This window comes from Amblyomma mixtum, chromosome 5 (assembly GCF_055824585.1).
Source record: "Amblyomma mixtum isolate Tamu chromosome 5, ASM5582458v1, whole genome shotgun sequence".
NCBI classification, from domain to species: Eukaryota; Metazoa; Arthropoda; class Arachnida; order Ixodida; family Ixodidae; genus Amblyomma; species Amblyomma mixtum.
Genome location: NC_143016.1, coordinates 190,201,874 through 190,340,921, shown reverse-complemented (window position 1 = coordinate 190,340,921; position 139,048 = coordinate 190,201,874). Strand labels below are relative to the sequence as shown.

Sequence of the window (139,048 nt, the reverse complement as noted above, 5' to 3'; positions counted from 1 at the left end):
CAAGCTTCACATTTTGAGATCAGAGATAACCTGCTTTATCGCCGTAATTATCAATGTGATGGACACAAACGGCTCCTCATCATACCTCGCCACCTCCGGTCCTATATCTGTTCATGTTTTCTCGCGGTAACGCGGGTCTTTTCAAGACTTACACGCGCCTCCGCCTCCGCTACTACTGGCGTGGCATGTACAATTTCGTTTTCAAATACGTACGCTCCTGCCTCGACTGCCAACGCCGCAGGAAACCCACCAACCGTATTGCTGGCGAGTTGCAGCCGCTGTCTTGTCCGCCTTGCCCTTTCGACCGCGTTGGCATTGATTTATATGGGCCCCTCCCGTATACTGCTTCTGGCAAGCGATGGGTCATTGTTGCCGTCGATCACCTCACGAAGTATGCTGAAACCGCCGCGCTCTCTGCTGCCACGGCACAGGATTTGGCATCCTTTCTTCTGCGTCGATTCATCCTTCGACACGGTGCCCCTCGTGAACTGCTCAGCGACAGAGGCCGCGTCTTCCTAACTGACGTCGTCAAAGCTCTTCTCCGTGAGTGCAACGTCATCCTTCAGACTTGCACCGCTTACTACCCTCAGACAAACGACCTTACTGAACGCTTTAACCGAACTTTGGGGGACATGCTGGCTATGTACGGTGGTTCGAACCACACGAACTGGGACCTCATTCTCTTCTATATTACGTTCGCGTACAATACTGCTACGCAGTCTACAGCCGGAGTTTCTCCTTTCTTTCCCCTTTACGGCCCAGATCCCTGTGTTCCCATTGATACTGTTATCCCCTGCCACCCTGACGCATCTGAGTGCACCACTGTTTCCAAAGCCGCCAAGCCCGCCGAAGATCGCCCGGTCGCTCACGACAGCCACCCACACCCTTCAGAAAACCCGACACGATGAAGATCAACCTCCCCAGCATTTCTCGCCCGGCTCTCTTGTCTGGTTGTGGATACCTCCCTGTACTCCGGGCCTCTCCAGGAAAGTGCTCGCTGGGTATCACGGGCCCTACCGCATCTTGCAGCAAGCATCTCCAGTCAACATCTCCAGTCCAGGGTGGGCTCGGTGGCTGTGCAAGCGTGCACACCACTAATCCGTTTGTGTACATCATGCAGGTGTTCGCCTTCGTCGCTAATGCCCTGCTTCCGGCATTGTTGGCCCTTCCCCCAGCAACCACGTCATCCACTGCAGTTTACTGCAGTGACGATCGCATCTTCACATGGCCCAAACTCGACGTCATCACTTCATCATGCCCGGCAGCGCCTCCCCCTGGATACTATTTCCCCGGCCCATCCTGGAAAGCCTCATCACCAGCAACATCAGCCACAGGAAATATAAGAGACCATCGACCGCCTTCACCGCTCTGTGGGCTCGGTGGCTGTGCAAGCGTGCACACCACTAATCCGTTTGTGTACATCATGCAGGTTAGTTATCCGCATTCCTTGTATGCTAAAAAAAGTTGCAATTATTTCTTAGTGCAGCTGCCGAGCCGGCAATGCTGCATTGTTCGCGTGTTTGAATATGCTCATGTTGTTCGCTGCTTGCTGATCTTGCCAGGCGATATTGAAACTAACCCAGGACTTAACAATTTCGAGGCTGTTTTCGCAGAACTAAAAAACTTATCCACCGGTCAAACTCAACTAATCTCCGAAGTGCAAGGTCTTAAAAACCATCTTATATCGACTGACGGTGCTATAGCTAGTTTAAGTAAGCGCATGACCGATCTTGAGACGCATTTGGAAGCCATCACAGCCATAAAATCCGAGTTAGAAATTATAAAATCTGAAAATATTAGGCTAGCTCGTCAGATTGAAACCCTCGAGGCCCGCATTGACGACAGTGAAAATAGATCCCGCCGTAACAACCTCATATTTTATGGAATTCCCGATTCTAACCCCTCCGAAACGTTTGCGGACTCTGAGGGAGAGGTCATTCGTCACTCCGCTCAACACCTGAGCTTAACCATTCATCCTGAGGAAGTAGAACCTGCCCATCGACACGGCCGCCATGAACCCAACCGCTCTCGACCAATAATAGTCGAATTTATTTCATACAAAATCAAAGACACAATACTCTCTTACGGCCGCAAATTTAAAGGGACGAATTTCAGCGTCGGCGAAGACTTCTCCCACAGAGTTCGTAGCGTCCGCAAGCAGCTAGTCACCTTTGCTCAAGCTAATTCCGACAAATTTGCCCTACGCTACAAAACCTTGCATATCGGTCCCAGGCGCTACGTTTTTGATGAGACCTCGCAAACTGTGAAAGAAATAACAATCGCTACACCACCATCAGATTAGCAATCATCCGTCGCAAACAACTAAAAACCCGCCCCAAAGGCCGCCGCGGTGGCTCAGTGGTTATGGTGCTCGGCTGCTGACCCAAAAGACGCGGGTTCAATGTCAGTGCACGTTAAAGAACCCCAGGTGGTCGAAATTTCCGGAGCCCTTCACTGCGGCGTCTCTCATAGCCTCAGTCGCTTTGGGACGTCAAACCCCATAAAACAAACCAAACCAAACCCGCCCCAAAATGCTCCCCTGTCCGCTGTGTTCTCCAACATACGTAGTTTCCTTTCCAAACGCGAAGTTATTTTCAATATTGTCTTGTCATCTAGCAGCAATCTACTGATACTAACCGAAACTTGGTTGAACGGTGCCGTCACAGATAGCGAAGTACTAACTGACTTGCCAGACTTCCAAGTCTTTCGGAAAGACCGCAAGGACTCACGAGGAGGGGGAGTACTGATAGCGGTGAGCCAGCAGTTATCATTGTCGATAATTGACGACTCGTCCGATCTGGAAATTTTATGGCTCCACTACCACGCTGTACCACACACGATTTTACTCGGTGTCTGTTATAGGGCTCCACATGACTGTCGTGATTTTTCCTGTCAGCTTAATAATTCCGTAAGTAAACTTATCACGAAGCACCCTAACGCACACATCTTCCTCTTTGGCGACTTTAATTTTCCTAATATTGATTGGCAGCACCAGCCCGCACCGACAACTAATAATGGCGAAGCAAGGGAATTTCTAGATTTCTGCTACAATTTTAACCTTACTCAAGTAATATCGAAACCTACGCGCGTAGCACAAAACTGTGCGAACATTTTAGACCTATTACTGACTAATTACCCAGATAGCGTTCAGCCCATTACGTACCTCCCTGATATTAGTGATCACAAAACTATGCATGTCAACATCGATCTTAAAGCAATTAGGTGCCCATAATACAATAAAACCATCCGCCTTTGCAACAAAGGTAATTATGGTATAATGAATGCCGAACTGACAGCGTTTTTCGGAAGTTTTTCCTCAAATTTTCATTCACGAAGTATTCATGAGAACTGGCTAGCATTTAAGAATAAACTTGATACCTTAGTCAATGCATTCATTACTCAAATAACTTTCCACGCTAATCCGCACAAACCATGGTTTACTAAAACTCTTAAAAGGTTAGAAAATAAAAAGAAGCGCCTGTTCCGCTCAGCAAGAGCCCATGGAACGCAAAGCGCATGGGCGAAGTACCGCGCTGCAGAAAAAGCATATCAAACTGCTATCCATGACGCCAAGCACAACGTTTTTCACCAAGACCTTCCTAATATGCTCAGCGATAACCCCAGGAAGTTTTGGCAAGCCGTTAACCCTCATCATGAACACGCGATTACCCTCAAAGATGAATCAGGCGCGGCTATGACCGACTCTGAGTGCGCTACTTTGTTCAACGCAGCGTTCTCATCCGTCTTTACTAATGAAACCGAAACACAAATTCATACATCTAATTTACTCTTTGAGCATGCTATGCCGGTAGTCGCATTTTACTCACTGGGTATTGCGTCCTTAATTAAAAACATGAAAATTTCATCTTCATCTGGTGTAGACAATATTAACTCGAAACTTCTGAAGAACACTAGTGATATTTGTGCCGAGTTCTTATGCTTACTTTTTACCCAGTCACTGTCAACAGGACAACTACCGGACGATTGGAAAACTGGAAAGGTCGTTCCAGTCTACAAATCAGGTAACAAAGATTCGCCGTTAAATTACCGACCCATTTCCCTTACTAGCGTACCCTGCAAACTAATGGAACACGTCATCTATACACATATCATAAACTTCCTCGACTCGAACAATTTTTTCCATTCGTCTCAACACGGTTTTCGGAAAGGTCTTTCCTGTGAAACGCAGCTAGCCCTATTCATTCATGATCTACATGCTAATCTCGATTCTAACCTACAGACCGACGCCATTTTTCTGGATTTTGCAAAAGCATTTGACAAGGTACCTCATAAACGCTTAATCCTAAAACTTTCCCGTTTGAACTTGCCCCCGACATAGTAAAATGGATAGCAGAATTTGACTAATCGCTCACAGTTTGTTATTGTTAACAATCAAAATTCGAATCCGCTACCAGTGACATCAGGAGTCCCTCAAGGTTCTGTACTAGGCCCCCTTCTATTCCTAATTTATATTAATGATTTACCGACCAATGTGTGCTCTAATATTCGCATGTTTGCTGACGACTGCGTTGTTTTTCGCACAGTTACTAACGCCTCCGACCCAACATACCTTCAAGATGACCTAAACCACATACAATAATGGTGCGACCGTTGGCTAATGGAACTGAACCGTCATAAATGTAAACGTTTGTCCTTCCACCGCCGCCGTAACCCGCTTGATTCCCATATGTAGTCGCTAACGTTGACCTGCAGTCCGTTTTATCATACAAATACTTAGGCGTCACGCTGTTAAACAACTTATCATGGACTACACACGTTACTAACATCATTTCCTCGGCTAATAAAACTCTCGGATTCTTACGACGTCATCTTCGCCACGCCCCACAACAGGTAAAATTACTAGCATATAAATCTCTAGTCAGGTCAAAGTTAGATTATGCATCGCCAGTTTGGAACCCTCATCAAGTTTACCTTATCAATGCGCTCGAGTTACTTCAAAACAGAGCAGCCAGATTCATTCATTCCTCCTATTCGTACGACATCAGTGTGATATCTTTAAAAGCGGAATCCAGTTTAGCGCCCCTGTCACTTCGTCGTCGTATTTCTAGCCTCTGCCTATACCATAAATTTTTCCATAGTTCGCTGCGCTGCGCTCCCTACATTGCCCCGCCAGCCGGCATATCCCACCACATTCGTCATCCTTTCCAAGTGTTTCGCCCAGGTGCCCGTACTGTTACCTGTGCCGCTTCTTTTTTCACCGTGTTTCTGTAGACTGGAACGACCTCTCCAATGACATCGCTACCATCTCATGCCCAGCCACATTCGCCGAAGCTGTTACCCACCATTATTCTTGTTCTATAGACTGTTTGTAGCCACCCCTTATGTAATACCCCCAGTGGGTCTTTAAGGTATTAAAATGAAATGAAATGAAATGAAAATATATAGTTGAGCCCCTCACGTCGTCACCCGATCTCACACGCCGCGGCCGTGAGACCGTTCGTATCAACCGCCTCAACACATACCACGACCCCGCTGTCTTGTGATGGTAAGGGCAGAAGACACAGCTACCGGGGAAGCACCAACAAAACGAGCGCTTGGTTTAGAAAAAGCTCGTCCCAAAAGAAATCACATTAACGAAATAAAATGAGGAGGGGTGCTAACAACTGACATCGATCACATCAAAAAAGCCTTTTTTCAGCATTATCAGGCGCTCTTCGCATCGCACCCGATAGATGCTATAACATAAGGAGGTGTTTCTAGCCGAAATAGCGCGTCTAGATGACGAAACAAAAGACAGATTAGAGCAAGACATAGATAGCTCAAGGGGAAGTGGAGCAAGCATTAGAGAGTTTAAACCCCGGTAAGTCGCCTGGACCGGATGGATTCAGAGCGGTTTTATATAAGGAATTCAAACATGTAATTTCCCCAATCTTGAATGTAATGTTTAATGAAGCCTTTAAAGTAAAAGCACGTCCTTCGTTCTATAGGTCGTCCTATACTGTGCTGGTTTCCAAAACGTACGACGTAGATATATGAAGACTGGTAACAGCATACCGACCAGTAGCACTCACTACCATCGGGTAAAAAATTTTCATGAAGGTTTTGGCGCGAAGGTTGCAGAGCGTCATTAATTACTTAGTTGATCGCCATCAGACCGGCGGGATTAAAGGCCGGTGTATTTTTTCCAATATTCACGTAGCGCGCAGTGTCTCAGAATGCTGTGATGACACTAATGGTCAGGTGGCTATTCTCCACATCGATTTAGAAAAGGCATTCAACTGCGCCGCCCATGAACTTTCGTTTGCAGTATAAGGCCACGTGAATGTAGGTTCTGTTATCAGCGAGGATGGGGCCCTGGCATACCGGAACTGCACGACGACATTGATGGTTAACAAGAGTTTGGGGGCCCCCATTAGCGTGGAGCTTTCGGTACGCCAGGGCTGCCCACTCAGCCCCCTTTTATTTTGTATTTACGTCGAGACGTTGAGAAAATACTGAAAAACAGGAGTCTTAATGGATTCAGTTTACAAGCAGCCGAAGTGAAGCTCTTAGCTTACGCAGATGACATTGCTGTGTGTGCGGTTGAAGAGGGAGGCATACGCGAGGCTGTTTAGTGCGTACGCGAATTCAGCCAAGTTACAGGCAGCGGGGTTAATTGGTCCAAGTGCCTTGGGCTTTGGCACGGAAGGTGGCCATCTGCGCCTGAACGGTCCGCCAGTGTCCCTTGGACGACGATACCAGATAAGTACTTGGGCGTTCCGCTCGATGCTTACCGAGACAGTGAACAGTATTGGAAAGGACAAGTCAAAGAGGTGCGGGATAGAGCGGATAAGTGGAAAAGAACAACTTTGCCGATTTTCGCGAGCCACTGTTTGCAACTTGTTCTTTATCAGCAGGCTCTGGTACGTAATGCAGGTGTTGCACTGTTCACGGTTAAGTATTCAAAAGATACACCGAATTTTCGCCGTCTTCATCTGGTCGTCTGAATGGGAGCGCTGCAACCGGACCAACCTGTTCCGGCGGGTAAAAGACGGCGGGCTGGGACTGGGCCATTTGTTTTTGAGACAGCTGGTCAATCGTTTTTTGTTTCTTCGGGACACAAGAGACCCGTTTTTGCGTACCGTATGCCAAGTTAGGCTGCGGCGTCTGGTGCCGGAGTACGTAGTCGGAACTGCACAGGCATACGGTAGGATCAGTGGTCTTTACCACGATATCGTAGCGAGTGTAATGTTCCTTTCCGCGCAGTTTCCAAGAGAATTTGTGACGACTGTGAAACGGAAGAAACTGTACCGGGATTTGTGCGATATAGTTTCCCAGTGCCCTTGTATAGGGCCTTGTACCGTGGAGGCCCAGGCAGAGATGCTCTAAAGAGAGTTAAAAAAATGCAGGTGCCGCCAGGAACAGAAAACTTACTTTTTAAGCTGCACACCCAAAACCTTACCGGTAAAAAAAAAATTTTAGAGGGAAAGTGATTGTTTTTACCCTGGGGATATCACTGTTGTGATTTGCAGAAAACCGGAAACAACAGAACACGTTTTTTTACACTGTTTGGAAGGGGTTAATCTTTGGGATGTATTGCAGCGAACCCTAAAGAAAGAATTTCTACTAGACTCGTATGGCATCCTGTACTTATGGGTTGAAAATGAGGATTGGGTGCCTTTTGACTTATTAATGCTGACAGGCCTCCAATGTACATGGCGCTCCAGAATGGTAGGCTGTCATTGTGACAGAGACGCAGGACCTGCCAGAATTTACTTTCGAGAAAGTATGGAGCGGTTTCTGGCCATTCAGATAGCCGCTGCGGAGCCTCCGGTGTGGCTCTCAAGACGAGAGCCGCTCTGTATTTTGCGTGAATTTTAATTTGACGAAGCAAGGTTCATGCTGACTGACCACGAGTCGTATGTACATAGCGTTTATCGTGTTTTTTTTATTGTTTATTTTGTTGAAGTTTCTGTGTCAAAGCTAGGCAATAAAGAAAAAGAAAGCAGTCATGGCCGAGTGGTTAAGGCGATGGACTTGAAATCCATTGGGGTCTCCCTGCACAGGTTCGAATGCTGTAGCTGCGTGTCCTGGCTGATGGGCTCACATCTTTTATATACATACAGGTCATATCTGCAAAAAGAGATTACAAATGCACTGTTCAGTTGAATTCAATTTATTTCGAATTTCTTTTAGAGAAAATACAAAACACTTTTTGGGTCCATAGCCAACGGCTAGTTCGGGTTCAAGAACACAAAATATGTAAAAACAATTTCAAAAACTGCGGACTTATACAGAATAGCGTAAGCGTAATGCAAGATTAAAAGCAAAGCAGTCTAAATAACAGTCGTAGATAACATTCGGCGAGACAAAAAAGAAAGAAAATAGCTTTGAAAACATGACATGCAAAGAGAACTCTCAGATATCGAGTTTCAGTACAAACTAACGTGTTACACACAAAGTACATAATAACAGAAAACTATGACGAAAAAAGAATTTCAAGGTAAATCAATTATTTCAGTGAAGTATTTTTTAAACATACAGCAAGATTGTGTGAGTTTTTCAGAGAAATGGGTATCGCGTTCCAGATTTTTACCCCGGCAGACTGCACTAAACGCTCACCATATAAGTTGCGGATGGGAGGGAGGTTGAAATTGCCGAAGGAGAGGTTTCTAATGGACCGAAGCGGGGGATGAAGTATTGATGCATGAAAAGGGCGGTTGTGTCTTACTATGTTGTGAACACATACAGAAATTTTTAATCGGTACAATAAATCAAATGGAAGAATCACTGACTTGCAGAATAATGGATTGCTGTGCTCAAAATGATTAGACTTGTTTATTATTCTTAATGCACGTTTTTGAGGGCGGATAATAGGGTCTAAATACATATGGTAAGTTCCTCCCCATGGTTAGACACAGTATGATAGATGGCCTTCAATGAAGGCAAAATAAAGCATACGTAATATAGACATGTCAAATAATTCTTTAAACTGATCAAGCGCATGACATCCGGACGCCAACCTCCTGCAGACTGCCTCAATTTGGTCTGCCAGTGTAAGTGGCTGTCAAATGTGACACCTAGATATTTAAATGAAAACGTGTGTTCTATTGGTGCATTATTTAGTAAGATTCTGACATCAGTTGGGTCAATTACTTTCCTTCTTGAATGAATTATCAGGTATTTAGTTTTTTTCGTATTTATTGTCAGCTAATGAGCTGAGAACCATTGTGCTATGTTATAGACTTCTTGATTCCCTTTTTCATCTAGCTCTTTCATTGTATCTGCCGTTATTATTAAACATATATCATCGCCGTACATCAGCAGTTTTGAACAGACGATAAATGACGGTAAGTCATTAACTTGAGACAGAAATGGTAGTATCGCTGCGACAAGACGTACACAAGAAAGACACAGGACATGCGCTATCCTGTGTCTTTAGCGCATGCCCTGTGTCTTTCTTGTGTACGTCTTGTTGCAGCGCTATTACCATTTCTGCCTCAAATAATGCACCATCTATCCCAAATTGACGTTCTTCTAAGTCATTAACGTATAAGGAAAACAACGGACCAAGTACGGATCCCTGCGGAACTCCAGTCTAAAGCATGTGCAGTGAGGATGTAGGAATTCATCACCACAACTTGTTGACGGTCATGGATATAACTAGTGAGTAGTTCGGAAATATTATGGCGAAATACATAGTGTTTTAGTTTTATCAGTATAGAATGATCAACTGTGTCGAATGCTTTTTTTAAATCCAAAAATATTACTCGAACTAGCATGCCATTGGGCAAAGCCGTGTTGATTTTCTGGGTAAGTGAAAGAACTGCTGTGGAAGTTGAATAGTGTGGCCTGAAAGCTTGTTGTGGTCTGAGGATACCGTATTTATCTAAAAATTTCTTGAATATGTTTTAAAGAATTTTTTCAAAAATGTTAATTGTGCTAAGAAGCGATATTGGCCTGTAGCAATTTGCGTCGTTCCGGTCACCGTCCTTATATAGTGGTACTACCTTCGCTGTTTTCAGTACAGACGGATACTTGGAAGCATTAATAGAATGGTTAGAAAGCGAGCACAAGACGCGACCAAGGATGTCAAAATTTTCTATCACAGCCCTGTTGGTTATGCCGTCCAAACCTGTCGCTTTATTCGTCGGCATTGTTGAAACAACAGTCTGTATTTCTTCTAGTTCAATTGGAAACATAACAAAACTATTAGGGATCATAGACTCAAGATCCATTTTTTCATTTCAGTCCTATAGGTTCTGCGCTAGGAGTGGGTCCATAGAGGCGAAAGTTGAGTTGAAGGTTTCCACTGTACCCATATCTACTGTTTCAGGGAGTATATGCGATGCCTGCTTGCTACCCACAATGTCTTTGAAAGTGTCCCAGAGTATTTTTGAGGTTCCATTTGCCCTCTCAACGCGGTCCCTATAAAATTACCTTTTACGAGCCCTCATCATCGTTACGGACTTGTTAATCATCGCCTTAAATTGACGCAAGTAAAAATCGTTCTCTTTCTTATGCTTCCATTTATTATACCAGTAGTACTTTCTTTTTAAGCCTTCAAGAATGGGCTTATTCATCCAGGGGCAAATTGGTATGCTGCGAGAGCGAACTTTGATCGTTTCAGTACTGTTTGATATCACACCTGCAAGAAAATTGATAGTTTAAAAATTCGATGTGAAAATTCTCGTGATAAATCTCCTAAAAATTAACCGATAAAAGATTGTCACGCAATAGTTGGTAGTTTATATTACGTAGGGTAGTGAGAAAAATAGTTTTCTGCTTTTGACAAATTATCTATGTTCACAAATATCGGAAGGCGGTCAGACAAGGGGTCGTCGAAAACATCAGCAATAATACCTACGGTGAAATTAACGAGATTATAATCAATTAATGTTGCTAATATGCTCGTAACACGAGTAGGCGTGTTGATAATGTTTGGAAAGGAAAAACACTTGAGCAAATACGCGTATTCGCTGTGTGTTACATTGTTCATATCAATGTTCATATCTGCCACAATAAGAATTCGTTGTTTTGGTTTGCGTGTCAAAAAGGATAAAATTCCTTCAAATTTATCAAGAAAAAAAGCTTGGCAAGAATTGGCAGGCCGTTAAACGACACCAACTATGAGAAGGGGTTCTAAATGAATAAAGAAGGCTTCAATAAAAGAAGTGCTACATGTGACATCATGCAAGCGAAGATGTCCGCAGTCGTGGCCGAGTGGTTAAGGCGATGGACTTGAAATCCATTGGGGTCTCCCTGCACAGGTTCGAATCCTGTCGGCTGCGTGTCCTGGTTGATGGGCTCACATTTTTTATTCAGTGCTCATGATCAACGCTCTGCAGAATATCTAAAATTTCGTACCCCTGAAACTGCGTTTCTGTCCCCAACAGATAAGCATGAGATTCAAAGTCACTTCGCAACCCTTCGTAATAGCAGGTCTCGTGATATAGATGGCTTCCAGGTGCAACCCTTTAAATATGTCATTGATATTATCAGCCAAGTATTAGAGTACATATTCAATATCTGCCTAGAAAAAGGAGTATTTCCAAAGCGGATGCAAATGGCTAGGGTTTCTGTTATCTTTAAAAGCGGTGACAGAAACGACCTCTCTAACTATCGTCCAATATCGATACTTCCCGTCTTCTCAAGATGTCTAGAAAAGGTGATGTTTAAACGTATTGCTAGCTTTAGTAAAAAACACAACCTAATAACTACATGTCAGCATGGTTTCAGAGAAGGCAGGTCGACAGAGAGCGCCCTTCCTGTGCAGAAAGAATTAATACTGGAATCATTTGAAAAGAGGGAGCTTGTCCTGGGCATTTTCGTTGATTTTTCAAAAGCGTTCGACCGGATCAACTATGAGACTTTAATAGCCAAGCTAGACATATACGGTTTTCGGGGCGTCTTTCTTCAGTTAATCCGATCTTACTTAACCTTCCGTTGTTAGCAGGTCAAGATTGACAATCAGCTTTCCGATATACAGCCTCTACGAGCTGGTGTTCCTCAAGGCAGCATATTGGGTCCACTGCTATTTAATCTTTACATAAATGATATTACTAGTCTAGATAACCAATGCACATTTATAATGTATGCTGATGACACCAGCCTATTTTTTAAATCAACTAATGTATATGATCTCTTTGGGCAGGCGAATCAGTGTTTGCTTTCCCTCCATGAATGGACAGCCATTAACTCCTTGGAAATGAATACCAAAAAAACAAAAGCAATGCTTTTCCGTCCCAGAAATAGGATCATTGATTTCCTGGGATATTCGCTGTGGCTAGGTTCGGTAAAAATTGAGCTTCTCTCGGAATTTAAAAGTCTTAGAAATGCACTGTTGCGAAGACGTCAGCAGCCGTGGCCGAGGATTCTGCTTCCGGCCACGCCAGTTTACGGACGCAGGATGCAGGGCTCCGTTGGAGCGGCTTTCAGCGCCCGTGTCTGGCCGCGGTAACAGTTATGCTGAACAAGAAAGTATGTATCAGGTTGTTTTACCAGGGCTGCCTACAGGGCGTTACGTTTTGAATACAGTTTTTTTGCACGCGGATATCTCGGCCCGCCCGTATCGGGTGGAAGATTTCCGGGACGCGTTGGCTCAGCATTCTTTGCTCCCGGACGTTATCGCCCTGCGGGCGTATCGCATATGAACAATGTCTGGGCCGTCACATTTAAAGAAGCCGAAACAGTAAAGAAGATTGCCAGCATCGGTGAACTTCGTGTGAAAGAACGGCGCTGCCTGGTGATTGACACTGCGAACCAGGACGTGCGTTTGAAGCTGCACTGGCTGCTCTACAACGTGCCTAACGAGGACGTGCGTGTCGCCTTCGCGCCGTACGGAAAAGTCTCTGAAGTGGCCCGAGAGCGCTGGCGAGTACAAGGCGTGTCGGAAAAGGGCTCAACCACCAGACTCATCACACTGAAGTTAAAAGTTGGCGTGAAGCTTGACGACTTGCCGCATCAGCTCAACGTCGGCGGGGAGCTAGCGCTGGTTGTCGTCCCGGGCAGGCCTCCGTTGTGCCTCCGCTGTCGAGGTACAGGCCATATCCGCAAAGCGTGTCGGGTCCCTCGGTGCGGTGCCTGCCGACGGTTCGGGCACGAAGACGGCCAGTGTGCTCGCAGTTACGCGAGCATTGCCGGTCCCTTGAACAGTGAAAACTCATCTGATTTGCTGATGGACGAGGCGGATGCAGAGGAGGCAGCCAGGGCAACTGGCCAAGTTTTAGCTCAAAAGGCACCTTCGCTGACGCCTCTATCGAAAGAGAGTTCGACGGCGAGCAGTGCTGTAAAGCCTAGTGAAGATGTGGGCCTTGAACCGAAGCAAGGAAGTGTTGAAAAGGCGGAAGACGTGACAAAAGCCGCGGCCGAATCTCCGGGGAATGTGGAGGCTATCAGCACCGATGCCGTGGACTTCAGCCAGTAAGCTGCCGGTCTTCCAGCCGGGAAACGCTCCCATGATGAGAGCGTCGGCGAGAAGCCGCAGCCTTGTGTGGGTGGTGATGAGCCGCCGCCTAAAACATCGGGGATTCGACGCTCCACGTTGAAGCCCCGGCCGAACATCTCGGCCAAACGCCGGCAGGCGTCCGTAGCTGCTCAATGAGGTTTCGTGTTTTGTTTTTGGTTTTTCCTTTGTTGTGGTGGGAAGTACCCAGCAGACAGTGTGTCTTGGTCCGGATAAGCTAGCGAGGGACATTCGTGTTTTTTCCCGACGTCAGCACTCGGATTCCTGGATCAACGACCATGTACACTGCACGCTGTGAGTTAGGAAATGTTGCACAATTTTGTAGAGTGGGCGCTGTGCACGAGTGCACGCAACACACATGGCCACCGAATTAGCAGGCATACGAGAAGCCATCCATTATATTGGTCAGCAGACAGCAAACCACTGGACCATATTCTGCAACTCAAAAGTCACATTGCAGATCATAAAAACTTACATGAACCCCGCACGTGCGAGTAGCTAACCGGCAAATTGTACTTTTGCTAGCTGAGGCGCTCCAGTGCTGCCACACCATCAGGCTTCAGTGGATACCACCCAGCCACTGCAGTACAGTCGCGAGCAAAAAATATTAGCACAGATCACTGGCGATTAGAATTCGTATATCTCACCACGCGGCGCTGCGGTACGCACACCTGCCTAACGGGCCGCTTCCATGTTTGCAGCCTAGGGGGGGACGGCAGGAAGTAAGCTTTATCAAGCGTGCACCGCCCGAGCGCCGAAGTTCCGACCCTACGTGACTGCGCATGCGGCATTTATATTGGCTCGGTTATCATGAGCAATGATGACTTTTTATTACTGTTTTTTTATGTCTGCGATGGTTTGTCAAAAGAAACTCGCGGTAACAAAACAATGGATTATAGCGCTGCTTTTAGCAAGTAATTTCGCTGGTCCGTGACAGTCCGCTGAACCCCCCTAATACTGCAGAATGGAAACGGCCCGACACTCTCGTTACCAGCCTCTTCGCCACCCGCAGCGCCACGCGTTGCCATTCCGGCGCTCCGGTGTTCCGTCACGTGTGCTAAGCTTTTTTACTCGCGACTGTACAAAGCAGCCGTCATTCGCTCTAGGTCTGGGAAATTGTGGACTGGTGAAAAGCCGACTAAACGGGCTTTGTCCGACGAAAAGCGTTACATTCGCCAGAAAGAAATCACGCAGATAAGACACGGGGCTGAAGTTTCTAGCGACACGAAAGTTATCCAGACGGTTATAATGGACCACTTTAACGGCCTTCTCGGAAATAAGAGGGAGATGGATGAAGCATTTCTGGTTCATTTTTTGCCCCTATTGCCAAGGCTTGAGGATGAAGTGAAGGTGCGCCTTGAGATGCCAATTAGCGTCGGAGAAATTGAATCCACGATAGATGAACTGCAAAACGGAAAAGCACCTGTCCCAGATGGACTAAGCCCCAATTTCTACAAAGAATTCAAGTGCATGATAACTCCGTTTCTGCTCAATGTGCTCTCTGAGGCGTACGAGCGCAAAAAAGTTCCACTATCTTTTACTACATCACACATTGTCCTCATTCCCAAAACTTATGACCCTTAGAAGCGCTTCTTGGTGGGCTCTTATCGGCCAATAAGCCTCACCAACGTAGATTACAAGATATATATGAAAGTTCTAGCAAAGAGATTACAGGGCGTAATCAAAACATTGGTTGGACCACACCAACTTGTGGCATCAAAGAACGGAGCATCGCGACAAACATACACGCTGCACGTACCATACTGGAATGCAGTGACGCCCTTGAGGTGCGCATTGCAATGATTGAGTTGGATCTTGCGAAGGCCTTTGATCGGGTTTCACATGACGTTCTTTTTTGCATTCTTGACCATTTGAACGTAGGGCGCGTTGTAGCGGAAGGCGTGAGAATGGCTTATGCGAACTGCAGCACGCGAGTAATCGTAAATAGGGAGTTGACAGACCGAATAGAAGTTAATTCTTCAGTGAGGCAGGGATGCCCTCTTTCGCCCCTACTGTTCGCGACTTACATAGAGCCACTCTGCTTGGCCATAATTAACAGTAACCGTATTTTCGGCTTTCAACTGCAGTCATCCCATATGAAAGTCCTCGCCTATGCAGATGATATTGCCATTTTTTGCTCAAACAAGGACAGTGTTACTGAAGTTACCAGCCTAGTCGAAAAGTACTGTCAACAAACTGGCTGCCTGATAAACTGGGACAAGAGCTGTGGGTTTTGGCACGGTAATTGGGATGATGCACCGGGACACTTCTGTCGGTTGCAGTGGTCAAAACTGCCAACGCGGTATCTTGGCGTGCCTCTCGAATGTTATCGGGATCCCAGTGACTGCTGGAACGATGAAGCGTCAAGGGCGAAGAAGAAGGCCGACTCGTGGCAAGGGAGGCAGCTATCGATGTTTTCGCGCGCCTCTGTCTGTAACATTTTCCTTGTGTCAAAGATATGGTACCTAATGAATGTATTGAGTGCATCCCGAGCCAATATTCAAAGAATTCGCCGTGTCTTTGCTGTTTTTGTCTGGACGTCGACATGGGAGCGAACCAGTCGCACCAATTTGTTTATTCCTGTCAAAGGTGGTGGCCTTGGTCTTGTTCAGTTGTTTTTACGCCAGGTTGTATCGCGATTTATGTTCCTCCGTCACCAGTCGCACAGTTTTTTTGCGGACTGTTATTCAGCTGCGACTGCAGAGGCTGCTTCCTGAAATTGTGGTGTCTTCGAGTGAGAATATGCGGTTCTGTCGTGGGGTACATGAGAGGGGTTGTACTCTCGATCAAGCTTCTCCAAGTGCGGTTTTCTCTTGACTATTTGAGTAAAGTTTCAAAGAAAAAGCTGTATAAGGAATTATTGGATGTAATGATGCCAATTCCTCTTTATCGAAGCCTGCACCGCGGGAGTCCACGGCAGGATGTTTTAAAAAGAGTTAAAAGCATGCCAGTTAACCCACCTATGAAAACGTTTTTCTACCAGTTACATTCAAATACGCTCCCTGTTAAAACATGGCTGAACGAAAAGGGGATTTTCGTCCCCTGGACAACTAACTGTACCTTATGCATGAAGTCCGAGACAATAGGACACGTATTCCTGGAGTGTTGGGACCCCATTTTTCACTGGGACGTCCTGCAAAGAACTATTGTGAGACGGGAGACAGAGCGCAGGATGGAGCGACCTTTAATGGCACCCGCAAGTATGGCGACCAACCCTTCGAAGAAGAAGATGAGCGATGATGATGGATATGTACAGATGAAGACGAAGGTCGCATGTAGTGCTTACACTTTCTCCCCTCGCGTACGAAAGTGACCGGCCCGGGCGCAGGTTATAGCACAGTAGAGCGACGGGTGAAGGGTTTTAGGCGGGAAACATGAACAATCTTGGCACCTCGGCAACGAAGATCATTAACAGGATGAACAGGCGCAACGCGATAGTTCACTGGGGACGTTTGTTCGAGTACAGTATACGGACCAATATAACGGCTCAAGAATTTTTCACACAATCCCGGGGTACGGACTGGAGTCCACAGCAGTACCTCATCACCAGGGTGAAAAAATATGGCACGGTGGGAGAAATCATAGGTGCTTTTCCGGGAGGCTTTGGAGGCGTCGGTATTCAGGCGGGCAATGGTACGGCAGTAGGTAAGGCGAGAAGTAAACTGTTCGTGAGAGAGTCTGGAAGAGGTTGAGGGGGCGGAGAAGAAAGACGCTTCGAGGGTGAAGGTAGGTTGACGTCCATACACAAGGAAGAATGGGGAGAAGTTGGTGGTTTTTTGCACGGCAGTATTGTATGCAAAGGTAACGAAGGGAAGCATGGTGTCCCAGTTGGTGTGGTCGGGCTGGATTTACGTGACTAGCATATCGGACAGCGTGCGATGAAAGCGCTCTGTGAGCCCATTGGTCTGAGGGTGGTAAGCTGAAGAGGTTTTGTGGACGGTTCTGGAGGCGTGAAGAACTTCGGCAAGGATGCTGGAGAGGAAGGACTTGCCGCGGTCACTAATAAGGACACGAGGAGCTCCATGGCGCAGAAGGATGGCGTTCAGGAAGAAGTGGGCGATCTCTGAAGCAGAGCCGGAAGGAACAGGGGCCGTTTCTGCGTATCTAGTTAAGTGGTCGATGGCAGTGACGATCCAACGGTTGCCCGTTGGTGTTAATGGTAAGGGACCGTAGAGGTCAATCCCGACGACTTCAAAAGGGCAGAAAAGACAGGGGAGAGGCTGTAGCAGGCCCGCAGGGGCAGACGTGCTCCGTTTGCGACGTTGGAAAGAGATGCAAGACGCAATATATTTTCCAACAGCGGTGGAGAGGCCAGGCCAAACGAAACGGCGCTTGATGCGGTCATAAGTTTTTTGAAAGCCTAAGTGGCCAGCCGTGGGGTCATCGTGAAAGGCCTGCAAAACTTCTCGGCGAAGAGAACGGGGTACGACAAGCACCGATGAGTCACCGAAGGGGCTGTAATTGTGCCAAAGAAGGATGTTGTCGACTAGCTTGAAAGAGTTAAGTTGGCGACGTAGGCGAGCATTCGGTGGTCGCGTAGCACCGCTCAGACGGTCGATAAGAGTCCGGCAGTAAGGGTCGGCTCGCTGCGCTGAGCCGAGATCGCCAAGACTGGGAGCTGGCATTATGTCAATGGGTGCGGCGGTCAAGGTTGAGATAGCCGTCGAAGGGGTAGTTTGGCAGTTTGAGGAGGCGGAGGACACGCGCGGAGGTTGGGTTTGGGCGAGGGGACAACGAGATAGCGCATCGGCATCCTGGTGTTTCTTGCCCGATTTATAGGTGACGGTAAAGTCATATTCCTGGAGACGGAGAATCCAGCGGCCGAGGCGCCCGGACAAGTTTTTCTGCGAGGACAACCAGCACAGGGCATGATGGTCAGTGACAACTGTGAACTGGCGGCCGTACAAATAAGGGCGAAATTTCTGAATGGCCCAGACAACAGCGAGGCACTCTTGCTCAGTTATCGTGTAGTTCTGCTCCGCTGCAGTCAGTGTACGACTGGCGTAGGCGATGACTTGCTCGCACGAAGAGTGCTGCCGCTGCAGAAGAACTGCACCAATGCCGTGTCCACTGGCGTCCGTGCGTAAAATCGTTGGAGCATTGTCGTCGAAATGTGCCAGTATCGGATCAGATGTGAGAGCCTCCTTTAAGGTAGTAAAAGCGACCTCACAGGTCTCAGACCAAACAAACGGCTGGTCAGCGCAGAGGAGCTTATGCAAAGGGGCCGCAATAGAGGCAAAGTTGCGTATGAAGCGCCGGAAGTAGGACGCTAGCCCCAGAAAACTGCGCAGGTCTTTGACGCGCGATGGGCGAGGAAAATGCAAAACTGCAGCCACTTTGACGGGATCAGGCTTTACACCCTTCTGGCTAACGACGTGACCGAGTACCTCGATAGAAGTGGAAGCAAAGCAAAATTTCTTGGTGTTTAACTGTAGGCCGGCCTCAGAAAGTGCGCTTAATACTTCATCGAGACGAACAAGGTGTTCAGAAAAAGTCGAAGAAAAAATGACTATGTCGTCGAGGTAGCATAGGCACGTTTTCCACTTCAGGCCTCGGAGAACGGTGTCGATCATGCGCTCGAACGTGGCCGGAGCATTGCATAGGCCGAACGACATAACGTTGAATTCGTATAATCCGTCGGGAGTGGCGAAAGCAGTTTTTTCCTTGTCGGCCTCGTGCATCGGTATTTGCCAGTGTCCGGATCTTAGGTCGAGACTAGAGAAAAATTGTGCACCTTGGAGACAGTCGAGGGCGTCATCAATCCGAGGCAGCGGATAAACATCTTTTCTAGTGATCTTGTTAAGGGCGCGATAGTCAACACAAAAGCGTACTGAGCCATCCTTCTTTTGAACCAGCACAACAGGCGAAGACCAAGGACTCGAAGAAGGGCGTATGATGTGGCGCTTGAGCATGTCGGCTACGTTATCTTGAATAACCTTGCGCTCACTAGAAGACACACGATACGGGCGACGGCGAATGATGCCCGAACCATCTGTGTAGATGTGATGCTTAGCTGCGGTGGTTTGGCTCAAGGTTGTTGCCTGGGTATCGAAGGAAGCGGCACGCTTGGTCAAGACGGCAAGCAATTCATCTTTTTTAGTCGGGGTGAGACCGGGGCTGATAGTAGCTGAAATAGATGCAGAGGCAGAGGCAGGGGTCGAAAGAGCGAAGCTTGATGGGGCAGAGGAAAGAACGGCCACAGGTTGAGTGGTATCCACAGAAGCGATGGCTGTTGTGCCTTGACGCAGAAGAATGGGTTCCGGCGTAGTGTTGAAGGCAGTCAGTAGTGAAGACCCATTGGTGAAGCGGAGCAGGGACGCGGCGAGAAAGATGCCCCTTGAGAAAAGACGAGGGCTTGGTGTGACGAAAACGTCCCCAGCGTTGACGTGGGCAGAAGCAGCAGAGAGGACATCTTCGCAGCCGGGGTAAAGTACGTGATCAGCGGTGGTAACCAGATGATAAGGCAGGACAGAAACGGCAGAAAGGTCGGATTCAGTAGCTTGTAGAGTAGGGGGACAGCAGGTAATTACGGCTTGCGCAGAGTTGAGGAAGTCCCAGCCGAGGATGAGGGGATAAGCACAGGAGGGAAGCACAGCAAATACTATGTAGTGCAGGATGCCGTCGATAGTGACTCGTGCTGTACACAATCCGGAAGGACGCATTGATTCATCATTGGCAGCACGGAGAGAAGGACCACTGTAAGGGGTGCGCACCTTGCGAAAACGAGAACATAAAGCAGAACTAATTACAGAAATGGCGGCGCCCGTATCGATCAATGCTTCTACTACAGTGCCTTCAATGTCAACGGTTAACATGTTCGATGGCTGTGCAGGAGGAATTGAGAGGTCGGCGTGCGGTGCAATTTTACCTCCGGAAACTGCACAATTTAGTTTTTCGCGTGGCCAGTTGTCTGAGAGGATGATGGGCGTAGGGGCGACGAGGAGCGGCGGAAAGGCGATCGGCAGCGGCGGCGCGACGACCTGACGGTCGAGGAGTGGTCCGGAGAGTTAGAGGGAGAGGAGGGACGATAATTAGTGTGGTCGGTAATCGGTGGGCGGTAAGCGTACGACGAGTGTGGAGCGTCGTGGGAGAAGTCCCCGTACGATGGGCGACGAGGAGGACTGGTGGCAAACGTCGGGCGGTAAGCAGGTGACGAGTACGTAGCTCCGTTGCGAAAGTCTGGGTACCAGTCGCGCTCGTCGCGCTCGTCGCGCTGACGCCGACGGCATACACGGGCAACATGTCCGCGAATTCCGCAGTAGTGACACACCGGCCGACGTGCAGGCGGACTCCAAACAGGACACAGCGGGGCTCGGGGACACAGAGACCGGAGTTTGCTGGACGGGCTGTTGGTGGGACGAGTAAACAGCAGCAGGAGGCGTCGCAGCAACCTGGGCATAGGTACGTCCAAAACGCGGTACAGGTGGTTCCGCAGCCAAGGGACCAGTGACCGAAGCGAGCTCGTCTTTGATGAGATCACGCAAAGGCGAGGACGGCGGGGCTGGGGGCGGGTGGGAGTCGACTGGCGGTAAGGTGGAGCCGTGCAGTTCCTCCCGGATAATGGAGCGAATGAGGGAGCGTAAGTCCACGTCGGGTGAAATTGAGGTGTCCCAGGTGTCTTTTAAGCGAAGTGTCTGAAGGTCGTCAAGACGATGGCAAGTGGTTCGGATGTCTTGGACTGACGTTGGATTCTGAGCAGCAAGCGTAGTGAAAGCAAATGATCCAAGCCCTTTATGAAGATGACGTACCCGATCGTTCTCTGGCATAGCGCTGTTGACACGTCGACACAGGGCAAGCGCGTCTTCAATGTAGGATGTGTAGGACTCACCGGGTAGCTGAACACGCGTATCTAGCTTTGTTTTGAAGACAGCGGGGCTTGCACCAGATGTGCCAAAAATTTGTCGTATCTGTGCCGAGAAGTGAGCCCAGTCCGGGATGGCATCTTTGTGGTTGACGAACCAAGTCTTGGCCACGGCAGTGAGGTAAAAGGGCACGTTTCCGAGTTTCATCGTTGAGTCCCAACGATTATAGGCACTGACCTGGTTATATTGGTCGAGCCAGTCCTCGACATCGTCCCCACGAAGACCAGCAAAAATAGGAGGCTCGCGCTGGAGTGTGGTGATGGTCCAAGTGGGGTGTCCAGAAGATTGGGAAGGACTGGGTTGGGTCATCATTTCTGGCTCCAGACGGTTAGAATCGAGAGGAAGAAGAACGGGGGGCCCATCGGGAGTACGAGTGGTGTTGTCGCTGACGGTATCCATCGGTGCGGATGGTACGTGCAGGTGGCGACCGGAACGTAGCTGCAGTCTGGCGGCGGAGAGGACGCAGGGATCGAGAGCACACTCCACCACTTGTGAGACGGGAGACAGAGCGCAGGATGGAGCGACCTTTAATGGCACCCGCAAATATGGCGACCAACCCGTCGAAGAAGAAGATAAGCGATGATGATGGATATGTACAGATGAAGACGAAGGTCGCATGTTGTGCTTACACTATCAAGAAAGATCTACCCCTGGACCCCTACGGTATTAGATTTTTGCCCATTCAAAATGAAACAGGAGTGCCTTATGACTTACTGATGCTGGTCAGCCTCCACAGCTTGTGGAAAACCAGAATGCAGGTGCGGCATGCAGATCTAAACGTGCGGTCTGTGCGAGAAAACTTCATTGCAAGTGTCGTGTGCCTGAGAGAAGTATACCGAGTACAAGCTGAACAGCCTGACGGGCTTTCTGTACTAGATGACTTGGCTGTATTGAAAAGATTTTAATCATCCTTGTATCAGCCGCATTGGGCTGAGGTGTTTTACATTTTTTTGTAATTTTGGTTCTGTGTCAAGATCGGCAATAAAGAAAAAAAAGTCGTGGCCGAGTGGTTAAGGCGATGGACTTGAAATCTATTGGGGTCCCCCTGCACAGGATCGAATCCTGTCGGCTGCGTGCTTTGGCTGATGGTCTCACATTTTTTTTATTCAAATACAGGTCATACCTACAAAAAGAGATTAAAAATGCACTGTTGCGAAGACGTCAGCAGTCGTGGCCGAGTGGTTAAGGCGATGGACTTGAAATCCATTGGGGTCTCCCTGCACAGGTTCGAATCCTGTCGGCTGCGTGTCCTGGTTGATGGGCTCACATTTTTTATTCAAGTACAGGTCTTACCTACAAAAAGAGATTAGAAATGCACTGTTGCGAAGACGTCAGCAGTCGTGGCCGAGTCATTCTATTTCCGGCCGCCGGCGTGTACGTACGAGTAATCATGAGCTCCGGCGGAGCGGCGATAGCGGCCCAGGCTGGCTGCGGTAACAGGCTTGAAGGAAACGATGATAAGGAATATCAGATCATTTCGCCGAACCTGCCCACCGGACGTGTTGTTTTGAACACTGTTTTTTTGCACGGAGACGTACGTGTGCGACCCTTTAGGGTTGAAGATTTCCGGGACGACTTGGCGAAGACTGGTACGCTCTCAGACGTGGTGGCTCTGGGGGCGTATCAAATCAACCACGTGTGAGACGTGGCTTTGAGCAGCGTCGAAGCAACCAAGCGGCTGCTTGCCGTCAAAGAACTTCTAGTGAAAGGGCGCCGGTGCATCATCATCGACCCTGAGGATCAACAGGTGAAGCTCCGGCTTCATTGGATGTTGCATGGAGTTGCCGATGAAGACATCCGAACTGCGTTTGCGGCTTTCGGTCAGGGGACCGAAGTTACCCGTGAGAGGTGGCGGGTCCAAGGCGTTCACGAAAAGGGTTCAACTACGAGGACCGTGCTCCTAAAGTTGAAGCCTGGGATGAAGATAGAGGACCTGCCCCACCAGATAAGAGTTGCAGGAGAGTTGGCCCTCGTGGTTGTGCCTGGTCGGTCAATGTAGTGCCTGCGCTGCCACGGTACCGGTCATGTACGCCGGGAATGTAAGATTCCGCGCTGCCCGGTATGTAAGTGGTTCGGTCATGTTGACTCTGAATGCGTACGAACCTATGCGGCGGCTACAGGACCTTCAACGAGGGAGGCCTCGGCGGAGCACCAAATGGATGTCGCTGAGACTGAAGAAGCAGCAAGAGGCGTTGGTGAAGCGGGAAAGCCAGCTGTAACTATGGGCAAGCAAGTGCTTCCGGGGGGTGGGAACGAGGCACTCTGTCTGTCAGGCAAGGGAGGCACAACACCTGGCAACGAAGATTCGGGGGAAGGCATGGAAAGCGAGGCTGAGCGCTTTCCAAACGCTGAGGTAACGGAGTCAACGAGTAAGCTGGAACCTCTTGAGAAGAGTGGCGGCCGAGCGACCAGCGTCCCCGGACCGGCGAAGCGAGCCCACGACGAGAGCGGCAGTGAAAAGGAAAAGGCGGAGGCAGCTTGCATCGAGGAGCCGCCAGCGAAAGCGCCACTAGGGAGGAGGCCGACTTTCAAACCCAAACCGAATGTCCCGACGGACAAGAGAGCCGTCGAAAAACCGCCCCCAACGCAAGATTCGCCAGTCCAAGGGCATGGCTCTGGCACCAACGAAGGCTTCTAGCTTTATGCTAGACGTGAAAGGTAAGCACCATGCTCTCGGCCTTTTTTCTCTGTAACGAAATGGCTTCTGCACAGTCGCTAAAAATTGCCACATTTAACGTACGGGTTTTAGCCGCGAAAAGGAAACAGAACCAAGTATTGCGCCTCTTAAATGACTACGACATCGATATTCTAGGTGTTCAAGAGACGAACGTCGAGGGCGAAAGAGAGACCATGGTGCAGCGTTTCACGTCCCGGTTTTATGCAGTTTTGAGCCACGCGGTTGGCACTTCGGGAGGATGTGTCTTGTTCGTCAAAAAGCTGCCAGGTCTTGTACAAGCGCATGCTTCTTTTCTGTCAGGTAGGGGAGTGGTCCTCGATTTTAGTCTCTGGTCTATCCAATGGCGTGTTGTCTGTGTATATGCATCTACTTTTGTCGATGAAAGGGTAGCTCTGTTTGATTTAGTGCAGCAGTACGTAAACAGGGACAAGCAACTTGTCTTTATGGGTGACTTCAATTGTGTTTTGAGCTCCGCTGATAAAACTAGCCCGCCTGCTTTTAGAGATAAGAGCACGGAAATTTTGTCGCGCACGATTGACGAGTTTGCCTTGGAGGACGTGGCGGAATGTTTTATGAGCAATGGGCAACTTCAGTACACGCATTTCCAGCGGTCTAGTCACGCCCGCCTAGACAGGATTTACATATCTGCAGAACTGGTCCCAAAGTGTCACTGCTATGATGTTCTGCCCGTAACATATTCGGATCACTGCGTGGTTCAGTGTACGATTGGAACCAGAAAGAGAGGCGGTTGTTTTCAGTGGGACCTTTGGAAGATAAACAATAAACTGTTAGAGGATGATCAGTTTACTAGACTCGTAGAAGCGGAAATTAATAACGTTGCTCTGGATACAAAGCAAGGACTGGGTCAAGAATGGGAACTTTGCAAACAACAAATTAAGGTAAAAGCTGTTGAACAATCCAGCTGTATACGGTATAAAGAAAAACAAAATGAAATGAATGTAACGGCACTGCTTGAGAAATTGCTAGCTCTGGAATGTAATGCGCCGGGTTTGTACATGGACGATGTTAGAAAAATAAAATAAAAACCTTCAACTGATTGACGAAGACCGTTATCGCGGGGCACTTGTGCGCGCGAGAGCGGAGAAAGTGGCCATGGGCGAGACGCCAACAAAAAGATCTTTTGGAATTTAAAAAGCGAACGCTAGGCGTAATGACGTGGGAGAGATTGAATGGGCGGGCGGCACAGAAACAGATAACGAAGGAATCGCGAAAGCTTTCTTTGAGCACTACCAACAGCTCTTTTCTTGCAACAGTGTCAAGTTGGACCGATTTAAAGAATCCTTTCTTGAGGCGATGCCAAAAATTGACGACGAGCAAAAAGCTAACCTTGAGCGGCCAATAAGTGAACAAGAAGTGCAGCAGGCAATAAATAACTTAAATCCGGGAAAATCACCCGGGCCCGATGGCCTGAGTGCAGCTTTCTACAAAGCATTCAAGGAACAGTTATCAGCACTGTTGTATGCCTTATTTAATTTATTTATTTATTTATTTATTCAAGTACCTACATATCGCCCTGGTGGGCATTACAGTAGGGGGGACGAGGCAGAAAACTGGAACACTTGTCAGCGCCAAAGTTCTAAAGTGTAAACAGTACAGGCATCAAATACATTGTCCTGATGGGCATTGCAGAATTGAGGAACGATAGAAACCCATTTCAAAGCATCAGAGTGATAACAAATACAAGAAACAAACGCGGGCAATCAATAATTGCTCCAAAGTAATAAATAAACACACGCAACATACACGGGTAATCAATCAGTAGACACAAAGGGGAAAAATGAAGAAAGTTACGCGTAATGACTAAGTGCATCGACAAACTTTGCACGATCAGCAGTTTCAACAATGTCAGGACGCAGCTGGTTCCATTTACTGATAGTGCACGGAAAAAACGACTTCTTATAAACAGATGTGCGGGCAAAAATTTCTTTAATCTTTAGGCTGTGATCTCGCCGCTCAGATACATAACTCGGTGTCTGTAAATATCTACTTTTAGCTAACGGTGTTTCGTTGTACAGAACGTCCCGCAAGAATAAAAGGCGAAATCGTTCACGGCGCAGGGAAAGGTCCTCCCAGTTAATCTGACGTTTTATACCGGAGATGCTGCTGGGAAATTGGTAACAACTAGTTACAAAGCGAGCGGCACGATTCTGAATGGCTTCTATACTGTTAATAAGATGTCAATGAGGCCTATGAACTGAAGTCGTTGCCAGCATCGTTCGGGTCGTCGCATACTGTGCTTATCCCAAAAACTGACCAACCAGATAAGCTGAAGTGGGTGTCGTTGCTCTGTCGAACGTTGATTATAAGATTTATATGAAGGTGCTTGCTGGCAGGTTACAAACAGTTATAGCCGAAATAGTTGGCCCCCACCAAACGTGTGGGATCACAGGACGATCTATTTTTCAGAACATCCATAAAGCAAGATGTGTGCTCGAATGCTGTGATGCCACACGCGAACGTGTTGCATTGCTGCAGTTGGATTCGGAAAAGGCTTTCGATTGCGTGTCACATAACATTCTGTTTAGTATCTTAGACTACATTAATATTGGTACAGTTAATCGAGAGGGAGTGGCCTTGGCGTACCGTAACTGCACTACGAGATTAATTGTCAATAAGTCATTGGGGGCCCCCATCAGCGTACTACGTTCGGTGCGCCAAGGTTGCCCCCTCAGCCCTCTTTTGTTCTGTATTTATATTGAAGCTTTGTGTTTAAGCATTGTACAAAACAAAAGCATTGATGGTTTCCGACTGCAGTCTACTGAAATGAAACTACTGGCCTGCGCAGATGATGTACCGGTTTTTTGTGTAAATGAGGAAAGTATAAAGAGGGCAGTCGATACTGTGAAACATTTTAGTGAAGTCACAGGAAGCCGAGTTAACTGGGGTAAGTGCCTGGGGTTTTGGCATGGAGAATGGCCGTCAACCCCGGAGACATTTGCTAATATGTCATGGGCTACAACGCCTGTCAAATACCTCGGAGTGCCTTTAGAGTTTTATAAGGATACCGAGCCATACTGGACACAGAAGATCCAAGAAACCCGCGAGAAAGCGGAGAAATGGAAAAACGCCCACTTGTCAATATTTGCAAGACCAACAGTTTGTAACCTTTTTTTAATCAGCAAGTTGTGGTACGTGATGAAAGTGTTGCATTGTTCTCGTGTTAATGTGCAAAAACTGCACCGAATTTTTGCCGTGTTCATTTGGGCCCCCAGTATGGAGAGGTGCAGGAGGACAAATTTGTTTAGGCAGGTGAAGTATGGCGGGCTTGTGTTGGGCCATTTATTTGTACGCCCGATCGTGAACCGGTTTATTTTTTTTTAGGGATGTAATAGACCCATTCCTGCGAGCTATTTGCCAACAAAGGCTAGGTCGAGCGTTGCCTGATGTTGTGGTTCACACCCGATGTATGCCTGGCCGTATTTTTGGGTTCTTTAGAGAGATTGTTCTAAGTGTGAAATTCCTTAGCGTACGTTTTTCGATGGAGTATTTGAGTAAAGTTGACAAGAAAACATTATACAAGAATATTTGTGATGTAGTGTTCCCGGTGCCCTTGTACAGGGCCCTGTACTATGAAGGCAAAGGCAGTAATGTATTGAAACGTGTACAGAAAATGAAAGTTTCAGCAGGAGCAAAAACATTTTTCTTCATGTTACACACTGGTACATTGACGGTAAAATCATTTCTGGAGGAAAAGGGCTTGTTCCTTCCGTGGGGCGCCCACTGTCTCATTTGTAAACAGCCGGAGACAATAGATCATGTGTTTCTTCATTGCTGGGAGGGGGTGTATTTGTGGGATGTGCTTCAAAGGACACTTAAAAAAGAGTTGCCACTCGATGCTCATGGCATTAGGTACTTGCCAACGAGTAACCAGGATGACGTTCCATTAGACCAGGTTATGTTACTGTGCCTCCACAGTAAATGGCGCTCTCCAATGTCCGGTTATCACTGCGATTCGGATGCAAGACCGGCAAGCATGTATTTCCGTGAAAGTGTACAGATATGGCTGGAGACGGTGAAATTACAAACATGTGTTCCCGAGTGGCTGTCAAGGCTGGAGCCCTTGACGGTACTCAAGGAATTTTAACATGGCAATGCCTCCCCCTCGCGGGTACAGGCTGTTTGAACGCTGTGTATATATGTTCGCGTGTGTTACTGTTATTTTTGTGTCTGAGCCAGGCAATAAAGAAAAAAAAGTCGTGGCCGAGTGGTTAAGGCGATGGACTCGAAATTCATTGGGGTCTCCCCGCACAGGTTCCAATCCTGTCGGCTGCGTGTCCTAGTTGATGGGCTCACATTTTTTATTCACATGCAGGGCATACCTACAAAAAGAGGGTCCTAATGCACTGTTTTGAAGACAGCCGCAGTCGTGGCCGAGTGATTCTGCTTCCGGCCGCGCTAGCGAACGGACGCGTTATCATGAGCTCCGTCGGAGCGGTGTCAGCGGCCCAGCAGGGCCGCGGTAAAAGGTTCTTTGCCAGGATTATCAAGTTGTTCTACCGCCAATGCCAACAGGTGCATCTGTTATGAATACTGTTTTTCTTCACGGGGATTTGAAAGCCAGGCCTTACCGGGTGGAAGACTTTCGGGGCTTGTTAGTTCATCTAGGAGTGCTCCCTGAAGTGATAGCTCTGGGGGCGTTCCAGATGAACCACGTTTGGGCCGTCACTTTTAAAAGTGCCGAAGCTGCTAAGAAGATGGTGCAAACCGGCGAAGTAAAGGTTAAAGAGAAACGGTGCCTTGTTGTTGACCCTGGAAACCAAGAAGTACGTGTCAAGCTTTACTGCTTTACTGGGTGCTACATAACGTAGCGGAAGAAGTACGCTCTGCGCTGGCACCGTACGGAAAAGTGACTGATGTCTACAAGGAACGCTGGCGAGTACAGGGAATTGCAGACAAAGGCTCGTCTACGCGCACGGTTGGCCTCAAGCTCAAGCCTGGTGTGACGATAGAAGATCTGCCCCATCAGCTGCGAGTCGCAGGAATCATGGCTCTTCTCGTCATTCCTGGACGGCCCCCGCTGTGCTTGAGGTGCCATGCTACGGGTCATATTAGGCGTGACCGCCGAGTGCCACGTTGTACCAAGTGTCAGCGATATGGCCATGATGAAAGCACATGCGTGCGTACCTACGCAAACGTGGCAGGCCTGAAAGCAAACGAAGAACTGTCGACAGAGCATCTAATGGATGAGGCAGACGCGGCAGAAACTACGCCTGAGGCAGATACCTCGCTAACTCTTGGCGAAGGTAGGGCTGCACAGGCGCACGAAGTGGATGCACCTTCAAATGAGAAAGTGAATGCCAACGCTTCGACCGATACCAAAGAGGCTCTGCTGACGAGTGACCCAATGAACAGAGGCAATGCACCGTGTGAAGAGGTCGAGGGAGTGCCTGAACTAACAGACGTGACCATGACTAATGCCAGCAGTCTTGCGTCAAAACGGCTGCATGAAGACGTCAAAGACGGGCACAAGACCAGCCAGACTGCAACCGATGAGCCGCCGGTGAAGACCACACCCACTCGAAGGCCAACCCTCAAGCCAGCGCCGAAAATACCGCTCGAGCTGCGGCCCGAGCGGAAACCGCCGGTACCACCGGCTACGTGACGTGGCGTCTTTTTTCCAGCCGGACAGTGCAACACCGGAACCGACCAGAAAGGCAGTGCGTCGAGGCCACAACGGCGAACTCGAAGTGTCAACCAAAATGGCTCGAGCGGGTGGAACATGCTCTAAAAACGTGAGTGTTTGGCTGTCTCGTGATAATCAAAGTGCTATCATGCGATTCGTATGTGGAAATTAAAACGGCAAAGAAATGGCAGTAACTCTCCAAACACCTCTGTATGTAGGCACGCTTAACGTGCGAGGCTTGTCGGCGCGCAGAAAACAATATCAACTGAGTCGGCTTTTTATGGAAAATGATTTGGATGTAATTGCTATACAGGAAACAAAGGTTGAAAGCGCGGAAGGAACGAACCGCATGGTTGAACCGTTCAGGACGTATTATAATGTGTGTGTTTCCCATGCAATTGGCACAGCCGGTGATTGTGCTCCGTTTCTGAAGCGTACCAGAGAAATAACTGTTGATAGTGTGTCCGCGTGCCCTTCTGGAAGGCTCATTGTATGTGACATAACGCTGCATGCCCAGAAGTTTCGTATAGTTGACATATACGCTCCAAATGCAGCAAACGAGCGCAGAGTGTTTTTGAAAGTGTTGAATGCCATCTGAACTGTGACAGGGTTATTATAATGATGGGAGACTTCAACTGCGTATGTAGAGTTGAAGACAGAATGACAGATTTACCGATACGAGACGCGAGCGTATCCGTGTTGAATTCGCTAACGGAAGACTACCTATTACAAGATGTAGGGTGTTTTCTGTCAAACGGTACAGTGCCTCGCTTTACGCACTTCCAGCGAAACAGTCACGCTAGACTAGATCGACTATATGTTTCGGCCGGTCTGTCATCTCACTGCACAAAATATGACGTCAAAAACGTTTCTTTTAGTGACCATAGCTTCGTTACGCGTGCGCTAGGACCAAGGAAACCAGCCAAGTTGAGCTGGGAGCTGTGGAAATGCAACGCTAAGATCCTCTATGATGAACAGTATGTGAAGGAAATAAAAGAAATAATTAGAGATCTACTAGCGAGTGAACCGCAGTGTTATGTTCAAGCATGGGAAGATTTTAAGCAAAATGCAAAAATATCAGCAGCCGCCGCGGTGGCTCAGCGGTTATGGTGCTCGGCTGCTGACCCAAAAGACGCGGGTTCGATCCCGGCCGCGGCGGCTAGAATTTCTTTGGAGGAGAAATTCTAGAGGTCCGTGTACTGTGCGATGTCAGTGCACGTTAAAGAACCCCAGGTGGACGAAATTTCCGGAGCCCTCCACTACGGCGTCTCTCATAGCCTCAGTCGCTTTGGGACGTTAAAACCCATAAACCAAACCAAAAACAGCAGCCATTGAAAGAGCCAGTGAGCTGCGGAGAATACGGAAAAAAGAAGAAACTGCACTGCAAAGTCAGCTTGACTTTTATTTAAGTGTAGAAGCCATTGACCCGGGTAGGTTTGCGAAAGAAATAAAAGAAGTTAAAAGCAAACTAGAAATAATTGACACAGACAGATACAGAGGAGCTGTAGTACGCGCACGGGCGGAAAGGCTATATATCGGTGAAACTCCGACTAAACGTGCCCTTTCAAACGAAAAAAGCTACGCGTCGCGCAATGAAATAAAAGCGATAAGATACAGATATGAAGTTGCGCAAGACCAAGAACTGATACGCCGCGCTTTTGTCGACCATTATCAAGAACTGCTTGGCCACGAACCACAGATACTAGAAGGGTTTGAAAGAGATTTCCTTAGGCTCATGCCAAAGCTTGAAGAAAAGGAAAAAAAAATCTTGAAGTGCCCATTAGCGTTTCAGAAATAGAGTGGGCGATTGATGAATTAAGCGCAGGGAAGTCGCCAGGGCCTGATGGCTTTGGCTCAGAATTTTACAAAACCTTTAAAACGAAGATAGCAGTAGTTCTTTATAACGTTTTCAAAGAAGCATACAGAGTTAAGAAATTACCGCCTTCCTTTAGGCAAAGCCACATTGTGTTGATCCCCAAAACAGATGACCAAGCTACGTTGTTGTCAGTGCGATCATATCGACCAATAAGCCTAACGAACACGGACTATAAGGTCTTTGCAAAAATTTTAGGCAGAAGGCTTCAAAGTATTATAGCTGGGCTTGTGGGACCGCACCAGACTTGTGGTATTAAAGGAAGATCCATTCTAACGAACATACACGTAGCTAGAACCGTCCTAGAGTGCTGCGATGCCTTATGCCGGAAGGTAGCGATGTTGCAACTAGATCTGAAGAAGGCCTTCGATAGAGTTGCTCATAATGTCCTTTTCAGCATTTTAGAACACATTAACATCGGTACAATGCTGCTGGAAGGTGTAGAAATGTGTTACGCAGATATTTATAGCAGGATTATAATTAATAAAACCTTAGCAGTCAGTTTTCAGATCAAGACCTCTGTCAGGAAAGGATGTCCTTTATCTCCATTGCTGTTCGCGCTCTACCTGGAGCCTTTCTGTTTGAAAATCATATCGTCCAGTGCAATAAAAGGTTTCAAGTTGAGCACAAGTGAAGTTAAGCTGCTCTCGTACGCTGACGAAATTGCGGTTTTCTGTTCTGACCAAGCAAGTATCAGTAAGGCTGTCAGCGTTGCGACTAATTTTTGCAAAGTGACAGGCAGCGTTATCAATTGGGACAAATCCTTAGGCTTTTTGGCATGGAGAATGGGACACTCCTCCGGCAGTCTTCGAAAGCATGCAGTGGACATTGGATCCAACGAAATATCTAGAAATACGTTTAAATCACTACAAAGACACAAATGACTATTGGAGAAATGAAGCAGAACAAATAAAGGAAAAATCTACGAAGTTTGGAGGTCGAAACCTTTCTATATTCGCAAGGTCTACTGTGTCCAATATCTTTTTGGTAGCGAGGATATGGTGCGTCCTCCAGGCATTGTGTGCGACGAGAGCAAGCATTCAAAGGCTGCATAGGGTGCTTGCAGTGTATATATGGAGATCAACATGGGAGCGTACGAGCCGTACAAATTTATTTCGCGCAGTGAAGAGTGCGCACTAGGCTTGGCACACTTGCTTTTAAAACAGGTAGTTTCTAGATTTCTCTTTGTGCGAGACCAAAGCAACGGTTTCCTTCGTACTGTGATCCAAACGCGACTTTGTAACATGATGCCAGGGTTCATAGTGTCTGCTGCCGAAGTCAATGGACCGAGTGTGCGAGGCTTCCTGCGAGAAGTGGTCTGGTCTTTCCAGTTCCTCGCTGCGCGATTCTCATTAGAGTATCAGAGCACCGTGGCTCGAAAGCAATTGTATAACGCTGTTGTTGATGTATCTATGCCAGAACCATTGTATCGCACCTTTCACTCAGCAGGGGCTGGCAAAGACGTACTGAAAAGAGTGAAGCGGATGCCAGTGCGGCCTACTGCGAAAACTTTTTTCTTTCATTTGCACACCGGAACCCTCCCCGTTAAACCATGGCTGGAGCAGAAGGGTATCTTTGTGCCATGGACGATAGACTGCTTACCGTGCAGGCAACCAGAAACTATTGACCATATTTTTCTTGATTGTGAAGATGCAACATTCTTATGGGACATACTGCAGCGCACTTTGAGAAAAGATTTGCCGGTAACGCCATACGGCATCCGCTTCCTCCCGACCTCAAACCACGAAGGGGTGCCGTACGATATGATTATGCTACTATGTATTCATAGCATATGGAAAACAAGAATGGCAGTGCACCACGCAGACGTAAATCCCCAACCTGCCAGAGAATACTTCAAGGAAAGTGTTGTATTTCTTCGTGAGGCTTCCAAAGTGCGGGCTGAACCACCAGAGTGGTTGCCTGTATTAGATGACCTTGTCAATATTAAACTGTTTTAAATGCCCACGCGCGCCGAAAGCTTCCAAGCGTTTTCAACTTGTGAATATTGTGTGTACTTGTGCAAAAGGAAATAAAGAAAAAAAAACAGTCGTGGCCGAGTGGTTAAGGCGATGGACTCGAAATCCATTGGGGTCTCCCCGCACAGGTTCGAATCCTGTCGGCTGCGTGTCCTAATTGACAGGCTCACATTTTTTATTCGCATGCAGGGCATACCTACAAAAAGAGGTTCCTAATGCACTGTTCCGAAGACAGCCGCAGTCGTGGCCGAGTGGTTAAGGCGATGGACTCGAAATCCATTGGGGTCTCCCCGCACAGGTTCGAATCCTGTCGGCTGCGTGTCCTAATTGACAGGCTCATATTTTTTATTCGCATGCAGGGCATACCTACAAAAAGAGGTTCCTAATGCACTGTTCCGAAGACAGCCGCAGTCGTGGCCGAGTGGATAAGGCGATGGACTCGAAATCCATTGGGGTCTCCCCGCACAGGTTCGAATCCTGTCGGCTGCGTGTCCTAATTGACAGGCTCACATTTTTTATTCGCATGCAGGGCATACCTACAAAAAGAGGTTCCTAATGCACTGTTCCGAAGACAGCCGCAGTCGTGGCCGAGTGGGATTCTGCTTCCGGCCACGCCAGTGAACGGACGCAGGATGCAGGGCTCCGATGGAGCGGCTTCAGCGGCCGTGTCAGGCCGCGGCGACAGGGCTAGTCAACAGGAAAATACTTACCAGGTTGTTTTGCCAGCACTGCCTACAGGTCGGTTCGTTTTGAATACGGTTTTTTTGCACGCCGATATCAGGGCCCGCCCGTACCGGGTGGAAGATTTCCGCGACGCTTTAGCAGAGCAGTCGCTGCTCCCCGATGTTATCGCAATGGGGGCGTATCGGATGAGCCACGTCTGGGCCGTCACTCTCAAGGATGCTGAAGCGGTGACCAAGATTATTAATGTAGGTGAGCTGGTAGTGAAAAAAGGCCGCTGCTTGGTGATTGACCCGGCCAACCAAGACGTGCGACTGAAACTTCACTGGCTGCTACACAACGTGCCAGACGAGGATGTTCGGGCTGCCTTTGCGCCGTACGGAAAAGTGACGGAAGTTGCCCGCGAGCGCTGGCGCGTGAGTGGTATGTCAGAAAAAGGCTCGACTACTAGACTCGTCACGTTGAAGTTGAGAGCTGGCGTGAAGCTGGACGACCTGCCGCACCAGCTGAATGTTAGCGGTGAGCTGGCGCTCGTTGCTGTGCCGCGCAGACCACCGTTGTGCCTACGCTGTCGGAGTACGGGGCACATCCGTAAGGAATGCCGAGTCCCGCGTTGCGGAACCTGCCGACGGTTCGGCCATGAAGACGGACAGTGTGCCCGCACTTACGCGAGCATTACCGGCCCCGGTACAGGAGTAGACAAGTCTGAGTTGCTGATGGACGAGGCTGATGCGGAAGATGCAGCCCGTGCAGACGGGCAACCAGCAGCGAGGGAAGGGCCGTCGCTTACGGTTTTGTCGAAGCAGAAGGCGTCGTCAAGTGAGGTACCGGCGAGTGTAGTACAAGTTCAGAGTGCCTTTCAACAGGGTGGCGATGGCGCGCCGAAGAGCGCGCCAGAAGCCGCGGCCGAAGCTCTGGACAGCGCTGAACCTGCCAACACCGAAGGCATGGACTTCACTGAGGAGGCTGGCACCCTAACGGCTGGAAAACGCTCCCGCGAGGAAAGCGCCGGCGAAAAGACGCATCTTGATGGTGGCAGCGACGAACCGCCGTCGAAGGCCCCGGGAATCCGGCGTCCGATGTTCAAGCCGCGGCCGAACGTCATGGCCGAGACAAGGCAGGCGGGGAAACCGCCTCCGTAGTTCTGCAATGTGCATGTGTGCTGTTTTTTTTTCTTGCTTTTCTTTTTTTTTTCCTTGTTGTCTTTTTTTTTGGTGGGGAGTGGTACCCATCAGACTGCGTGCACGGATCTGGATCTGCTGGCGAAGGAATTACCCATGGGTTCCCGACGCCTGCACGCGGATATCTGGAAAGGCGACACCGTTCATGCACAGTGAGTTTAAGAAGACTGCTCGGCTGACTATGAGGGGTACTGTGGGACTCAAGTCTCCTTTTCATAGGGCATGGCGATGAAACTAGACACAGCTTTACATGTAGCAACTTTGAATGTGAGAGGCCTTGGTGCACGACGGCGTCAGTGCCAGCTTAACCGCCTGCTTGCTGAAAACGCGCTTGACATAGTTGCAGTCCAAGAGACTAAGATCGAAAGTGAGGAATCCACTGATCGCATGGTGTCCACCTTTCGTGCAGCCTTTAACGTTTGTGTTTGCCATTCCGTTGGCACCTCGGGTGGGTGCGTATTATTTGTCCGAAATAATTTAGGCATCACTGTCGAGTCGGTTTTTTCTTGCCCTAGTGGACGGCTTATTGTTGTTGATTTTTCTTTTTCCAATTTATGTTGGCGCATTATATGTGTGTATGCTCCAAATGTTGAATCTGAGCGTTTTGATCTCTTTACCCGTTTGGAGCCCTACCTTGTTTGCGACCGAGTGTTGTTGCTGTTGGGAGATTTTAATTGTGTGTGTGCCGCTAATGATCGAGTGAAGGGTACGCCTGTGCATGACAAGAGTGCTCAATTGCTTCAATCTCTGGCTTATGATAATAGCTTAGAGGATATTGGCAGTATATTTACCGAAGGGAATCAACCTCAGTTCACTCATTTTCAGCGTAATAGTCATGCCAGGTTGGATAGAATTTATACATCCATTGATCTCGTGTCTCTTTGCACGAGTTGCAAAGTTATACCTGTAGCTTTCAGTGATCATTGCCTAGTGATCGCAAGTTTCGGCATAAAGAAAAAAAAAACAAAATTTAACTGGAACCTCTGGAAATTTAATGTAAAGCTTTTAGAGGACGAGGAATTCGTAACTGATATTGCGGATGAAATGCAGAAGCTGCTTGAGGAGCGACCCAGCGTTGTTGCGGTTCAGTGGGAAGATTTCAAGGAGTGGATAAAAAGAAGGGCCATTGAAAAAAGTTGCTTGAAGCGATACGAAGAAAAACAGGAAGAAAAAGCAGCTCGCGAGCAACTGCAATTTTTAATAGGCATGGAAAGCTCCGAGCCTGGGAAGTTTTCTAAGGACCTAAGGGAGGTGAAAAGCCTGCTCGAACGCTTAGACACTGAAAGGTATAAAGCTGCCGTTATACGCGCAAGGACACAGAAACTGTGGGCTGGTGAAGCGCCGACGAAGCGAGCTTTGTGTGACGAAAAGCGTTATGCTTGCCAAAACGAAATCAGGCAGATAAGGAACGGAGATGAAGTCACGAATGGCGCTTTGACAATCAAGCAGCTATTTGAAGAGCAGTACATTGAGCTTCTTGGACATACGCGTGACATGAATGAGGCCTTCCTGGTTGACTTTTTGCCTCTCCTGCCGAGACTTCAGGACGAAGTGAAGGAGCGTCTTGAGCAGCCCATAACTGCAAAAGAAATAGAGACTGCAATCGAAGACCTGCAAGCCGGAAAAGCTCCAGGACCTGATGGAATAGGGGCCGAATTTTACAAAGCATTTAAGCCCACAGTCGCTCAGTTACTGCTACGAGTTCTAGATGAAGCTTACGAAAGAAAACAAGTGCCACTCTCATTCACCACGTCGTACATAGTGCTGATTCCGAAATCAGATGTCCCAGAAAAGAGGTTGTTGGTGGGAAATTATCGCCCGATAAGCCTCACCAACGTGAACTATAAATTGTACATGAAGGTTTTAGCAAAGAGATTGCAGAGCATAATTACGAAATTGGTTGGGCCGCACCAGACTTGCGGAATCAAAGGTAGGAGTATCGCCACAAATGTGCACGTCGCACGGACCGTGCTGGAATGTTGCGATGTGCTCGGGGACCGCATCGCTATGATGCAGCTAGATCTGGCAAAAGCCTTCGATCGCGTTTCCCATGATGTCATTTTCAGCATTTTGGAGCACGCTAATGTAGGCCGTATTATTGCAGAAGGTGTTAAGATGGCATATGCAAACTGCACCACGCGCATTATTGTTAATGGTGACCTCACAGACAGGATAGCAGTTCATTCGTCAGTAAGGCAGGGATGCCCGCTATCGCCTCTGCTGTTTGCGGCCTACTTGGAGCCACTGTGCTTCGCTATCATCAAAAGTGAGAGCATCACGGGCTTTCGATTGCAGTCGACTCACGTCAAAATCCTTGCTTATGCGGACGATATTGCGGTATTCTGTTCAGACAGAGGCAGCATTACTGAGGTGATCAGCACAGTGGATAAATTCTGCAAACAAACGGGGTGTCTCATAAACTGGGACAAAAGCTCTGGCTTTTGGCATGGCGACTGGGAAGCGATGCCTGAACACTTTTCCAGGATGCGATGGTCGTCTTTGCCGACGCAATATCTTGGCGTCCCCTTAGTGCATTATCGCGATGCAAGTGAACACTGGAATGAAGATACGTCAAGGGCGAGGAAGAAAGCAGATGCCTGGAAAGGGAGGCAGTTATCAATGTTTGCGCGAGCCTCCGTCTGCAATCTTTTCCTTGTATCCAAAATATGGTATTTCATGAATGTGCTGTGCGCATCTCGGGCCAGTATTCAAAAGATGCATCGAGTGTTTGCTGTTTTTATTTGGTCGTCAAACTGGGAGAGAACCAGCCGTACCAATTTGTTTCTTTCAGTGAAAAAAGGAGGCCTCGGCCTTGTGCATTTATTTCTGCGTCAAGTTGTTTCGCGTTTTTTCTTTCTCCGAAATCAAAGGGATAATTTTCTTATGACTGTTATCCAAGTGCGGTTGCAGAGACTTCTTCCTGAATTTGTCGTCTCATCTTGTGCGAATATGTGTGGCACTGTCAATGGGTACATGCGAGAAGTTGTACTCTCTTTTAGGCTGCTCCATGTGCGATTTTCCCTTGAGTACTTATCTAAAGTGTCAAAGCAAAAGCTGTATAAGGATCTGGTGGACACCATGTTACCGACCCCAATCTACCGGTTACCTTATCGTGGAGGCCCAGGGCACGATGTATTAAAGAGAGTTAAAAATATGCCTGTGAACCCATCTACGAAATCTTTTTTTCTTTAAATTGCACTCGAATACACTTCCTGTTAAAACGTGGCTGCACGAAAAGGGGATTTTTGTCCCATGGACCACAAACTGTCTCTTATGCAAAAAACCTGAGACAGTAGAACATGTATTTCTGGACTGTTGGGACCCCGTTTTCTATTGGGATGTGCTACAACGAACAGTCAAAAAAGATTTTCCCCTGGACCCCTACGGCATCAGATTCCTGCCAATTCAGAATGAAGCAGGAGTACCGTATGATTTAATCATGCTTCTGGGCCTCCACAGCCTCTGGAGGACACGGATGCAAGTGCGACACGCGGATGTTAACGTTCGCTCGGTGCGCGAAAACTTTATTGAAAGTGTTGCGAGCTTGAGAGAAATGTACCGAGCACAAGCTGACCCACCTGAATGGATTACTGTATTTGATGAACTGGTCGCATTGAGAAGATTTTAAGCCCTGATACGTCAGCCGAATTAGGCTGATGTTTTTATCATTTGTACATTTTTTATCATGTCACAGACGGCAATAAAGAAAAAAAAAAGTCGTGGCCGAGTGGTTAAGGCGATGGACTCGAAATCCATTGGGGTCTCCCCGCACAGGTTCGAATCCTGTCGGCTGCGTGTCCTAATTGACAGGCTCACGTTTTTTATTCGCATGCAGGGCATACCTACAAAAAGAGGTTCCTAATGCACTGTTCCGAAGACAGCCGCAGTCGTGGCCGAGTGGTTAAGGCGATGGACTCGAAATCCATTGGGGTCTCCCCGCACAGGTTCGAATCCTGTCGGCTGCGTGTCCTAATTGACAGGCTCACGTTTTTTATTCGCATGCAGGGCATACCTACAAAAGATGTTCCTAATGCACTGTTCCGAAGACAGCCGCAGTCGTGGCCGAGTGGTTAAGGCGATGGACTCGAAATCCATTGGGGTCTCCCCGCACAGGTTCGAATGCTGTCGGCTGCGTGTCCTAATTGACAGGCTCATATTTTTTATTCGCATGCAGGGCATACCTACAAAAAGAGGTTCCTAATGCACTGTTCCGAAGACAGCCGCAGTCGTGGCCGAGTGGTTAAGGCGATGGACTCGAAATCCATTGGGGTCTCCCCGCACAGGTTCGAATCCTGTCGGCTGCGTGTCCTAATTGACAGGCTCACATTTTTTATTCGCATGCAGGGCATACCTACAATAAGAGGTTCCTAATGCACTGTTCCGAAGACAGCCGCAGTCGTGGCCGAGTGGTTAAGGCGATGGACTCGAAATCCATTGGGGTCTCCCCGCACAGGTTCGAATCCTGTCGGCTGCGTGTCCTAATTGACAGGCTCACGTTTTTTATTCGCATGCAGGGCATACCTACAAAAAGAGGTTCCTAATGCACTGTTCCGAAGACAGCCGCAGTCGTGGCCGAGTGGTTAAGGCGATGGACTCGAAATCCATTGGGGTCTCCCCGCACAGGTTCGAATCCTGTCGGCTGCGTGTCCTAATTGACAGGCTCATATTTTTTATTCGCATGCAGGGCATACCTACAAAAAGAGGTTCCTAATGCACTGTTCCGAAGACAGCCGCAGTCGTGGGATTCGACTTCCGGCCGCGATAGCGGACGGACGCGTGTGAAATGGGCTCCGTTGGAGCGTTATCAGCGGCCGTGTCCGGCCGCGGTAACAGGTTTTCTTCTGCATCGGATGATGAGTATCGTGTTGTTTTGCCTAGTCTGCCTTCAGGGCGTTTGGTTTTGAATACCGTTTTTATGCATGCGGACGTGAGAGCACGGCCCTACCGAGTAGAAGACTTCAGGGATACGCTGGTGAATTTGAATCTGCTCCCCGAGGTTACGGCCTTGGGGGCGTATCAAATGAATCACGTGTGGGCAGTTACCTTCAAGTGTGACGCAGGTGTGCAAAGACTGCTCGCCAACAACGAAGTGCAAGTGAAGAACCATCGCTGCGTTCTCATCGACCCGTCTCACCAGGACCTACGGTTGAAACTGCACTGGCTGCTGCCCACCGTCCCCGACGACGACGTGCGGGCGGCGTTGCTAGTGTACGGGAAAGCGACAGATGTGGTCAAGGAGCGTTGGAGGGTGAATGGTGTGTCTGACAAGAGCTCGACGACCCGGACCGTGACTTTGAAGCTCAAGGCCGGTGTGAAGCCGGAAGATATACCGCATCAGCTTAGGACCGCTGGTGAGCTGGCCCTTGTCGTGGTGCCGGGCAGGGCACCCCTCTGCTTGCGATGCCAGAGCACAGGCCACATACGTCGTGACTGCAAGGTACCGCGCTGTGTGCTATGTCGTCGCTTTGTCCACGACGAGACCGAGTGCGTGCGTACCTACGCCAGCGTCGCAGGGCCCGCGAGGAGTGACGATAACTCGGAGCTCCTAATGGATGAAGCTGATGCTGAAGCAGCAGCCAAGGCGGAGTCAGAAGACAAAGCTACGGCTGGAAATGAGCCGGCTGAGCAAGCCTCGGGCGAATCAGTACGCCAAGGCACTCCGAACCTCGAAGAAAGTGGCACACCTGCGAGAACAGAAGACCCATCGACGGCGAGGTTGGTTCAGGACGAGAAGATAAACGCGACATCGGTGGGAAGCGCCAGCGAGTTGGAGCTGAACATGGACACATCAAACGAGGGCACCGCCGCCGCGGCGACTAAACGCTCGCACGAAGTCGTCGAGTAAGATGACACATCTTCTGGCCCGCCTGTCAACGGAGAGCCACCGTCAAAAGCAGCTCCCGTGCGTCGGTCGACGTGGCGACCTCGGCCGAACATCCCTCCAGACCGGAGGACGACGACGAGGGCGACGACGCCGCCGCCGACGCCGCCGACGCATCCGCCGCCGCCGGCGGCCTCGTAGTTGTAAGTTTTGTGACTGGACGAGCGCTTGTTCTGGCTCTGAGGATGCTTCTTGTCAACGGTAAGCACCATCCTCTTGGTCTCCTTCAATACTACAATGGCGCTCCCAGATAGAGCTTTGCGATTCGCCACAATCAATGTCCGAGGGCTATGTGCGAGGAGGAGGCAACGGCAGTTATATAGGTTGTCAACGGAAAAAGATTTAGATATTCATCATCATCATCATCATCAGCCTGACTACACCCACTGCAGGGCAAAGGCCTCTCCCATGTCTCTCCAATTAACCCTGTCCTTTGTCAGTTGCCGCCACTGTATCCCTGCAAACTTCTTAATCTCATCCGCCCACCTAACTTTCTGCCGTCCCCTGCTACGTTTGCTTTCTCTTGGAATCCACTCCGTTACCCTTAAGGGCCAGCGGTTATCTTGCCTTCGCATTACATGCCCTGCCCAAGCCCATTTCTTCCTCTTGATTTCAACTAAGATGTCATTAACCCGCGTTTGTTCCCCCACCCACTCCGCCCTCTTCCGATCTCTTAACGTTACACCTATCATTTTCCTTTCCATAGCTCGCTGCGTTGTTCTTAACTTAAGCTGAACCCTCTTTGTTAGCCTCCACGTTTCTGCCCCATAGGTGAGTACCGGTAGGATACAGCTGTTGTATACTTTTCTCTTCAGGGATATTGGTAAGCTACCATTCATGATCTGAGAGAACCTACCATATGCGCTCCACCCCATTCGTATTCTTCTAGTTATTTCCCTCTCATGATCCGGATCTGCGGTCACTACCTGCTCTAAGTAGACATATTCTCTTACTACTTCCAGCACCTCGCTACCAATTGCGAACTGCTGTTCCCTTGCTAGGCTGTTGAACATTACTTTGGTTTTCTGCATGTTAATTCTTAGCCCCACCGTTCTGCTCTGCCTGTCTAACTGATTGATCATGCTTTGCAGTTCTTGTCCTGAGTGGCTTAGCAAGGCAATGTCATCAGCGAATCGCAAATTACTCAGGTATTCTCCATTAACTCTTATCCCCAACTGTTCCCATTCCAGTCCCCGGAATACCTCCTGTAAGCAGGCAGTGAAGAGCATTGGCGAGATCGTGTCTCCCTGCCTGACCCCTTTCCGTATTGGAATTTTATTGCTGACTTTATGGAGAACTATAGTAGCTGTGCAGTCGTTATAAATATCTTCCAATATTTTCACATAACACTCTTCTACACCCTGATTCCGCCATGCCTGCATGACAGCTGAGGTTTCCACCGAGTCAAATGCTTTCTCGTAATCAATGAAGGCTATATATAAGGGTTGATTATATTCTGCGCATTTCTCTGTCACCTGATTGATAGTGTGAATGTGGTCTATTGTCGAGTATCCTTTACGAAAGCCTGCCTGATCATTTGGTTGACTAAAGTCCAAGGTTGTCCTGACTCTATTAGCGATTACCTTAGTAAATACCTTGTAGGCAACGGACAATAAGCTGATTGGTCTGTAATTCTTCAAGTCCTTCACATCTCCTTTCTTATGAATTAAGATAATGTTAGCGTTCTTCCAAGCTTCTGGTACTCTCGAGGTCACAAGGCATTGCGTATAGAGGGTGGCTAGTTTTTGTAGCACAATCTCTCCTCCGTCCTTCAACAAATCTGCTGTTACCTGATCCTCACCAGCTGCTTTCCCTCTTTGCATTGCTCCTAAGGCTTTCTTTACTTCCTCCTTCGTTACTGGCAGGATGTCCCATTGCTGTGCTTGACTGCCTCCCTCAGTAACTTGATGATTACATTCGCTACTGTATAGATTTGTGTAGAACTCTTCGGCTAATTCAACTATCTTATCCATATTGCTGATGACATTGCCCTGTTTGTCTTTTAGCGCATACATCTGGTTTTTACCTATGCCCAGTTTTCTCCTCACTGATTTTAGGCTACCGCCGTTCCTTAGAGCATGCTCAATTTTCTCCATGTTAAACTTTCGTATGTCGGCTACCTTGCGCTTATTTATTAACTTCGATAGCTCTGCTAGTTCTATCCTGTCTGTGGAGTTAGACGTCCTCATGCTTTGGCGTTTCTTAATCAGATCTTTGGTCTCCTGAGATAGCTTGCTGGTATCCTGTCGAACCATCCTACCACCTACTTCTGCGGCGCACTCTGTACCGATAGCTGTAAGATTATCATTCATTGTTTCAACACTGCGGTCGTCTTCATCAGTTAAAGCGGAAAATCTGTTTTGCAGCGACATTCTGAATTCCTCTACCTTCCCTCTTAATGCTAACTCGTTAATAGCCTTTCGCTTCACCAGTTTCCTCCGTTCCCTCTTCAAATCTAAGCTAACACGAGACCTTACCATTCTGTGGTCGCTACAACGGACCTTACCGAGGACCTCCACATCCTCTACGATGCCAGGGTGTGCGCACAATATGAAATCTATTTCATTTTTAGTCTCACCATTGGGGCTCTTCCAAGTCCAATTCCTGTTTGCTCGTTTGCGGAAGAAGGTATTCATAATCCGTAAATTATTTCTATCTGCGAACTCTACTAATAACTCTCCCCTACTGTTCCTAGAACCTATGCCATAGTCACCTACCGCCTTGTCTCCAGCCTGCTTTTTACCTATCTTTGCATTAAAGTCGCCCATCAGTACAGTGTACTGTGATTTTACTTTGGTCATTGCCGATTCCACATCCTCATAGAAGCTTTCAACTATCTGGTCATCATGGCTTGATGTAGGCGCGTAGGCCTGCACCACCTTCAGCTTGTACCTCTTATTAAGCCTAATTACGATAGCTGCCACTCTCTCGTTAATACTGTAAAACTCCTCGATGTTGCCAGCTATATCCTGATTAATGAGGAATCCCACACCTAGTTCTCGCCTATCTACTAATCCACGATAGCACAGTACATGCCCGCCCTTTAATACTGTATACGCCTCATCTGTCCTCCTAACCTCACTAAGCCCTATGACATCCCATTTAATACCGCCTAATTCCTCCAATAGCACTGCTAAGCTAGCCTCACTTGATAAGGTTCTTGCGTTAAACGTTGCCAGGTTCAGTTTCCAATGGCGGCCTGTCCGGAGCCAGAGATTCTTAGCACCCTCCGCTGCGTCACAGATCTGACCGCCGCCTTGGTCAGTTGCTCCGCAGCCGCTGGGGACTGAGGGCCGAGGGTTAATTGGTTTGTTCATAGAAGGTTGTGGCCAAGTACTACACCAGGGTGGGCAAATCCTGTTCTGGTGAGGAAGTGCGTTGTCGGTTCTGGTCACCGAAATCAGGCCGCACTCCAAGCCTGGTTATGCAATTCCATCGACACGCGGAGTTTGTCTTTTTTTTTTAATCCGGTGGAGAATTGCGTGGCACCGGGATTCGAACCCCGGTCCTCTTGCACGCGAGGCGGATGCTCTACCTCTACGCCATCGCCGCATCTTTTTAGATATTATTGCCGTACAAGAGACGAAAATTGAAGGAGATGTTGAGACCGAGAGTATGGTGCTGCCTTTCATGTCACATTACTACGCGTGTGTGAGCCATGCGGTGGGGAGATCCGCAGGCTGTGTTCTTTTTGTGCGCCAACATTTGGGGCTTGAGGTGCAGGCCGTACGGTCGGACATTGCAGGACGTATGGTTTTTTGCGATTTTAGTTTTGGTTCAGTGCTGTGGCGGGTGATATGCTTGTATGCTCCTAATGTACTCGAGGAAAGACGACAGATGTTTGAGGGACTCAAAAATTATTGCGATGTCGATCGGAAACTAGTACTGATGGGAGACTTTAATTGTGTTTTAGCGGCGCGAGATAAAGCGAACGATACACCGTACAGAGACGCCAGCACGGCAGAACTTCGAAGCTTAATCGATGAATTTGGGCTCGAAGACGTAGCGGAATGCTTGGAAGACGACCACTGCGTTCGCTTTACGCATTTCCAAGGAGCCAGTCACGCCCGGCTTGATAGAATGTACGTTTCGGCCGAATTGACAGCGCTTTGCCGAGAGTACCATGTGCAGTCTGTGTCATTCAGCGACCACTGTCTTGTCTGGTTTGATATTAAGAACAAGAAAGAAAATAAAAATAAATTCACATGGGAGTTATGGAAGTTTAACGCGAAGATTTTAGATGACGACGGTTTCAAGGAACAAGTGTCAAGTATGCTTGAAGAAATTAAGGATGATACAGCCACAGTGGTTTGCGAACAATGGGAGACTTTCAAGCAAAAAACTAAAATGAAAGCGTTGGAACGAGCTAGCGCTATAAAGTACGAGAATGATAAGTATGAGACGAACTTACGAAAGAGCCTGCAAATGCTAATAAATCAAGAAAACTCAGCTCCAGGCACGTTCAAGGCTGACATCTGTTCGCTCAAACATAAGCTCGAACAGTTTGATATCGACCGATACCGCGGTGCGCTTGTACGAGCCAGAGCCGATAAAGAGATAACCGGTGAGGCACCAACTAAAAGAGCACTGGCAAGGGAAAGAAAATGGGCCCGCAAGAATGTGATTTCCGAAGTTGAACAAGACGGCATTATTTTGAGCGAACAGAACGACATCGAAAACGCTTTCACCCTGTTTTACAAAGGTCTATTTGCGCTTAGAGCGGTAGAATTAGAAATCTTCAGGACAGAATTCCTGGCTTTGATGCCTAGGATTAATGACAACTCAAAAGAGGTGTTAGAGCGCCCGATTACTGTCGCTGAAATATTTATTTATTTATTTATTACCTCAAAGGCCCCGGTTGTGAGGCATTACATGAGGGATGGGCGGATTATATGCAGATTATATAAAGATTACAGAGTACATAAAGATCAGGATACATAAAGATTACAGGATACATAAAGATTACAGGATACATAAAGATTACTGATTACATAAGGATGGCCTCAATCTTTTTCTTGAAGTCGATGCAGTTGACGATGAGTACGGCTTCCGGCGGCAGATCGTTCCAGTCCCGAGATGATATGACAAAAAAAGAACGGAATTGAGATGTTCTTGCAGCGGGTGGGTATACGGTCTTGATGTGGTTGTTGCGGCTAGAAGGACGATTAGCTGTTGATATGATAGATGATCCTAAAGGTGAATGATAGAACTTGTGGAATAGGCATAGTCGAGATATTTTTCTTCTAGTTTCAAGGTTAGGCAAGGATGCTCTGGATTTTAAAGAGTACACGCTAGTATAGTAAGAGTAGTCACAATAAATAAAACGGATAGCGCGGTTTTGAACTTTTTCAAGGATTATGAAAAGGTTAGATTGATGAGGATCCCATACTGCTGACGCGAATTCTAGTTTAGGTCGGACGAATGTTTTATAAGCTAATAATTTGATAGAAGGGGTAGTAAAACGAAGATTTCGACGTAGGAAGCCAAGGGTGCGGTTAGCGTCATTAGCGATGTTCGTGATATGCGAAGACCATGTTAGGGTATGAGTTAAGGTGATGCCAAGATACTTACAGGAAAGAACAGATGATACTTCAGAACCGAATAGAGTTGGCTATCGATGACTTAAAACGCGGGAGGTCACCAGGACCAGATGGATTAGGCGCCGAATTCTACAAGACTTTCAAGAATGAATTAGCCCCTATAATAGCCCACCTTTTAGAAGACGCATATGAGCGGAAGCGCCTACCGCCTCCTTTCCTGGCCACGCATACAGTTCTCATCCCCAAAACAGAGGATCGAATCGCTTTAAGGCAAGTAAAGTCCTATCGTGCAATCAGCTTAACGAACGTCGACTAAAAGATCTATATGAAAGTACTGGCTAAAAGACTTCAAACGGTTATAAAAGAGATTGTTGGACCACACCAGACTTGCGGTATAAGGGATCGGTCAATATTCACTAACATTCACACGGCGAGATGCGTGCTGGAGTGCTGCGATGCACTAAACATGAACGTCGCAATGCTCCAGCTCGATTTGGAGAAAGCGTTCGATATTGTACCACATGAAATCTTGTTTACACTTTTGCAACACGTCAACGTGGGAGCAGTTATCACAAAAGGGTGTCGCAATGGCTTACAGGGGATGCACAACGCGCCTAGTAATCAACAAATCGGTAGGAGCACCGATCGAGGTGCAACGATCTGTGCGACAGGGTTGCCCCCTCTCACCATTACTTTTTGCGTTATATATCGAACCCTTCTGCCTTAGTATAATAGACACCAGCTACGTAAAAGGCTTTAAATTACAGCTAACCGAAGTGAAACTGTTGGCATACGCGGATGATGTGGCGGTTTTCTGCGTTGACAATGAGAGCATCTTGAAAACGGTGGAAATTGTTAAGCGTTTCTGTGATGCCAGCGGCAGCGCTGTTAACTGGGGCAAGTGCCTTGGATTCTGGCACGGTTCTTGGGCGACGAAACCAAGCACTTTCGCCAACATGCAATGGGCTGATACACCAGCGAGGTACCTAGGTGCTCCTTTAGAGTTTTACCGCGACAGTGAGCCCTACTGGCGGAGCCAAGTTGCAGAAGTGCGTGAAAGAACGGAGAAGGTTAAAGGAGGGGACTTGTCTATGTTTGCGCGCAGCACTGTGTGCAATGTCTTTTTTGTTACCAAACTGTGGTATGTGCTGAGTATTTTGCACTGCTCACGCGCCAATGTACAAAAGTTGCACCGTGTATTGGCCATCTTTGTGTGGGGGTCGGTATGGGAGAGGACAAGCCGTACCAACCTCTTCCGGAGAGTTAGTCAAGGAGGCCTGGGCTTGTCGCATTTATTCCTGAGGCAAGTGGTCAACCGTTTTTGTTTCCTTCGAGATGTGAAGGACCAGTTTTTGTGTACTGTAGTACAGATCAGATTGAGCAGACTTTTACCGGATTTTGTGGTATCTACCGAGTGTATACCAGGAGGTGTTTTTGGATTCCTGAAGGAGGTTGCGGTTTCCTGTAACTTCCTCAGCGCACGTTTTTCCTACCAATATCTTGCAAAAGTAAAACGCATACAGCTATACAAGGACCTTACAAACCTGGTTTTTCCTGTGCCACTGTATCGAACTATGTACAGCACCCATCCAGGCAGCGATGTTTTAAAGCGTGTGAAGCGAATGTATGTAGCTCCGGGAGCCAAGTCCTTTTTCTTCAGGCTGCACACCGGAACGTTGGAGGTAAAAACTTGGATGGCAGAGAAAGGATTGTATGTTCCATGGGGTGATCATTGCTTTATATGTAGAAAGCCAGAAACTATCGAGCATGTTTTTTTGGACTGCTGGGGAGGAGTGTTCTTTTGGGACATTCTTCAAAGAACACTCAAAAAAGATCTGCCCCTTGACCCCCGTGGGATTCGTTTCCTAGCAGTGGAAAATGAAGAAGGTGTACCGTTTGACGCAGTAATGCTCATGGGATTGCACTGTATTTGGAAAGCCTGCATGGCGGCCCGACATGCTGACATCGATGCAAGGCCGGCGCAGGAGTACTTTCGCGAGTCTGTAGGCAGATTTTGAAAACCTACAAAACTTTGAAACAAGTGCCTGAATGGGTACCGAGAATAGAGCCGCTTGTACATATGAAACGCTTTTAGCGCCTTACGTCAGCCAAGGTTTGGTTGACTATTTTAGCCCATACCGACGCCACGTACCATTAAGTGTGTGTATACTTCTCTTGTTTTCTTGTGATGTATGTGTCTGAGCAGGCAATAAAAAAAAAGCCGCAGTCGTGGCCGAGTGGTTAAGGCGATGGACTCGAAATCCATTGGGGTCTCCCCGCACAGGTTCGAATCCTGTCGGCTGCGTGTCCTAATTCACAAGCTCATATGTTTTATTCGCATGCAGGGCATACCTACAAAAAGAGGTTCTTAATGCACTGTTCCGAAGACATCCGCAGTCGTGGCCGAGTGGAATTCGGCTTCCGGCCACCGAGCGTGACGGACGTGCGATGACGGGCTCCGTTGGAGCGGCTACAGCGGCCATGTCTTGCCGCGGAAACAGGATTTTTGCTTCTGAAGATGAATATCAGGTGATTCTGCCTACCCTTCCTACAGGAAATGTTGTGCAGTCTTTTTGCACGCTGACGTCCGGGCCCGCCCTATCGGGTCGAAGATTTCAGGGATGCGCTGGCTCAGCTGATGTTGCTCCCCGAGGTTATCGCCTTGGGGGCGTATCGCATGAGCCATGTGTGGGCTATTACCTTCACCAGTGCGGATGCGGTGAAGAAAATTCTTTCTACCCGGGAAGTGCAAGTGAAGAACCGCCGCTGTCTAGTTATCGACCCAGCAAACCAAGACGTCCGTGTAAAGCTACACTGGCTGCTGCACAACGTGCCCGACGAAGATGTGAGGGTAGCCTTCGCCCCGTACGGCAAGGTGAGCGAAGTCACCAAGGAACGGTGGCGCGTCCAGGGTGTCGCCAGCAAGGGGGCAACGACGCGCTTGGTTTCATTGAAAATGAATCCTGGCGTGAAACTGGAAGACCTCCCTCACGAAGTCAGGGTTGGCGGTGAGCTGGCTCTCGTGGTTGTACCGGGCAGAGCTCCGCTGTGTCTGCGCTGCCACGGTACTGGGCACATTCGCCGTGAGTGCAAAGTTCCAATGTGCGGCGCCTGTCGCCGTTACGGACATGAGGATAGCAGCTGTGTACGTACGTACGCGAGCGCTGCCGTCCCAGTCAACAATGACGTCTCATCCGAGCTTGTCATGGACGAGGCTGACGCGGAAGACGCTGCAGCAGAGGCAGGTGACGGAGCGGAGAAGGAAAAATCCCCGGCTGTATCGACTCCTGGAACAACCGCAACCGCGGAGACGCTCAGCAGTAAGCTGCAGCAACAGGAAGCGCCGCCTGCAGATGTTAAGACGTCAAAGAGCGAAGTCCGCTCGGGGAGTGGGGCGTCAGCTCCCGTCGTTCCCAACATGCTGAAAGCATGAAAGTGACGGATGCGTCAACCAGCAACCAGGGAGGAAAGCGACCGCACGAGCACAGTGCGAATGGAGAGCCTAAGGCGAGCGAGGGCGACGAGCCACCGCCGAAGACTGTTGGTGTGAGGCGAGCGACGCTGAAACCGCGGCCGAATATAACCGCCGATCAACGAGCGGCGGCTAAGCCGCCGCCTTAGTTGAGTGAGTGCGTTGTGTGTGGCTTCTGTGGACGCGAGATGGCCTTTTTTGGTGACGGACTGCATGGGCTGGGTTTCCAGTCCGTACGCATGAGGCAGAGGTGCAAGAGACGTTGGAATACCGGCACTGTACCCATCGAGCACCATGGACTAGGCAAGTCGCCCTCCGCCGTCGCCTTGTGTCCTCAGGTACGCACCATACGGCTCCTGTACCTAAACTAGATGGCTTCTACACCTGTTGGAGCGTTGCACATTGCAACAATTAATGTCAGGGGACTGGCTTCCAAAAAGCGTCAGTACCAACTAAGCCGGTTGTTCCTCGATAATGACCTAGACATAATAGCCCTCCAGGAGACCAAAGTCGAAGGACAGGAACAGACGGACCGTATGGTGCAGTCTTTTACGACACGTTACGACATTTGTGTGTGCCATTCGTCTGGCACATCGGGGGGTTGTGCTGTCTTCATTAGGAATTCCATGGGGATTGTCGAACAGAATTTAACTGTGTGTCAAACTGGCCGTTTGCTTGTAGTTGATTTTCTTTATTGCAATTTACTGTGGAGGATCATATGTGTGTATGCCCCTAACAAAGAGAACGAGCGCGAGGAATTTTTTGAGCGTCTTGAACAATACGTATGCTGTGAGCGGTTAATTGTGCTTTTGGGTGACTTTAACTGCGTATGTAAAGCAGAGGACAGAACTACAAAAAGACTTGTCCGCGACAAAAGTGCGGAATCGTTGAATGCGCTTGTACACGAAAATGGTTTAGATGATGTTGCTGAAGTTCTTTCGGTAGCATCGCATTTTACTCATTTTCAGGGTGAAAGTCACGCGAGATTGGACAGAGCGTATGTTTCCCTTGATCTTGTTCCTTTGTGCAACAGCTACGAGGTGAAAAACATGTCTTTTACCGACCACAGCTTAGTTACGTTTACCCTGGGGAAAAAAGAAAAGAAATCTAGTTTCTCGTGGGACCTTCGGAAGTTTAACGCACAGCTACTCGAGGCTGAACGTTTTGGTAGTAAAGTTAATGAATGTATTAAAGCATTGCTATCAGCAGAGCCTGGAAACTGGGTAATTAGATGGGAAGACTTCAAACAGCAAGTGAAAATGAACGCGATTGAAAGAGCAAGCGTTATTTGCCATGATAAACGTGTTAAAGAAAAGGAACTACATTGCCAACTTGACTTCCTCGTAAGCCTGGAAAGTTCCCAGCCGGGAAGATATAAGAAGGAGATAAGAGAAACAAAAAATAAACCTGAGATTATCGGAAAAAACAAGTACACAGCTGCCGTGATAAGGGCGCGTGCGGAACGTCTATGGCTTGACCAAGTGCCTACTAAACGCTCGCTTAGTGATGAAAAGAAGTACGCGACTCAAAATGAAATAAAACAAATCAGGTACAGAAACGAGGTAACGAACGATAGCAAGGTGATTCAGTTAGATTTTGTTGAGCAGTATAGGGAATTGTTTGGGCGCCGTCAGCTTGAAGAAGAGGGCTTTACAGATACGTTCTTGTCTCATATGCCAAAGCTTGGAGATGAAATAAAACAAGGGCTGGAGGTACCAATCAGCGCAAGCGAAGTGGGAAGAGCAATCGAAGAGCTGAGTGCCGGAAAATCTCCAGGTCCTGATGGCTTAAGCAGTGATTTCTATGAGTTTCAAAGCCGAACTCACCCATGCTCTGCCCTGCGTCTTCACCGAAATTTATGAAACAAAGAAAATGCCACCGTCATTTAAAACAGCACACGTGGTTTTAGTGCCCAAGAGTGAGGACCAGGCAAAACTACTGTCCGTTGGTGCTTATCAGCCGATAAGCCTTACCAACGTGGACTATAAAGTGTTTATGAAGGTTCTTGCCAATAGACTGCAAAAGGTTATAAAGGGCCCAGTAGGGCCGCACCAAACGCGCGGTATTAAAGGTCGCACCATTGGAACGAATGTGCATATTGCTAGAACTGTTCTTGAATGTTGCGATGCGTTCGTGGGACGAGTTGCCATGATGCAGCTAGACCTGGCGAAGGCCTTCGATCGCGTGTCACATGAAATTCTTTTCGCCGTTCTAGAATATGCTAACGTGGGCTCTGTAATATTGCAAGGTGTACAGATGGCGTACGAAAACTGTGTTACGCGTATTATAGTGAACAAACAGCTTACTGAACCTGTGCCTGTCTGTTCCTCGGTCAGGCAGGGCTGCCCGCTCTCACCTCTGCTCTTTGCGATCTATCTTGAGCCTTTTCTGTTATCGCTGTTACACAATGATGGGATCTGCGGTTTCACTCTTCAGTCGGTGCAAGTAAAAGTGCTTGCTTACGCTGATGATACTGCTGTTTTTTGCGCGGACCAAGAAAGCGTTAAAGAAGTTGTCAAAGTTGCGCGGGCGTATTGCAAAAAGACCGGGTGCGAAGTTAACTGGGACAAGTGCATCGGATTTTGGCACGGTTATTGGGAGAGCACACCCGCAGTGTTTGCTAACATGCAATGGACGACCTCCCCTGCGAAGTATTTGGGGGTACCCTTAGAGCACTATAAAAACAGTACAGAGTTGTGGATCGAGGTAACGCAGAGTGCAAGGAAAAAAGCGGATGGATGGAGAGGACGTGACCTTTCTGCTTTCGCGCGTGCAAGTGTGTGCAATGTATTTTTAGTAGCCAGAATTTGGTATTTGTTGCAGTTCTTGCTCATCACCCGAGCAAACGTGCAGAAGCTCCATAGAGTGTTTGCTGTTTTTATTTGGAGCTCGAATTGAGAGCGAACTAGTCGAGCTAATCTGTTCCTTCCGGTCAAAAGGGGTGGCCTTGGACTTTCCAATTTGTTTTTGAAACAAGTTGTCTCCAGATTTTTGTTTCTGCGTGATCAAACCGATCCTCTGTTGCGCACAATGTTGCAGGTGCGCTTAGGCAGTGTGCTACCGGAATTTGTTGTGTCCAGTTGCCCAGCCACGAATCGTGCTGTAACTGGTTTTTTACGTGAAGTCGTGGCTGCCTTTCACATTTTGAGCTCTCATTTTTCGACAGAGTATCTGGCTGCTGTACCCAGGAAAAAATTGTACAAGGATTTGTTAGATATCTTTATACCTGTACCCTTATACCGATCCTTTTACTGCGGAGGCCCAGGCAAAGATGTGCTAAATCGAGTTAAGAAGGTGCCGGTAAAACCGAACGTCAAATCCTTTTTCTTTAAACTACACTCTGGTACCCTTCCGGTGAAAACATGGCTAAACGATAAAGGCATTTTCGTACCATGGAACGTCGACTCCACACTGTGCAAAAAACTCGAGACCATCGAACATGTGTTTATCGACTGCTGGGACCCGGTTTTCCACTGGGACATCTTGCAAAGAACTTTAAAAAAAGAACTACCTGTTACAACTTACGGCATCCGGTTTCTGCCTATAGAAAGTGTCGAAATGTCATATGACATGGTTATGCTACTGGGCCTCCACAGCATCTGGAAAACGAGTATGGCGGCTAGGCACGCAGACGCAAATGTACGACCAGTCAGAGAAAACTTTATAGAATGTGTAGCCTCTCTGAGAGATGTTCTCCGCAGTCAACCTCAGCCACCGGAGTGGGTGGCAGTTATGGACAAACTGATCGACATGAAAAAGTTTTAATCCGTCGCCTCAGCCAAAGTTTGGCTAGCGATTTTTATTCCTCTGCATGTTTTGTTTACCGGCAATAAAGAAAAAAAAAAGTCGTGGCGGAGTGGTTAAGGCGATGGACTCGAAATCCATTGGGGTCTTCCCGCACAGGTTCGAATCCTGTCGGCTGCGTGTCCTAATTGACAGGCTCATATTTTTTATTCGCATGCAGGGCATACCTACAAAAAGAGGTTCCTAATGCACTGTTCCGAAGACAGCCGCAGTCGTGGCCGAGTGGTTCATTCTACTTCCGGCCACCGAGCGTGACGGACGCTTGTAGAATGGGCTCCACTGGAGCAGCGATTGCGGCCCGTGCCGGCCGCGGAAACAGGATTGCTGAAACTGCTGATAACGAGTATCAGGTTCTTTTGCCAACTTTGCCTACCGGACGGCTGGTGTTAAACACTGTTTTTCTTCATGGCGATGTGCGACGGCGGCCTTTCAAAGTCGAAGACTTCCGCGACGCCCTGGTCAAGAACGGAACTCTCCCTGACGTGATAGCGGTGGGGGCGTACCAGGTTAACCACGTATAGGCGGTGACCCTCAGCACTCCCGAGGCAACCAAGCGGCTGCTCGCCGTGAAGGAAATGCGAGTGAAAGGGGGCCGGTGCATGATCATCGACCCTGAGGAGCAGCACGTCAAACTACGGCTGCATTGGATGCTGCCCGGCGTCGATGACGAGGACATCAGAACGGCATTTGCAGCGTTCGGAAAGATCACCGCAGTGACCCGCGAAAGGTGGCGAGTTCAAGGAATGACTGAAAAGGCCTCTACTACAAGGACTGTTTTATTGAAGATGAAGCCAGGCGTAACAGTCGAAGACATTCCTCATCAGCTGAGGGTGGCGGGAGAGCTTGCGCTTGTGGTTTTGCCTGGTAGGCCAATGCAATGTCTGCGCTGTCGCGGCACTGGACACGTACGGCGGGAATGCAAAATTCCTCGCTGTCAGAAATGTAAGCGATTCGGTCATGGTGAGGCTGATTGCATTCGCACCTACGCATCGGCCACGGGATGCGTTGCAGGACGAAAAGGCGGAGCTGCAAATGGATGCCGCTGAAGCTGAGGAGGCGGCTAAGGGGGCAGGGGGAGCGGAGAAGGCAGCAGCAGCCACCGTCTCCTCACCTGCTTCCGCGGAGGACACCGAGACGCCCAGCGACCAAGGGAAGGAGCCTGAACTTCCAGGCGCCGCGGCGACCGAAACGGCAGGGGACGGCGGATCTGCAGGTGCTTCAAAAACCGAGGTGCCCGAACCTATGTGCAGCGACGAGGGCAGGGATGACGGCGACAGCCGCATGGCGACCGTTAGTGCTCCCGTCAAGCGCCCTCACAATCTGACTCTCAACGAAGGGACCAACGATACTACCACCACTGCAGAGGAGCCTCCAACGAAGGCTGCGCAGGCCCGGAGGCCTGCATTCAAGCCACGCCCCAACGTTTCATCTGAAAGACGAGTCGCCGCAAGTTCACCTTTGCGGCAAGGCCACGGCGACCGACCTGAGGACCCTGGCGTCACACAAAGCGTCTGGCGATACGCTGGACGTGAGAGGTAAGCGCCATGCTCTCGGTCTCTACACCTTTTTGTCGAAATGGCTCCGCTATGTTGTCTGAAAATAGCCACACTTAATTTAAGGGGGTTGGCGGGGAAAAGAAAACAGAGTCAAGTATATCGACTTATAACAGACTGTGACATTGACCTTTTGGCGGTACAAGAAACTAAAGTAGACGGGGAGGAAGAGACCGGGAGCATGGTGCAGCGTTTCACGTGTAGGTATTACGCAGTAGTGGCTCATGCAGTTGGAACGTCGGCTGGGTGTGTGCTCTTCGTCAAAAAGCTGCCGGGCCTGGTTGTTCAGGCTTATGCAACATGTTCTCATGGACGATTTATTGTGCTTGATTATGCTTACATGAATGTGGAGTGGAGAATGATCTGCCTTTACGCACCTAACAAAGTTGACGAGAGGGCAGCCTTTTTTGGAAAAGTTGAGGAGTACTTCACTGTCGAAAGGCAAATGATCGTCATGGGTGATTTCAACTGTGTCTTGGCTGCGCGTGACAAAACAAGTGATAGAATATTCAGAGACATAAGTACCGAAAGACTGTCCGAGTTAGTGGGAAAATGGAATATTGAAGATGTGGCTGACTGTTTAGAGGGTGAGCGGGATGTGCAATTTACACACTTTCAGCGTACGAGTCACGCACGTCTAGACCGTATTTATATGGCGGTAGACCTGCTGCCAAAATGCAACAATTACAAGGTTGAACCTGTGCCCTTCTCGGACCGCTGTTTGGTACAGTGTAGGATAGGAGCAGCAAAACGGGACAATGCTTTTAATTGGGACTTGTGGAAATTTAGTGATAAGCTGTTAAAGTGTGAACGTTTTTGTGACAATATAAAAGAAGAAATTGGCAAAGTAGAGCCAAATTCAAGACAAAAGTTATGGGAGCAGTGGGAACTATGTAAGCAGCAAATTAAAATATACGCAATTGAAAAGGCTAGCTGCTTGAAAAAAGAGGAAAAAATAAAGGAAAAGGATTTAAGAGAACTGCTGCGGAAACTAATTGAGCAGGAGAGTAAAGCTCCTGGTAAGTGGATTGAGGACGTAAAGAAAATTAAACAAAAGCTTGAAGTTATGGAACAAGAGCGTTATCGCGGTGCGCTGGTGCGTGCGAGAGCCGAAGAGGCGGTTTTCGGTGAAACACCAACAAAACGAGCATTGGGCATGGAAAAAGCACGGGCTGAGCGCAATAGGATTGATAAACTTGAATGGGGAGGTGTCGTAGCAGATGACGAAACGCATATAAAGCAAGCTTTTGCTGAATTCTATCAGGCGCTTTTCGCAAAACACGACGTAGACATCGACACATTCAAGGGAAGGTTTCTAGGAGCGATGCCAAGATTAGATGACGAACAGAAACAGAGATTAGAGGCACCAATTACTGAATCCGAAGTGCAAACAGCAATAGGAAATTTAAACTCGGGTAAGTCGCCTGGACCAGACGGTTTAAGTGCGGCTTTCTATAAAGCCTTTCATCAAGACATTTCCCCTTTGTTAACGGTACTCTTTAATGACGCATACGAATTAAAAGCACTACCTCCTTCCTTTGGCGCATCTTACACTGTCCTAATTCCGAAAACGGAAGATAGTGAAAAGTTAAAGCATGTTACAGCCTACAGGCCGATTTCACTTACGAACGTGGACTACAAGATATTCATGAAGGTGCTAGCAAGGCGGTTACAAAGCGCAATGAATGTGATAGTTGGTTCTCATCAGACGTGCGGCATCAAAGGTCGTTGTATTGTGTCTAATATTCATAAAGCAAGATGTGTTCTTGAGTGTTGTCATATTACGAACAGTCCTGTTGCTATCCTTCAGTTAGACCTGGAAAAAGCGTTTGACTGCGTGGCACATGAACTTTTGTTTTTAATTTTGGATCACGTGAATGTCGGGTCAGTCATCAGGAAGGGAGTGGCCATGGCGTACCGAAACTGCACAACGAGACTAATAGTAAATAAGAGTTTGGGCGCCCCCATAAGCGTGAAGCGTTCGGTGCGCCAAGGCTGCCCCCTAAGCCCTCTTTTGTTTGGTGTATACACAGAATCCCTGTGTTTGAGCATAATACAGAATAACGGTATTCAAGGTTTTAAGTTAGAAGCGACAGAAATTAAGTTGCTGGCTTATGCGGATGACGTAGCTGTTTTCGCTACTGATTATGAGAGCATAAGGAAGGCCATTGATTGTGTTCGGCAATTTAGTCAATCGACAGGAAGTCGAGTCAACTGGGCCAAATGTATTGGCTTCTGGCATGGTGAGTGGCCAACCACTCCTGTTAACTTTGCGAATGTGTCCTGGGTGACGACCTCAGTGAAGTATTTAGGTGTCCCACTGGAATGCTATCGAGATAGCGAACCGCATTGGAAAAGGCAGCTGGAAGACACCCGTGCAAAAACTGACAAGTGGAAAGGGGCTATGTTATCTACATTTGCCAGTTTGTGGTACGTGATGCAGGTACTGCACTGTTCGCGAACTAACGTGCAGAAACTGCACCGCATCTTTGCAGTGTTTGTCTGGGCCTCGAGCTGGGAACGATGCAGCCGGACAAATTTGTTCAGAAGTGTAAAAGACGGAGGACTAGGGCTCGGCCATCTGTTTTTGCGCCCAATCGTCAGCAGATTTTTATTCTTTCGAGACGCGAGTGACCCGTTCTTGCGCACAATCTGTCAAGTAAGGCTGGGCCATGCATTACCGGAATGGATTGTTGGAACAGATAACATTCAAGGTCGTATTTTTGGCTACACCAGAGAAGTGGTTATGAGTGTTAGATTTTTAGCTGCTCGTTTTTCGCAGCAGTACCTCTCTACTGTAAAAAAGAAAACACTCTATCGGGATTTACGAGATGTTGTTCTGCCTGAACCACTGTACAGGGCCATATACCGTGGAGGCCAGGGCGCTAATGTGTTGAAGAGGGTGAAGAAAATGCAGGTACCAGCAGCAGCCAAAAGCTTCTTTTTCAGATTACACACAGAAACACTGGCCGTGAAAGCGTTTATGGAGAAAAAGGGAATGTTTCTTCCTTGGGGTTCAGATTGTCTGATATGTAAGAAGCCAGAGACAATCGATCATGTATTCTTGCACTGCTGGGAAGGCGTCTACTTCTGGGACGTCTTGCAAAGAACGCTGAAGAAAGACTTGCCTCTAGACACGTATGGAATACGGTATCTCCCTCTACAGAACGAAGAGGGAGTGCCTTATGATGCAATACTGCTGCTGGGCCTCCACGCTATTTGGCGCTCACGAATGGCTGGATACAGCTGTGAACCGGATGCGAGGCCTGCACGAATTTACTTCCGCGAGAGTGTGCACTGGTTTGTCGAAATACAGAAAACGGCTGCTCACGTTCCTGAGTGGCTCTCGAGGGTAGAGCCTTTGGTGTCCTTAAAGGACTTTTAGCATGACGATGCCTGCAGCAGACGGTTGAGTGTGAGTACCACCTGAAAGGGGTACAATGTCAATTTCCTTTAGTGTTTGTGTACCGTGTCGGAGCCCGGCAATAAAGAAAGAAAAAGTCGTGGCCGAGTGGTTAAGGCGATGGACTCGAAATCCATTGGGGTCTCCCCGCACAGGTTCGAATCCTGTCGGCTGCGTGTCCTAATTGACAGGCTCATATTTTTTATTCGCATGCAGGGCATACCTACAAAAAGAGGTTCCAATACACTGTTCCGAAGACAGCCGCAGTCGTGGCCGAGTGGTTAAGGCGATGGACTCGAAATCCATTGGGGTCTCCCCGCACAGGTTCGAATCCTGTCGGCTGCGTGTCCTAATTGACAGGCTCATATTTTTTATCCGCATGCAGGGCACACCTACAAAAAGAGGTTCCTAATGCACTGTTCCGAAGACAGCCGCAGTCGTGGCCGAGTGGTTAAGGCGATGGACTCGAAATCCATTGGGGTCTCCCCGCACAGGTTCGAATCCTGTCGGCTGCGTGTCCTAATTGACAGGTTCATATTTTTTATTCGCATGCAGGGCATACCTACAAAAAGAGGTTCCTAATGCACTGTTCCGAAGACAGCCGCAGTCGTGGCCGAGTGGTTAAGGCGATGGACTCGAAATCCATTGGGGTCTCCCCGCACAGGTTCGAATCCTGTCGGCTGCGTGTCCTAATTGACAGGCTCACATTTTTTATTCGCATGCAGGGCATACCTACAAAAAGAGGTTCCTAATGCACTGTTCCGAAGACATCCGCAGTCGTGGCCGAGTGGATTCCACTTCCGGGCGCCGAAGCGAACGAACGTGTGATGACGGGCTCCGTTCGAGCGGCTACAGCGGCCATGTCTGGCCGCGGAAACAGGTTTATGTCAACTGATAGTGAGTACCAGGTCGTTCTGCCCAGTTTGCCTACAGGTCCGTTCGTTGTGAATACAGTTTTTTTGCACGCGGGCGTAAGTGCTCGCCCGTACCGGGTAGAAGATTTCCGCGACGCCCACGCTCAACAGTCGGTGCTCACCGAGGTTATCGCCTTGGGGCGTACCGCATGAGCCATGTTTGGGCTGTCACGTTCAAGGACGCTGAAACGGCGAAGAAGCTAGCCAGCATTGGTGAATTGCAAGTGAAGAAGCAGCGCTGCCTCGTCATCGACCCGGCCTACAGGGACGTCCGCATGAAGGTGCACTGGCTTCTCCACAGTGTACCGGATGAGGACGTACGCGTCGCCTTCGCCCCGTTCGGCAAAGTCACTGAAGTCGCCCGCGAGCGTTGGCGGGTCCAAGGAGTGACCGACAAGGGCTCTACCACCAGGCTCGTGACACTGAAGCTGAATGCTGGAGTGCAAATCGACGATGTGCCCCATCAGCTAAGTGTTGCAGGTGAGCTGGCCCTCGCGGTTGTGCCGGGCAGGGCTCCGCTCTGCCTTCGCTGTCGCGGCACGGGTCATATACGCCGCGAGTGCCGCATCCCACGGTGTGGTGCCTGCCGGCGCTTCGGACACGAAGACAGCCAGTGCGAGCGGACATATGCCAGCGTCACCGGACTGGGGAGCAAGGAGGATACGTCCGACTTGCTAATGGATGAGGCGGACGTCGAGGAGTTATCGTCGGCGGGAGGCAGACAACCAGCGCATTTGCCAACGGCAACTCAGCCTCAACTGCAAACTACGCAGGAACCTGTCGTGGTGGCAAACGCCGAGGAACAGCAACAACCGCCTGCCCAGGACGTCGTGGCTACGCCGAAAGGCGAGGAAAAAAAGCAGCCTGAACCGCACGTGAGCGACGACCACACCGCGGCAGAGAAGCAGAGAACATGGACACGTCCCGTGAATCAGTGAGTCCCGCAGCCGGGAAGCGGACGCATGAAGACACCACCAGTATGCTGCAGCAGCGGGACGAAAGCGGCGGGGACGAGCCGCCGCAGAAAACGCCAGGTAGGCGGGCGTCGTTCAAGCCGCGACCGAACATTCCGGTCGACTCTCGGCAGGCGGGTAAACCGCCTCCGTAGCTTTGTGTTGCCTTCGTCACAATGGGAACGGGGGGATTTCTGAGCTCTATGGCTGTGTCGATGTGCCGTTTTCTTTTCGTGTCGAGCAAAGGTGCTGTTGGCACCAAGGTTCTTCCTGCAGGCCCCAGTGTATATTTTGTTGGCAGACTTGCGGTGTGTATATGGGCACACAGACCTGGAGAGCGAGAATTCTTTCCGGGGATGGGCACCATTCCATTGTGTTACCATGGCTCTTAATCTCGGGCAAATGCTACGCGTAGCAACGTTAAATGTCCGGGGGCTAGGTGCAAGAAGGCGACAGTGTCAGCTAAGCCGCCTTCTTCTTGATAAAGAATTACACTTAGTTGCCGTACAAGAGACGAAAATCGAAAGCCAAGAACTGACCGACCGAATGGTGTCCAATTGCCGTACGCATTTCGATGTATGCGTTTGTCAGGTGAATGGTAGATCAGGTGGTTGCGCCCTTTTCATCCGTCATAACTTGGGGATCTGTGTACAGTCAGTGTTGTCATGCTAAAGTGGTCGCCTTTTAGTTGTTGATTTTGCTGTTTATGATTTATCTTTCCGTGTCATTTGTGTCTATGCACCCAACGTTGAGACCGAGCGTCGATCTTTCTTTGAACGTGTTGAAGCCTACCTTAACTGTCACAAAGTGTTGATATTGTTGGGCGACTTTAATTGCGTATGTACAATGGATGATCGCGCTAAACGCACACGAGTTCGGGACAAGAGCGCAGAAGTATTAAGTGCCCTGGTTCATGATTATGATTTAGAAGACATTGGTAGCGTATTGACGAATGGTACACGTCCTCAGTACACCCATTTTCAACGTGACAGCCACGCGAGATTAGACAGATTATACGCATCACCCGAACTGGTTTCTTCATGTGCAGCATATGAAGTGCAACCAGTCCAGTTTAGTGACCACTGCTTGGTAACTGCAACGTTTGGAAGAAGGCAAAACAAAAGTCGGTTCAACTGGAATCTCTGGAAGTTTAACGTGAAGCTTTTGGAAGATGATGCATTTGTTAGCGCAGTAACGGAAGAATTAGAGAAGTTGCTCACACTGGAGCCAAACCAGTTCGGAGTTGAATGGGAAGAGGTTAAACAGAGAGTTAAAATAATAGCCATCGAAAGAAGCAGCATTATTAAGTTCAACCATAAACAAAACGAAACAAAACTTCGCCAGGAACTAGAATTCTTGATAAGCATGGAAAACATTCAGCCCGGTAAATGTACTGAACAAATAAGGCGGGTGAAAACACAGCTCGAAACTATAGACACAGAAAGATACAAAGCGGCAATTGTACGAGCAAGATCCGAGAAACTGTGGGCGGGAGAAACGCCAACAAAGCGCGCACTATCCGACGAAAAAAGATACGCATGTCGGAAAGAAATCCGGCAGCTTGTCAACGGAAACGAGATCACGACTGACCAAAAGGTTATCAAGACAGTGATGGCCGAGCATTTTCGAAACTTGATAGGTCACCCACGTGATACGAAAGACAGCTTCCAGAAAGAATTTCTTTCCTTTATGCCACAGCTGGACGAAGAAGTACAGACGCAACTGGAAGAACCGATAACCGTCAGTGAAATAGAACGCGCAATAGATGACCTGTCCCTTGGTAAAGCAACCGGGCCTGACGGCCTAGGAGCTGCCTTTTATAAAGCTTTCAACTGTTCTGTTGCTCAGATTTTGCACAATGTCATCACTGAGGCATACGAGAAAAAGCGAGTTCCTTTATCATTCACAACGTCACACGTCGTGCTGATACCAAAGAGTGACGATGAAGCAAAACGTCTCTTGCCAGGGTCTTATCGCCCGATAACCCTTGTCAATGTGGACTACAAAATATTTATGAAGGTTTTAGCGACACGACTTCAGCGCGTTATAACAAAGTTGGTAGGGCCGCATCAGACTTGCGGTATCAAAGGCCGAAGCATTGCAACAAACGTGCATGTCGCGCGAACGGTCCTCGAGTGTTGTGACGCTTTTGGCGAGCGCGTTGCGATGATGCAGCTTGATCTGGCCAAAGCCTTCGACCGTGTCTCGCACGAGGCTCTGCTCTGCATTTTAGAGCATTCTAACGTAGGCTGCGTTATCACTGAAGGCGTCAGAATGGCGTACACTGACTGCTCAACGCGAATCATCGTAAACGGGGAACTGACAGACAGCCTGAGCGTTCGCTCGTCGGTGAGGCAGGGATGCCCTCTTTCGCCCTTGCTGTTCGCGGCTTACCTTGAGCCGCTATGTTTGGCAATTGCAAACAATGAACGCATAACAGGATATAGAGTACGTGAGGCAGAAATAAAAATCTTGGCCTACGCGGATGATATCGCCGTATTATGCGCAAACAAAGAAAGCATTAAAGAAGCCACAGCTGTTGTTGAACAATTTTGCGAATACACCGGAGCCCAGATAAATTGGGACAAATGTTATGGATTTTGGCATGGAGACTGGGACGCCACGCCGGAGCAATTTTGTCGCCTTCATTGGTCAACAGTTCCTAAACCATACCTCGGTGCGCCCCTCGAGTGTTATCGTGATCCTGAACAATACTGGACCGATCAAACAACGATGGCAAAAGAAAAGGCTGATGCATGGCAGGGAAGACAGCTGTCAATGTTTTCCCGTGCGACTATCTCCAATGTCTTCCTAATTTCAAAAATATGGTATGTGATGAACGTGTTGTGTGCATCGCGAACGAGCATACAAAATATCCATCGTGTCCTCGCTATTTTCATTTGGTCCTCGACCTGGGAGAGATCTAGCCGAACTAATTTGTTTATCTCAGTCAAGTGTGGTGGGCTAGGTCTGGTTCACTTGTTTTTGCGGCAAGTCGTGTCACGATTTCTTTTCTTAAGGGATCAAAATGACTCCTTTCTCCGCACCGTGATGCAGTTGAGGCTACGTAGACTTCTCCCAGGATTCATTGTGACGTCATGTGAGAACACATGTGGCGCTGTGACTGGTTATCTGCGCGAAGTAGTGCTCGCGTTCAGGTTGTTAAACGTGCGGTTTTCACAAGACTACTTGTGCAGTGTTAGTAGGAAGAAACTGTATAAGGACCTTGTTCACACCATGCTACCTGTACCGTTATACCGTTTACCACACCGTGGACGCCCTGGACAAAACGTACTCAAAAGAGTAAAGAAAATGCCAATATTACCTTCAGTTAAAACCTTTTTCTTTAAGCTACATACCAACACACTTCCAGTTAAGACCTGGCTTCAGGAAAAAGGCATCTTCATACCGTGGTCAACAAACTGCTTTTTATGCAAAAAGCCCGAAACCATAGGAGCGCGTATTCCTAGACTGCTGGGACCCGATTTTCCATTGGGACGTACTTCAGCGCACATTAAAGAAACAGTTGCCTCTTGACCCATATGGAATACGATTCCTGCCGGTAGACGCTTCGGACGATATACCGTACGATCTTATCATGGTCCTGGGCCTCCACGCGCTGTGGAAAACGAGAATGCAGTTTGAACATGCCGAACCTGTCGTGCGTTCTGTCAGAGACCACTTTATCGAAAGTATCGTATGTCTCAGAGAAGTTTATCGAGCGCTCCCTGATCCACCAGAATGGATTGCTTGTCTGGATGCATTGGTGTCTCTGAAAAAATTTTAGTGTCATGTTAGCCCAAGTGTAGCTGATATGTTTTACGCCTTGTACCCTTTCATTTTGACTATAATCCTGGCAAAAAAAAAAGCAGTCGTGGCCGAGTGGTTAAGGCGATGGATTCGAAATCCATTGGGGTCTCCCCGCACAGGTTCGAATCCTGTCGGCTGCGTGTCTTGTTTAGTGGGGCTCACTTTTTTATTCGCATACAGGCCATACGTACGACAAGAGAAGACAATTGCACTGTTACAAAAACATCCGCAGTTGTGGCCGAGTGGGATTCTACTTCCGGCTACCGTTCGGTGCGGACGCAGAATCATGGGCTCCAACGGAGCAGCGACAGCGGCCCTTTCTGGCCGCGGTAACAGGATTGAACACGCTGAAGATCAGTATCGGATTATTTTGCCGACTTTGCCTACAGGACTTTGCCTACAGGACTCCTCCGCAGGCAAGGTACTACTCGAGAAAACTGATGTTCTTGCGCCGGATGATACCGGCGGCAACAGCGGCGTCTAGCGGCGCGCTAGACGTGGGAGGTAAGCACCATGCTGTTGGTTCCTTCCTCTTGCGTAAAAATGGCTCCCGCCTCCGCCTTTAGAGTCGCTACATTAAATGTGAGGGGCCTGGCGGCAAGGAAAAAACAAGGTCAGGTGTACCCACTTATTACGGAGCGCGAGATAGATATATTGGCCGTGCAGGAGACGAAAGTGGACGGCAACGAAGGAACCGACAGCATGATGCGACGTTTCAAGACTAGATTTTATGCTGTCGTCAGTCAAGCAGTGGGAACATCGGCTGGCTGCGTGCTTTTTGTAAAGAAGATGCCGGGGCTAGAGGTGCAGGCTTATTTTTCGTGTGTGTATGGCCGGTGTATTGGGCTTGATTTTTGTCTGAACGGCAATGAGTGGCGCATTGTTACTGTGTACGCGCCGAATGTGGTTGAGGAAAGGGTTGCCTTTTTCCAAAGCCTCCAAGAGCGTCTTTGTACGGAGAGGCGGCTCATTGTATTAGGCGACTTCAATTGTGTTCTTAATGCGCGCGATAGGTCAAGCATCCGGGGGTTTCGAGACAGGAGCACTGAAGTGTTGATGCGAATGATCGAGAACGGAAACCTTGAGGATGTGGCTGAACTTATTGAGGGTGCGCGGATAGGGCAGTTCACTCATTTCCAGGGCTCAAGCCATGCACGGCTGGACCGCATTTACGCATCAGTCGACCTTGCCCCTGTTTGCAATCATTATGTAGTTGTGGGAGTCTCCTTATCAGACCACTGTTTAGTTGAGTGCTGCCTGGGAAGTGTGAACCGAAGCAAGGCATTTTCGTGGGAAATGTGGAAGCTAAACAACACGCTTCTTCAAGACGAAATCTACTGCAGAGCAGTAAAGGATGAAATAGGGAAAATAAACCCGCGCAAGAACCTGAAGATTTGGCAACAGTGGGAGCTAAGTAAAGAATCTTTAAAAATGAAAGCAATATAAAGGGCGACATGTATCCGTTATAAGGAAAAACAAGACGAAGCTGAGCTAAGGGCACTGCTTCAAACGCTGATGAAGCAGGAATGCAAAGAGCCTGGGAAATGGATAGAAGATGTCAGGAAAACAAAACAAAAGATGATCTTCCACTTAGTCTTAATGATCTTAATGATCTTCCACTTAGTCTTTCTTCCAACGTCCGACTGTTTGCTGATGATTGTGTCATATATCGCCCCATAACAAATTCTTCAGATATCGTCACTCTTCAAGAAGACCTTTCAAAAGTGCAACATTGGTGTAACACGTGGCTCATGTCTCTTAATATTTCAAAGACCTCACTGATTTCTTTTCACCGTCGCCCCAACTTCATCGCGCCAGTGTACACTATTAATAACTGCCCAATTTCTTCCGTCAGTCATTACAAATACTTAGGCGTCCATATCTCTCGTGATCTAACTTGGACTCTCCATATCACCAACATAACTAACTCCGCAAACAGTGTCCTTGGGTATCTTCGGCGCAACCTTGCTCTAGCACCAAGTTCTCTCAAATCGCTCGCTTACAAGACTTTCGTCAGACCTAAACTTGAATATGCTAACTCTGTCTGGGATCCCCATCAGACTAACCTAATTAATACCATTGAGTCTGTTCAGAATCGTGCCGCGAGGTTCATCTCATCTGACTACTCCTATCATACCAGCATCTCAGGTGTGAAATCACGATTGCAATTGCCTACACTAGTCACCCGTCGGAACACAGCACGTCTCTGCTTATTTCATAAATTCTTCCACAACTTTACAGAAGCCAACCAATTAATTCCACGTGTCCATCGCATTTCCCGTCATAACCACCCGAACGCTGTTTACCCTGAACGTGCCCATACCACCACATTCCAGCAATCATTTTTTCTTAAAGACTGCCCGTGACTGGAATAACCTCCCTGCTGAAGTGGCCACCATCATGATTCACCGACTTTTCAAGACCACCATCGAGGAAGCCCATTCATCAATGTAATATTTGTCCATTTCTTATTAATGTATAATATTTTTTTTGCCATGTTATCCCCACCCCTCATGCAATGTCCCGAAAGGGACCTTTGAGGAATAATAAATAAATAAATAAATAAATAGAGCTTATGGAAGAACGGCGTTATCGCGGAGCACTAGTGAGGGCAAGGGCGGAAGACACAGCTGCTGGCGAAGCGCCATCGAAACGTGCTCTTGGTCTAGAAAAAGCGCGCTGAAAGAAATCACATCGGTAAGATAGTATGGGGGGGTATCTTATCGGCAGACACTGACCACATCAAAGAAGCCTTCAACGAATACTACCAGAGGCTTTTTTCATCGACTCCTGTAGACGCAGTAGCCTTTACGCATCAGTTTCTTGGTGCAATGCCACGGCTTGACGAAGAATGCAAAAAGAAAATGGAACTAGCAATAACTCACAGCGAGGTAGAGCACGCGATAGATCAGTTATGCCTAGGAAAATCACCAGGACCAGATGGATTCAGTGCGGCATTTTATAAAGAATTTAAGCACGAAATTGCCCCAGTGCTGTGTACAATTTTCAATGAAGCCTATGAAATAAACGTATTGCCTCCGTCTTTTGGGATCTCCCATACAGTGCTCATACCTAAAACGGATGATATGCTCATACCTCTTTTTAAGGCAGCTGGTGAACCGTTTTTTGTTCTTTCGCGACGTCACAGACCCGTTCTTGCGCACCGTGTGCCAAGTGAAGCTGCGGCGATTGCTGCCGGAGTTTGTGGTATCCACAGAAGAGCTCTCTGGTGGAGCTTTTGGTTACTACAAAGATATTGTAGCAAGCGTTCGGTTTCTTTCGGCACGTTTTTCCACCGATTATTTGTGGAAAAGTAAAAGGAAAAAGTTGTACAATGATCTTTGTGATATTGTTTTCCCAGAGACCATGTACAGGGCCTTGTACAGTGGAGGCCCGGGAGGGGATGTTTTAAAAAGGGTGAAGAAAATGCAGGTGCCACCAGGAGTAAAGACTTTCTTTTTTAAGTTACACACCGGGACGTTACCAGTTAAAAAGTTTCTAGAGGGAAAGGATTTCTTTTTACCGTGTGGATCGAACTGCTTATTTTGTAAATAGCCTGAAACAATAGACCATGTTTTTTTGCATTGCTGGGAAGGGGTTTATCTTTGGGACGTGTTACAAACGACCATAAAGAAAGAGCTACCACTTGACGCGCACGGAATTCGCTATTTAAGCACTGATAATGAGGATGAGGCACCTTTTGATCTCATAATGCTCTTGGGCCTCCACTGTATATGGCGCTCCAGAATGGCAGGCTACCATTGTGACAAAGACGCACGACCGGCCCGAATTTATTTTCGGGAAAGCATGGACTGGTTTCTTGCAATCCAAAAAGCAGCTGCGGAGCCTCCCGAGTGGCTCTCAAGACTAGAGCCGTTGTGTATGTTGCGGGAATTTTAAGCTGACGAAACCAGTCTCGTGCTGGCTGACCACGACAGTGTCGTATGTATATAGCGTTATGTGTATTTTTGTTGTGCCATGTCATGAGCCAAGGCCAGGCAATAAAGAAAAGAAAAGCAGTCGTGGCCGAGTGGTTAAGGCGATGGACTCGAAATCCATTGGGGTCTCCCCGCACAGGTTCGAATCCTGTCGGCTGCGTGTCTTGTTTAGTGGGGCTCACTTTTTTATTCGCATACAGGCCATACGAACGATAAGAGAAGACAATTGCACTGTTCCAAAAACATCCGCAGTCGTGGCCGCTGGAAAAGCGGAACAGAAAAACCTAAAACAGATGTTGAAAGAATTAATTATAGAGGAAAATAGAGCTCCGGGACTATACACTGACCTTATCAGCGAAGTTAAAGCAAAGCTTGAGGTTATCGATGTGACATTGTTTCAGGGAGCTGCAATTCGTGCACGAACAGATGATCGCTTGCTGGCAGATGATATGCCCAGTAGGCGAAATTTGACGACAGAAAAAAGATACGCTAGAAGAAAAGATATCGTAGAAATTGAAAACAAAGGCATTCTGACAGACAATCCCAAGGCGATAAGGGAGGCTTTCAGTGAGCATTACCGTGATTTGTTCCCTTCCAAATCGGCGGATGTAGAGGCCTTTCAGGATGAATTTTTAGGTCTATTACCCCGACTGACCACAGAAGACACTGACATCCTGTCTGCCGACTTATCAACAGCGGAATTGGAATGCGCTATTGATGAGCTTCACTTGGGGAAATCGCCAGGTCCTGACGGGATAACAGCAGAATTTTATAAGTCGTTCAAACGTGAAACTGCTCTCATTTTACAACGCGTTTATGAAGAGTCGTTTAGAACTGGTATTTTACCACCGTCGTTTTCTCGTGCACGTACAGTACTTATACCGAAAACTGACAATCCTGCTCAGCTTACGCAAGTTACAGGTTATCGGCCGATAACGCTTACTAATATTGATTATAAAATTTTTATGAAAGTATTAGCCAAACGTTTACAATCAGTTATGGACATCTTGGTTGGCCCCCACCAGACGTGTGGAATTCAAGGGCGGACCATTTTCACGAATGTTCATGTCACTCGGAGTATACTGGAATGCTGTGACGCTGACTTTAGGCGAGTCGCAATGTTGCAAATTGATTTGGAGAAGGCATTTGACCGTGTATGTCATGGCATTCTTTTTAAAATCCTAGAACATGTCTGTGTTCGAGAAGTTATTTTAAAAGGGGTTAAAATGGCCTATAGCAACTGTACCACGAATCTGGTTGTTAACCGAGAGCTCACAGACAGAATTGCCGTTAGAGCATCCGTGCGTCAAGGCTGCCCAATGTCACCGCTACTTTTCGCTCTGTACCTGGAGCCACTTCGCCGAAATGTAATAAATAACAGCTGTATTCGTGGTTTCGAACTGGAAGCATGTGAAATTAAAGTATTGGCTTATGCCGATGATGTGGCAGTTTTCTGTAGTGACCACAGCAGCATAGAACATGCGATGTCGGTTGTTCGTAGGATTTGTGATGTAACCAATAGCGTTGTTAACCTGGACAAGTGTGCGGGCCTTTGGCATGGGAATTGGGCATCAGCGCCTTTGTTTCATGCAAGTGTAAAATGGTCACATGCTCCTTCCAAATACCTAGGTGTACCTCTTGACAAGTATCGAGATAACGATGACTTTTGGAAGGAGAAAATTCAAGAACTCTCCAGGCGTGCACAGAAATGGTCGGGGAAGGAACTGTCTGTATTCACGCGCGCAAACATATGCAATGTATATCTGGTTTCAAAAGTGTGCTATTTGTTGCAGGTCCTTTCATACTCTCGACTTAGCATTCAAAAGTTTCGTCGTCTCTTCGCAGTTTTTGTTTGGCAGTCCTCATGGGAGAGGACTAAACGTGATAATTTATTTCTGCGTTTGAGAAAAGGGGGTCTTTCCTTGCCACACTTGTACCTGAGGCAGGTGGTGTCAAGATTTCTGTTTCTTCGAGATCAACGCGATCCTTTCCTGCGGACATTTATTCAAGTGAGGCTTTCTTCGGCTTTGCCAAACTATGTTATTTCCAGTGTGGACGGGATGAGATACAGTGCAAGTAGGTTTTTGAAGGAAGTGGTCTTTGCTTTCCGGTTTCTTAATGCGCGCTTCAGTTTGGAATATCTTTCTAATGTCACGCGTAAGAAATTGTTAAAAGATTTGCTTGACTCTGCCTTCCCGGAGCCAATCTATCGATCTATGTATAGTGGAGGCCAAGCAGGAAATGTTTTAAAAAGGGTACGAAAAATGTTGGTGCCAGCGGGTGTGAAGACGTTTTTCTTCAAATTACACACTGGGACGTTGCCGGTTAAAACATGGATGGAGGAAAAGGCATTGTTTCTACCATGGGGTGCTGACTGCTTGTTGTGTCACAAACCAGAGTCAATAGAACACGTTTTTATTGATTGCTGGGATGCGCTGCTCCTTTGGGACGTGCTACAGCGTACAATAAAGAAAGACTTACCCTTGACGCCGTATGGGATACGATTCCTGGACGTAGAGCCGGATCTTTATAAATATGATGTAATTTTCCTGCTTGGCCTGCACAGTATTTGGCGAAGCAGGATGGCTGTACGACACTTTGATGAAGATGCGCGTTCTGTCCGCGATTACTTCAAAGAAAACATATTTAAGCTACGTGAAGTGTACAAGGAGCTATGTTTTGGAGATGAAGTTATCGAGTTGATGGGAGAGTTGTGTTCCTTGAAACAGTTTTGATTTTCTCACGCGACTGAAACACATGTTCGTTCTTGTTGTTTGAGTGTGCAGCGCAGAACATCTCTTTATGATCTGTTGTAATCTGTCAAAACAGGCAATAAAGACAGAATCCGCAGTCGTGGCCGCGTGGTTAAGGCGATGGATTCGAAACCCATTGGGGTCTCCCCGCACAGGTTCGAATCCTGTCGGCTGCGTGTCTTGTTTAGTGGGGCTCTCTTTTTTATTCGCATACAGGCCATACGTACGATAAGAGAAGACAATTGCACTGTTACAAAAACATCCGCAGTCGTGGCCGAGTGGTTAAGGCGATGGACTCGAAATCCATTGGGGTCTCCCCGCACAGGATCGAATCCTGTCGGCTGCGTGTCTTGTTTAGTGGGGCTCACTTTTTTATTCGCATACAGGCCATACGTACGATAAGAGAAGACAACTGCACTGTTACAAAAACATCCGCAGTCGTGGCGGCTTAGTTTTCATTTGCCTTACTTATTCGCACCGATTGTGCAGGCTCGTGAGGGGACTTTATGGGGATTCCTTAAGGAGGTTGCTGACACTTTCAATTTCCTTACTGTGCGCTTCTCTTTAGATTACCTGTATAGCCTCACGAGAAAACAGATGACCCAGGCTCTCACTGAGTCTTTGTTCCCTACACCATTGTATCGGCAGCCTTATCTGGGGTCTTTGGACATCAGTGTTCTAAAGCGTGTTAGGCGGATGTGCATTCAGGCAGCCTCTAAAACGTTCTTTTTGAAACTACACACAGCGACGCTGCCTGTCAAGACATTTCTTAATGACAAGGGGACGTTTGTACCCTGGAATGTGAATTGCCGTCTGTGTAACGTGCCTGAGACAATTGATCATTGCTTCATCCTGTGCCGTGATGCCATGTTCTTTTGGGACATACTACAACGAACTCTTAAGAAGGACATTGAAATTACACCTTGCACTATTACATTTCTGCCTGTTGACAAAAACTCTGTTGTGCCTTATGATCTGTTTATGTTGATGGGACCATTCAGTCTTTGGAAAAGCCGTATGATGGACAGACATGCCGAGCCACCAAGATCGTCCAAATCTGTGTTCCGTGAACAGTGTGCTTTGGTGAGGAGTGTATATGCTGCACGCGAAGAACCTCCAAGCTGGCTGCCGTGCCTAGATGCATGTGTGTGCCTCCCTGAATTTTGATGTTTTGATGGGGATGCAGTGTTGAGTTAGGGCTATGGCGGGCTCCTATTAAGCAGCTCGGTAGTTTGAGATGCGAACCATTCTGATTGAAGTTTTCCTCCTTTCTACGGAAGTTCTTCCATGCAATAAAGAAAAAAAAAGCAGTCGTGGCCGAGTGGTTAAGGCGATGGACTCGAAATCCATTGGGGTATCCCCGCACAGGTTCGAATCCTGTCGGCTGCGTGTCTTGTTTAGTGGGGCTCACTTTTTTATTCGCATACAGGTCATACGTACGACAAGAGAAGACAATTGCACTGTTACAAAAACATCCCCAGTCGTGGCCGAGTGGTTAAGGCGATGGACTCGAAATCCATTGGGGTCTCCCCGCACAGGTTCGAAACCTCTCGGCTGCGTGTCTTGTTTAGTGGGGCTCACTTTTTTATTCGCATACAGGCCATACGTACGATAAGAGAAGACAATTGCACTGTTACAAAAACATCCGCAGTCGTGGCCGAGAAGATTCTACTTCCGGGCACCGAGCGTGACGGACGTGTGTATCATGGGCTCCCAAGGAGCGGATTCAGCGGCCCAGCCGGGCCGCGGTATCAGGGGTACGATCAAACCGAACGAGGACTACCAGCTGATTTTGCCGCATTTGCTAACAGGTTCGAGCGTTTTGCATACTGATTTTTTGCATGGCGACGTCCAAGCCAGGCCATACCGTGTTGAAAACTTTCGTAACGCTCTTGAGCGTCTGTCATTGCTGCCGGAAGTGTTTGCCCTCGGGGTATATCAGATGAATCATGTTTGGGCCGTGGCATACTGCAATGAAGAAGGAAAAACAAAATGCTACAGGCGGAGGCGTTCAACGTAAAGGACCACAGCTTGTGGTCATTGACCCACGCAACCAGGGCGTCAGGCTGAAGCTGTTCTGGCTGCTACACGGCGTGCAAGACGACGACGTGAAGGCAGCTCTGGTCGCTTTTGGAAAAGTGACCGACATAACTCGGGACAAGGTGAGAGTCAAAGGCTGCGTCGACAAGTCGTCTACTACACACTCAGTGACATTGAAGCTGAAGGTTGGCGTCACCATCGAGGACTTACCGCACCAGTTGCGTGTTGGAGAGGACGCCGCACTCGTCCACGTTCCTGGCAGAGCTCCGCTCTGCCTCCGGTGCCGCGGCACCGGACACATACGTCGGAAGTGCCGTGTGCCACGTTGCGGGCTCTGTCGTCGCTTCGGCCACGACGACGCCCAGTGCGTGCGAACATATGCTACCGTAGCTGGTCCTGGTCGTAGGGATACTACAGAGGAGCATATTATGGACGAAGTCGACGCGCTAGAGGCGACCCGTGAGAGTCGGGAAAGAAGCAGTACCGAAAAGCATAGCCTCAGAAAAAGCAGTGCTTCCCACGGAACATAAGGCTGCCAACTCAGCGGAAATATCTGTGCCTGACACCAGAACTGAGGCGGAGGCGGGAAAAGCAGATGATGCTTCGGTAGGTGCACCTGAGACGGTTTTGGAACCGACCGACAAGAAGGACATTGACACGGAGATGCCCGCGGCGTCAACTTTGCCAGCGAAGAGGACGCACGACGAAGCTGATGACAAGGCGACGAACTACGACGGGACGGACCATGAGGAGCCTCTTCCCAAAGCGCCTCCTGTCCGACGTGCGGCCTAAAAGCCCAAGCCGAAAGTCCCTCCTGATCGTAGGACTTCGTCGGCTGCCCCTCCGCCTTAGCGGAGGTGCCTTGCAGGGTCTCCGTGTTGGTAACCCGGTCTTCGATCGGGTTCAGTGCTGACACCGCCGTACTTTGCAAGCTGGAAGGATTTTTGATGAGGTGAGCTGCAAACCGATGTCACTTCGAGAGCGGCGAATCCCAACCATTTAGATGGCGTCTCAACTAACATCTAGCTTGCGTATTGCCACACTGAACGTGAGAGGTCTTTCTGCGCGAAGAAGGCAAAATCAGCTTAAACGTCTCTTGTTCGAAAACGAAATCGATCTGTTGGCTCTTCAAGAGACAAAAATTGAAAGCGAAGAGTCGACAGATGCGATGGCAGAAATTTACCGTGCACAGTTCAGTGTTTGCGTGTGACATGCCGAAGGAAAGTCCGGAGGGTGTCTGATTTTAACTCGAAACGGCAAAGTCGCCGTGGAAACTGTATTTTCCTGTGAAAGTGGCCGGATTGTAGCATGCGATTTTTACTTTTCTGGTGTAGAGTGTAGAGCTGTGTGTGTATATGCACCTAATAGAATTCCCGAACGAGATGCCTTTTTTCGCCGTGTTCAAACTTTCCTGCTGACAGAAAAGCGTGTACTATTGCTTGGAGATTTTAACTGTGTGTGTAGACCTGAAGATAGAACAACGAACAAAACCCTGCAGGACACGAGTGCCGAGCTGCTGTCTGAGATGATTAATGAGGCAGAATTGGAAGACATTGGCATTATAATGCAAGGTTCAGAACAAGCTCAGTACACGCATTTCCAAGGCGTTAGTCACGCAAGGCTGGACAGAATTTATGTTTCTTCTGAGGTTGTGCCCTTGTGTTCCCAGTACCAGACTGTGCACGTCAGCTTCAGTGATCATTCTTTAGTCGTGATCACACTTGAGAGGAAAAGGACTGTCAAGTTTAGTTGGGAATTATGGAAATTTAATGACACATTGTTGGAGGATGAGGAGTTTAGCAAGAAACTAAAAGACTCAGTCAAAAGCTTGTTAGAAAAAGAGACAGACTTTATACAAACATGGGAACAATTTAAATTCGACGTGAAAGTGGCCGCTATAGAAAGAGCATGTGTTTTAAAGCGTAAAGAAAAACAGCAAGAAAAGGAACTTCGTACCGAGCTTGATTTCATGCTCAGCATGGAAGGCGTCAAGCCGGGGTTGTACAGACAAGAAATAAAAGAGACGAAAACTAAGCTTGAACTAATAGATGAAACGAAATATCGAGGTGCTGTGATAATTGCGCGCAGCGAAAGATTTTGGCTTGGGTAGACGCCCACAAAAAGGGCGCTCAGCGACGAAAAACAGTATGCAGTTTCGAAAGAGATAAAGGAAATTTGTTATCGCAATGACGTAACTTCCGAATCTGAGGTGATTGAAAGGGCGTTTCTGGAATATTACCAAAACTTGTTCAGCCTTAAAACGCCTGATGTTGAACATTACAAAACTGCATTCCTGTCGCTAATGCCAAGAGTCGAGGAGGACCTGGCGCAGGTACTTGAGGAGCCCTTAACGGCAGCAGAAATCAAAGCTGCAATGCAGCTTAAACAAGTCGCCTGGGCCGGACGGCCTTGGAGCCGCACTTTACAAGGCTTTGAAAACAGAAATGGCAATAGCATTACAGCGCGTAATAAGCGAGTGTTACGAAAGAAAGTTAACTCCGCCGTCTTTTCGAACTTCCCACGTGGTGTTGATCCCAAAATCGGACGACCCGAGTAGGTTGCAGTCAGTTGAGTGTTACCGCCCAATAAGCTTAACTAACGTAGACTACAAAACTTATATGAAAGTGCTAGCCGGACGACTCCAAACAGTAATTAAAACCCTTGTTGGCCCACACCAGACCTGCGGCATAAAAGACAGATCCATTTTTACTAACATACACGTAGCTAGGAGTGTCCTTGAATGCTGTGATGCAACGGAGGGTCGTGTCGCCATGATGCAACTGGACCTGCATAAGGGGTTTGATAAAGTTGTGCATGAAATTTTGTTCGTGCTTTTGGAACATGTGAATGTGGGATGTATCATCACTGATGGCGTGAAAATAGTTCATGATGGCTGTACATCAAGGTTCATAATTAATAACCGCCTGAGTAATAGTATTCCTGTCTTGTCGTCAGTGAGGCAGGGTTGCCCTCTTTCTCCACTGCTTTTTGCACTTTACCTGGAGCCCTTTTGTTTAAAGCTGTTAACTGCGCAAAACATTCGAGGTTACGCCTTTTGTCATAATGAAGTGAAGGTATTGGCATATGCAGATGATATAGCAGTGTTCTGCAGAGACCAGGAAAGCGTGAAAGAAGTGGTGAGAGAAGCCGTAGATTTTTGTGATGCAAGTGGCTGTGCGATAAGCTGGCAGAAATGTTTTGGTTTTTGGCATGGAAAGTGGCAGGCCACGCCAGAAGTATTCTGTCGAATGAAGTGGGTAGACACGCCAGGAAAGTACCTCGGCGTGCCGCTAACCAACTACAGAGAAAGCAAAGAATATTGGGCCCATGAAACCGAACGAGTCAAAGCTCAGACAAGCAAATGGGGCGGTCACAACTTTTCCATGTTTGCAAGAGCTACGGTGTGCAACATGTTTTTAATAGCGAGGATTTGTTACGTTCTGCAAGCGTTAACTTTGCCAAGCACTTCAGTGCAATGGTTGCACAGAGTGTTTGCAACCTTTTTTTTAAGCGTCAACATGGGAACGTACCAGCCGATGCAATCTGTTCCACAAGGTGCGGAACGGGGGGCTAGGGTTATCAAATTTATTTCTGAGACAGATAGTCACTAGATTCTTTTTCTTGCGTCAAGATAATGATTTTCTGCGAACTGTTATACAAGTGCGATTGTCAGAATCACTGCCTGATTATGTTGTTTGGTTTTATGGGGTTTAACGTCCCAAAGCGACTGAGGCTATGAGAGACGCCGATTATGTTGTGTCATCCATGTCTGCAGGGCGGAGTGGGTTAAGTTCTTTTTTGCAAGAAGTTGTTGCAGCAGTCCGTATTCTTCGGTCAAATCTTTCCGATGAGTATCTAACCATTGTAACAAGGAAAAAGATGTACAAGGACCTGCTTGATGTGTTTCTGCCAGTGCCTGTTTATCGCAGTGCATATCTTCTGGGTCCCGAAAGGGATGTGCTAAAGAGTCAAAAGAATGCCGGTGAAGCCTTCAGTGCGTTCTTTCTTTTTTCAATTGCATACTGGAACCCTCCCAGTGAAGCCATGGTTGCAAAGCAAAGGCCTTTTTGTACCTTGGTCAGTAGAGTGTCTTATTTGCAAAAAAGTGGAAACTATAGAACATATCTTTCTCGACTGTCATGACGCTGTTTTTCTTTGGGAAGTGTTGAAGCGCACACTGAAAAAAGATTTCCCCCTGACTCCTTTTGGAATACGCTTCCTACCATGTGCAGAGCCAGGCCTACAGAAGCCAGGGTACAGAAGTGCCTTGCGACCTGCTAATGTTGCTCTGCATGCACAGCCTATGGCGTACGCGAATGGATGTCAGGCATGAACATGTTGTGAATCCGGCTCATCAGTATTTTCATTGAGAGGATCATGTATACTCAGGAAGTTTTCGGACAGCGAGCTCCTCAGCATGAGTGGCTGCCTGTCCTCGACCAACTAAAATCATTTAACCCATTTTATCATCGTGCACTACCTAGAAACTGACCTGTGCTTTTATTGTCCTGTCATTGTATTTTTGTTTTTCTTTGCCCGGCCAAGTCGGTAATAAAGAAAAAAAATCCGCAGTCGTGGCCGACATTCCACTTCCGGCTTCCGTGGAAGACGGTCGTGTGATGGGAAGCTCTGAGCGCGCTTCGTTATCGGTCATGTCTGGCCGAGGTTTCGGTGAGCGACGCCCACCAGTGGGCTATCGCTTAGTTTTGCCTACGCTGCCTTCGGGAGACGCAATGAAGACAGCGGTTTTCCTTCACTGCGATATTGCCGGGCGGCCTTATCGCATACAGGATTTTCGTGAGCCTTTGGAAACTGCCGGTGTTCTACCTTTCGTGGCTGGCATTGGGCCCTTTCAAATGTCGCATGTGTGGATGTTGAAGCTGAAAACTTCGGAAGCGAAGGAACGACTGCTGACAGAAGGAGCACTTGAAGTGAAAAAACGCTATTGTGCGGTCATAGACCCCAACAAACGTGAGTTGGCCTTCAGGGTGCACTGGGTGCCCTTCTACGTGTCGAATGATTCTGTGCAGAAGGCTTTTGAAGAATTTGGAGAGGTGACAGACGTCAACCGCGAGCAGTGGAACAGTCCCGGTTTCGAAGACGTCGAATCGACCACCCGTCTGGTGCGTATGGTTCTGAAGGAGGGGCTCTCTATCGATGATTTGCCCCACATGCTCGAGTTCTACGGAGGACAAGTGTTGGTGGTGGTGCCTGGACGGCCACCAATATGCCTACGGTGCAAAAGGACGGGACATATTCGACGCGACTGCCGCACGCCAAGATGCAGTTTGTGTCACGCCTTCGGACACGAACGGGAAGGATGCGTTCGCACGTATGCGCGTGTGGCCACGGGTACTGCTCCGCCGCAAGACGACGGCAGCGAGCTGCTCATGGACCAGGAGGAACTGGAGAACGCCGGAGCCCCGCCCCCTTCAGGACTCAGCGACGGCCCTGCTTCCCAATAGCCGGAGCTGCCCGCTGGCGACGAGAAGTCACAAGGTGACCCCGCTGCAGAAACGACTGGCAAGAAGGCGGATGCTGCAGCGGCGCCAGAAGAGCCAACGAGGGAGAGCACTTCAGGCGACCACGACTCCGAGGCGCCGATGGATGCGACAGTCGCTTCCATTAAGCGACCTCGTGACTACGAAAAGGCACCGGCTACGGAACGAGAACTGCGTCGGCTAGAAAGGCATTGGAGAGGGGAGGGAGCCAAGAAAGGCAAGTTAGCCTTGTCGCGGTCCTCGTCGCTAACTCGCGACGAGAGGCCGAAGCAGTGAGCCTTAGTCACTGTTGTTTGTTTGCTGTGTGCACGCTATGGCTTATTTGAAGAAACCGCTAAAAGTTGGCACTCTGAACGTACGAGGGCTTGCCTCGAAGCGTAAGCAAGTGCAGTTGAACCGACTGTTCGGGGAGTTAGATCTAGATATCGCGGCTATTCAAGAAACAAAAGTTGAGGATGAGCAGCAAACAGATAACATGGTGCTTGGTTTTCGTTCGCATTTCAATGTTTGTGTAAGCCATGCGGCTGGTTTGTCGGCGGGATGCTGTCTTTTCCTGAGGAAAAACATAGGCATAGTAGAAGAACAAATAATAACTTGTGCAAGGGGGCGGTTTATCGTGTGTGACTTCACATATGAAACATTCGCGGTGAGGGTTGTTGTCCTGTATGCTCCCACGATACAAAAGGAACGGCGCGGTTTTTTTTTGAACAGTTAGCCTCGTTCCTTGATTGCAGTCGAGTGCTCATACTATTAGGAGACTTCAATTGCGTTTTGGACCCTAAAGATCGTTCAAATGTAAAGGATGTAAAAGACCCGAGTGTTGATTTCTTGAAGAGTGTCCTCAACGAGTGCAGCTTGGAGGATGTAATAGGTCTGGCGAAGAGTCAGAATCACGTGCATTTTACGCATTTTCAAGGTAGTAGCCACGCACGACTGGACAGAATATATGTGTCGCCGGAGTTTTCACCTTCCTGTGAGCAGTATGAACTGAAGCAAGTGTCATTTATTGACCACTGCCTAGTTACGGTAACTTTGGGAGGAAGGAAGCAGCGTAAAGCAAAAATGAACTGGGATATGTGGAAACTAAACTCAAGGCTTATAGAAGACGACATATTTTTAAGAAAAGTTAAGGAAAGCATGGATATGTTTAATAATAGTAAAAGAGGACGTATTGAATCTTGGGAATGCTTTAAGCAGGAGTTGAAAATGCATGCCATTGAGCGTTCAACCATAAGAAAATATGAGGAAAAAAAAGAAGAAACGCATTTGCGTGAGCTTTTGGCGAATTTAGGGCACGAAGAGGAAAAAACGCCGGGCATGTTCATGCATGATATAAAAGGCGTCAAAGTTAGGCTAGAAGCTTTAGATGCTCAGAAGTACAGAGGAGCAGCGATAAGAGCACGCACGGAAAAATGGCTTACTGGTGAAATGCCTACAAAACGCGCGCTCACAGATGAAAAGCGATACGCGCGGTCAAACGAGATATCAGTTATCGAATACAAAGGACGAACCCTCAGTGAACAAAGTGAAATTTCGAGTGCATTCGTGGAACAGTACCGTGAGCTGTTTTCATGCAAAGCACCAAGTGAAGAAGGGTTTCGGGAAAACTTTTTGCCACTTATGCCAATATTAGGAAATGAGATAACTGAAGAACTAGAGAGCGAAATAAGTATTAAGGAAATAGAGACAGCAATTGAGGAATTGAATGCCGGAAAGTCGCCGGGACCTGACGGTTTGACTGCTGCCTTTTATAAGAGCTTTAAATATGACATTGCTGCTATGCTACATAAGCTTTTCAAAGAGTGTTTTGAGGTCGGTAGGCTGCCACCTTCGTTTAGCAATGCTCATACGGTCTTAATTCCTAAGACAGATGACCCTGCCAAGCTGGTAAAAGTAACAAGCTATAGACCGATCACGTTAACAAACGTTGATTATAAAATCCTGATGAAAGTGTTAGCTAAGCGATTGCAATACGTCATAAAGGATATTGTAGGGCCTCACCAAACGTGTGGCATAAAAACAAGAAGCATATTTAAAAATATTCATGTAGCACGCAGCGTGCTCGAGTGCTGCGATGCTTTAAATAAGAAAGTGGCTATGGTTCAAATTGACTTTGAAAAAGCATTTGATCGGGTGTCTCATGAAATACTCTATTGTTTGTTGGAACATATTGGTATTGGTTCGGTTGTTCTCAATGGGGTAAAAATGGCTTATGCATGTTGCTCGACACGACTTATGGTAAACAAAATATTATCTGAAAGAATTGATGTGAGGGCTTCTGTTCGACAAGGATGTCCACTGTCCCCTCTACGTTTTGCAATTTATTTGGAGCCTTTTTGTAGGATGATAACTGCGAGTGAGCACATCCGAGGTTTTAGGTTGGGAGCGTGTGAGGTGCGAATACTGGCATATGCAGATGATGTTGCCCTCTTTTGTGAAGATCGCAAAAGTATTGTAGAAGCGTTACAAGTAACCGAAAGGTTTTGCAGGCAAACTGGTACTGCTGTTAATCTAGATAAATGCCTCGGAGTCTGGCATGGACAATGGGACTTAGAACCAGAATCGTTCTGCGGGGTTCGATGGGCTACAACTCCCGGGGTTTATTTGGGAGTCCCGCTGGACAGATATGGGGAAAATACCAATTACTGGAATGAAAAAGCGGAAGAAATGCGGGACCGGACCAAAGGATGGATGGGCCGTAATCTTTCTATTTTCGCGCGTGCAACTGTATGTAACACCTTTCTTGTGGCAAAGGTCATGTATTTACTTCAAGTATTATATTGTGCACGAACCAATATCCAAAGGTTTCATCGGGTTTTTGCGGTTTTCATTTGGGCGTCTAATTGGGAACGCATTCGCAGAGATAATCTCTTCCGGAGAGTAAAGGTCGGGGGACTGTCTCGGATGCATCTCTATGTGCGGCAGGTTGTTTTAAGGTTTTGTTTCCTGCGTGACCAAAATGACGCCTTTCTGCGAACATTCATACAAATCATGTTATCCAGTGCACTTCCAGAATTCATTGTCTCTTCTTGCAGTGCTCGGCGGTACACAGTGTCTCGCTTCCTGCGAGAGGTTGTCTGGTCGTTCAGGTTTTTGAAAGTGCGGTTCTCTCTAGAGTATTTAGCGAATGTAACGCCGAAGCGATTATACAAGGATCTCATTGAACAGTTGTTTCCAGCGCCACTGTACAGAACCTTATACTGTGAAGGCCCTGGGAAAGACGTTCTCAGGCGAGTTAAAAAGATGACTGTTGCACCTGGCGTCAAAACTTTCTTTTTCAAACTGCACACCGGAACCCTTCCACTAAAAACATGGCTAGAGGAAAAGGGCCTTTTTGTTCCTTGGGGCTCGAACTGTCTCCTGTGTAGAAAACCGGAGACGGTAGAACATGTGTTCCTGGATTGCTGGGATGCGGTGTTCTACTGGGATGTTTTGCAAAGAACCCTAAAAAAGGACTTGCCATTGACACCGCGCGGAATTCGGTACTTGACTACTGAAAGTGATGTTGCACAGTACGACCAGATTATGTTATTGGGCCTTCGCAGCATTTGGAGGAGTAGAATGGCTGTTCGACACTGTGACTTGGATGCACGATCGGTATGTGATTATTTTGTGGAACATGTGTATAAATTAAGAGAAGTCTTGAAGCAACAAGATTACGCTGATGATGTATTGAGTCTGATGGACCAACTTGTGTTAATGAAAGTCCATTAGACACGGTTGTCTGCCAAGGGGCATGACAACTACGATATTTTAGTTATGTATTCATTCATGCAATAAAGAAAAAAAAAAAGCAGTCGTGGCCGAGTGGTTAAGGCGATGTACTCGAAATCCATTGGGGTCTCCTCGCACAGGTTCGAATCCTGTCGGCTGCGTGTCTTGTTTAGTGGGGCTCACTTTTTTATTCGCATGCAGGCCATACGTACGACAAGAGAAGACAATTGCACTGTTACAAAGACATCCGCAGTCGTGGCCGGATTCCATTTCCGGCCACGGAGCGTGACGGACGTGCTATCATGAGCTCCGAAGGAGCGGTGTCAGCGACCGCTGCTGGCCGCGGAAACAGGCTTTTTGCTTCGTCGGATGAAGATTGCCAGGTCATCTTGCCAACGCTACCAACAGGAAAAATTGTTTTGAATACCATCTTTATGCACGCTGATCCGAAGAACAGGCCTTACCGTGTCGAAGATTTCCGGGATGCGTTGGTTCGTCTAGGTTTGCTCCCCGAAGTGCTGGCTTTGGGGGCGTACCAGATGAATCATGTGTGGGCTGTCACAATGAAGAGCGCCGACGCGACGAAGAAGCTTTTGACTGCCAGAGGTGTTAAAGTGAAAAACGGCCCGTGTATCCTCGTGGATCCGAATAACCAAGACCTGCGGATAAAGATTCACTGGGTGCTGTACGGCGTCGCGGACGAAGATGTGCACGAGGCCCTGTCCCCGTACGGAAAGGTGACGAACGTGACGAAGGAAAGGTGGCGGGCTCAAGGCGTGGTGGACAAAGGAACCACAACGCGTACCGTCACCTTGAAATTGAAAGCCGGAGTCAAGACTGACGACATTCCACACCAGCTGAGAATTTCAGGTGAGCCCGCACTTATTGTTGTGCCGGGAAGGCCGCCGCTCTGCTTGCGGTGCAAGTCGACCGGGCACATTCGGCGGGATTGCAAAGTTCCGCGCTGTAGCCTATGCCGCCGCCTCGGACATAACGAGGGGCAGTGTGTGAAAACGTACGCAAGTGCGGCGGAGTCTGGCAAAGGTGATGGTTTTGTAGAACATTTAATGGACGAAGTAGAGGCCGAAGAGGCGTCAGGGGCCCAACGGGGTCTCAAAGAAGCGGATGCGGCGGCCAGCACGCCTCTTTCTTCTGAGCACGTGCCTGAAGACCGCGAGAACAGCGTTCAGGCCCCACCCACCGTGCAGCATGAGCATGCTCCGGCACCGGAAACTAGCGCACGAGAGAATTCTTTGGGCGATGGTTTGGAGGCCGTTGCCAAGGAAGACACAGCCCCCATGGACGCGAGTGAGGATGTATGCAGCGGCGGTGCGGCGAAGCGTACTCGTGAGGACGACCACAACTTGACAGGCAGTTCAGAGAACACCGAGAATGAGGAACCGCCCGCAAAGACGGTCCTAACTCGGCGCCCAAGCTTCAAGCCAAAGCCAACCATCCCACCGGAACGGAGACCTGCGGGAACAACGCCCCCGTCATGACGGGGGAAAGTGTTTTCGTTACCAGCGTGGAACTAAGAGGTGCCTGTGGCGTCGGTGACGGGGCCGAGACACCTAAGCAGTTGCCGAGGCGCCAACCACTAGACCATTGGAGCGGTGTTGCGGCACATGGGACGTCTCTACTTGCCGACGAGCTCAAGGTAAGACCATGCGGCTCGTTTCACTCGTAGCGAAAATGGCAGCAAATACCATCACAGCACTGCGTGTAGCCACTTTGAACGTGCGAGGGCTGTCTGCGAGGCGTAAGCAGTATCAAGTGAGACGTGCTTTTTTAGAAAACAACCTAGATTTAATTTCAGTGCAAGAGACCAAGGTTGAAAGTGAAGAGCAGACGAACCGCATGGTCGAGCCTTTTAGAGAAAGATACGACGTGTGTGTGTGCCATGCTGTTGGGTCTTCGGGAGGCTGTGCGTTATTTGTTCGCAAATCCTTGGCTGTCCAATTTGAAGCATTGACTGTGTGTGAAAATGGTAGATTTATTGTCTGTGATTTTTCTTTGTCAAACGTTGAGTGGCGAAGTATCTGCGTTTATGCTCCAAATAGGGAGGAAGAACGTAGATTGTTCTTTGCAAACGTAGGGCCTTACCTGAAATGTGACAGATACGTTATTTTTCTTGGAGACTTCAACTGCGTATGCAGAGCCGAAGACAGAGTTGGTAGTCAAGCTGTTCGAGACAAGAGTGCGCATTTATTGAGCGAACTGATGCTTGAAAATGACTTGGAGGACATTGGATACGCTTTATCCAGTGGTGATATACCAGAGTTCACGCACTTCCAGCGAACAAGCCATGCGAGACTCGATAGACTGTATGTTTCCACTGATCTTTTGCCAGTGTGCACGCGCTATGAAGTGAAACATGTATCTTTCAGCGATCACAGTATAGCAATCGCCACAATAGGATTAAAGCAAACGAAGTCGCTGTTCAACTGGGAGTTATGGAAATTGAATGCTAAACTGCTACAAGACGAAGTTTTTCTAAACCAAGTAAAGCAAAGTATTCAGTTTCTACTAGAAGCTCGGCCAGAAAAATCAATCGAGATGTGGGAACAGTTTAAAGAACAAATTAAGATGAAAGCCATTGAAAGAAGTAGCCTCCTAGGGCACAGTCAAAGGAAAAAAGAAAAAGATTTGCAGTGCGACCTAAAGTTTGCCCTGAGTTTGGAAAGGGCACATCCGGGCAGGTATACGGATGAAATCAAAGAACTCAAAAATAAATTAGAAGTTATCGCCCAAGAAAAGTACATGGGAGCCGTTGTGCGGGCACGTGCCGACAGACTGCTTTTAGGAGAGGCACCAACGAAGCGATCCCTATCAGACGAAAAGAGATACGCAGCAAAGAATGAAATCAAACAGATAAGGCACGGGGATTCTGTGACCACCGACCCCAATTTAATCCGGCAAGCTTTTGTAGATTACTATCGTGATTTACTCGTTCGGAAGAGAAGTGTAGACGACGGATTTGAACACCAATTTCTAAGCCTCATGCCGAAGTTAGATCAGGATTTTGTATCAGGCACGTATATGACGGTGCGTCTCTGTCGCTGACATGCGCGGTGCGAGCTGCCTGTTATCACTAGCGGGCTATATAATCGGCACGCTTCAATAAACACACGTTCTTCTTGTTCTGGACATCATGCTGTTGCCACGTTCTTTCCAACTCGGATACATGGTGTCAGAAGTGGCTAAGACGATCTAGCTACACCGACGGCGGACGAAGCATGGAACAGCTGGTCGCACCGGAACCGCTGCGTCTGGCAGGGAGTGTCTCGGCATCATGGAAGCGTTTCAAGCAGAAATTTGAGATTTTCCTGCAAGCGTCGGCAGTCAAGGACCAACCGAGAAGTGAGGCTTCGAAAGCTGCGCTCCTGCTGAGCATCGCCGGTGACGAGGCACTCGATGTGTTCAACAATTTTAAGTTCGAGTCGGGCGAGAACAAGGATGACTACAGCACCTTGATAGGAAAGTTCGACGCCTACTGCACAGAGGTGAGCAACGAGGTGCATGAGCGGTACCTTTTTCGCACGAGGAACCAAGCGGAAGGAGAGCCATTCGAAAAATTTTTACGTGACCTGAAGAAGCAAGCTTCACAATGTAACTTTGGGACGTTACACGACTCAATGGTAAGAGACCAGATCGTCTTTGGTACCAACAGTCCTAGATTACGGGAGAAGATGCTTCAAGAGAAAGGATTGACGTTAGCAAAAGCGGAGGAGATGTGCAAAATTGCAGAATCAGTAGCACAGCAAAAAGAGGTGTGGCGTAAAGAAGAGAGTTGTGTGGATTTTGTTTCAAGGCGGCGCACAGACTTGCAGCATGCACAGAGTAAAGAGCCCAAGTGCGACGGGGAGCAATGGCAGTGTAGAAAGTGTAATCGCAAGCACAAACCGAAGCAATGCCCAGCATTTGGTAAAAGGTGCTACGTGTGTGGTAGGTTTCACCACTTTGCTGTCTGCTGTAGGAAGTCAAAAGAAGTGAGCGAAGTCGACACACTTCCGGAGAACGATTTTGACGTACTAGACGTAGGAATTAAAAGTGGCACGAATGAGTGGATAAATGCTGTAGTCGGCGGTCAGGAAATTGCCTTCAAAATAGACACAGGGGCGCAAGCGAGCCTCTTACCGTTTTCAGTCTATCGAAAGCTGCCATCAGCTGCCATCAGCTGGTCCTGGAACCTGGAGCAGTACCGGTCGTGCAGCCAGCCCGCCGGGTGCCTTTGGCGCTGGAGGAGCCTCTCAAAAAGGAACTCGAAAGAATGGAACGAGCTAACATCATTGTGAAAGTGAATGAGCCTACTGACTGGGTAAGTCCACTGGTTGTCGTCAAGAAAAAAGATGGCGGTTTGCGAGTTTGTTTGGATCCCAGGCAGATCAATCGGCACATTAAGAGGCAGCATTTTCCCCTCCCGAGACGAGAAGACATGGAAGCTAAGTTGGCGGGCGCGAAGTACTTCAGCTGCTTGGATGCTAACTCGGGGTACCACCAGATACCGCTAGACGAAGAAACATCAAAGATATGTACTTTCTCGTCACCTTTTGGGAGGTACCGATTTTTGCGGTTGCCGTTTGGAATATCATCTGCACCGGAAGTGTTTCACCAAACAATGACGCAAGTTCTAGACAGGCTGCCAGGCGTGCTAGTATATATTGATGACATTCTGGTGTGGGGCTCAACGAGACAAGAGCACGATGACAGACTAGTAGCTGTCCTGAAAGCGGTCGAAGAAGCGGGGTTGACTTTCAATGCGCAGAAGTGCAAGTTCAATGTGACCGAAGTAAAGTTCCTCGGTGACATAATAACCGGAAATGGCATATCTCCTGACGCACAGCTCGTTAAAACAATGATTGACATGCCAGAACCAACAAGCAAAGCAGAAGTTCAACGTATGCTGGGTGTCCTCAACTATTTTGGAAAATTCGTGCCGCGGCTGTCGGAAAGAACGGCGTTATTAAGGGATCTTATCAAATGTCGCTCCGATTTTCAATGGACTGAAAACCACGCTAGAGAGTGGAAAAACGTAACGCAAGTTTTCACTACCGCTCCCGTGCTCGCAATCTTTGATGCTCGAAGGGACACAAAGATTACATGCGACGCTTCGCGGAACGGGGTAGGGGCGGCCCTTCTGCAACGTCATTCTGATGAATGGCGACCCGTGGCATACGCGTCCCGTGTGTTAACACAAGCAGAGCAGAGGTATGCTCAAATCGAAAAGGAGGCCCTTGGCATTTGCTTTGGTTGCGAAAAGTTCCATCAGTTTGTCTACGGGCGACAACTGCTAATAGAAACTGACCATAAGCCACTCTTATCAATTGCGGAAAAGGCAATCGATGACATGCCACCTCGACTGCAAAGATTTTTTTTGCGCTTGTTTATGTATGACTTCTGTTTGCAGTACATTCCCGGCAAGAACTTGGTTCTAGCAGATATGTTATCACGATCCACGGCTGATGGCAACAGCAGCAGCCACCAAGACACAGGCATGGATGAAGTGGAAATTCACGCAGTCGAATCCCTGGGTTATATGGTGACGCCAACGACGCAGCGCGAACTGCAGAGAGAAACGGCGTGCGACGACTGTCTGCAAGCCGTGGTGCAAAGTCTGTCAAGGGGCCAACCAGTGGAGGGTGAACTCAAGCCTTTTACACAAGACCTTTCTGTGGTTAATGGAATAGTTTTTAAAGGCTCCAAAGTGGTCGTACCAAAGAGCATGCGAAAGAAAATTCTGTCTAGAATTCATGCGGGACACCTTGGCATGCAAAAATGTAAAGAGAGGGCACGTCGTCTTGTTTTCTGGCCGGGCCTTAACAGTGAGATTGTTTCTCTGGCAGCTAGCTGTCCAACCTGCAGGAAATTCGCTTACGCGCACGGAAAAGAACCGCTCCTCATGCGGCCAACTCCCCGATGTGCATGGTACCGGGTGGGAGTGGACATCTTTTTCTTTGCTGCAGACTCGTACCTGGTTGCTTACGATGCATTTTCTAACTTCCCAGAGGTGCAGCAACTTCAGGACACTAGTGCAAGGGCTACAATTGCTGCACTCAGCGCTATCTTCGCACGATATGGCGTGCCACTAGAAGTGTGCACGGACAATGGTCCTCAATTTTCGAGCCACGAGTTTGCCGTGTTTGCACAGAACTGTGACTTTACACATGTGACTTCGAGTCCCCATTACCCTCAGTCAAATGGTTTGGCTGAAAAAGGTGTGCAGGTGGTCAAACGCATCTTGAAGAAAACCCAGGATTCCGAGGATGACTTCTGGCAAGGCCTGCTGGCCTATCGTTCAACACCACTCGAAGACGGCCGATCCCCGGGGGAACTTCTGCAAGGGAGACGCCTGCGAGCTAACCTTCCCGACTTTGAAGAATGCCGCGCAGCAAGGTAGAGAAGCATCGCCAGAAAACGCAGGGCAAACCGTTGCCGAAGCTTTCTCGAGGCGACGTGGTAAGGCTGCGAGGAACTACAACGTGGGCTCGGAAGGCGAGGGTAGTAAGCGCTCCGGCTCCAAGGTCGTACCAGCTTCTAACGGAAGATGGAAGAATTCTGCGACGTAACCGGCGACATCTCGCAGAGACGCGAGAGCGGTATGCCGAGACGAGCAGTGACGACGGTGGCGACACAAGTGGGCCAATCGACAACCCCCGGGTACCTGCCTCGCCTTCGTCGCCTGGTACCTGTCTTGCATCGCAGGCCTCGGGAGGGCCACAAAGCACTGCTGGGGAACCACCGTGCGCGGCCAATACAGCGGGAAGCTCACCTCCGGGTGCCGTGCAGCCACCAGCATTAAGGAGATCGTACCGGAACAGGAGGGCCCCGCAACGCCTTTGCTATGACGAGGAATTTAATCATTGCGCTTAACTAATCCCTGTTGCTGCAACTGTTTTTGTTTGTTCCCGCGAAAAGATGTATCAGGCACGTATATGACGGTGCGTCTCTGTCGCTGACATGCGCGGTGCGAGCTGCCTGTTATCACTAGCGGGCTATATAATCGGCACGCTTCAATAAACACACGTTCTTCTTGTTCTGGACATCATGCTGTTGCCACGTTCTTTCCAACTCGGATACAGATGTGATGTCTGCGCTAGAAGAGCCAATCACGGTGGAAGAGATAAGGACAGCAATTGGTGAACTCTGCCCTGGCAAAACGCCTGGACCAGACGGCATAGGCGCGGTGTTTTATAAGTCTTTCAAGGATGAACTAGCAGCTGCACTGCACAGAGTACTGAAGCAGGCTTATGACGAAAAGCGACTGCCCCTGTCTTTTCGGAGAACGCACGTTGTGCTTATTCCTAAAACTGACGATCCCGTGAAACAGCTTTCAGTGACATCGTATCGCCCCATCAGCCTGACAAACGTCGATTATAAAATTTTCACGAAGGCTTTGGCGAGAAGACTCCAGAGGGTGATGAAAGAAATAGTTGGGCCCCACCAGACATGCGGAATTAAAGGAAGATCAATTTTTACAAACATACATCTGGCCAGAAGCGTCATGGAGTGTTGTGATGCTTGGGGGGAACGTGTCGCCATGATGCAGATCGATTTGCAAAGGGCCTTTGATCGCGTCGTACACAAAATTCTCTTCAGCATATTAGAACACGTTAATGTAGGTTCAGTGATAATGGAAGGCGTTAAGATGGCATATGCCGAGAGTTTCACGAGCCTTATTGTCAACAAGTTCGTCACAACACCCTTTCAGGTGTTGACATCCGTGAGGCAAGGATGCCCACTGTCTCCTCTGTTGTTTGCGATATACCTAGAACCGTTTTGTTTGAAGGTTATTCATAATGAACAAGTGAGGGGTTTCCGTCTAATGGCGACTGAAGTTAAAATCTTAGCTTACGCTGATGATATAGCAGTGTTTTGCACAGACAGACAGCATCAACGAAACAGGGAGCATTGTAAACAAATTTTGTAGAATGTCAGGGAGCACTGTGAATTGGGGTAAATGCTTGGGTTTTTGGCACGGGAGCTGGGAGTCCAAACCTTTATCATTCCAAAACATGCAATGAACTGAATCACTGGGAAACTATTTAGGGGTACCCCTTGAGCATTACAAGGACGCTACTGAATATTGGAACTGCGAAACTGACAAAGCGCGAGAGAGAACACTAAGCTGGGGAGGACGTGAGCTGTCAGTGTTTGCTCGGGCCACAGTATGCAATTTGTTTATAGTGGCGAAAATCTGGTATGTGCTTCAAGTTATGTGCATGAAGCGTGTAAATGTTCAGAAACTGCACAGAGTTCTCGCCGTTTTTGTGTGGGGCTCTACATGGGAGCGAACGAGTCGGACCAATTTGTTCGGTCGGTGAGAGAGGGAGGTGTGGGGCTAGCCCATTTGTTTTTGAGGCAGGTCGTCTCCAGATTTATGTTTCTGCGGGACCAAAGTGATCCTTTCTTAAGAAGCGTCATACAAGTTAGGCTACATGAACTCCTTCCAAATTTCGTTGTGTCGACGAGTGACGTACGAAGCACGTGTGTCCGCGGTTTCCTGTTTGAGGTGGTTGCTGCATTCCAGATATTGAAAGCTCGTTTTTCTTTAGAATTTTTGTGTACTGTCTCTAAGAAGCAATTGTACAAAGATACATGTGATTTAATGATGCCCGTGCCTTTGTATCGTACCATATACAGTGCAGGCCCAGGAGGAGACGTCCTAAAAAGAGTTAAAAAGATGCCAATTCGCTCTTCAGCCAAAACATTCTTCTTCCAGCTCCACAGCAATACACTGGCGGTAAAACCCTGGCTTGAAGCAAAGGGAATCTTTGTTCCGTGGTCTACAAACTGTCTATTGTGCAGAAAGCCAGAGACAACAGAACACATCTTCCTCGAGTGTTGGGATGCCGTATTCTTGTGGGACATCCTTCAAAGAACCTTAAAAAAAGACCTCCCGTTGTCACCTCGCGGCATCCGGTTTCTACCTGTCCGAGATCTTGGTAGTATACCCCTAGATATGGTCATGCTGCTGGGCCTGCACAGTCTGTGGAAAGTGCGTATGGCAGTCCGGAATGCAGACATTGATACTCGCCCTGCGAGACAGTACTTTGTTGAGAGCATTTTATATGTCAGAGATGCACTCAAGGCCCAAAATGACCCCCCAGAATGGATTGGTATCATGGATGAACTTGCAAATTTGAAACACTTTAAATGAACGCTCCACCAAATGTCGGAGGACGTATTTTAACATTTCATGTACATTGATCTTGTTTTTCGCCAAGCCGGCAATAAAGAAAAAAAAAATCCGCAGTCGTGGCCGAGTGGTTAATGCGATGGACTCGAAGTCCATTGGGGTCTCCCCGCACAGGCTCGAATCCTGTCGGCTACGTGTCTTGTTTAGTGGGGCTCACTTTTTTATTCGCATACAAGCCATACGTACGACAAGAGAAGACAATTGCACTGTTACGAAGACATCCGCAGTCGTGGCCGAGTGGTTAAGGCGATGGACTCGAAATCCATTGAAGTCTCCCCGCAAAGGTTCGAAACCTGTCGGCTGCGTGTCTTGTTTAGTGGGGCTCACTTTTTTATTCGCATACAGGCCATACGTACGACAAGAGAAGACAATTGCACTGTTACAAAGACATCCGCAGTCGTGGCCGGGGATTCGATTTCCGGCCACCGAGCATGACGGACGTGTGTATCATGGGCTCCCAAGGAGCGGACTTAGCGGCCCAGCCGGGCCGCGGTATCAGGAGTACGATCAAACCGAACGAGGACTACCAGCTGATTTTGCCGCATTTGCCAACAGGTTCGAGCGTTTTGCATACTGTTCTTTTGCATGGCGACGTCCAAGCCAGGCCATACCGTGTTGAAAACTTTCGTGACGCTCTTGAGCGTCTGTCATTGCTGCCGGAAGTGGTTGCCCTCGGGGCATATCAGATGAATCATGTTTGGGCCGTGACATTCTGCAATGAAGAAGGAAAAAACAAAATGCTACAGGCGGAGGCGTTCAACCTCAAGGACCACCGCTGTGTGGTCATTGACCCATGCAACCAGGGCGTCAGGCTGAAGCTGTTCTGGCTGCTACACGGCGTGTAAGATGACGACGTGAAGTCAGCTCTGGCGGCTTTTGGAAAAGTGACCGACATAACTCGGGACAAGTGGAGAGTCAAAGGCTGCGTCGACAAGTCGTCTACTACGCGCTCAGTGACATTGAAGCTGAAGATGGGCGTTACCATCGAGGACTTACCGCACCAGCTGCGTGTTGGAGAGGATGTCGCACTCGTCCACGTTCCTGGCAGAGCTCCGCTCTGCCTCCGGTTCCGCGTACGTCGGGAGTGCCGTGTGCCACGTTGCGGGCTCTGTCGTCGCTTCGGCCACGACGACGCCCAGTGCGTGCGAACATATGCTACCGTAGCTGGTCCTTGTCGTAGGGATACTACTGAGGAGCATATTATGGACGAAGTCGACGCGGTAGAGGCGACCCGTGAGAGTCGGGAAGACGCAGTACCGAAAAGCATAGCCTCAGAAAAAGCAACGCTTCCCACGGAACATGAGGCTGCCAACTTAGAACAACCACCTGTGCCTGACACCAGAACTGAGGCGGACGCGGGAAAAGCAGATGATGCTGCCGTAGGTGCAGCTGAGACGGTTTCGGAATCGACCGACGAGAAGGACGTTGACACGGAGATGCCCGCGGCGTCAACTTTGCCAGCGAAGAGGACGCACGACGAAGCTGATGACAAGGCGACGAGCTACGACGGGACGGACCATGAGGAACCTCTTCCCAAAGCGCCTCCTGTTCGACGTGCGGCCTACAAGCCCAAGCCGAACATCCCTCCTGATCGTAGGACTTCGTCGGGTGTCCCTCCGCCTTAGCGGAGGTGCCTTGCAGGGTCTTCGTGTTGGTAACCCGGTCGTCGATCGGGTTCAGTGCTGACACCGCCGTACTTTGCAATCTGGAAGGATTTTTGATGAGGTGAGCTGCAAACCGATGTCACTTCGAGAGCGGCGAATCCCAACGATTTAGATGGCGTCTCAAATAACATCTTGCTCGCGTATTGCCACACTGAACGTGAGAGGTCTTTCTGCGCGAAGGAGGCAAAATCAGCTTCAGCGTCTCTTGTTCGAAAACGAAATCGATCTGTTGGCTATTCAAGAGACAAAAATTGAAAGCGAGGAGTTGACAGATGCGATGGCTGAAATTTACCGTGCACAGTTCAGTGTTTGTGTGTGCCATGCAAAAGGAAAGTCGGGAGGGTGTCTGATTTTAACTCGAAACTGCAAAGTCGCTGTGGAAACTGTATTTTCATGTGAAAGTGGCCGGATTGTAGCATGCGATTTTTACTTTTCTGGTGTAGAGTGGAGAGCTGTGTGTGTATATGCACCTAATAGAATTCCCGAACAAGATGCCTTTTTCGCCGTGTTCAACCTTTCCTGCTGACAGAAAAGCGTGTACTATTGCTTGGAGATTTTAACTGTGTGTGTAGACCTGAAGATAGAACAACGAACAAAACCCTGCAGGACACGAGTGCCGAGCTGCTGTTTGAGATGATTAATGAAGCAGAATTGGAAGACATTGGCATTATAATGCAAGGTTCAGAACAAGCGCAGTACACGCATTTTCAAGGCGTTAGTCACGCAAGGCTGGACAGAATTTGTTTCTTCTGAGGTTGTGCCCTTGTGTTCCCAGTACCAGACTGTGCACGTCAGCTTCAGTGATCATTCTTTAGTCGTGGTCACACTTGGGGAGAGGAAAAGGACTGTCAAGTTTAGTTGGGAATTATGGAAATTTAATGACACATTGTTGGAGGATGAGGAGTTTAGCAAGAAACTAAAAGACTCAGTCAAAAGCTTGTTAGAAAAAGAGTCAGACTTTATACAAACATGGGAACAATTTAAATGCGACGTGAAAGTGACCGCTATAGAAAGAGCATGTGTTTTAAAGCGTAAGGAAAAACAGCAAGAAAATGAACTTCGTACCGAGCTTGATTTCATGCTCAGCATGGAAGGCGTCAAGCCGGGGTTGTACAGACAAGAAATAAGAGACCAAAACTAAGCTTGAACTAATAGAAGAAACGAAATATCGAGGTGCAGTGATAAGGGCGCGCAGCGAAAGATTTTGGCTTGGGGAGACGCCCACAAAAAGGGCGCTCAGCGACGAAAAACAATATGCAGTTTCGAAAGAGATAAAGGAAATTTGTTATCGCAATGACGTAACTTCCGAATCTGAGATGATTGAAAGGGCGTTTCTGGAATATTACCAAAACTTGTCCAGCCTTAAAACGCCCGATGTTGAACACTATAAAACTGCATTCCTGTCGCTAATGCCAAGAGTCGAGGATGACCTGGCGCAGGTACTTGAGGAGCCCATAACGGCAGCAGAAATCGAAGCTGCAACACAGCAGCTGAGCTTAAACAAGTCGCCTGGGCCGGACGGCCTCGGTGCCGCACTTTACAAGGCTATGAAAACAGAAATGGCAATAGCATTACAACGCGTAATAAGCGAGTGTTATGAAAGAAAGTTAACTCCGCCGTCTTTCCGAACCTCCCACGTGGTGTTGATCCCAAAATCGGACGACCCGAGTAGGTTGCAGTCAGTTGAGTGTTACCGCCCAATAAGCTTAACTAACGTAGACTACAAAATTTATATGAAAGTGCTCGCCGGACGACTCCAAACAGTAATTAAAACCCTTGTTGGCCCACACCAGACCTGTGGCATAAAAGACAGAACCATTTTTACTAACATACACGTAGCTAGGAGTGTCCTTGAATGTTGTGATGCAACGGAGGGTCGTGTCGCCATGATCCAACTAGACCTGCATAAGGCGTTTGATAAACTTGTGCATGAAATTTCGTTCGCGCTGTTGGAACATGTGAATGTATGATGTATCATCACTGATGGCGTGAAAATGGTTTACAATGGCTGTACATCAAGGTTCATAATTAATAAGCGCCTGAGTAATAGTATTCCTGTCTTGTCGTCAGTGAGGCAGGGTTGCCCTCTTTCTCCACTGCTTTTTGCACTTTACCTGCAGCCCTTTTGTTTAAAGCTGTTAACTACGCAAAACATTCGAGGTTACGCCTTTGGTCATAATGAAGTGAAGGTATTGGCATATGCAGATGATATAGCAGTGTTCTGCAGAGACCAGGAAAGCGTGCAAGAAGTGGTGAGAGAAGCCGTAAATTTTTGCGATGCAAGTGGCTGTGCGATAAGCTGGCGGAAATGTTTTGGTTTTTGGCATGGAAAGTGGCAGGCAACGCCAGAAATATTCTGTCGAATGAAGTGGGTAGACACGCCAGGAAAGTACCTCGGCGTGCCGCTAACCAACTACACAGAAAGCAAAGAATATTGGGCCCATGAAACCGAACGAGTCAAAGCTCAGACAGGCAAATGGGGCGGTCACAACTTTTCCATGTTTGCAAGAGCTACGGTGTGCAACATGTTTTTAATAGCGAGGATTTTTTATGTTCTGCAAGCGTTAACTCTGTCAAGGACTTCAGTGCAAAGGTTGCACAGAGTGTTTGCAACGTTTATTTGGTCGTCAACATGGGAACGTACCAGCCGATGCAATCTGTTCCATAAGGTGCGGAACGGGGGGCTAGGATTATCAAATTTATTTCTGAGGCAGATAGTGACTAGATTCTTTTTCTTGCGTCAAGATAATGATTTTCTGCGAACTATTATACAAGTGCGATTGTCAGAATCACTGCCTGATTATGTTGGGTCATCCATGTCTGCAGGTCGGAGTGGGTTAAGTGCTCTCTTGCGAGAAGTTGTTGCAGCAGTGCGTATTCTTCGGTCAAAATTTTCCGATGGGTATCTAGCCATTGTAACAAGGAAAAAGATGTACAAGGACCTGCTCGATGTGTTTCTGCCAGTGCCTGTTTATCGCAGTGCATATCTTTTGGGACGCGAACGCGATGTGCTAAAAAGGGTCAAAAGAATGCCGGTGAAGCCTTCAGTGCGTTCTTTCTTTTTTCAGTTGCATACTGGAACCCTCCCAGTGAAGCCATGGTTGCAGAGCAAAGGCCTTTTTGTACCTTGGTCAGTGGAATGTCTAATTTGTAAAAAAGTGGAAACTATAGAGCATATCTTTCTCGATTGTCATGACGCTGTCTTTCTTTGGGATGTCTTGAAACGCACCCTGAAAAAAGAGTTACCTTTGACGCCTTTTGGAATACGCTTCCTACCATGTGCAGAGCCAGGTGAAGTGCCTTGCGACCTGCTAATGTTGCTCTGCATGCATAGCCTATGGCGCACGCGAATGGATGTCAGGCATGAACATGCTGTTGTGCATCCTGCACATCAGTATTTCATTGAAAGCATCATGTACACACAGGAAGTTTTCGGACAGCGAGCTCCACAACCTGAGTGGTTGCCTGTCCTCGACCAACTAAAATCATTTAACCCATTTTATCATCGTGCACTAGCTAGAAACTGACCAGTGCTTTTATTGTCATGTCATTGTATTTTTGTGTTTCGTTTTTCCGGCCAAGTCGGTAATAAAGAAAAAAAAACAGTCGTGGCCGAGTGGTTAAGGCGATGGACTCGAAATCCATTGGGGTCTCCCCGCACAGGTTCGAATCCTGTCGGCTGCGTGTCTTGTTTAGTGGGGCTCACTTTTTTATTCGCATACAGGCCATACGTACGACAAGAGAAGACAATTGCACTGTTACAAAGACATCCGCAGTCGTGGCCGAGTGGATTCTGCTTCCGGCCACGCCAGTGAACGGACGCAGGATGCAGGGCTCCGCTGGAGCGTCTACAGCGGCCATGTTCGGCCGCGGAAACAAGGTTTTTGCATCTGACGAGGAATACCAAGTTATCCTGCCGAGTCTACCAACCGGGCGAGTTGTTTTGAATTCTGTCTTCTTGCACGCTGACATACAGGCCCGCCCATACAGGGTGGAAGACTTTCGTGACGCGTTGGCCGGTCTGTCGTTGCTCCCAGACGTTATCGCTCTGGGGGCGTATCGAATGAGCCATGTATGGGCGGTGACGTTCAAAGATGCGACTGGTGTGAAGAAGATCCTGAGTGCGGGCGAACTCAAGGTTAAAAAGCGCCGGTGCCTTGTTATCGACCCGGCCAACCAAGAAGTACGTATGAAAGTGCACTGGCTTCTGCATGGAGTAGCAGATGAAGACGTTAGGCTTGCTTTTGCTCCGTATGGAAAAGTGACCGATGTAACGAAAGAGCGGTGGCGTGTTCAAGGTGTGGCCGACAAAGGCTCGACGACACGGCTGGTGTCTCTCAAGCTGAAGCCAGGGATGACGCTTGACGACCTTCCGCACCAAGTGTCAATCGCTGGCGAGTTAGCTCTGGTGGTTGTATCCGGGCGACCACCTCTCTGCCTCCGGTGCCATTCTACTGGCCACATCCGACGGGACTGCAAAGTACCGCGTTGCGGGGCTTGTCGTCGCTATGGGCACGAAGAAAGCGAGTGCACGCGCACTTACGCCAGCGTCACAGGGCCCGTGAGCAAAGAGGATGCGTCCCATCTGCTGATGGACGAAGCCGAATCAGAAGAGGCTGCAAAGGAAGCCACTACTGACACGCAAAACACGTCTGTGGTGTACCCGGCCGCATCTTCCCAGCCGAAGACGACACCTGAACATGATGCTTCAGCCAAGACCCAGCAAGCAGCTACCGATGCAAAGCAAGCGGGCATGACAAAAAAGGATGCTGGGCCACCAGAATAATAAGTCAGCACAGGTGTCGCAAGAGCAACGCGACGCCATGGAAGTCAACGAAGAGGGAGTTGGTGGTCTGGCAGGAAAGCGCCCGCGAGACGAAGCAAGCAGTGCAACAGAGACGACAGGAAACAGCGCTGACGAGGAACCACCATCAAAAGCGGCACCGACCCGACGGCCGAGTTACAAGCCGCGCCCTAACATACCGGCCGACACAAGACCGGCCGGGAAGTCGCCGCCGTAGGCACTGAAGACCTGCGGTACTGGAATGGTGAGCTTCCGAGGGGCTGAGTGGACTTTGTGCGGACAGAGCCGAGCTAGTTTCTTTGCTACTGTGTGTCGGTGTCGCAATGGGAGCAGTCATCCAAACCCAGTGAGTCCCTATTTATGTATGCCAGCAGGGGCGACATCATACGATTCAGTCTTTAAACTAAATCATGGATTCTGACAACAAAACAGCTCTACGCATTGCCACTTTAAACGTAAGAGGGTTGGGAGCAAAAAAGAGACAATACCAGCTTAATAGGCTGCTTTTAGAAAAAGAACTAGACATAGTAGCCGTGCAAGAGACTAAAGTCGAAAGCGTGGAACAAACGGATCGTATGGTGGCTCCCTTCCTATCGCGTTACCATGTTTGTGTCAGCCATGCTGTTGGCACATCGGGAGGGTGTGTTCTTTTTATTCGAAATGATTTAGCAGTTTCCGCTGAATCTGTTGTTGCTTGTGAAAGTGGTCGTTTCCTGGTTGTAGATTTTTCCTTTTTGCTATCCAACTGGAGAGCAGTGTGTGTGTATGCACCGAACGTTGAAGCTGATCGTGTAGCCTTTTTTGATAGCCTTGTGCAGTACATTTCATGTGACAAGAGTGTAATACTATTCGGAGACTTCAACTGTGTCTGTCGTACTGCTGACCGCGTTAAAAATCCGCCTATTAGGGACAAGAGTGCCTCCTTGCTCAACCAGATCGTACAAGAATGCAATTTAGAAGATGTGGGAGCAGCTCTCACAGATGGTACGCGGCCACTGTTTACGCATTTTCAGAATGAAAGTCATGCCAGACTTGACAGAATATATGTTTCAGTCGAGTTTTTGCCGCTGTGTACGAAATATGAGGTCATACCAGTTCAATTTAGTGACCATTGCCTAGTAATTGTAATGATAGGAACAAAGCCGAAAAACAAAGATTCAATTGGAATCTATGGAAGTTCAATGAAAAGCTTCTCGAAGATGACGAATTCATTAAATACGTTGATAAGGAAATAAAAAATGTTATTGAAGCTAATTCGGCAAATGCTGCAGCCGAGTGGGACGAATTCAAGCAACGTGTAAAGATGAAAGCAATTGAAAGAAGCTGCATAAATAGGTGTAATCAAAACATGGAAAAAAAAACAACTTCACGAGCGACTTGAATTTCTCTCGAGTAGTGAAAGTGGTCAGCCAGGAAGACATATGAACGAAATAAGAGCTGTGAAAAACTGCTTACAACAGATCGACACAGATAAGTATAAAGCGGCAGTGATAAGAGCTCGAGCTCAAAAGCTATGGGCGGGGGAAACGCTCACGAAACGCGCCCTATCTGACGAAAAAAGATATGCTTCTCAAAAAGAAATCAAACAGATACGATATCAGGATGGGGTGACTACAGACAGCAGAACCATACAGCAAGCATTTGTTGAATATTTTAGTGAGTTGTTAGGACAGGAAAGAAACGTTGAAGGAGAGTTTGAAGCTGACTTTTTACCGCTTATGCCAATGCTTGATGAGGAGACAAAAGCACGACTTGAAGAACCGATTACAGTCAGCGAGATTGAAAGCGCCATTGCAGGCTTACAGTCCGGAAAAGCACCTGGACCGGACGGGTTAACTGCAGGTTTTTACAAAGCCTTTAGAGCATCACTGGCCCTTCTTTTACATTGTGTAATATCAGAAGCGTATGATAAGCAAAGAGTGCCGCTGTCCTTTGGCACTTCGCACATTACTCTAATTCCTAAAACTGATGATCCTGAACAACGCCTGTTGGTGGGGTCTTATCGCCCAATTAGCCTCACCAACGTAGACTACAAAATATTCACCAAGGTACTAGCAAACAGACTACAGAAAGTGATTACTCTTTTGATAGGCCCGCACCAAACTTGTGGCATCAAAGGCCGCACGATAAATACTAACATTCATGTTGCCCGCAGTGTTCTGGAGTGTTGCGATGCTTTTGAAGGTCGTGTTGCTATGCTGCAACTCGATCTGGCAGAGGCTTTTGATCGAGTGTCGCACGCAGTTTTGTTTTGCGTCCTTGAGCACACCAATGTGGGCCGAGTGATACTGGATGGCGTTAAGATGTCATACACATCTTGTACGACGCGTGTCATCGTAAATGGCAATCTTACCGAGAGCGTGAATGTGCACTCATCGGTGAGACAAGGTTGCCCGCTATCACCGCTGCTATTTGGGCTGTACCTTGAACCGATGTGTTTAGCTCTACTTCAAAGTGATAGGGTGGTTGGTTTTAAGCTTCAGGACGCTCATGTTAAGGTCCTAGCCTATGCGGATGACATCGCTGTTTTCTGTTCAGATAAAGATAGTATACGTGAAGTTGTTACTATTGTAGGGAAATACTGCAAACAGACTGGGTGCCAAATTAACTGGGAAAAAAGTTCAGGCTTTTGGCACGGGCACTGGGACAACAGGCCGGAATACTTCGCTCTGATGAAGTGGTCGCTATTGCCTACAAAGTACCTCGGTGTACCACTGTGCTGTTACCGAGACACTAAGCGGTACTGGACAGAAGAAACAAATCGAGTACGTGAAAAAGCGGAAGGATGGCAGGGCAGAGATTTATCCATGTTTTCGCGAGCTAGTATCTGTAACGTTTTTCTAGTTTCCAAAATATGGTATATCATGAATGTTTTGTCTGTGTCACGTGTCAATATCCAGAAAGTTCATCGTGTTTTTGCTGTTTTTATTTGGACTTCTACTTGGGAAAGAATGAGCCGCACAAATTTGTTTCGACCTCTCAGAAGCGGAGGCTTGGGTCTCGTTCATTTGTTTCTACGCCAGATAGTATCGCGGTTTCTATATCTTCGAGACCAGCATGACCCGTTTTTGCGAACTGTTTTGCAAGTGAGGATGCGTAAAATGCTACCCCAGTTCATTGTATCATCCTGCACAGAAGCAGGTACAGCAATCACTGGCTACCTACGCGAGACGGTATGTGCGTTTAGAATGTTGAGTGTCCGATTTTCGATGGAATATCTTTCTTCCGTTTCAAGACGTCAACTCTATGCAGACCTCCTTGATATCATGTTACCTGTGCCTGTGTACCGTTCTGTGTACTATGGAGGTCCTGGAAGCGACGTTTTAAAAAGAGTAAGGCGGATGCCAGTTAAAGCAGCCGCGAAATCCTTTTTCCTCAAATTACATACTGTGACACTTCCAGTGAAAACTTGGCTTGAGAAAAAAGGAATATTTGTCCCGTGGACAACGAATTGTCTTCTGTGCAAGAAACCAGAGACAATTGAACATGTTTTCATAGACTGTTGGGACCCAATATTTCATTGGGATGTTCTTCAAAGAACGATAAAAAAGGAACTCCCAATAGATCCCTATGGCATCCGATTTCTACCTGTCGACAACAAAGAAGTACCGTATGATATGATAATGCTCCTTGCCCTCCATAGTTTATGGAAGACCAGAATGCAGGTACGGCACGCAGACGTCAATACACGTCCAGTCGGAGAAAACTTCATTGAGACCGTGGCGTATATCAGAGATGTATACCAAGCCCAATCTAATCCACCGGATTGGCTGAATGTACTTGACGATTTGGTTACTATGAAACAATTTTAAACCACACGTGTCGGCCAAAGGACTGGCGGCACTTTTATCATTGTTTTGTTTATGATCTGTATTGTTGTTGTGAGCCTGGCAATAAAGAAAAAAAAAAGCAGTCGTGGCCGAGTGATTCCATTTCCGGCCACCGAGCGTGACGGACGTGTGTGTCATGGGCTCCGTAGGAGCGGCTTCAGCGGCCCAGCAGGGCCGCGGTAACAGGAATATTGCTTCAGACAATGATTACCAAGTTGTTTTGCCTAGTTTGCCAACAGGGCGTTTTGTTTTGAACACCGTTTTTCTACACTGTGATGTTAGGGCCCGCCCGTATCGGGCAGAAGATTTTCGCGACGCGCTCGCCGAGTTATCGCTCCTGCCGGAAGTGATTGCCCTCGGAGCCTACCGCATGAGCCATGTGTGGGCGGTGTTGGGTTTGGGATGCCCCCCCCCCCCTCTTGCCTGGGTGGATTAAGGCAGCTCGCGGTCCCCTCCTGCCTAAGTGGATTAAGGCAGCGAACTTCCAGGACCGTGGCACCATGGTGCAGCGGCGAAGGTCAAAGACCGCCGAAGGCCGAAGATGCGGCGACGATGGCGGCGTTCCGTGGCCGAGTCGACCCTCGGGTCAACGAACAGAGTGGTGGTGTGCTGAGTGAAAGACAGCAGTGTTTAATTACTGAGCCTCTATCCTCTCCCATCAACCGAGCTGCGGGAGAGCCCCATGGCCCAGCGCCGCCCTGCCGTGGGCGGTATCAACAGTATCCACAACGGTCCGTCTGATTGGACACGTCATTCTTCGAACTATTTCCCCAGACAGGGATCTGGGGAATCCGTGCGCTATTTAACGGGCTGTTGTTTTGAGACTCCAGAGCACTCCTGTTGACTCCTGAAGACGTTCTCTTTCACTGAAGTTCATTCTCAGTTACCCTTGTTGTAAATAATGTAAATACTCCTGCATAAACTTCTTCCTTCCTTGTTTTCTCTTCGTAACCCCGTCTCCCGCCTTCCTCGTCCCTTCTCCGGCCCGACCACGCTCACCCGATCCCAATAGCGGTGACTTTCAAGGACGAAGATGCGGTGAAAAAGATTGTCGGCATGGGTGAGCTGCTGGTGAAAAAGTGCCGCTGTATCGTAATTGATCCTGCCAACCAGGACGTTCGCATGAAAGTGCATTGGTTGCTGCACAGCGTGCCCGACGACGACGTACGGTTTGCCTTCGAGCCGTACGGGAAGGTCACAGACGTCGGCCGAGAGCGGTGGCGGGTGCATGGCCTAGCAGATAAGGGCTCAACTACCAGACTGGTCACCTTGAAGTTGAAGCCGGGCGTAAAGCTGGACGACCTGCCGCACCAGTTGAGCGTCGCCGGAGAGTTGGCCCTCGTGGTCGTGCCAGGCAGGGCTCCGCTCTGCCTTCGGTGCCGTGGCACGGGCCACATTCGTCGCGACTGCCGCATCCCTAAGTGCAGTGCGTGCCGACGCTTTGGTCATGAGAGCAGCCAGTGCGAGCGGACGTATGCCAGCGTAACAGGACTGACAACCACCGACGACGCCTCAAACCTGCTCATGGACGAGGCGGACATCGAGGATGCAGCATCGGTGGCAAGTGCAAGAACGGAGGTAGCCGAAAATACGGCGATTCCACTGCCGCAGCAGGAGCAACCCGGAACCGAAGCGGTTACTGCAGAGCAGCAACAACCGCCTTCGCAGGATTCTTCGACAGCTCCGAGCGCCGAGCTGATAACCTCAGTTGATTATGAAGCGGCTCCCAGCACCTCAGAATCCGAGGTTATGGACATCCTTAGCGCTTCAGCCAGCCTGCTGGCGGGGAAACGACCACACAAGACCCTTAGCGTTGGGACGAAGGAGGACGGCGGGGGCGGAGACGAGCCACCCACCAAAGCCCCAGGTATGCGGAGGTCTACCTTCAAGCCGCGACCGACCATTCCGGTCGATTCGTGGCAGGCGGGTAAACCGCCCCCGTAAATTTAGTTTGTCTAGCTAAGGTGGGTTGGGAGGGGTTTCCGTAAACACCATGGCCCTCATCCTGAGCGGTTCGTTTTTCGTGTTCGGGCTTGGAAAGAGGTGCCAAGTTTACTTGGAGTGTCCTTTTTTGTTGGTTAGAGTTTTATTTTTTTTTCCTGGCCTTCGAAGCGCTTATCGCCACAGTATCATGAGCACAGACCCTTGGGCTATTGTAATGGGCACCATTCTACCGTGTAGCCATGGCGGTTAATATCGAAAGAGCGCTACGGGTAGCGACGTTAAACGTACGGGGCCTTGGAGCAAGTCGACGACAATGTCAGCTTAGTCGCCTTCTCTTAGATAATGACTTACATATAGTGGGAGTCCAAGAGACAAAAATTGAGAGCCAGGAGCTCACCGACCGAATGGTGTCCAGTTTTCGTGCTCATTTCGATGTGTGTATTTCTCACGCGATTGGTGGATCAGGTGGTTGAGCCATATTCATACGCAACAACTTTGGAATCTGCGTGCAGTCAGTATTTTCATGTGACAGTGGACGCCTCTTAATCGCTGATATCATCTTTGGCGAATTGGAGTGTCGCGTCATCTGTGTATACGCGCCGAATATTGACATGGAACGGCGGGCATTCTTTGAAAGCCTTGAGGCGTACCTAAATTGTCAGAAAGTGATAATACTGCTAGGCGATTTTAACTGTGTTTGCAATGTTGATGACAGCGCAAAACATTCGCGTGTTCGTGACAAGAGTGCAGAATTTCTTAATACACTTGTGCACGAATATGACCTTGAAGACATTGGTAGCGTTTTCGCCAGCGGTACTCGTCCGCAGTTTACACACTTCCAGCAAGACAGCCATGCAAGGTTAGACAGATTATATGTCTCTGCCGAATTGATACCCTTGTGTAGCGAGTACGAAGTGAAACCCATTGCATACAGCGATCACTGCTTGGTAACGGCCACCTTTGGAAAGACGCAGAGAAAACGAATCTTTAGCTGGGACTTGTGGGAAATGAATGCGCAGCTGTTGGATGACGAAGCTTTTGTCGACGCTGTAACGAAAGAACTGAAAAATTTGACTGCAAGCGAGCCAGAAAGTTACGCCATTCGTTGGGAAGATTTTAAGCAGAAAGTAAAAACAATGGCTATTGAAAGAAGTAGTGTCATTCGACGCAATCAGAAAGAAGCAGAGACAAAGCTTCGCCAGCAACTGCAGTTTTTTGTTAGTATGGAAAATGTCGAACCTGGTCTGTGTGTTAGAGGAATAAAGGAAGTGAAAACTGAGCTTGAACGGATAGATTCGGAGAAGTACAAGGCGGCAGTAGTGAGATCAAGGTCCGAGAAGCTGTGGGGGGGAGAAATGCCAACCAAGCGGGCTCTCTGAGATGAAAAAAGATACGCATGTCAAAAAGAAATCCGCCAACTAGCTATAGGTGAAAACATCACGTCTAACAGAAATGAAATTAAGCAAGCGATTGCCGAGCACTTTAAAGAAATTCTCAGCCATCCACGGGACCTTAAAGATTGTTTCCAAAAAGAATTCCTTCCGTTGATGCCAAAGCTTGAAGAAGAAGTAAGGACACAGCTAGAACAACCAATCACACCAAGTGAGATAGAATGCGCAATAAATGAGCTGGCAGTCGGGAAAGCACCTGGGCCGGATTGCTTAGGGGCCATTTTCTATAAAACCTTCCGGTCTGAGGTTGCCCAAGTTCTTTATCACGTTGTTAGCGAAGCGTATGACCGGAAAAGACTACCCTTGTCCTTCACAACCTCGCATATCGTGCTAATCCCGAAGAGTGCTGATGCTCAGAAACGTTTGTTGCCAGGCTCATATCGCCCAATAACTCTTGCTAACGTCGACTATAAAATATTCACCAAAGTTCTAGCAAAGCGACTGCAAGGCGTAATTAAGAAGTTGGTTGGACCACACCAGACTTGTGGCATTAAAGGCCGCACTATCGCGACGAATGTGCACGTGGCTCGAAGCGTGCTCGAGTGTTGCGATGCGCTGGGCGATCACGTCGCGATGATGCAGCTTGACCTGGCAAAAGCCTTCGACCGTGTCTCGCACAAGGCATTGCTCTGCATACTTGAACACACGAATGTGGGCAGTGTGATTACGGAAGGCGTCACGATGGCGTACAAAAAATGTACAACGCGTATTATTGTTAACGGTGAGCTCACTGATAGCTTGTGCGTGCTCTCGTCGGTGAGACAGGGATGCCCCCTTTCACCACTGCTGTTTGCCGCTTATCTAGAGCCACTCTGTCTCGCGATGGAACATAATGCGCGCATAACAGGTTACAGACTACAGGCTGCCGAAGTCAAAATTCTGGCGTACGCGGATGACATCGCGGTGTTCTGCGCCAGCAAAGATAGCATTAGAGAGGCAACTAATGTCGTCGAAAAGTTTTGTGATGCGACTGGAGCCCAGATAAACTGGGATAAAAGTCATGGCTTCTGGCATGGCGATTGGGTGGACACACCAGAAGCCTTTTGTCGGCTCACCTGGTCAATGGTGCCAACGCAGTACCTTGGTGTGCCTCTCGGAAATTATCGCGACCCTGAACCATACTGGAGGGATCAAGCCTTGATGGCTAAAGAAAAGGCGAACGGGTGGCAAGGCAAGCAACTGTCGATGTTTTCTAGAGCCACTGTGTGCAACCTTTTTTTGATATCAAAAATCTGGTACGTCATGAATGTGTTGTGTGCGGCGAGGATGAGCATTCAAAAAATGCACCGGGTTTTTGCTATTTTTATTTCGGCCTCGACTTGGGAGCGCTCCAGTCGAACGAATTTGTTTTTGCCTGTAAAGAAAGGAGGTCTTGGCCTGGCTCACTTGTTTCTGCGACAAATTGTGGCACGCTTTGTTTTTTTTACGGGATCAGAATGATATCTTTCTGCGCACAGTTATACAAGTAAGACTGTATAGACTTCTGCCTGGATTCATAGTCTCGTCTGTTCAAAATATGTGCGGAAGGGTGACTGGATACCTGCATGAAGTTGTCTTATCGTATAGGCTGTTGAATGTACGTTTTTCCCAGCAGTACCTGTCAACCGTTACAAAGAAAAAACTCTACAGAGACCTTGTAGATGTCATGCTCCCTGTACCTTTGTACCGTTCTCCACATCGCGGTGGCCCAGGACAGGACGTCCTAAAAAGAGTGAAGAAAATGCCTATACTACCCTCCGCCAAATCGTTCTTTTTCAAGTTACATACAAACACCCTCCCAGTTAAGACCTGGCTTCACGATAAAGGACTCTTCATTCCCTGGAACACTGACTGCTTTTTCTGCAAGAAACCCGAAACAATAGAACACGTATTTCTAGACTGCTGGGACCCGATCTTTCATTGGGATGTACTCCAAAGAACTTTAAAAAAACAGTTACCCCTGGATCCGTACGGCATACGTTTCTTGCCTGTGAATAACTCAGAGGAAATACCTTTTGACCTCATTATGGTCCTGGGCCTCCACGCGGTGTGGAAAACACGAATGCAGTTCGAACACGCGGACTTGGTTGTTCGCCCGGTTCGCGAACATTTCATTGAGAGCGTTGTGCGCTTAAGAAATGTGTACAACGCACTGCCTGATCCACCACAATGGATAACGGATAACTGTACTAGATGGATTAATGTCGCTCAAAAAAATTTAATGTCGTGTCGGCCGAAGTGTGGCCGCCATGTTTTATTTCTTGTAACTCTTGATTTGTACGTCAAAATCGGCAATAAAAAAAAAAAGTCGTGGCCGAGTGGTTAAGACGATGGACTCGAAATCCATTGGGGTCTCCCCGCACAGGTTCGAATCCTGTCGGCTGCGTGTCTTGTTTAGTGGGGCTCACTTTTTTATTCGCATACAGGCCATACGTACGACAAGAGAAGACAATTGCACTGTTACAAAGACATCCGCAGTCGTGGCCGAGTGGTTAAGGCGATGGACTCGAAATCCATTGGGGTCTCCCCGCACAGGTTCGAATCCTGTCGGCTGCGTGTCTTGTTTAGTGGGGCTCACTTTTTTATTCGCATACAGGCCATACGTACGAGAAGAGAAGACAATTTCACTGTTACAAAGACATCCGCAGTCGTGGCCGAGTGGTTAAGGCGATGGACTCGAAATCCATTGGGGTCTCCCCGCACAGGTTCGAATCCTGTCGGCTGCGTGTCTTGTTTAGTGGGGCTCACTTTTTTATTCGCATACAGGCCATACGTACGACAAGAGAAGACAATTGCACTGTTACAAAGACATCCGCAGTCGTGGCCGAGCATTCCACTTCCGGCTTTCGAGCGAAGCGGTCGCGGGATGGATGGCTCCCACGGAGCGGTTTTTGCGGCGCAAGCCAGCCGCGGTAACAGGTTTTTTGCTTCTGGTGCTGATGATTATCAAGTTATTCTGCCAAATCTGCCTACCGGTCGCATCGTCGCCAACACCGTTTTTATGCACGGTGACCCAAGGGCCCGTCCGTACCGTGTCGAAGATTACCGGGACACTTTGGCCGAGCTCGGTGCGCTCCCCGACGTTTTAGCGTTGGGGGCGTACCAGATGAACCATGTGTGGGCGGTGACGCTGACAAGCGCCGATGCTGCCCAGAAGCTACTTTCTGCCTCCGATGTCAAGGTAAAAAATTGTCGTTGTTTGCTTATCGACCCAAATAACCGGGAGGTTCGCTTGAAGCTGCATTGGCTGTTGCACGGAGTTACAGATGATGATGTCCGTGTGGCATTGGCGCCCTATGGGAAGGTGACGGAGGTGACGCGAGAAAAGTGGCGTGCCCTAGGCGTTACGGAGAAAGGTTCGACGACACGCACAGTTGCACTAAAATTGCACGCGGGAGTCAAGATAGACGACATCCCCCACCAGCTGAAGATAGCCGGAGAGTTGACCCTTTCCGTTGTGTCGGGCCGCGCTCCGCTTTGTTTGCGCTGTAAGAGCACTGGGCACATACGTCGAGATTTCCAGGTGCCGCGATGCAGGCGTTGTCGCCGCTTCGGCTACGAGGACGACCAGTGCCCCAAGACGTACGCCAGCGTCGCGGGACCAGTGGATGCAATTGATTCCTCAGATCACCTCATGGACGAGGCAGACTCGGAAGAAGCAGCAAGGGCGAGCCTCAGTTCGGCGGCCGAGAAAGGCTCATCGGACACCGGAAAAGATAAGCACGCTGTCGTCGCAGACGAACCCGTCGCCGAGCTTCGACATGATTGCCCAGATGATGGGGGTGAGAGAGCGCAGACCAGCAGTGCTGACAGCAGCCTTCTCAACGTACCAGCTGTGACTCACAGCGAACCGGAGCCAATGCAGGGGTCCGATACGGACAGTGCCAACTCAAGTGGAAAACGAGCTCACGATGCAGTTGAAAAAGTGTCGGGCCCTGGTGCGGTCGGGACGGATGAACCACCAGCCAAGACGACTCCTGTGCGGCGCCCTCCCTATCGTCCTCGCCCGAATACTTCGGTGGAGCGGAAGAAGGCGGAGACACCGCCTTTGCCGCCTTGAGGGATTCTTTGTGCCAAGGCACTCAGCAACACAGCCCAGTTGTGAGGTAAGCGCCATGCCTCCGGTATTTACTCCGCCTTGGAAAAAAAAAAATTGTAATGGATAAGTCAATTCGTGTCACGACTCTAAACGTTCGCGGGCTTGCCTCTAGGAGGAAGCAGAGTCAATTGTACCGATTGGTAAGCGACTTTGACTTGGACTTTGTAGCAGTGCAGGAGACAAAGGTTGAGGGCGATGTGGAAACCGAAGGCATGGTGCACCGATTCCTAGCGCGATACTGCGCTGTTGTGAGCCATGCCGTGGGTACTTCTTCTGGGTGTGTGCTATTTGTGCGAGAGAGCCTTGGTCCAAAAATTGAATCTGTAATAACTTTCCCGTCAGGTCGCCTTATTATATGCGATGTTTCATTGTTTTCTTCAAAGTGGCGAGTCATTTGTTTGTACGCGCCAACTGTGGCCGAGGAAAGACGTCAATTTTTTGAGCAGCTGAAGCAATATATTCGCTGTGACAGGCTCCTCATTGTTATTGGTGATTTTAACTGTGTCCTTTCAGCCCATGATAAAACTAGCACCCGCCCATACAAAGACGCTAGCACCACTCTGCTAAGCGAGATAATAAGAGACTGCAATTTGGAAGATGTGGCCGATTGTCTTGGCGGTGGGAGAGCTGCACAGTATACCCATTTTCAGGCATCCAGTCACGCTCGGCTAGATAGAGCTTACGTGAGCCTTGATGTAATACCACTTTGCAGGCAATATCAAGTGAGTGCTGTTTCATTTAGTGATCATTGCTTAGTCAGTTTTGTAATAGGTAGTGCAAAAGAAAGAAAAAACAGTTTCGAGTGGCAGTTGTGGAAATTAAATTCAAAGATACTCAACGACGAACAGTTCATGGCGGCTATAACTAATCAATTTCAAGAAATGAATGTGATGAATAACAAGACAAAGAGCGAAAAATGGGAGAACTTCAAGCAAGCAGTCAAGATGAAAGCACTAGAGCGATCGAGCGCTATATGCAGAGAAAATCGAGAGGAAGAAAAAGTGATGCGCAGGAACCTGGAAAAATTGATAAGCGAAGAGTGTCGAATGCCCGGCTTTTTCATGGACGATATTCGAGCGCTAAAGCACAAACTAGAGCAGTTTGACGTCGAAAGATACCGTGGTGCTCTGGTCAGAGCAAGGGCTGATAGGCTGATAGCGGGAGAAGCACCTTCAAAGAGAGCGCTGAGCTCAGAGAAGTGGCATGCACGGCGCAACCAGATAACGGAAATTGAACATGATGGAAAAGTTAGCGATACGGCGGAAGACATCGAACGCGCCTTCTACGAGCACTACCGCGCTTTTTTTGCCAATTTTTCAGTCGACATAGATCGTTTCAACAACGATTTCCTGTCATTGATGCCAAGGTTAGACGACACAACGAGAGACATAATAGAGGCACCTATTTCAGCCGAAGAAGTGCGAAGCGCTATCGAAAGCATGCATCCGGGGAAATCTCCAGGACCAGATGGTCTGACTTCAGCCTTTTACAAATGTTTAAAAGGTGCTCTTTCTCCAGTGTTGGCGGACGTGTACAACGAGGCATTCGATAGAAATGTACTACCCCCTTCTTTCTCGTCTTCCCACACGGTCCTCATACCGAAGTCAGAAGACCCAGTTGTACTGCGCAGAGTGACGTCTTACCGACCCATTTGCCTCACGAATTGTGACTACAAGATAATGATGAAGGTATTGGCTAAGTGGCTGCAGGCAGTTATTCACAAGTTAGTGGGGCCGCATCAAACATGCGGAATTAAAGGCCGGACGATTTCAACAAATATACACATAGCGCGAAGTATACTCGAGTGTTGCGACGCAATGGGTACGCGTGTAGCAATGCTCCAAATAGATTTGGAGAAAGCGTTTGATAGGGTGCCTCATGATGTTCTGTTGAGTGTTTTAGATTATGTAAATGTCGGTAGAATTATAAGAGACGGGGTTTCCATGGCGTACCGGAATTGCTCAACGCGGCTAATTATCAACAAGGTGGTGGGAGAGCGCATCCAAGTCCAGCGCTCGGTGCGCCAGGGTTGCCCCCTTTCGCCGCTGTTGTTTTGTTTGTACATTGAGCCCCTTTGTTTAAGTGTCATAAAGAGTGATTGTGTACGTGGTTTCAAACTGCAGGAAGCGGAAGTCCGTCTCTTGGCTTACGCAGATGATGTAGCGATGTTCTGCGCCGACACTGAGAGTGTCGCGCATGCTGTCCAATGTGTAAAAGGGTTTTGTACTGTTAGTGGTAGCGCTGTAAACTGGTCTAAGTGCCTGGGATTCTGGCACGGGGATTGGCCGGCGACTCCAGCCACTTTTGGCAACATGACCTTCGTTAGAACTCCAGTCAAATACTTGGGTGTGCCCCTTGACTGTTACAAGGATAATGAATCGTACTGGAGGAGAGAAGTGGACAAGCTTCGAGATAGAGCAAATAAGTGGAATGGGTGGAATTGGTCGATGTTTGCGAAAGCCACAATTTGCAACATTTTTTTAGTTAGCAAAATTTGGTACACCCCCCAAGTCTTGCATTGCTCAAGGGTAAACATACAAAAATTTCATCGCGTGTTCGCCGTTTTCATTTGGGCATCATCTTGGGAAAGAACAAGCCGCACTAATTTGTTTTTGCGAGTTCGGAATGGAGGACTTGGTTTGGCGCATTTGTTTTTGAGACAAGTGGTCAATCGCTTCTTTTTCTTCAGGGATGTGAACCATCCTTTCTTACGTACTATCTGTCAACTTCGCTTGGGGATGCAACTGCCTAATATGGTTGTGCCCGTCGGGAGTTTGCCTGGCGGCGTCCATGGCTTTCTGCGTGAAGTCGTGATTTCGTGCAGGTTTCTGTCAACACGGTTTTCACTTGAATATCTGAGCGAAGTCAATGGGAAAAAGCTCTATAAAGATCTCTGCGATGTGGTTCTGCCCGTACCGTTATATCGGTCTCATTACAGAGCAGGCCTTGGGAAGAATGTTTTAAAGCGCGTGAAAGCAATGTCAACCCCAGCTGGTGTAAAGTCCTTCTTTTTTAAACTCCATACGGGAACTCTCACTGTAAAACCGTGGATGGTCGAAAGGGGTTTTTTTGTTCCATGGGGTACACATTGTATAATATGCAGAAAAGAAGAAACAATTGAGCATGTGTTCCTGCAGTGTTGGGATGCTGTGTTCCTCTGGGATGTGCTCCAGCGTACCATCAAAAAAGAGTTTCCACTCGACGCCTATGGAATTCGTTACTTACCAATAGAAAGTGATGACGGAACCCCTTTTGACTTGATTATGTTAATGTGCTTGCATAGTATTTGGAAATGCAGAATGGCGGTTCGGCACGCTGATCCTGATGTAAGACCTGCACGACTGTATTTTAGAGAAAGCATCAGAAACTTTTTTGAGGAGCAAAAGTTGCAGGAATGTGTCCCAGAATGGCTGTCACGTTTGGAACCGTTATTGTCGATGAAGGACTTTTAAGTACGTCCGCACAAGGTGTGCGGTCGTTTTTAACTTAGTTGGTGATTGCGGTTTGTTTTGTATGTACATGTGAATACCGGAAATAAAGAAAAAAAAAGCAGTCGTGGCCGAGTGGTTAAGGCGATGGACTCGAAATCCATTGGGGTCTCCCCGCACAGGATCGAATCCTGTCGGCTGCGTGTCTTGTTTAGTGGGGCTCACTTTTTTATTCGCATACAGGCCATACGTACGACGAGAGAAGACAATTGCACTGTTACAAAGACATCCGCAGTCGCGGCCGAGTGGTTAAGGCGATGGACTCGAAATCCGTTGGGGTCTCCCCGCACAGGTTCGAATCCTGTCGGCTGCGTGTCTTGTTTAGTGGGGCTGACTTTTTTATTCGCATACAGGCCATACGTACGACAAGAGAAGACAATTGCACTGTTACAAAGACATCCGCAGTCGTGGCCGAGTGGTTAAGGCGATGGACTCGAAATCCATTGGGGTCTCCCCGCACAGGTTCGAATCCTGTCGGCTGCGTGTCTTGTTTAGTGGGGCTGACTTTTTTATTCGCATACAGGCCATACGTACGATAAGAGAAGACAATTGCACTGTTACAAAGACATCCGCAGTCGTGGCCGAGTGGTTAAGGCGATGGACTCGAAATCCATTGGGGTCTCCCCGCACAGGTTCGAATCCTGTCGGCTGCGTGTCTTGTTTAGTGGGGCTCACTTTTTTATTCGCATACAGGCCATACGTACGAGAAGAGAAGACAATTGCACTGTTATAAAGACATCCGCAGTCGTGGCCGAGTGGGGGATTCCACTTCCGGACCCCGAGGGGAACGTACAGCCCCGTCAAACGTATACAGTCTGGGTGTTGGCTTCTAAGCTGTTTAGCGGGGCTCCCTGCATATCTAGCAGTGCAAAGCTTGGGACAACTGAAGAAGCGAAGCCATTCCTTTTTCGATAGATTGCGATCGCTGAGGTACATAACAAGGCATGCTGCAGGGCTTGCGACCACACCCCCTCAGCCGTATACTTTTGACGGGGTGGGTACGTGTGTGCCATGGGCTCTGTAGGAGCAGTGTCAGCAACCAAGCAGGACCGCGTTAACAGGATCTTTGGCTCTGATGGCCCGAATTATGAAGTGCTTGTGCCTCGGCTACCCATAGGGCGAGTTGTTTTGAACACTCTTTTTTGCGTGCCGATTTGCGTGAAATACCATATCGTGTGGAAGACTTCCTTGGCACTTCGTTAGCCTAGGCGTGCTGTCCGAAGTTGTCGACCTGGAGATGCACCAAATGAGTCACGTATGGACTCCATTAAGGAAGTTGTCGGCGCACTCATCAGAGCACGTGCAAAAAATTTAATTCCACGCTCAAATGACACGGTTGCACGCAGAATAAGAGCAATGGCATCTGATGTGCAAAGCCGACTACTGAAAAACTTAAATCCGCTGGGGAGTTTTTTCTTGCCGTGAATGAGGGCTGCAAGTTGTCTGGCAGCCTACTTCTCATTGCGTTTTTGCGTTTCGTGGGGTCATCACCCAAGAGTTGCTTTGCACATAGCTGAAAATGACAGCGAAAGTTCTAAACGTCTTCAAGCTACTAGGTTTTGTTGCTCTGCATGGTGATTAAGTTGGTTGGTTAATGGGGCGTAACGTCGCATGCAGCGACTCAGGCTGAGAGACGTCGTAGTGGAGAGCTCCGTAAAATTTCAACCACCTGGCGTTCTTGAACGTGCACTGACATCGAACAGTACACAGGCCTCCAGCATTTGAAAATTGAAAATTCGCTTTTGAGGAAAGGAAATGACGCAGTATCCGCCTCGCATATCTCGATGGACACCCGAACCGCGCCTTAAGGAAAGGGATAAAGGAGGCAGTGAAGGAAGAAAGAGGTTCCGTAGTGGAGGTCTCCGGAATGATTTCGACCACCTGGGGATCTTTAACGTGCACTGACATCGCACTGCACACGGGCGCCTTTTGTGCTTCACCTGCATCGAAAAACTGATGCCGTGGTTGGGTCCCAACCCGGGTACTCCGGCTTGGTGGTGGTGGTGAAAACATTTATTACGAATGAACAGGAGGTATGTTTGGATCAGCCCGTAAGGGACCGATCCTTACAAACACTAGGTGGAGGTCCCTAGTATGGTACCCCAGTGGCAGTTGCCGCCACCCGGGCGCGCCCGACTAAGGCTTGTTGGGCCTGTAAGTCGTGGCAGCCGAGCAGGGTCGCCTCCCAGTCCTCCCGGGTTGTGTTGGGGATGGGGGAATAGCGGGGTTGGAGGGGCAGGCCCACACCATGTGATAGGTGTCAGAAGACACTGCACTACAGTGTGGGCAGCTGCCGCTAAAGGAGGGGTCAAAATGTTTTAGCGCTGCCGGGCACAGCAATGTATTGGTGAGAAGGCGGAGAAGGAGCCGCTCATCCGCCTTCTTCAGGCCTTTACATGGGCTAGGGTAAAGGCGATGACAATTTTGATAATATGTTGTAATATCTTTGAATGTATAGACCGGACTAAAATCGGGTTCCTGATCGGATGGGGAGGAGAAAACAGCCCGGTGAGAGAGAGCGCGGGTGGCTGCGTCTGCTGCCTCGTTTCCTGCCAACCCCCGATGAGCAGGGGCCCATATGAGGTAACGGTGTGCGGGGTCCGTATCCCGTATGCAATTTTGGTATATTCGATAGGCTAGGAAGGGGGTGCAGCCTTGTTCGACGTTCCGACAGGCCCCTCGCGAGTCGGTGATTGTGTATTTTGAATTGGAATGTGAGGCCGCGAGAGCAATCGCGACCTCTTCTGCTTGTGTTGCACTGCGGGCTCTGAAAGTTAGGCCGTTAACTGTGTTGCTGTTGTGAACTACCGCGGCCGTGTACCATCCCCCATGGTGAGGGCCGGAGGCGTCCACGTAGTATACACCTGTTTTGTTGCCATAATATCGGGCTAGCGCTTCCGCTCGTGCCAGGCGCCGACCATTATGGTCTTCAAGTGACATGTTTGCTGGAAGAGGCCGCACGTGGAGGGCACGTCTCCACAGTTCTGGGATGCGAAACCTGTCTTCCATTGGAGGGGTGTGTTGGATATGGAGTCGAGAAGAAAGGCGGCGACCCGACTCCGGCGACAAGAGCGTGTGCTGGTTTGTAAGGTGCGCCTCCCGGAGCTCCCGGAAAGTATTCACCACCCCAAGAGCCATAAGCCGGCTGTTTGAAGTAGTGATGGGGAGGTCAAGGGCACGTTTAACAATTTTGCGAAGGATGACCTCAAGGGCGTCCTCCTCTTGTTTCCGTAGGTGGAGATAAGGAGTCGAATAGAGAAATCGACTAGTTACGAAGGCGTTTGCCAGCCGCAAGGCATCCTTACTTCGTAACCCTCCGCGTTTGTTGGAAACCCGGCGGACCATGCGGCCCACCTGGTCCCCCACCTTACGGAGTTTGGCCAATGTAGTGTCTGGCCGCCTGTGTTTGTGGATGTAGAGTCCGAGTACCCGTATCTCATCACTTTCGCTTATGGGACCACTCTCAAGAGAGAGATATATTTTAGTTGTGCACTTCTGTGAGGGCCAGAGGTGCACAAATCCCGATTTTTGAGGGGAACATTGAAGACCGCAGCGGCGGGCGTAGCGGTCTACTATCGTCGCCGCTGTTTGCAGGCTGGTTTCAATGTCTCCTGTGCTGCCCTGCGTGGCCCACAGAGTGATGTCATCGGCGTACAGTGCGTGCTGCACGCCGGCGACACCACTCAGCTGGGCCGGCAGGTGCATCATGGCCAGATTGAAGAGCAGCGGGGAAAGTACCGCGCCTTGAGGGGTTCCCCGCGTGCCGAGTAGGTAAGGACCATGGTCTCTATCTTGAATTCGAATGTAGGATTGACGACCCATTAAAAATTGGCTTATGTATTGGAATGTGTTGAGGCCACAGTCGGTGTGACTTAGGTTAGTGAGTATGATCTCGTGTTACATTGTCAAATGCCCCTTTAAGATCCAAGGCGAATACTACCTGGTCATTATGGGGGCATTAGAGGGGGTCAAGGACTTCCCGATTGAGTTGCAGGAGGACATCCTGTGCGGATCTGTGTGGGCGGAATCCGAACATGGTGCTCGCAAAGACTTGTTTGTGTTCAAGATATGTAGATAACCGATCCCGCACCATCATCTCCATTAGTTTGCCCACACATGAGGTGAGAGAGATGGGGCGGAGGTTATCTGTGTCAATTGGTTTACCAGCTTTAGGGATAAAAGTGACCAAAGCCATTTTCCATTCGATTGACAGGGGGGTGTCCCCGCGCCAAATCGCATTGACGTATTCCAGGAGGGACTGGTATGCCAAGTCGGGCAGGTCCGTCAAAAACTTGACGGTGACCTTATCCCGTCCTGGCGCAGTGCCCCATTTCATTTTGGCAAGAGCCGCCCGCAGATCATGGAGCTGGAAAGGTTGATTCAGCTCCGTGTTCTCTCTGCCTGCATAGGAGTACGCAGATCCACGGGGGTCTTGGGCTGTACACAGATACTGGTCCCGAAGTTTCTGTGCCAGTTGAGTCGTATTGCCAGGAAAAGCGTGCAGGGCTCGCTGCAAATGTTTTTGTGTTTCGGTTCGTGTTTGGGTTGGGTCCATTAGGGCTCGAAAGAGACGCCACGTGTTTCGACTGGACATTTGTCGCGCGGCCGTGTTGCATCTATCTACCCCGTTGGAGTCGGCGAGTTGGGCCGCGTACTCTGCCGCTTTCTGGGTAAGCTCGGCAATTCGAGCTTTAAGCTTTCTATTGTGTTTCTGGCGTCGCCAACGGCGGACGAGGCTGCGACGGGCTTCCCAGAGTTGTAGAAGGTGGTTATCCACGTCCGTGACCGCCCCTGAGAGCTGGATGTGTGTTTCATGCGAGGAAAGGTGTGCCAGCAGCTGTTGGGACCATGCTGTGTAGCCTTGCGCGGAAATGGGTGTATTATCAAGTGAGTTAAAATTTTGCCTGAATTTCGTCCAATCTGGGATATGGGCTTTGTGTTCTGGGACGCTTGAGGGGGCGTGTGCGTAGTGTAGTGTTAATGATGCAGTGGTCGCTACCGAGGGTCTCCTCGGTGTTGAGCCAGTCTGCGTGTCGTATGTTGCGAGTGAAGGTTAAGTCCGGACACGTATCGCGTGTCACGGAATTTCCTAGCCGGGTTGGGTGGACAGGGTCCGTGTGGAGGGTGAGGCCCAACGTGGACGCAAGCTCCGCCAGCTTACGCCCGCGCGACTCCTCCTTGCGATACCCCCACTGCTGACTGGGAGCGATAAAGTCGCCCACAATCAGCATGGGATCGCGGCCCGCTACTCTTAGCGCGCGGCTAAAGAGGTCCGCAAAAGTCACTCGCTTTAGTTTGGGAGAGCAGTACACGTTGAGTATATGCAACGGTGGGTCCCTGCGGCGGACTGGTAGGAGGGTCACCATTACATAAGAGTACTCTAGTTGGTGGTTGAGATCCACTAGGTTGGCTGTGCAGTCTTTGTGAACGAGAAGACAAGACGCGGGATCCTGTTGGAACGTCGTGTAATTTGAAATTGTGGCGCCCAGGCCTGGCTCTTGGAGGGCAACCACGGCTGGTAAGGACTCGAAAGTTTCAAAGTAGAGGCGGAAATTGGCCCGCTTAGTGCGGTCCTTAAAGCCTCTATAGTTCCACTGTGTTATTGAAGTTGACATGGCCGAATTGGAGATGGCGGAACTCCTTTGATTAAGGTGTCTCGCCATGATTTAAAATTCATGGGGGGGGAGGAGGAGGGATTGGCTGCCTCAGAGCCAGCTACTTGCGCCATCAAGGGGGTGATTACGGAAGGAGCGGGGCAGCTGTCCTCATTGTCCGAATCAATAATCAGACGGTTAAATTTTGAAGGGCGGGATACGTCCCTAATGGGTCCCGTCCGACGGAGGAGGCGGGGGTTGTCCGAGATGTGTTTTGAGACCACCGCAGGGACGGCAGATTTGACCTTTGTCAAGATCTGGTCCATGGCGGTCTCGATCATATATCACAATTTAGAGGTTAAGCGCTCCTCCATCGCAGAGATGGCTGTCACGAGGGCAGGCGAGATCTCCGCGTCGCTCTCCATTGCGTCCGAGTTCTGCGGGCTCGGTGCGACGGACGCCAATTTTGACTCTAAATTTTGAATTTTGTTGAGCAAAAGCTCATTCTGTGCCCGGAGCACGTCTATCTGTTTTTTGTATTCCGCGTCGAGTGCGGAGACGGTTACGGGGGAGGGTGAGGGATGGGAGGAAGAGGAGGCGATCTCAGCCCAGCTGCTCACCTGTTTGTCGTGTTGAGGCGCTGATGCCCGGGCGTCGGCAGCGCCAATTGTCTTGAGGGCCGGGAAGTGGGCAGTGTCTCTGCCGCTGGGCGGTGGAGGCGCCGTCTTCTTCCCGGGCGCTGGCTTCACCGACGGTGAAGAAGGTGACGATGTCTTGTGGTCGGTGCCGTGAGCACCACGCGGCGTTCCGCCACCAGCACCTGGTTTTGAATGACTTGGCTGCTTGCCAGGTCGCTGGTTTTTTGGCACCTCTGGGCGTTTAGCCTTGGGGCCATGTATCTTGAGCTGCCGGAATTTTCCCGTGCAGTCGCGGGAGTTGGTAGCGTGGGCTTGCCCACAGACTGCACAGGACAGAGTACTTTCATGCGGCGCCTTGACTCCGTCGACGGTCGGCGCCGTTTGGCCACACAGGCCGCACTTTTCATCCGGGCAGGGGCAGGTGTCTGCTCGGTGGCCCACAGTGCCGCACCGCACGCAGGCCGGAATGGTTCTCTTGTACGCACGCACAAGGGTCACCTCAGAGTTATAATGTACATATCGCGGCACCACTTTTCCCACGAAGGTGAGCGACGCGACGTTGGATTTGCCAAGCTTGTGGATATCGGCAAGCTCTCCAGCACGCCACTGGATTTTGTTTTGGACGGACTCACTGGTCTCGTGCTTGGCCACGGTGATGACGCCGCGGCATACGTCTCCAGTGAGTTTCAACTGGCCGTACGTGGAGAGCTGGCCCTTCGGTGATGTTAGTTGAAAATCCCGCAGAAGCTTGTCCGTGACGTGCGGCTCTCTGGTGCCTGCGACAATCAGGTTTTGCTCCCATGTGGGGAGCAGGCTGAGGGATGCTGCGGCCTTGGCGCCCAGGTAGGCCGCGAACGCTGCTCCCAGCTCGCCATGTTGGTAGACATCCCTGAGAGCGACGGTCACCCGGGGCTTCAGGATGATGACGATGTCTTCTGGATGAAGACGCGGCAGTGGCTTTGGTTTCCAAGAGGGTCCGGTCTTAGACTAGGCCCCTCCGTGAAGCGCTGCAGCGCGCGCAGCAGCGTTGTGCCGTGTTGAGCGGCCTGCCGACGTGGCGTCCGCTTTCTTGGAGGCGGCGTCCCGCTTGCGGGAGCGGCGTTCCACTAGTTTGAAGAGCCTCGGGTTCTCGATGGGCGCAGAATCCGGACTCTCAGGCGTTGGAGCTGAAGGAACCTCGGACCAGGCCATGGCGTCCGGGTCGTAGCCGCGTTGTACTTTTTGGGCAGCCATCTTGACACGGGTGGGCGACTCACTCACGGCCGAGCGTCGGCGTAGGCGTTAGGCCTAGCGCCGTCGCCACGAAACGCAAGTGAGGATCGGCCCTAAAATGCATAAATGTTGCCCCACCTGTGTGTGATTGGTGTCCACAGGTAGCTGTCGACTTCGCGAAGACAGACGCGGCTGTGTTGACGGGGTTCCGGCCGAGGAACCGTGGCTCCAGCCTAAAGTTGGCGGAGCCGATGCGCTGTACGTCCACTCGCTCCGCGCGCTTACAGCGCCCTCTCCGGCTTGGTAGACGAGCGCCTTAACCACTGAGCTAACGCTTCCATCGAAATGCGACGTCTTTCGGGTCAGCAGCCGAGCAGTATAACCGCTGAGCCACCGCGGCGGCTGCTCTGCATTCACTTAGTGAGATTGTGTGGATGTGCACAGACGGTCCCCGTGCAACGATGGTTTGCAGATCAGCAGGTTTTCTTGGCATTGTCAAGCATTAAGTTGCTGTTGTGAATGGGAGAAGGATGAAAAAAATTGCACAGGCCTGCCTACTGGCTCGAGCCAAGCCACCACCGCTGCCACGTGCAGATAGAGGAGAGTTAAAAGATCAGAGGAAAGATAAAGAGAAAAGATAAGACGCGTCGCAGCAACGAACGCTGCTGAAAAAGCAGATAAGCGACCGAAGCCGCGCTCGCCGAAGCAAGGACAGATATCAAGCATTAAGGAATAGTTCAGTTGTTAGGAGAAGGTAAGTGACGCCAACCAAGTAAAATACAGAAAAAAACACGACGTTTCGGAACCGGCTCGGCCCTTCTTCACGGTGTGACTACGGGCGAGCGCAGCTTGGCTTTTTAAGCCCCTGCGTGGAGGACCTCCGGGTCAGTGGCCGCAGCCCATGGACGTAGGATGAGGGGAGTGTCCCCAGGGAACGATTAACATTCTCTCGTGTTTTGAATGTGCCACGACTCGAGTAGAAGCCTCCTGCGTGGATTAGCTTCCATTTCCAATACAATGGTGCTGTCGAAGTCAATTGGATGGTCACACCCTTCGCAGTGTTCGGCCACGGCGCTGCGTTGACGATTCATGTGACGGACGTCCGCTTTGTGTTGGCTCATCCTTTCCGCGAAGTTCTTCGTTTCACCTATGTACGACCCCAGGCAGACGGAACGCGGAATTTTGTACACGACGCCCTGGGCCTTTTCTCCGGGCTGCCGGTTTTTTGGGCGGGAGAGAAGGCGACCGATAGTGCTGGTCGGTTTGTGCGTTGCCAGCACGTGGCAGCGCCGTGGCCGAACACTGCGAAGGGTGTGACCATTGTTAAGGACGAGGTAGCAGCATCCCACCGCTGCCACCAGTTTGTTACAGACGAGGTAGCATGGTCGTGTGCCGGAGAGGGAATGAGGGACGTCTGAGACGAGGCTGCTGGAAAAAGACAATGAGAGAGATCTTTATACAGGAATTTACATATTTACAAGTGAGCTGCAGGAACGCTGCATGACGACAGCTCATCAGAAGATCATGATGACAAAAAGCTCCTCGGCCGTGCCGCTGCCGGGGTTTTTAAGAGTTCCCTTCCCTAGGGTCCCTAGATAGGGGCCGGGCCTGCAGGGGAATGAAGTTCTCACTGGCACCAATCACAGACACACACGCACTCACTCACTCCCTAGAGATCACACCGCCGTCACGCGCTGGGAGAGGGGGGAACGATGCCATCACCGTAGCCCAGACGCCGGAATGTCCATGAGCGGCGTTCCCGCGCATTACGAACGCGCGTTCACACTCGGTGTAGGGGAAACGCTCGCTCAACCGGGCTTCCGTGGCAATCCAGGCGCTCACCCAACGCGCGTCTCGGGGTTTGTCGGCGTTTCGCTGCTGCCATGTCGTTGTCTTCCCCACGACGAAGGCGAGACGTAACACCATCCAATTGACTTCGACAGCACCATTGTATTGGAAACGGAAGCTAACCCACGCCGGAGGCTTCTACTCGAGTCGTGGCACATTCAGCAAACACGAGAGAATGTTAATCGTTCCCTGGGGACACTCCCCTCATCCTACGTCCATGCGCTGCGGCCACTGACCCGGAGGTCCTCCACGCAGGGGCTTAAAAAGCCAAGCTGCGCTCGCCCGTAGTCACACCGTGAAGAAGGGGCCGAGCCGGTCCCGAAACGTAGTGTTTTTTCCTGTATTTTACTTGGTTGGCGTCACTTACCTTCTCCTAACATTAAATTTCCCAACCAGACAGATTTCTGTCCAATGTTTTCTTTTGAACAGTTCAGTTGTATTTGTATGCTTCACAGGGACGCTTTGGCATCAAAGTAACTGAGCCAAGAGCTAGCGAGCTTGAGGCCTGCACGTTGTCAAAGTTGCGAACTGCATTGAAAAGGAACTCGGGTTCTTTTTTTTTTTATTTTGAGTTGATAACAAATTCAGACTTTACAGTCTCCTCCCTCTGGTACAAAGAGAACGGTTTTGCAAAATACCGGGCGGAAGTAAAGAAACTTAAAGCGAAACTGGGTTTTTGACCAAACTACGACGTCTCGACATACCAATCTGTGACGTTTGAAAAGTTTGAAAAGTATTTATTTGAAGTGTGTCTCGTAAACTTCAGGAAGAAGGCCAAAAGGCGTGGTGCCTGACGAGGGCCTTCCTCCCTGGGGTAAACAAATTGCATTCAGCATATATACACACAAAATAAACAAATACAATAAATGTAGCGGTCGCCATGACATTTGTTGGCATGTTAAAGGGCCACTGCCCAGGGTCCGGACATTTTTGAAAAACAAGCCCACTGCATAGATGAGGCATCGAAGATAACCTCTGCAAAATACTAGAGCCATGCGCGCCCCGAAAAGCTGCGAAAATTCAAATCAAAGCCCGTTCGTTCTTTCCTTCCTTCAAAAACGGGCCCGGCCCACTACTCTGCACCCCGCTGACGTCAAGGGGGGCTACTTTCCCTAAAGGCACTCCATTGGTGCATCGTTCTGACTGACGGGAGAAGGTTGGGCGTAGACTTGGCGTCGCGTCGTCTGCACAAGGCTTTCCGCAGCGCCTTCTGTTCTGGCTCATGCCTACAAACCCGCATGAAGGAACAAAAAAAAAAAACTGCGGAGGGAGCGTGCGGCGACAGCCTTGAACCCTAGCCATAAAAAGTAAAAAAATAGTAAAACGGAGGGAGTTGGTTCGCCCCCCCCCCCTCCCCCCCCCCCCCCCCCCGCCGTGATCACGTCACGAGACGCTCTGCGTGCGCGCTCCCTTCTCAGTTTCTTTTCTTCTATGCGAGCCCCCCAAAACAAGGTTTTAATTAGTAGTGCAGCAGAGCCTTTCCCTCGCTCGCCCACTTGGCCGCTCCGCACACACGCCGCTTATCTTTCGTGCATCTTGCGTACGCCTTGACTCCAATGAATGACATATGCTTTGGAGCGGAGAAAAGACACAAACACACAGAACACAAACACGCATGGAGAAAAGCAAACGGGCGGTTGCCGGGTCCGCGCTTCGCCGTGTGTTTCGAACACAACCGACTTCCGCCCCTCCGCTCGTGAAACGGTGGGGAGGCCTAAAAGAAAATGAAAAGGTGGCTCGTTAACTGGGAATGACAAACAGATGTATGAAAGGATGCGCTCGCTAACAAGTCTAGGTGGTCGAGCCGATCGCGCCTCTCGATCGTTCAGTGTGCGGAGAAAATGCAAAAACCAAGAAAAGAATTCTATTGAAGGCGGGGCCATGACGTCGCCCTGTGACGCACTCCACAGACACCACGCCTCCGGCTTACACCGGAGATGGAAGGGGTGATTTTGCCTTGCCGAGCCTACTCGACGAGGAGCGGGAGAGAAGAATTTCGAGGAGGGAATGGAAGGAGAGGAGGCTCGCTCAAAGAGAGGTAGAGAGTGTCTGCTGCGCTGGGGTGGGCACGGGGCCTTTAAAAGGAAAACAAAACTGTACAGCAATGTTAAGGTAGCTTCAAAGTTGTTCAGGGAATCATAAAAGGGAAAAAATATATATAATCGCGTTAACTGTTAACAATTTACAATATGTCACAGGATATACGGGTTAGTCATGCAGTCAACAGTGCAATCAGTTTTCTTTTGTATATTTTTTGAGTTCTGCATTGATGGAGCAGGTCATGAAAATTTCGGTTTTCATTCAAAAAGGTAGTCATTTGGTATCTATTCGTTTGGAATCCGTAATTTTTTCTTGCTTTTGGTGATTTTATTGTCATGTACCGAAGGGAATATGGGTTTTGTGGTAGCTCTGGTGTTGCAAAAAAAAAATGAGTTTCAAGATGAATTCTGTTATATGTTTCAAGCGCTAGCCGAAGAGTTTTTAAGTGAAAAATTGTCAGTAACCCCAAGCTGTTCCACCATGGCTTCGTGCTATCCAAGTAACCTAGATTAGCAATTGCTCGTATGGCCTTTTTGTGTAACAAAAACAAAGCATTTAAATTAGTCTGTGTTGAGTCTCCCCATATCAGCAAACAATAATGAAGATGCGAATGAATTAAACGGAAATAAAGTTGCTTTTTGAGCCATATTGGTAACAGAAGCCTAAATTTATTTAGAAGGCCCACTGATCGCGAAATTTTTTTTTCTTACTTGATTAATATGGTCAGTCCACAGCAGGTATTCATTAAATATAACTCCAAGGAATTTTATTGACTGTAATCGTTGTAAAACACTTGAATTGTATAATAGGATTGGCTCATCATCTATGACTTTATTTTTAGCTCTGAATATTACATACTTCGTCTTCGTGATGTTTAGTTCTAACCTGTTGGCCCTCAACCATAATGTAAGGTTTTCTAACCAGAGATTTGCTCTACATTCTATTGCTTGTAAACTCGCGTCATGAAAGAAAATATTTGTGTCGTCAGCGTATAAAACTGTTTCGGAGCAAGGAAGAATATTAACAATATCATTTATGTGAACTAGGAATAGAATTGGACCCATTATTGAGCCCTGTAGCACACCAGTGCGTATAAGGCCGTAGCTTGAAGGTATGTCGTTAATCATTGTGAATTGTACTCTGGATGATAAGTAGCTCTGAATAAGATTAAGTGCGGAGCCTCGTATCCCATAGAATTGTAATTTGCGCAGTAAAATTTCGTGACAGACCGAGTCGAAGGCTTTTCTAAAGTCTAAGAATAGCCCAAGTGTAAAAACTCTGTTTTCTATATTGTTGATTATTTTGTCCTTTATGTGAAGTAAAGCTTTTTCCGTAGATTTACCTTTCTCAAATCTATATTGTTCTTTCGCAATAGCTCCGGTCTTAATGAAGTACGAAGTAAGGCGGGTATTGATGACTTGTTCAGCAATTTTTGAGAAGACTGGCAAAACGGATATTGGGCAATAATTATTAGGATCATTATAGCTTCCTGTCTTATGTATCACAAAAACTCTTGCTATCTTTAATTTATCTGGAAAACAGCCTTCTCTGAGCATTTGGTTGCATATATGGGACAACAAAGGTGCGACAATATCAGATACGGCTTTCACTACCTCACCCTTGCTGTTATCAGCTCCAACGGAACAGTTATTTTTTAGACGCATTATATACGAGGAGATTTCGGCTGTAGTTGTTGGGGAAAGGAATATCGAAGGCTTTGGACTGCCTTTAAGATATGACATTGGATCAGTGCATGTTGTTTGCGCAGACTGATTTTCGCCAACCGTCAGGAAGTGTTCGTTAAACATGTCTGATAAGGGATGACCTCTGAGTGGAACGCCATCTACCACAATCTCTACTGGAGTTGGCTCGGTTCGTTTTGATACTAAATTGTTGTATAACCTCCATATCTGATTAGGGGCAAGTTTATTAGCGAACGCTTTTGCGTAATATTCCTGTCTAGCCGTTTTTAGATCAGTGTTGAGCTTATTCCTTACAGCTTTATACAAGTTTAGTATATTCATGTCCTTGCGCTTCAAAAAATCAGCAAAGAGATTGTGTTTTTGCCTTGTTCTTTTGTACAGCTCTTTCGTGACCCACGGTTTCTTAGACTTTTTGTATCTAGAGCGGCGGACTAGAGGAAAGGCGCGATAATAGGCATCTTGAAATTTTTTTTCAAAGACATCGTAACAGCGACTAGGATCCTCTTCATTAAAAACGAGTGACCAGTCCACCTCTGAAATCATGCATCGAAAGCAATTTATAGTTTCGTCCTTAATTTTTCGATAGAAAGTGTTAGCTGCGCTATTAGAAAAAGTTTTCCTCGAATGGGGCAGAAAGACAAAAAAATGGAAGATGGTCGCTAACACCGCAGGCCATCACACCCGACTGGACATCATTTGGTAAGAAGTCAGTGAAACATAAATCGAGTGCAGTTCCGGTACTTGCGGTAATTCTTGTTGGCAGGTTTATAACATTTGTACAGCTGTAGGTAGGCATCATAACAATAAAACTCTTAGAAACTGTATTCTCAGTCAATATATCTATGTTAAAATCACCCAGCACGACAGCAGACTGGCTATGTCCTGTCTAATACTGTCCTCACTAATACTGTTACGTCACTATGTCACTAATACGTCACTTATACTGTCCCCAAACTTATCGTGTGCGTCTTGATTGGCTAAAGTGGCGATTGTAAGCGACAGCATGGGTAATTAATTGTCTGAAGTGACCAAAAACAAGCTCGAAATTTTGGCCATCAGCAAAGGCCATCAGCAAAGCAAATCTGCCTTTGATGATTTTAAAACTGACTATGATTCCAAAGCAGCAGAAGAGTTGTGGCAGCAATTTAAGAAAATTATACAACATTGCGTTGACAGATATATTCCAACTCGTGTTAAAAAGACGAAGCACCGAAGCCCCTGGATCACCAGGGACATAATTCATATGAAACGTAAAATAAAAAGACTACGTAAAGAGAAAAATAAACGTATCCCAATTTTGCGGCTTCGTGCTGAGCTGAAGCAAGCGCTGAAAGAAGCTAAAAAAAAGTTATTCGATGAAACGCTGAGCCGCTTCCTCAAAACGTCGCCGCAAAAGTTCTGGCGATACTTTAGTGATAGGAAGGAGTGAATACAGGAGATTAAGCACGAAAATAAGGTACTGAAAAAGAAGGAGCATATAGTAGATTACTCTAATCACTTTTTCCAGTCGGTATTCACCGCAACCCAAGATGACATAGACCTTAGTTCAGAACGCCTGTTGCCTAGCCAAATGAATGACGTCATAGTTACGCAGGAGGGTGTATTTCAGCAGCTCCTCAATTTGGATGCTAAGAAGGCCAATGGACCAGACAACATACCAACCCAGTTTCTCCGAAGATATGCCGAGTGGGCGTCGAGATACCTTATACTTATTTTTCAAAAATCTTTGCACACCCATTGTGTATCACAAGACTGGCGCAATGCACTAGTAATTCCGCTGTTTAAAGGGGGAAACCGAGCACTTGTAAATAACTACCGCCCAATATCTCTTACATCGATTTCTTGTAAACTTATGGAACATATTATAGCGAAGCACATCCTTCATCACCTAGAAACAAGCGGATTACTTTACCCTCACCAACACGGATTCAGAGCAGGCCTTTCCACCACTACACAACTTGTAGAGACAATTCATGGTGTTGCAATGACGATTGATGGGAAGCAGCAGATTGACGTAATCGCTGTAGACTTTGCCAAAGCTTTTGATAAAGTGCCGCACAATAAATTAGTTTTTAAACTGGAAAGAGCTGGAATTAATTTGAATATTGTGAAATGGATTAAAGCTTATTTAACAAATCGTAACCAAGTGGTCAAAGTGGATGGTCATGTGTCCGGCCCACTAGCAGTGCTTTCAGGAGTTCCGCTGGGTTCTGTTCTGGGACCACTGTTATTTTAGTCTACATTAATGATATCTCTGCTGTTCTGGAACCAAATGTGCGACTAAAGCTATTCGCAGATGACTGTTTAATTTATTCTACAGTTAGAAACAAGGACGACCAGCTTAGAATTAACAACTCTTTACAGGCTTTAAGCAAATGGTGCAAAAAATGGAACATGGAAATAAATTATTCGAAATCAACATACACGCACATTACAACGAAGAAGTCTGTTCTTTTGTTCCCATGTGTCATCGGTGACAAATGTTTGGTAAATGTAACTCAGTTTAAGTATCTAGGAATGACAATAACACAAAACTTAAATTGGGGCACACATATAGAAGAGGTTTGTTCTAATGGATACCAGAGGTTATGTTTTTTTAGAAAAAAATTGGAGCATGCTACACGGGATGTACTGTTACAACACTCTGCGGCCGCTGCTGCTACTGCTGCCAAACCAGTTTCTTTGTCTGCTCTGTGATCCTGTTACTTTGCTCTAATGCCGGGCCAAACAAACTGTGTATCGTGCAGAGAAAACCTTGGGGATGAAGACCAGTATGCCACATGTGTAGAATGTTCCTTCAGTTACCATTACGGTAACTGTTCGGGGGGTTTCGAGAAAAGCGGGAAAGGCAAAGGTGCTAAAAGTTTATGGAAATGCCCTACTTGTAAAGCTGCTCGTCTGAGAGGGCAGAAATCATTAGACAAGCACAACAGCGAGGAAGGCTGTGAACACACTGGCGTACTGGCCGACATCAATGCGAAGTTGGCTGTTTTGGTCGAGATGAAAGTGCAAGTTCATGGTTTGGCGTGTTTGCGAACAACAATAGAAAGTCTTGAAACATCTGTTCAACTGATGTCTGAAAAGTATGATGAAATTCTGGCCAACCAAAAAAAACAGGATTCTGATATTCAGACCCTCAAAAAAAGAATGGACTACCTTGAAGCAGCTGATCATGCAAATGAAATTATCAACCTAAAATTGCAGGTCAACGAGCTTGAGCAGTACGGTAGACGACAAAACCTTGAACTTCACGGACTTAAGCAAGATGAGGATGAAAATTTGCTGTCAAAAGTGAACAAGCTAGCCGAGTCACTTGGTATCGATTGACTCGAAGAAACTGACCTCGATGGAATTCACAGGCTCCCCTCGAAAAACGCAAACCCTCCAGTTTTAATACGTTTCGTGAGCCGCAAGACAAAAGAGCAATGGCTATCCAAATCTCAAGAACTCAGAACGCAACAATCTGACCTCCGGTTCTATGAAAACCTGACAGCCAAAAACAAGCGACTTCTCTGGCTTGCTCGCGTGAAGGCAAAGGAATTTGACTACAAGTTCACATGGGCACGAAATGGGAAAATTTTCTCAAGAAAAAGGGAAGGCGACCGTGTGCTATGCATTGCTTCTGAGAGCGATCTCGAGAAGATTAGATAGTTTTCCATTTATCGTCTCAAGCTCTAAACCTGATTTTTTTTTGTTAAGTATCACTATGGCTTACATTGACATTGTTTCTTTCAATAACCAAATGTCAAGCTTGAAGAAGCCTGAAAAAAATTATTTCTCAGTTCTTCATTTAAACGTCCGAAGCCTATGTCATAAACAGGATGAACTGGTCACATTGCTGAACGAACTGTCGATAAAATTTGATGTCCTGGTATTCTCGGAAGCATGGTTGAAAAGTGAACTTGATGCTTTTAATCTTGGATCTTACACCAGTGTTTCTCAAACAAGGGGTGACAGGAGAGGAGGCGGACTCACTGCATACATAAAAAATGGAAAGTCCTACTACATACTTTCCGAAATTTGTGAAAACAATGAGGAGGTTGAGGTACTGGCAGTGTCTTATAATAACATTATTGTGATAGCAATTTATCGACCCCCGTCGGGCTCTGAAGACATGTTTTGTAATTACCTTGAAAAAATACTGGACTTTGTTACAATTAATAACATGAATGCAGTGATTGTAGGTGATATCAACATAAACCTTATCTGCAAACAACCAGCTACTAAACACCTCCTTGACCTGTTGCTTAGCCACGGATTTGATAACAAGGTTGAATCTCCAACTAGGGTGACTGATTTTTCTGAGACACTCATTGACGTGTGTCTGTGCAACATTGGCGGTTCTGGTGTAATTTCAGGTGTCCTGACTGTTGGTCTCAGTGATCACATGCCCAGTTATAGCCTCATCCCACACCCTACTGATTACAAAGATAAAAAACAACAAGAAAGCACTTATTGGAGGATTAATGACGAAAGTATAGCCAATTTCAGGAGTCTAGCCATGAACGCGGATTGGAGTGCCGTCCTATCTGAAAGTGATCCATGCTTTGCGTATGGAACATTTCAGACAATTGTTGAGTCACTTCATAATGAGGCGTTTCCGCGGCGGCCAGCAACGAAACATAAAAAGTCCAGGAAACCATGGATCTCAAAAGAACTTTATGACCGCATACTACATAAAAATCGCTTATTCTCAACTTTTATCGAAACAAAAAACGCAGAGATATTTCGAAATTTTAAGAAAATCAGGAACAAGCTAGGGGCCGACATAAAAAAGGCTAGACAACAATACTATCTAAACAAGTTCTCGAATACTACATCTCCAAAGCAGAGTTGGGCTCTCGTAAACGATATCCTCGGGAAAAAACCAAACAGTGTCCTCTCTTCACTAAACATTAATGGGATAGAATACACGGGGATTGAGTTGGCAAATAAATTTAACGAGCATTTCCTTACAGCTGGTGTAATGGAAAATGTAGATCCTCTCTGTAAAGAGCCTACAAGTTACATAAAGAAGACATACACAAATTCAATTTTCCTGGAACCATGTACTGATAATGAAATTGTAGACATAATTAACTCACTCCGAAACAATAGGGCTCCGGGAATAGATGACATCCTGACACGGCCAATCAAATTTGTTGCAGATATTTTAGCTGCCCCACTAGCACATATCTGTAACATCATGCTTAACACTGGTAGGTTCCCAGACTTGATGAAAGTGGCTCGTGTAGCTGTAATTCACAAGAGCGGTGATGCCAACAACCTCAACAACTACAGACCGATTTCCGTTCTCTCATGTTTTGCGAAGGTTGCTGAACATGTAATAAATAATCGCCTGTATAATTATCTGGCACGACACAAAATTATTGCAAAAGAGCAATATGGTTTCCAAAAGAATAAAACAACAGAATCTGCTTTGCTTAATATTAATTAAGGAACAGCTAATTGACAATATAAAGAGAAGACTAGTAACAATAGGAATTTTTCTTGATTTAAAGAAAGCTTTCGACTCGGTAAAACACGATATCCTCCAAAAATTGGAACGGTACGGGGTAAGAGGTCTTGCTCTTGAGCTTCTCACCAGTTATTTAAAAAATCGTTTTCAAATAACCCAAATAAACGCAGTATCATCAACACCAGGGGAAATTGTAGTTGGTGTACCACAGGGTTCTATTTTAGGAACGATACTATTCCTTCTGTATATTAACGACATAGTGAACATACCTCAGACTAAGAATATTATGATTTACGCAGATGATACTAATGTGTTCTTTTCAGGAAATAATATGGCTATCTTAGAAAAAGAAGCAAACGTATGGCTACAAGAACTTTCTCCATGGCTGGAATCTAACCAATTGAAACTAAATGTTGAAAAGACTAAATATGTCGTATTTAGAGCCAAAAACAAGATGATTACTGAAAGTTTTCAACTGAAATTTCAAAATTCAACTCTACTTCGTGAAAATTCAATAAAATTTTTAGGAGTAATTTTCGAGCAGCACTTACTGTGGAATGACCATTCAGATTATTTACGCAGTAAAGTATCGCGGTCAGTGGGCATAATAAACAGACTACGAATGCTTGTACCTGTCAGATGCAAACTACAGCTATTACGGCCTACTTGTGTACATACATTGTGTACATACCTACTTGTGTACATACATTACTTGTGTACATTACATTACGGCCTACTTGTGTGGGGAACAACAACACTTACTAATATAGTAAAATTATTTGCGCTGCAAAAAAGGGCTATCCGAGCTGTATTCAACCTTACACTCAGCCAAGACACAGGGGAGGTTTTTAGAAAGCACAAGTTACTTAAAATACAAACAATGTATGACAAAAAACTGGCTATATACATAAAGAATCCAATAAAATACAGTAAAGAAACGTTTCAGAACACATATCTGCACATGCCTGGACTATATAACTTCCGAACAGCTAGTTTCCATGTTTCAAAGTCCCGTACAAATTATGGCCACCAAATGTTGACATTTATGATACCGCGAGTTCTAAATGCTTACGCCCCGCTACTTTCTATGGCAATGGAAAAACGAAGTGACCAAAGCTATAAAAGAGCCGTGCATGATATGCTACTTTCGTGACAGTGCTGTATAAGTAAACACCGTTGTATCTTTTTTGGTATCAAATCTGTATACTACTGCCAATTTAATTTTAACCTCTGTTTTTTTTTCTGTTCGAAGTCGGTTGCTGTCAAATGCTTTGAATGTTTGTTTTAATTTGTTGTTTGTTTTTGTATAGGAGGGCAGGCCTTAGTCAGGTGTTGTTTAACGCCTTTTGCCTGCTCGTCCTTGGTTTACGTATGCATTGTAAACCAAAAATAAACCAATAAAAAAAAGACTAATTGCATATAAAGCTTTTGTGAGGCCAGTCCTTGAGTATGCGTCAGTAGTATGAAGTCCTAAACAGAATTATTTAAAGAAACAATTAGAAAGAGTTCAGAGGTACGCAGTACGCTTTATTTGCTGCCGATATCGAAGGACAGACTCAGTTGCGGATATGCTCTCTTCCTGTAACCTGGATTTATTAGAAACACGACGACAAAAAAATAGGCTGAAGCTATTGTTCCAGATGCTCCAAGGACAGATAAATATTCACAAAGAAACATACATACATACAAGCACCAGGCAAACGCAGTTCTAGAACAAATCATGGTCGGATAATTCAGCCTTACAACGCCCGTAGTGAAACTTTCAAACATTCCTTCTTCCCTCATGCAGTTGAAATGTGGAATGATTTGCCAATGAGTGTTGTGGAACAGAGGGATGTGCATGAATTCGAACGATCTCTGGATAACCACCTGCTTGAAAGTGCCATTTGATGCTTGACTGAATGATGTACCGTGTCATGCTGATGTATTCAATGCTTTGAATAGTGCTGTTTTTCTATGAAATTTTTATACCCTCTCTGTAAGGACCCTCGCACGAGGGTTGACAGTATTGTTAAATAAATAAATAAATAAATAAATAAATAAATAAATAAATATCAACGAGCGTGCCAAATTGTAACATCACACACGCAAGGTTACCTGTAGATGTCGCTGCGGCTGAGCCCTCGAAATGAAAAATTCCGTTGCTGCAACAACACGTCACAAGGCTGCGAAATTGGGAAAAAATGACCAGACAGCAGCGAATAACTTCCCTTGAAAGGTTGAGTAAAACCCATGGAGGTACCAAAAAAAACTCTGAAGTTGCCCTTTAATCAAGGCCTAAGGCCAGTCACCTTATTAAAATGCTTTGCGAAAAGATTGGTTCCGAACACCGAAACCTACTCCTACTCAGGAAACTATGCTGGCTGTGACGTAGAAAAATGTTGGCTAGGGTTTTGGGCTCAGGGAGGAATTGAGAATTTTTATAGCAGAGGAGAAGGTACTGGGGGAGCCTCTTTCAATGACCCTTCATTCCTCACTGCGCTTGGCTATTTGTGTGACATATCTCAGCAGCTCAACCACCTAAACTCCTAAAGGGTTGGGAGTAATGTATCTAGGAAACTTGAAGGTTGGCCGAGTCGGGTAGGAAGATATTTTTCTTCGTTTAAGTTGCCCACTGACTTTTCTACATCTGGGAGAGTACCCGCAGCTGAAAAAAAGGCAGTAATGACACATTTGAGCAGAATCAGGCTGCGCTTAATGAGTTACTTCCTACAGTCTGCTCCAGACACACGCTGGCCCCTTTTCGGCAGATGTAAGTTGCTTCATTCGTGAAAGCGTCCACGCTGAAAATGAGCTGATGGAACTCCTAGAAAATGTTGTAAGAAGGCTAAATCTGCCATCGTGGACCTCAAAAATTTTGGTTTGAGACAGCTGAAATTTTCCCCCTACTCTACGGAAAGGCTGCCAGATAGTTGTTCTACAGTTTCCGACAACATCCTAGTGCGACAAGGCATGTCTTGAAAGACTTGCCCTGTCACACTCACTAATTTAATGTCTTTCGATTCGAAAGGCATTGTCACCTAATGTTATTACCCTGCCGCTACACTGGAACATTTAATTCCCATTATGAAAAATCCAGGCGTTAACAAACAACGGCACAGAGGGGACACAGCGCTTACTCGCAACTACAAGAATTTTTATTCAGAAACTTCTATACATGCAACAAAAACCAAAACAAACCCAGAGTAATCGCACGCCACACGCCACATTTAGTGTCGTTAGGTTCGGATGACATTCGCCATCGAATGAGTTTGGGGAACTCATTTGCATTCGATCCCGAACCGAATGTATACTCTCGACCCCAGATAAGCAGCAAAAACAAGCAACGGGAAAAAAGAATCGTTGACCCACCAAAGTAAAAAAAAAAATTCGTTAATTTTTCTGCCGAAAATGTTGCACTAAAGGGCTGTCCTGAAGAGCTATCATTCTGGGCACTCTCAGCATCAGCAGTGTCCGGTTAAGTTGCCGCGGCCGGCGACCATATTGTCTGTTGTGCTCTTCTAAGTCCTCCCGTGGTTTAATACTTCACGCGTGGTGTGATGGCTACGGCAACAGCGACTGCAGAACCGAAAAAAAGAACACACCGGAGCACCGAGGAGACATTCGCCTTACTACACGACTTGAGAAGAGCGAAGCGGAATCCAAAAGTGCACCAGTTGATTGCTGAAAAGCTGCGCGATGCTGGCATCCCGACGACTCTCAAAGGGGTAAAAACAGACTGAGATTCTTGCATACAAGGACAGGTGAGCGATTTTTTTGAAAGAATTAAATTAAGCATGACTTCGCGCGAACAGACGACGAGGCTGTGTCGCGTGCACGTGTAAACACTGCAGTTGGTGGCTCCTCCGAATTCATGGTTCCCGTCTGATGATATGATATGGCACAGTACGGTAGGCACGTGGGGTTTAATGTCCAGAATGGGCTCCGGAAACCGCCGTAGTGGTGGGCTCCGGGTGAATTTAAATCCCTTCAGTGCGCGGTGACATCGCTCAGCACTCAGGCGCGTTTGCATGTCGCCCCCATCAGTATGCGGCTACCACAGTCTGCAGTTCGATAGCAACAGTGTTTACAACAGCACTGCGAATTTTTGTTGCTCTTGCACCCTGGATCGATGGGGCCGCTGACAAGTTCAGTGAACTGGGGCCGAATCCATGGAAGAGTTCGCTTTGGAACGCGTTCGCTTTGCCGTGACGTCAGTTTGACGTTGACATCGGCGGGAGAAGGGTGGGAGGAACACTGCGGGAGGACAAGGGGGCAGGCAACAGCCAATCGGCTTTGTTGGGCGGTCCCATCTCGGTTGCTTGTATTTTTAAGGGGCCATATGCTAACTTCTTTGCGTTTTTAAGCTCTAAATGAATGCGTTTGGCTACAATACTGCAAATTTATTACTCAGAGCCTATAAATAAGCATATAATTTATTTTGAGACGACACACGACCAATTGCACACCGACCGTCGACGCACCCAACGACGCCGGGGATGAGACCACGGTCCAAAAACTGCCTTGGCGCGGGACTTCTCCTCGCAAGTCGAAGGAAACGACACCTAGTTTTTCTCCGTGCCGACACGCACGATTGCCTGAGCGACGGCCAAAATCGTCCGGCTCACAGACGACTGCGGGAGCCGTATAGTTGCCTCGCTGCCGACTGCTGCCTGGAAGCCCCCGGTAGCGAAGAACCTTAGGGCGCAGAGTACTTTGCGCTCTGTTGTGAGCGCACTTTCCCTCGTTGGTCCAAGGTGGGGTAAGAGCTCTTCGCATAGCTGGCGTACAAGTAGCTTCGACAGCCTGAAGTGCCTTCGGAAAGCATCGTCAGGCATGTCGAAAGGATTGTCATGCACGCGCGACCGCCGAGGCCGCCGATCACATTCGCTGAGCACCGCGAACAACAGCGGGGCGGCGGGAGGTACCGGCATGTCTCTCCTCGCGCTGAAGCGAACGCCACTTTCAGAGTTCCGCACACAGCGACCGAACGCGTTCTCTTTCACTTGATTGACATGTCTCGTGACGTAAACAAAATCCGTGTTCCCGCCTCCCTGGAGTGACGTCACTACCAGCGGCAACGACACACGACCAATGGAGCGAGGTGGCAAAAGAGAAAGCGAACGCGTTCCAAAGCGAACTCTTTCGTGGATTCGGCCCCTGGAGTCTATTTTCTAGAGGCCCGCGTACTGTGCGATGTCAGTGCGCTTTAAAGAACCCCAGGTGGTCTAAATTTCCGCAGCCCTTCACTACTGCGTCCCTCATAGCTTGAGTCACTTTGTGACGTTAAAGGTCCATAAACCGTAAACCGGAGGCTATTTTCACGTATCTTTGAGCCAGCTGCACGTCACAAAGCCGTCACCTCGGGCTCGAAGTTTCCGCTCTACTGAGAATAACTTGGGAAATTGAGCATAGCTTATCGTAATTGTTTTCTCATTAAAGATAGCGCGACGACGCATGCAATGGTGCAGGCCGTTTATATTAATTTATAGTCAGTTCACTGCCATTCGGGTTTACCAGTTTCGTGTCGCGACAAATATCAAGAAGCCAATACACTGCATACGTGGCATGCATAAATTATTTATTTCGTCACCTCAGGGCCCCGGACATTGCAGAGAGGAGTTGGTTGCGTGCGAAAAAAAATGGGTAATAGCGAAATATATATGAGGAAACATAACTGATATCTTTACACTTTACTTGCTGCTGCAGAAACATGAACAAACAAAAAGTAACGGGGCAAGGGCGAATAAATTGGTGCCATAATTGAGATATTCATAAATTTCTCCACGCGCTACCAATGAACAACCAGCAAGAAATGCTAGAAAGCCAGTGCTGCACTCTGAAGGAAGTAAGATGTGCACACCTTGGATTGCGCTGCCGCAGATATATTGTACTTCTAAAGTGCCTGTTTTGCCTAGTTACATGTGTTTGCAGTGGCATACACACAAGGAATGTATGGTGTTAAGAAATTTCGTTATCGTACGGCTTAGCGCAATAAGCAATACTGAATAAGTATGTTGCATGCGCATGTCTGCACCATTTCTTGGTATTGCGCAACGTTACACCCTGGATTTATGACAGCCTGTGCATATAAATGAAGTTTGCTGGCACTGAGGAATGCTTCAGAAATTATAAGTAGCTGATTACTTTCATTTCAGATCATCCACCAAATGGAGAATGGGCACAGTAGTCGAGAAGGAGACGTGGAAGTGACGCCCACCAGCATGGATGAGGAAAGAGCACACTGAATGATTCGTGTGAAACATCACAGCCATCCTTTCCTGCCACAGAAGCGCAGGTTTCAGAGCCAGGTGCTTTTTGCGGGGCTCATCAGGGCTCCGAGAAAAGAGGTTGAGGCAGCCATCTAACACAAGCCTGTTTGCGCAGCTCATTGAGGAGCAGCGGCAGCTTAGCCTAAGTCTAGAAAAAGCCGTGGAAAAGGAACAAGAGAGCCGAGACAAACAACTTAGGATGCAGGAGCAAACTGCACAGCGTGAAGGTCTATCTCTGGCATGCTTGCGGGAAATATGTAAAAAATAAATGCGCACTGCATACAGCGACACTTCTGCCTAGTTTGTCAAGCGGCATGATTGTTCTGGTATTCACACACCCTTTGAGATGTGCAAAAACCCACACTGCTAATTCTGTCGTGGTGCAGGGCTGCTGCTCAGGTAGCCTGCTGAGCACGCGTCAAGAAGTACTTTGTAAAAGCAGCTTCTAACTTCATGCCATGTTCCATTGGACACAGTGGTATTGTGTGACGGATGTTGATCGAATGCATCAAATGCTTGTACGTCCTGCTCCCAATGTTGATCCACAGCGTCTCGGAACGTTTCACAAATATTGTGAAGGACGCATGAGGCCCTGATTGCTTTCTTGGCATTGGGCAGCATACACTCGAGCCTCTTCGTAAAGAAGCGGAAGCGAGCTTTTAGCCTTCCAAACGCATTCTCAACAATGGGTCTCGTTTTGCACAGCTTGTAATAGTACGCAGCTTCGTAGGTCCCAGCCGACAGATGCACTTGAGAATGGCTTGAGCATTGCCTTCGTTAAAAGGAATGCCTGGTCGCACAGAATGAGTGGCGTGACAGCGGCGACTTCAGTCGACGCCACAGGTGACCTGAGGTGCCCGCCTTCAATTACTGTGCAGAGCTTTGAACGCCCATACGCGTTCGCATTGTAGCATCGGCAAGGAGCGCCAACATTGATTTACAGAAAACTGTCCTGGTGGTCGACCAAGGCTAGTAGTATTATACTGTACATGCACATATTGAAATAAACTGCACAATTATATGTTGGTCATACACTTTTCAACGGTCGGCACTCCTTTTGGCTGCATGCTCAACTGAAACGCCTTGTAAAAAGTTGATAAAAAATGTAGTTCAAATGACTGCTACAGAGACAAACGATGCAAACAGTGGCATGCATCTACTGTTTTTTTTTCATCCCCAAGAACAACTTCATGCAAGCTGAGATTCATTATTCATGGCCTTTCATTCGCACGAATGGACATACATCGGCCCCGCCGCGGTGGCTCAGTGGTTAC

General features: G+C 48.2%; 7 protein-coding genes, 29 non-coding genes and 6 pseudogenes across 36 annotated transcripts; all 42 read left to right on the top strand.

The window, feature by feature from the left end:
* The first annotated feature begins 1,114 nt into the window (after positions 1 to 1,114).
* On the top strand, positions 1,115 to 2,302 carry LOC149345245 (uncharacterized). Its single transcript, XM_089542738.1, has one exon. It carries the CDS (start codon positions 1,115 to 1,117, stop codon positions 2,300 to 2,302), a length of 1,188 nt encoding a protein of 395 aa, XP_089398864.1.
* Positions 2,303 to 11,149: 8,847 nt separating this feature from the next.
* TRNAS-UGA (transfer RNA serine (anticodon UGA)) lies at positions 11,150 to 11,231 on the top strand. Its single transcript has one exon. It is a non-coding gene; the product is annotated as a tRNA-Ser (tRNA).
* Positions 11,232 to 22,431: 11,200 nt separating this feature from the next.
* On the top strand, positions 22,432 to 22,513 carry TRNAS-UGA (transfer RNA serine (anticodon UGA)). The gene has a single exon. It is a non-coding gene; the product is annotated as a tRNA-Ser (tRNA).
* Positions 22,514 to 33,504: 10,991 nt separating this feature from the next.
* Positions 33,505 to 33,586, top strand: TRNAS-CGA (transfer RNA serine (anticodon CGA)). Its single transcript has one exon. It is a non-coding gene; the product is annotated as a tRNA-Ser (tRNA).
* An 88-nt stretch (positions 33,587 to 33,674) lies between these two features.
* TRNAS-CGA (transfer RNA serine (anticodon CGA)) lies at positions 33,675 to 33,756 on the top strand. Its single transcript has one exon. It is a non-coding gene; the product is annotated as a tRNA-Ser (tRNA).
* Positions 33,757 to 33,844: 88 nt separating this feature from the next.
* TRNAS-CGA (transfer RNA serine (anticodon CGA)) lies at positions 33,845 to 33,926 on the top strand. The gene has a single exon. It is a non-coding gene; the product is annotated as a tRNA-Ser (tRNA).
* A 3,992-nt stretch (positions 33,927 to 37,918) lies between these two features.
* LOC149345239 (uncharacterized) lies at positions 37,919 to 38,969 on the top strand (annotated as a pseudogene).
* A 213-nt stretch (positions 38,970 to 39,182) lies between these two features.
* On the top strand, positions 39,183 to 39,264 carry TRNAS-CGA (transfer RNA serine (anticodon CGA)). The gene has a single exon. It is a non-coding gene; the product is annotated as a tRNA-Ser (tRNA).
* An 87-nt stretch (positions 39,265 to 39,351) lies between these two features.
* Positions 39,352 to 39,433, top strand: TRNAS-CGA (transfer RNA serine (anticodon CGA)). The gene has a single exon. It is a non-coding gene; the product is annotated as a tRNA-Ser (tRNA).
* Positions 39,434 to 39,521: 88 nt separating this feature from the next.
* Positions 39,522 to 39,603, top strand: TRNAS-CGA (transfer RNA serine (anticodon CGA)). Its single transcript has one exon. It is a non-coding gene; the product is annotated as a tRNA-Ser (tRNA).
* An 88-nt stretch (positions 39,604 to 39,691) lies between these two features.
* Positions 39,692 to 39,773, top strand: TRNAS-CGA (transfer RNA serine (anticodon CGA)). The gene has a single exon. It is a non-coding gene; the product is annotated as a tRNA-Ser (tRNA).
* An 88-nt stretch (positions 39,774 to 39,861) lies between these two features.
* On the top strand, positions 39,862 to 39,943 carry TRNAS-CGA (transfer RNA serine (anticodon CGA)). Its single transcript has one exon. It is a non-coding gene; the product is annotated as a tRNA-Ser (tRNA).
* A 139-nt stretch (positions 39,944 to 40,082) lies between these two features.
* LOC149345233 (uncharacterized) lies at positions 40,083 to 41,144 on the top strand. Its single transcript, XM_089547393.1, has one exon. The coding sequence runs from the start codon at positions 40,083 to 40,085 to the stop codon at positions 41,142 to 41,144; it is 1,062 nt and encodes a 353-aa protein (XP_089403519.1).
* A 7,799-nt stretch (positions 41,145 to 48,943) lies between these two features.
* TRNAS-CGA (transfer RNA serine (anticodon CGA)) lies at positions 48,944 to 49,025 on the top strand. The gene has a single exon. It is a non-coding gene; the product is annotated as a tRNA-Ser (tRNA).
* Positions 49,026 to 54,595: 5,570 nt separating this feature from the next.
* LOC149345231 (uncharacterized) lies at positions 54,596 to 55,535 on the top strand (annotated as a pseudogene).
* A 3,680-nt stretch (positions 55,536 to 59,215) lies between these two features.
* On the top strand, positions 59,216 to 59,297 carry TRNAS-CGA (transfer RNA serine (anticodon CGA)). The gene has a single exon. It is a non-coding gene; the product is annotated as a tRNA-Ser (tRNA).
* An 88-nt stretch (positions 59,298 to 59,385) lies between these two features.
* Positions 59,386 to 59,467, top strand: TRNAS-CGA (transfer RNA serine (anticodon CGA)). Its single transcript has one exon. It is a non-coding gene; the product is annotated as a tRNA-Ser (tRNA).
* An 88-nt stretch (positions 59,468 to 59,555) lies between these two features.
* On the top strand, positions 59,556 to 59,637 carry TRNAS-CGA (transfer RNA serine (anticodon CGA)). The gene has a single exon. It is a non-coding gene; the product is annotated as a tRNA-Ser (tRNA).
* A 142-nt stretch (positions 59,638 to 59,779) lies between these two features.
* On the top strand, positions 59,780 to 60,804 carry LOC149345227 (uncharacterized; annotated as a pseudogene).
* A 3,883-nt stretch (positions 60,805 to 64,687) lies between these two features.
* On the top strand, positions 64,688 to 64,769 carry TRNAS-CGA (transfer RNA serine (anticodon CGA)). Its single transcript has one exon. It is a non-coding gene; the product is annotated as a tRNA-Ser (tRNA).
* A 3,876-nt stretch (positions 64,770 to 68,645) lies between these two features.
* TRNAS-CGA (transfer RNA serine (anticodon CGA)) lies at positions 68,646 to 68,727 on the top strand. Its single transcript has one exon. It is a non-coding gene; the product is annotated as a tRNA-Ser (tRNA).
* Positions 68,728 to 71,414: 2,687 nt separating this feature from the next.
* On the top strand, positions 71,415 to 71,496 carry TRNAS-CGA (transfer RNA serine (anticodon CGA)). Its single transcript has one exon. It is a non-coding gene; the product is annotated as a tRNA-Ser (tRNA).
* Positions 71,497 to 71,584: 88 nt separating this feature from the next.
* TRNAS-CGA (transfer RNA serine (anticodon CGA)) lies at positions 71,585 to 71,666 on the top strand. The gene has a single exon. It is a non-coding gene; the product is annotated as a tRNA-Ser (tRNA).
* Positions 71,667 to 72,627: 961 nt separating this feature from the next.
* On the top strand, positions 72,628 to 72,709 carry TRNAS-CGA (transfer RNA serine (anticodon CGA)). The gene has a single exon. It is a non-coding gene; the product is annotated as a tRNA-Ser (tRNA).
* An 88-nt stretch (positions 72,710 to 72,797) lies between these two features.
* On the top strand, positions 72,798 to 72,879 carry TRNAS-CGA (transfer RNA serine (anticodon CGA)). Its single transcript has one exon. It is a non-coding gene; the product is annotated as a tRNA-Ser (tRNA).
* Positions 72,880 to 77,982: 5,103 nt separating this feature from the next.
* On the top strand, positions 77,983 to 78,825 carry LOC149345220 (uncharacterized). Its single transcript, XM_089547392.1, has one exon. The coding sequence runs from the start codon at positions 78,013 to 78,015 to the stop codon at positions 78,823 to 78,825; it is 813 nt and encodes a 270-aa protein (XP_089403518.1). The 5' UTR covers positions 77,983 to 78,012.
* A 3,829-nt stretch (positions 78,826 to 82,654) lies between these two features.
* On the top strand, positions 82,655 to 82,736 carry TRNAS-CGA (transfer RNA serine (anticodon CGA)). Its single transcript has one exon. It is a non-coding gene; the product is annotated as a tRNA-Ser (tRNA).
* A 141-nt stretch (positions 82,737 to 82,877) lies between these two features.
* On the top strand, positions 82,878 to 84,074 carry LOC149345218 (uncharacterized). The gene has a single exon (XM_089547391.1). It carries the CDS (start codon positions 82,878 to 82,880, stop codon positions 84,072 to 84,074), a length of 1,197 nt encoding a protein of 398 aa, XP_089403517.1.
* A 6,705-nt stretch (positions 84,075 to 90,779) lies between these two features.
* Positions 90,780 to 91,732, top strand: LOC149345217 (uncharacterized; annotated as a pseudogene).
* Positions 91,733 to 91,994: 262 nt separating this feature from the next.
* Positions 91,995 to 92,076, top strand: TRNAS-CGA (transfer RNA serine (anticodon CGA)). The gene has a single exon. It is a non-coding gene; the product is annotated as a tRNA-Ser (tRNA).
* A 381-nt stretch (positions 92,077 to 92,457) lies between these two features.
* On the top strand, positions 92,458 to 96,276 carry LOC149345215 (uncharacterized; annotated as a pseudogene).
* Positions 96,277 to 97,037: 761 nt separating this feature from the next.
* On the top strand, positions 97,038 to 97,119 carry TRNAS-CGA (transfer RNA serine (anticodon CGA)). Its single transcript has one exon. It is a non-coding gene; the product is annotated as a tRNA-Ser (tRNA).
* A 142-nt stretch (positions 97,120 to 97,261) lies between these two features.
* Positions 97,262 to 98,221, top strand: LOC149345213 (uncharacterized). Its single transcript, XM_089547389.1, has one exon. It carries the CDS (start codon positions 97,262 to 97,264, stop codon positions 98,219 to 98,221), a length of 960 nt encoding a protein of 319 aa, XP_089403515.1.
* Positions 98,222 to 100,829: 2,608 nt separating this feature from the next.
* Positions 100,830 to 102,051, top strand: LOC149345212 (uncharacterized). The gene has a single exon (XM_089542737.1). The coding sequence runs from the start codon at positions 100,912 to 100,914 to the stop codon at positions 102,049 to 102,051; it is 1,140 nt and encodes a 379-aa protein (XP_089398863.1). The 5' UTR covers positions 100,830 to 100,911.
* A 5,866-nt stretch (positions 102,052 to 107,917) lies between these two features.
* On the top strand, positions 107,918 to 107,999 carry TRNAS-CGA (transfer RNA serine (anticodon CGA)). The gene has a single exon. It is a non-coding gene; the product is annotated as a tRNA-Ser (tRNA).
* An 88-nt stretch (positions 108,000 to 108,087) lies between these two features.
* TRNAS-CGA (transfer RNA serine (anticodon CGA)) lies at positions 108,088 to 108,169 on the top strand. The gene has a single exon. It is a non-coding gene; the product is annotated as a tRNA-Ser (tRNA).
* A 124-nt stretch (positions 108,170 to 108,293) lies between these two features.
* On the top strand, positions 108,294 to 109,528 carry LOC149345209 (uncharacterized). The gene has a single exon (XM_089542736.1). It carries the CDS (start codon positions 108,310 to 108,312, stop codon positions 109,501 to 109,503), a length of 1,194 nt encoding a protein of 397 aa, XP_089398862.1. The 5' UTR covers positions 108,294 to 108,309; the 3' UTR covers positions 109,504 to 109,528.
* A 3,563-nt stretch (positions 109,529 to 113,091) lies between these two features.
* Positions 113,092 to 113,173, top strand: TRNAS-CGA (transfer RNA serine (anticodon CGA)). Its single transcript has one exon. It is a non-coding gene; the product is annotated as a tRNA-Ser (tRNA).
* Positions 113,174 to 113,261: 88 nt separating this feature from the next.
* On the top strand, positions 113,262 to 113,343 carry TRNAS-CGA (transfer RNA serine (anticodon CGA)). The gene has a single exon. It is a non-coding gene; the product is annotated as a tRNA-Ser (tRNA).
* Positions 113,344 to 113,431: 88 nt separating this feature from the next.
* Positions 113,432 to 113,513, top strand: TRNAS-CGA (transfer RNA serine (anticodon CGA)). Its single transcript has one exon. It is a non-coding gene; the product is annotated as a tRNA-Ser (tRNA).
* Positions 113,514 to 113,601: 88 nt separating this feature from the next.
* Positions 113,602 to 113,683, top strand: TRNAS-CGA (transfer RNA serine (anticodon CGA)). Its single transcript has one exon. It is a non-coding gene; the product is annotated as a tRNA-Ser (tRNA).
* A 21,379-nt stretch (positions 113,684 to 135,062) lies between these two features.
* On the top strand, positions 135,063 to 138,042 carry LOC149345204 (uncharacterized; annotated as a pseudogene).
* The last annotated feature ends 1,006 nt before the right edge of the window (positions 138,043 to 139,048 follow it).

Coding starts and splice junctions, on each gene's coding strand:
- LOC149345245 (XM_089542738.1), top strand. CDS start 1,115: ATGCAGGTGTTCGCCTTCGTCGCTAATGCCCTGCTTCCGGCATTGTTG.
- LOC149345233 (XM_089547393.1), top strand. CDS start 40,083: ATGGGCTCCGTTGGAGCGTTATCAGCGGCCGTGTCCGGCCGCGGTAAC.
- LOC149345220 (XM_089547392.1), top strand. CDS start 78,013: ATGTCTGGCCGAGGTTTCGGTGAGCGACGCCCACCAGTGGGCTATCGC.
- LOC149345218 (XM_089547391.1), top strand. CDS start 82,878: ATGAGCTCCGAAGGAGCGGTGTCAGCGACCGCTGCTGGCCGCGGAAAC.
- LOC149345213 (XM_089547389.1), top strand. CDS start 97,262: ATGCAGGGCTCCGCTGGAGCGTCTACAGCGGCCATGTTCGGCCGCGGA.
- LOC149345212 (XM_089542737.1), top strand. CDS start 100,912: ATGAAGTGGTCGCTATTGCCTACAAAGTACCTCGGTGTACCACTGTGC.
- LOC149345209 (XM_089542736.1), top strand. CDS start 108,310: ATGGATGGCTCCCACGGAGCGGTTTTTGCGGCGCAAGCCAGCCGCGGT.